The sequence below is a fragment of the Tursiops truncatus genome, chromosome 8, assembly GCF_011762595.2.
Source record: "Tursiops truncatus isolate mTurTru1 chromosome 8, mTurTru1.mat.Y, whole genome shotgun sequence".
Classification (NCBI taxonomy): domain Eukaryota; kingdom Metazoa; phylum Chordata; class Mammalia; order Artiodactyla; family Delphinidae; genus Tursiops; species Tursiops truncatus.
In genome coordinates this window covers 22,670,789-22,814,967 of record NC_047041.1, presented here as the reverse complement: position 1 = coordinate 22,814,967, position 144,179 = coordinate 22,670,789, and the positions used below count along the sequence as shown (strand labels likewise).

General features: G+C 37.2%; 1 long non-coding RNA gene and 1 other non-coding gene across 3 annotated transcripts; one reads left to right on the top strand and one right to left on the bottom strand.

Moving 5' to 3' along the window:
* Positions 1–54,065: 54,065 nt before the first annotated feature.
* Positions 54,066–54,138, bottom strand: TRNAF-GAA (transfer RNA phenylalanine (anticodon GAA)). The gene has a single exon. It is a non-coding gene; the product is annotated as a tRNA-Phe (tRNA).
* Positions 54,139–72,687: 18,549 nt separating this feature from the next.
* On the top strand, positions 72,688–101,588 carry LOC141279320 (uncharacterized). Of its 2 annotated transcripts, XR_012333338.1 has the most exons (4): positions 72,717–72,812; positions 76,603–76,666; positions 81,093–81,233; positions 101,261–101,588. It is a non-coding gene; the product is annotated as an uncharacterized lncRNA (long non-coding RNA). The 2 variants fall into 2 exon arrangements; XR_012333337.1 differs by lacking the exon at positions 76,603–76,666 and having other exon boundaries at positions 72,688–72,812.
* The last annotated feature ends 42,591 nt before the right edge of the window (positions 101,589–144,179 follow it).

The window sequence follows — 144,179 nt, the reverse complement described above, 5'->3', positions numbered from 1 at the left end:
GTTATGAGAGGAACTAATGAAATAATGAAAGTGAATGGGCTTTTAGTACTTTGTAAAGTACTAAAAACTAAGTATCCTTCAGTACATCTCAGAAGAACTAATAGTTATGGACAAAATGTATCCTGATGATGTAGAAGGCATAAGGAGCAGAATATAGAAATCAAAAAGGGTCTGAGTGTTTCTAGAGTTTATTTCTGGGACAACTTAAAAAAAAAAATCACATGAGCCAAAGAGCTTCCAAGGGATAATATAAACAGTCTTTGTAAACTATAAGACATCACGCAAATGTTTATTTTGAATTTTATATGTATATACATATATGTATAAATATATATGCCAATGTGTGTATCCATCTAGTTATTTGTATTTATATATTTATGTTGTTATATACTTTACCATTTTGACTTCTGTATAAGGTCACAAGTCTGGATCCATGGTGCAGCCTGAGGGGTAAGTATCAATATATATGAACTCTGAATATTAAAGATGGTTATATGTTATGCTGATCAAGTCGGAAGCTACTCTTTTGAAAAAGGGACTGTTTGATTTGTCTTTAGACCAAATTGAAGAATTCATGTATTAGAGCAGCTCCAACTCATTTTATGTTGCACTGAATTAAAGATAAATTTAAATTATGCCTTTGACTGGCCATGCTCTCTTTAAGGAACTCCTCTCTTCCCACACCTAATAATGTGATGATCCAGCCTTAGCTGATGAGGACACCATCTCCTTGACCAAAATGGTTAGTTCAGGTATGAGCACATAATCCAGGCAGGGCCAATGAGGAACATACATGAGCTTTTGATATTATTGATAATAAAATGATTTCTTGGGCTTCCCAGGTGGTGCAGTGGTTGAGAGTCCACCTGCCGATGCAGGGGACACAGGTTCGTGCCCCGGTCCGGGAGGATCCTGCATGCCGCGGAGCGGCTGGGCCCGTGCACCATGGCCGCTGGGCCTGCACGTCCAGAGCTTGTGCTCCGCAGCGGGAGAGGCCACAGCAGTGAGAGTCCCGCGTACTGAAAAAAAAAAAAAAAACAAAGATTACTTTTCACTGGGGCTGATAAGGTAATAAGCCTGAAGTGGCTGGTAGCTACCATAAAGGGAAGAATTTATTTCAGAATGAAGCCAATATACAGAAAGGAAAGCCAGTCTAGAGATGGACAGGTAGTATCTTCTTGTTAACATTTGAGCCTCTGGATCCAATCGTCCTGAAGTCAGATGCATCACTGCATTTTTGCAGGTGCATAAGTCAATAATAATTCTTATATTTATTAAATGAACATGACCAGAGTTCTGCCACTTGCAACCAACAAATGCTTATCAATTTTATGGAAAGGATTTAAAATGCAGGTCTCATAAGCTGTGGATTTTACCATTGATGCCATCTCATCAAGTTCTCTTCCTACCCAAACATCAAGGAAAAACTAGCTTTCAGAGAAGTAATATTTACCTTCAAGAGTTAAATGTCTTGGCCAAAAATTTAGGGCTAGATGAGCTTGAAACTGCTTTCAACCACTCTCAAGGAGATAAGCCTAGTAGAAATTCTGGGACAGCACATATTCTAAAGCCTTCTTTTGGACAGAATTCAAAATACAAGGTAGTGTATATTAGCTTAGGTGATTTTTAGTTCTGTTTATCCAGTCGAGCAAATGAAGTTACTCATCTATGTTGACCATGTCTGTCTTACCACATTTAAGAGACAAAGTTGCTCGTATTTTGGTGTAAATACTCTAAAGATTTATACACCAACCCAGGCATACTTGCAGTCACCTTAAAGAAGATTCCTGGGACCAGGCTAGGGATCAGAAATGCTGGTCTATGCATGTACTTGTAGTCTGTACAGTGAGGAGGAGGAGGAAAATTAAACACTTCCTACATTTCCTTACTGTGTTAAATAAGCCTCTAAAATAGTAACATAAAGAATCATAACCTGATATAGCAAAATTTTCATCCCTCTGGAATAAATACAAAAAATGCAGTCTAGTACATCATTCATCTCACAAATTCTCCAAATAAGAAGAAATTCCTTTAAATCTGTATGGTAAGTTGTCTATGCATTAGCCAACAGTGAGCCCACAGACCTGTCATATTTGATCAAGAAGAAACATTTGAGCTAATTTATGTTACAGACATAACACTGGTATAGATTTTACTGGAATCAATTCTTCAGAGAAGAAATTAAAATAATTTTTCTAAATCAATATACATTCTCAGACCTGAAACCTCCTTGAATTTAGAAAATGTAAACTAGTCTTTGAATACAAATTAAACTCCTTGACAGTAGGTTGTGAAATATTAACAGATAGTGCCATGCATACATATAAGATACACATACACACACACACACAAATTTGTAAGACTAATTGACATCTACGGTCTACTTACATTTTACTTATCTGTATTTACCTCTGGGTCTTCATCAATTTCTCCCATTGTTCTCTCTCAGGAAAGAATAAAAACATGAATACTTGCCTGCAGCCAATTCTTTATATTCCATCTATTCTGCTTATCTCAATCAAATATTTTTTGCTGTTACAATTCAATATTCAAACATAAAGTAATTTTCTGTATTGTAATATGAGTGATGCTGTTCCACTATTTAAATGTCCAAATTAATTTGACGGTTTTTTTCTAGTTATTCAGCTTTTAAAATAATGAAATACACAGTCTCCTGAGAGACTGACCAATAATTGGCATTAAGTCCACTTCCAAACATGATATATGCTGAATACAAATGCAGTCCTGAATTTCTCCCATTACAAATGCATTTTAAAAGCATGAGGGAAATAAAATGATTAGTTATAAGCTAAAATACTCAAGGAAACAGTGGGATTTACTTTGAGGTTGGTAGATGTCTACAACAAGGAGAGGTAGTAGGTGACATGAATCCCAAAGCTGGTGGATTTCTGGAAGGAAAGAGCAAGGAAGATACCCACCCCACCTCTAGACCCAGTGGTACAAGGGTACCAAACTTGGATATTAGAACCAAACTTCAGTTCTAACTGGAAGGAATATTCAGAACAAGTTTTGATGATGAGGGAATTTTGCTGAAAACTAACCTTGAGTTTCAGAAAGTACAACTCATTAGGTTTAGGAGCTGGAAGGGATGGAATAAGGTCAGAAAGGGGGATGTGAGGAGCTTGATGGGGTTGAGAATCAGAGCTGAGAAAGTCCTGGGTTTCTCCTGATGACTGATATAAACAGCACAGTGGGAATAAGTCTTTCTTAAGATGATTTCTAACTTCTATGCTATGTTAGTAAAAGTATCTTATGAATTAAAGATTTCTGTGCTTTAACAAGCTTCTAAATATCTTGTTGATTTTTGTTTGGAAAATGTATACTGAAGAACAGGAATAGGATAGAAAAGTTGTGGAAAAGATAAAAAGATTCACACAAGGGTCCATAAACTTTTTGTGTAAGAAATAAGGGAAAATAAGAAAAAATGGGTATGTGTCTTAAGTATTTTTTTATTTTTTCCAAAAATAAACCTGGAGAAGACCAACCAGAAACTAATAAAAATGGTTGCTTACAAGGGATGGGTAAACATGGACTGAAAGTGTTAAGGTTGGGAGTGAGACTTCTCTGAGTATACTCTCCCATATAATTTTAATTTTTCAACCATATATGTGCTATACATAGTCAAAAAACAGAAAATTAGATAAAAAATATTCCTAAACACAAACTGAAACATTAAATACAAACAAAACTAAGTGAATCTAGCTTTATATCAAATTTATAACATTAATCACAGAGAAAAAAATATTAATTCAACAACTTTTGAATATGGTTCTCTGACTGTGCCTCCTTAGGAGGATGTAATCTAAAGACAAAAAGAACAGTAAAGACATCTTGAACTACATTTAGTTGATTTGTTGTTGATCATGGTCTTGATGTAGTAATTCTGAAACCATTTTGTTTATATTAAAAGATGGCAAAGAAATGCTTTAAAATTTGATGATATGCAATTTATCTACTTTTTCTTCTGTTGAGAATGCTCTTGGTGTCATAACTAAGAAATGGTTGTCTAAACCAAGGTTACAAAAATTTATGAGTCTATGTTCTTCTAAGACTGTTATAGTTTTAGCTCCTGCATTAAGATCTTTGATATATTTTGAGTTAATTTTATATATGAGCTGTTGTAGGGGTCCCAATTATTTTGCAGGTGGATATCCAGTTGTTTTATTACCATTTGTTGAAAAAACCAAAAAAATGTTTTTAAATTTTATTTGTTTTCTGATTTCTAACTCAGTTTTGCTTTAATTTTTTCCCCATATTTAGTTTATTTTTGTTGTTCTTTTTTGTCACCATGCTTAATTTATGTATTATAGCTTTGCTGTTATTCGGATATTTAAGGTGATGAATTTCCTTTTTTTTTTTTTTTTTCGGTATGCGGGCGTCTCACTGTTGTGGCCTCTCCCATTGCGGAGCACAGGCTCTGGACGCGCAGGCTCAGCGGCCATGGCTCACGGGCCTAGCCGCTCCGCGGCATATGGGATTCCTAGACGGGGGCACGAACCCGTATCCCCTGCATCGGCAGGCAGACTCTCAACCACTGCGCCACTAGGGAAGCCCATGAATTTCCTTTTGGTTATTGTGTTAGCAATATTCCATAGTTTCTGACATGTAGCATTATTATTATGATTTTCTAAACATTCTGAAATTTGGATTTTATATCTCCTTTAGACCTAAGAGTTATTTAATAGAGATATTTAAAATATTTACAGGTTGAAAGGCCATTTGTTTTTATTTTGTTCTACTTTTATTGCATTTTTGTCAGAGATCATTAGCTGAATTGTGGCTACTTTTTGCTATTTATTGAAGTTTTCTTTGTGATCATACATAGTGTCTTTTTTTTCCTACATGCTCTATAGGAACTTGAAAGTAAAGTGTATTTATTACTATCATTGAAACACAGTGATATATATATGTGCATTTATATATGCATATGTACATATATATACACACACACACATATTCACAGGACACCATCAAGAAAGTGAGACGACAACCCACAGAATGGGATAAAATTCTTACAATCATATATCTGATAAGAGATTTTTATCTAGAATAAACAATTACAGAACAATTACAGCTCAGTAATAGAAAGACAACTAACCCAATTTTAAAATGAGCAAAAGATATGAATAGACATTTCTCCAAAGAAGATATACAAATGAGCAATAAGCATATAAAAAATGTTCAACATCATTAACCATCATGGAAATGTGCATCAAAATCACAAGATACCACTTCACATCCTCTAGGATGGCTAGAATCAATAAGACAGATAACAAGTGTTGTTGAGGATGTGGAGAGATTGGGACCCTAATAAACTGTTAATGTGAATGTAAAATGGTTCAGTCTCTTTAGGAAACATTCTAGAAGTTTCTCAAAAGTTTAAACAAAGAGTTTCCATATGACCCAGCAATTCTACTCTTAGGTGGAATACCCAAGAGAAATGAAAACATACATCCACACAAAAACTTGTACACGAATGTTCATAGCAGCATTATTCATAATAGACCAAAACTAAAAAAGAATGAAATGACCATCAGCTGGTGAATGAATAAGTAAAATGTGGCATATCCATACAATGGATTAGTATTTGTTGATAAAAAGTGAAGCAATGATACATGCTACAACATGGATGGACCGTGAAAAATCATGCTAAGTGCAAGAAGCCAGACACAAAAGACATATATTGTATCATTCAATTTATATGAAATATCCTAATAGGCAAATCTATAGAGACAGAAAGCAGATTAGTGGTTGCCTAAGGCTGGGAGGTATGGGCGAGTAGGGTAGGGGGGTGACTAAGGAATGTAGGGTTTCCTTCCACGGGTGATGAAAATGTTGTAAAATTGATTGTGGTGATTATTGCACACTTCAGTAGATATTGAATATAAAAAGCCATTGAACTGTACACTTTGAATGGGTGAACTGTATTAGATGTGAATTGTATATCAATAAAGCTGTTAAAATTTTTAAAAAATAAAATAAAAAGGACAGAACTAATGACTTAAATGCATTTATGTTTGGGGAACCAGAATTTTGACTGTAGCAGTAGGAAAACAGAAACATGCAATGGGGAAAGGTGAGGAAAAGACATGAAATTAAGGTATGAATTATTAATATTGATGTTTATTTATATTACATTTCTTCAGCTCTGTCCACGTACAAGACTTAGAGGCAATGAAGCTTTGTTGCAGTTAGTATGCCTAGCAGTCAGATCTTGATTTCTAAATACCATTCTTCACTCCAGAGCTCCTTGGAGAAATAAATAGTTGATTTCAGGTATAGAACAACAACAGCAACAAATATACAGCCTTGGGATATGCCGAAAAGTAAGGAAGTGCTCAATTATGGGGACATATCAAAAGGACAGGAACTGGCCTGAAGGGGCTCCCACAGACCAAATTTGTCATATGTCAATGTCATATGTCATTTAACACAATGTCATTTGATTTATGTCGATGTCATAAAAGACCTGGGTGAGAAGTGGGAGGGTAGAGGTAACTCTTCTAGAATAAAGGGAAGTAAAGAACTAATGCCATGGCACATGCTTGGTTAGAACCTGAATTTTTAAGATAATAAAAAGCAAAAGAAAGAAAAGAAAAACTCAGCTATACAGAAAATAAAGAGGAAAACTAAAGACTTTTTTTTTCATATGGACTGTATTTTGGATAATACTATTATATATGGTAAATTTCTTGGGTGTGCTGGAATATTATATTTTGTCATATTTGCCTTTTTATCTGTCTCTTTCCATTTTAATTTTTGCTGGATGATTTGAATATTCCAGCAAATATGACAAAATATTAACAATAGAGGAATCTAGCTGACATGTATATGGGTGTTCAGTGTACGACTCATTAAATTGTAGATTTGACACATTTCAAAATTAAAAAGTTAGGAAAAAAAACCTCAACTCTTCATGTTGGTAAGTCTTATATTTCAGCTTAACTAAAAAGGACCATGTGGCAGCATCCTTCACAGGTCTCTTAAGTAGATTTTGTGACTTCTCCTTAATTGGCCAATATTGTTTTCATAAACACAAGATTATTTCTGGTTAAATTGCAGAGAAGAGTCACATGAAAGAAAAATGGCATGTGTGATCCAAAAGGAAAAAAAATTCATCTGTTAAAATATTAGTTTATTTCATATCTTTGTTGTGCCCAGCAAGTTATGTCACTTAGTTATTTTTAATCCCAGTTAGAGAAGTTTAAATTTATTTTAGAAGGATAAGTGAAACCAACCCCAGCAGGGCTTGTCCATATCAATTTATATCTCTAGTCAATCTGCATTTTGTTCTGTTTAAATATGTTTTAGAATTTTAGCATGAGGATAAAAGTCCCTTTAAAATTAAATGGAAGTTCTTGATTTTTATTATGGGAATGGATGAGGAAAGGAAGAGTGAAGATGGAGTGACTTAAAAGTGGTTGCCAGGAAACTCTCACTCATTTAAAAAGTATGTTCCCTGAATGTTCATTGTGTGTCTACACTTTTACTTTTTTCACATTTCAGTTTTGCCACAAAGAGAAGAGCTGAAGCAAGGGCTAGATCATGTAATTCAGAAGGAAAAATTAATCCCTTCCTCAGCTAGATGTTTAACCTAATGGGAGTTTCTTGCAAAGACTTTTAACATCGAGATGCTCCTGACTCTAGAAGGGGAGCCAGAGGTGGAGCTACAAGGAAACCTACAAGGCCTTTATTCTGAGTGCTTGCTCCTTGTGGTACGGACCATACCACTGGCACCACTTAGGAGTTTGTGAGAAATGCAGGGTTTCAGGTCTCACTTCAGAACTTGTGTATCAGAATCTACATTTTAACAAGATCCTCAAGTGATTTGTATGCCTATTAAAGTTTGAGAAGCACTTTTCTGAAAGAAGTAGCTCTCTGCATTAGCTACTGAGCTGTAGAATCCCCAGGGGAAACAAAACTACTGATGCCTACTCTGATGGGCTGAATTGTGTCCCCCCCAAAATATGTGCTGAACTCCTAACCTCTATTACCTGTGAATGTGACCTAATTTGAAATACAGTCTTTGCAGATGTCATCCAGTTAAGATGAGATCATATTGGGTTAGAGTAGGCCCTTAATCCAACTGTGGTTTTATAAGAGAAAGGAGAGGGAGATTTGGATACAGAAACACAGAGGAGACACAGGGAAGAAGGCCACGTGACAACAGATGGAGTGATGCAACTACAAAACAAAGAATGCCAAGGATCACTGGCAGCCATCAGAATATAAGGAGAAACAAGGAAGGATCCTTCCCTAGAGCCTCGAGAGAGAGCATGGCCCTGCCAACACTTTGATTTCAGACTACTGTGAGAGAATACATTTCTTTTGCTTACGTTAACAAGCTTGAGGTAATTTATTATGACAGCCCTAAGAAATTAATATACCTGTGTCTCACATCCAGAAATTCTGATTTAATTATTCTGGGATATATCCTGGGCATTGGGACTTCAGAAAGCTCCATGATTCTAACATGCAATCAAGGTTGAGACTCACTACTCTAAATGTTCAGAGCAGATAAGAAAGCAGTTTTCTACCTAACTCTAAGAAATAGTCAAAGGATTTAAAAAGTCTTAACTTAGTGAAGAAGAAAGCTAAATGGTCCCAAGTGTTTGTATTTCTTAAAATTAGGCTCAAAATAGTATGCATATACATGATGTAAAATTTGTATATGATAATATCCACAGTTTGCTGTGCTTTGAAGACTAATAAAGTATTTTAATAGAAGATGTAGTCCAATGAAATCAGATTGAGGCATTTTATTACACCTGCAAGAGAGTTTTTTATTTTTAGAGATCAGGGTCCACCATCCATCTACTAGCAAGAGAGTGTTTTGGAGAAACAAAATAGTGTGTTATATCTTGACCTTGCAAAGTTAACCTCCAAAAGTGACAGCAAATATCCTATCTCACAGTTCTGATCTTTGCCACGTTTGTGAAATTTAACTTAATCTGAGAATTTAGCTATAAACATTCTCAAGTACAATATTTATTATTTAGAGGAACTTTGTAGGAACACTGAAGAGAAACCATTAAATGTGTTATAAACAACACATTATTGTTAGAAAAGAAAGAATTTTAAACAGCTAACCTGATTCACACCATACAGTAGTGAGTTATTAGTTTGCGTATGTACTAAAAATCATGTGAAAAATAAGGCTGCCACTCCCTTCTACCAAATCTTCTGAATATTTGGCAGCCAATTTGATTACACATATTTCATATTTAGGTGGTGTCCACACAGACATATGAAGCTTCCACTCACTGACCTGAATCAAGTATAAAACTATAGAAAAATATCTGAAAAGATTATTATGTATTAGATAGTAAAATTATGAGTAGATTTTTAAAAATTCACACTTCATTATACTTACTCATGTTTTCTAGCATTTTTTAATATAAAAAAGTTTGCTTTTAATTTTTAATAAAAGGACTAAAATGACTTTTGGTGGAATAGGAAAGGCTGAAACACATTTTAAACCTAGGAAATCACATTATCACTGATCCTGCTTGTAGCTACTAAGCTACTACTCTTATGAAAGTCTTGTCTTGATCAGAGCTCCCAAGAGAATAAGCATGGAAGCTGGAGACTCAATGATAATTTTGATCTTGTTTAACACAAAGATTAAACCTGAGGTGAACAGACCTTACAAAAGGAATGTGAGAAGATGAATATTCACAATGAGTTTCTAAGGCACGCCAAAAAACCCTGGCTACAATGAGCTTATAGTTAGCCATAAGGTGTTAAAGACTAAGAAAAAATGCACCAAATGGTGATTCATTCCCAACCCAAGATTATTGCCACTTACCTATGCGAGCTATAGCTGTAGAGTATCTTCTGAAGTTTCCTGGAGAAAAGCCAAAGAAAATTAACAGTAAGTCAGTAAATTAATGTATTTAAATTCTGTCACTATGACTCAGTAGAGAGAGAGAGATGCATAGAAGAACAAAACCCATCTTGCATATTAGTAGCTGAGAAAGGGAAGGAAGTTAAAATTTAATGGAGCACTGGTTCATGCAAGGCAATGTAATAGAAACTTTGTATATGAAAGCTCATTCAGTTATTACAACTGCCACATGAAATAGATAATAAAAGCCAAGCTCAGAGGATCTTGATTCACCTATGATCACAAATTTAAGTGCCAGAGCCATGTCTTAATACCACACTTTCTGATTTCTAGTCCAGAAAAGTCTTGACTTTCAAGCTTAGAATGCAATAACGTGCATGAAGGATGAAGATTTCCACAGAGCTCTGTTTAATGTTAGGTTTAACAGAAACCACTGAACTGAAAAAATGTTGAGAAAAAAAAAAAAAACAGGCTAAAGAAAATGGGAATATAAAAAAGAGGAAAAGTAAGACAAAGAATAAAAAGTTAAAAGAATGAAAAAATAGCAAATTAAAAAGGGAGTCATCACTAAGTTAGTTTTGGAAGGCAGTAAGTTATGTAAACTATGATGTATCAAGTCAATACACTGTAGAAAAGGGGAAGAACAAAAGAGAGTCTATTTTTAGTGTGTGTTATGTGTACTAATTGATAAATAATTGTGATTTTTTTGAAGTCCCACATTTCCACATAAACACTACATTATATTAATAGTGACTGCCATAGTCAGGGCAGAATCTAAAACATATAAGGGAGAGTCTACAATTGAGGGGAGCTCCATTTACCCCATAGAATTCTAGGCATTGATAGATTTTGGTATCACCAGGTATTAGGGCAAGAATGAGATACAGTGGTAAAACAAACATCAAAATAGGAATAGAAAGAAACTTCCTCAACCTGATGAATGACATCCATGAAAAACACACATCTAACACCATACTTAATGGTAGAAAAGACCGAAAGCATTCCTAAGATGAAGAATGAGATAAGGAGGTCCACTCTTGCCATTTCTACTCAACATTGTACTGGAGATCCTAGTCAGAACAATTTAGGCAATAAAAAGAAATAAGAGGCATCCAGATTGGAAAGAAAGAAGCAAGCATTTCTCTATTTGTAGGTGGCATGATCTTGTATATAGAAAACCCTAAAGAGCTTACCAAAAAACAATTAGAGATAATAAATTCAGCAAGGTTGCTGGATACAAGATCAATATGCACAAATCAGTTGTGTTTCTACACACTAGTAATAAAAAATCCAAAACTGAAAAAATCCAAAACAGTTTCATTTAAATTAGCATCAAGAAGAATAAAATACTTAGAAAAAATAACAAGAGAAGTATAAGACTTGTACACTGAAAATTACAGAACATCATTGAAAAAAATTAAAGAAGACCCAAATAAGTGGAAAGACACCCAGTGTTCATGTATTGGAAAGCTTAATATTGTTTAAATGGCAATAGTCCCCAAATTTATCTACAGATTCAATGAGAACCTTATCAAAATCCAAGCTGCCATTTTTGCAGAAAATGACAAGGTGAACCCAAAACTCATATGGAAATGCAAGGGATCTAGGACAGCCAAAAAACTTGAAAAAGAATAAGGTTGAAGAATTCCCACATCTCCATTTCAAAAGTTACTACAAAGCTAAAGCAATCAAGACTATGTGGTGCTGGTATAAGGATAGATATTTACATCAATAGAATAGAATTGAAAGTCCAGAAATAAATCTATATACCTATGGTCAATTAATTTTTGACAAGGATGCCAAGACAATTTAAGGAGGAAAGAATTAGTCTTTTCAATAAATGGTGCTGGGGCAACTGGATATCCACAAATAGAAGAATGAAGTTGGAATGCTACATCACAACATGTAAAAAAATTAACTCAAAATGGATCAAATGTAAGATCTAAAACTATAAAATTCCTAGAAGAAATGGTTTCCTAGATATGACACCAAAAGCACAGAAACAAAAGAAAAAAATAGGTAAACTTTTTTTAAATTAATTAATTTTTATTGGAGTATAGTTGCTTTACAATGTTGTGTTAGTTTCTACTGTACAGCAAAGTGAATCAGCTTTACATATACATATATTCCCTTCCTCCCCATTTAGGTCACCACAGAGGAGAGTTCCCTGAGCTATACAGTAGGTTCTCATTAATTAGCTACTTTATACATAGTATCAATATTGTTATACATGTTGGGCTTCCCTGGTGGTGCAGTGGTTGAGAGTCCGCCTGTCGATGCAGGGTACCCGGGTTCATGCCCCGGTACGGGAAAATCCCACATGCCGCAGAGCGGCTGGGCCCATGAGCCATGGCCACTGAGCCTGCACGTCCGGAGCCTGTGCTCCACAACGGGAGAGGCCACAACAGTGAGAGGCCCACGTACAGCTAAATATATATATATATAGTATACATGTCAATCCCAATCTCCCAATTCATCCCACATCCCTTCCCCCCCTTGGTGTATATATGTTAGTTCTCTATGTCTGTGTCTCTATTTCTGTTTTGCAAATAAGATCACCTATACCATTTTTTTTCTAGATTCCACATATATGCATTAATATATGATATTTATTTTTGTCTTTCTGACTTACCTCACTCTGCATGACATTCTCTAGGTCCATCCACATCTCCACAAATGACCCAATTTTGTTCCTTTTTATTGTTGAGTAATATTCCACTGTATATATGTACCACATTTTCTTTATCTATTCCTCTGTTGATGGATATTTAAGTTGCCTCCATGTCCTAGCTATTAGGTCCATTGTAGCACTATTTACAAAAATAGGTAAACTTGACATCATCAAAATTAAAAGATTTTGTGCTTCAAAGGACAGCATCAAGAAAATGAAAAGATAATGCACAGAATGGGAGAAAATTTTAATAAATTTTATATATGATAAGGACTCACAACCAAAATATGAAAAAGACTCTTACAACTCAATAATAGAAAGGCAATTAATTTTAAAACGAGCAAGTTTTGAACAAACATTTCTCCAAAGAAGATATAAAAATGATCAATAAGCACATGAGATGTTCTGAAAATCAGAACCATGATGAAATAGCTATAATCAAAAAGACTGAAAATAAGAAATGTCAATGAGGATGTGGAGAAATTGGAACCTTCAAACATTGCAGATGGGAATGTACAATGGTGTAGCCACTTTGGAAAAATGTTTGGCAGTTCCTCCAAACATGAAACATAGAGTTACCATGTGACCTAGCAATTCTTTCCTAGGTATATTACATACCCAAAGTAACTGAAAATATATGTTCACACAAAAACTTGTACACAAATATTCATAGCAATATTATTCATAAAAGTCCCAAAGTGGAAATAACCAAATATCAACTGACAAGTGGATAAACAAAATGTGGCATAGCTATGTAAAGGAATAAATAAATCAAGTACTGATACAGGCTATAGCATGGATGAATCTTGAAAATTGAGTGAAAAGAACTATGACACAAAATGTCATGAATTGTGTGATTCCATTTATATGAAATGCCCAGAATAGACCAATCCATACAGACAGAAAGTATACCAGTGGTTGTTAGAGGCTGTCCAGAGGGCAGAATAAGGCTGACTGCTAATGGGTGCAGGGTATTTTTGTTGGGGTTGGAGGAGAGGTGATGAAAATGTTCTGAAATTAGACAGTGGTGATGGTTGTACAGTTCTGTGAATATACTAAGAATACTTCACTGTCCACTTTAAAAGAGTGAATTTTTGGTTTGTGAATTATATTTCAGTAAAGCTATTATTTAAAAAAAACACAAGAACCTAATAGTGATCCAGAAAGAGAAAATGCAATAATAATAAAAGCTGAATGAGATGCACAGTTAAAATGCACAATGTAGAAATGTAGACCTACACATACTCCCCTCTTCTGATTACTCCCGCTTTGGAATGCTTGACTATAGATCCCATTCATTAGGCTGAAGACTGAGGATTCATCTCTGGAGATTAAACGCCTCAGAGAAAAATAAACTCCTGGCATTTGCAAGTATATGATAACAATGGTCACCTCTTCGTTCTATAAAGTAAAACCTTCCAGGGAACAAAACCCACAAATGTGTACATTGCTTCCAAAAACTGAGGGTCAAAAAACACTCAAGAAACATCTCCAATATGAGAGTTACAATGCCATAATGGAGACAACATATAAGAACTAAAACAATACAAAACAAATTTATAAAACAAGGGCAAAGTACTATTTAAAAAAAGAATAAATAGGAGTTCTTGAAAATAAAACATTGCAAAAAATTCAATAAAAGAATTTAAAAAACAAAATTGAGGAAATCCCCCATAAATAAAAACAAAAAGACAAACTGTAAAAACAGATATGAGAGTCAAAAAAAAAAAATCAATCCAAGTTATCCAATACCTAGGAAGAGAAAGCTAAGAAATTGGAAATTCAAAAGAAGAGTTTTGTATAGGTCAGCTTCCTGATGAGACTGAATGAAACTGAAATTTGTGAGCAGAAGGTTGACTGGGGAGAACTTTTGGGACAAACATGTTTGTGGAGTGAAGGAAGCAGGACTAAGCAGAGAGAGAAGTTGACTTGTCCAATGGGTGCAGTTGCCGTAGAGACCTCAGGGGGTTGTTCAGCTGGTATGACCCTTTAGAATTGTCTTAACTGAGGCAAGAGGCCAGGTACTTATAACCCACATTGGCCAGTCACTGGATGCAGACAGCCCCCAAGATGGGCTATATGGCTTTCAGGAAAGCCAGCGAGGGCAACTCTTGGAGTGGGACTCTGTTGAGCGTCTTCAGCACCAACCCTGGCATATGACTGTCTCAGTTCTGTTTAGGGGTCTGGGTTATAGGCTAGCATCTCCCATTGGTTTAGAGGCTAAAATCAGGATCTCCCAGAAAGTAGAACAAAAAGTCAAAGACAGAATATGAAGGGAAAAAAATGATGTTAACAGGAAATCAATCCAGGAGACCTAATCCAGGAATTTCAGGAAGAGAGAACTAAGAAAATGGAGATGAGGAAAGTATTTAAAAAATAATAGAGATAATTTCCCAGAACAGAAAGACAAAAAACTCTACAGAATCAATTAATTTTCTTGGGCACTTGGGCTTTTTCATTCTGGAGATTCATGTCCTTTAACTCTGGGAAATCATCTATACATAAATATGTATAAAGTTCATTTTATGTGCCAGGCAGTCAAAATAAACCCACACTTTCCAAGTGTACACTTTCCAAAGGTACACTTTCTTGGAATGTTTAGAACTACAAAAATAAACAAAAAAATAAAATAAAGTAAATTCAGTGGAAAAGCAAACATCAAAAGAAATAAATCTAAGACAGAAATAGAGGTAGAGTTGGAAGATCTGAGTTTTGTAGGTGGTGGGTTTTGTTTTTAATTTTGTTTTTAAATCCAGAGTTTGGATGAGGACATAAGAAATCATGTTTATTAAATGTAAGTTGTCAAACTTGAGGGAATGATAGATGATGATTTTAAAATTTGGGCTGATAGTACAAAGCTAGAAAGAATAAATTTAACAAAATAAAACAAAATGATCCCAGGAAATAAATCTTATAAAAAATGAATAGTATGATAAGTTTATGTACTCTACCTTACAACTAAACAAAGAATATATTAAATAAGTAGAGATGCAATCTTCAGCTTGAAAATTACCTTTAAATTATAAAACACAATAATAGGATTATGGTGAAAGTTGTAATATATAAACTTGTATATTGGCATTATCTTTTGTTCTTTTGGAAAGTGATTTGGCAAGTAATTTCAAGAACCGTAAGCAGAAAACTCATGATTTTGACCCAAACACTAGCTTCTGTGGATTTATCTTAAGTAAAGAATTAAAAAGAAGACAAGTTATGCTCAAGAATATGTTTACTGCAGTTTTAGTTATAATAGCTACAAGTCAAAACAGTCTAAAAATATCCAACAACCACTTAAACGGTAGCGATTAAAAATGAAAATGATTTTGAGAACTAGACTGCAAGGAACACATTTGATATGATGTTTATTGAACAGAGAACACAAATTGTTTCTACTATGATGATTATGTAAAAATCAATGTATAGAGGTGAAAACTGGGAGGGAATATTTATGAATGAAAATAATTGGATGGAATTGTGAAAGTATGAGTAACAGTTTTTATTTTATGAAAATAATTATCTTCAACTTTACTGTAAAAGTAATTACAAGGAATACATTTTTAACTTGTGTATTAAACTGATCACATGTTAATGGGCCCAGAAGTTGGGCGGCTTTCCTTCGGTTTATTGTTCACCTCTCAGTTTTCTCTTCTTTCCCAGTTGCATCAAATATCCCACATGTGAATTGGTCTTTGATTTCTCCTCTCTGTGTCACTCTGCTCTAATTACAACTCTTTAGTCTATCATTGTACCTGTTACACACACACACACACACACACACACACACTCCCCTGAAACATGGACTGACCCAACCAGAAGTCAAGTCTAGGTTTCCATCAAGGCCTCATACAATAGGTGCTAGAGTTTGAGTCCTTCTAACTTAATATTTAAGAGTAGTTTTCCCTCTGTTAAAAATATCCTCTCAGGGCTTCGCTGGTGGCGCGGTGGTTGAGGGCCCGCCTGCCGGTGCGGGGGATGCGAGTTCGTGCCCCGGTCCAGGGGGATCCCGCATGCCGCGGAGCGGCTAGGCCCGTGAGCCGTGGCCACTGGGACTGCGCGTCCGGGGCCTGTGCTCCACGGCGGGAGAGGCCGCAGCAGTGAGAGGCCGGCTTACCGCAAAAAAAAAAAAAAAAAAAAATCCTCTCAAAATTTTTTTTAAAATACACAGTGCAATTCAGATTTAATATATTTATCTGTCCAAACCCAAGGTTGTGGGGGAAAAGTAACAGAGAGGGCTTTTCCTCTCTGTCATCAGCTTTGGCCCATCCTACTTAATTAATACTGCCTATTCATCCTCAACTCACCAGGCCTTGTTGCTAGGAAGCAACAGAATTATATGGTATCATATGAAAGGTTTATAGGCAAGAAAGCATTTTGGAGGAATAGTAGATATTTTGAGACAATTTGAGGTTAATTCCTACAGTAAACAAACAGAGGCAATACCTGCGGCTCTAATTTGTGGCAAAGAAAGACGAGAATCTGAAAAGGCCACAGTGAAAAGTTCTGATAGCTGTAACTAGAGTGAGAGAAAATATGACAACTCAAGTATATTTGAAGACAACTTATGCTGTTTGAAGCTAAAGGAAAAGAGAAGAAGAGACAAGCCTAACCTTGCCTGGTACTAGCTGGTGGAAAGACAGCCTGTGAAAGCTTTTGCTGCCATGGTAAATCATTACTGTTCAGTATATCAACTTGGATTTAGCTCAGACACACTGCTGTAACACAGTCAACATAGGTGGAAACATGCTAAGAACTCTCAGACTCTGTTTATAACACCTAGGGTTAATCTTATATCGTCTCCCTGGAGTTGCTAGAACCATCTGGGTGAAATCCGTGGGTCAAGACAGAATGTCTCGTGGGCTCTATATTTACTCACCAGGGATGAAAGAATTGTCTTAGCAATTGAGACATGCCTTTTGACTCATATCCAGCTAAAGAAGCCAGCTTTTCCTTGGGGCCTGAAAGCTTTTCAATCATTTTATTTCAGCAATTTATACCCCATGCACTTTCCACTCTGCTATGGTTGGCCACAGGAGTAGGTCTGAACTGGGTAAGAAGCCATTTTCACAATGCCTCCAGCCAAGATTAGAGAGAAAAATAGCTTCAAAATCTAGAGGGAAAGATTTATCCTTATAAGATTTCCAGGCTGATGCATTTTATATAGATAGTAAGACAGGCTATACGTATTAAATACTTTATTTACACACACACACACACACACACACACACACACACACACACACACACACACACACACACACACACACACACACACACACACACACACACACACACACACCAGCCAGCAATCTAAAACAAAGTTAACTTTTAGTGGCAGCTGGCAGAAAGGATGAACAAAAAGATGTTGATGCATTTGATGTTGGTCTCCTCCACACATGTTTTTGGACTCAGAATGATTGAGTTTTACAGGTCTGTGTTCTACATGCTTGTCCCATAAGGAAATGTTCAAAGTGTGTCAAAAGCAAGAGCCAACTTGTGCAATAGGGGCTCAAACATACTTGCATCTAAACCCAGGAGCTCAACTATTCTAGGATTTATGACTGAGGAGGCTTTATTCACATAAAAGTAAAATTCAGAACTAGAAAATCTGAAGCAGTCAACAAAGGAGTGTTGTCATTTTGTCCTTAACACTCTTCTTCAGAAATTTATCAGAGTCATAAACCTTTAGAGGAGAAATCGGATATAACAGATGTAACACAATCCACTTCTGTTTTTGCCTTTGTTTATGCACCCATAAAATCATCAAATTAATTCCATTCTATATGAGGGAATAGGACGTAGTGTCTTCCAGCTGCTAATAAGCTCAGGTACTAATCCAGTCTTGGACCATGGATGATTATTTTCTTTAATCAGAAGCTGTACTCTTATAATTACTTAGAAATAGTATAGTGGGTAATCTCATGGGCTTTGGAGTTATGTAGATCTGAGATCAAGATTAAATCCCTTTCTTTTTTCAGATTAAATCTTAATTCTACCACTTACTATATCACCTTAGGCAAGCTAGCTAAACTCTCAGAAGTTTGTTATGAAGAATAGATAACATAGTAGGTTATACAATACTTAGCTCATAGTAGGTGTTTGACTAATTGTACCTATTAGTACTATTGATAATAGAAAAGTATAATGGGATTAAGGCAATTTGCTGCATATATAGTCATTTAATATAATAAAATATCTTTGGAAACTAGAGCATCCCTGTGCTTGTTTTAAACATGATATAGCTGTCATGTGTAATGGGTATACAGATTATTTTATTCTCCATATCCTCTTCAGGCCCCTTGGTCATATTCAGTAGATGGGTGTATTGTTGTGGCGGGTGGGAAAGGAGAAAACTAGAATATTTTTAGTCAAAAAGGCCATGGTTTACTCCAGAGTAAAAATAAGAATAAAAATGTTGGGGTGGGAGAACACAAGGGAAACCTGACTGGTATAAGGTGAGAGGCAGTTTTGACAAGAGAAGGTGAATATTGTGGGTGGGAGAGTCTTAGAGGAAGCCCTGGGATATGAGAGGGGAAGAGCAAGATAAATAGGGAAAAGAATTTTAAGAAAAATTAAGTCTTGAGAAATTCCTCTTGAGCAAAAAAAATGGATTTTTTAGTGCTATGTCAGTGTTGTGACTGATAATAGTGATGTTCTTTGAGAGAAGTAAGTAAAGATTGGAATCACTTTTATTACTTTTAGTTGCAGGACTGTATTTCTTCTCCTGTGACACTGTGACAAATGTGGGCCACATGGACCCTGGAATGTATTTGGGTTACATGTAGTCAAAGTCTTATATTTAAACATGTATTGAATGCTTACTGAGTTTCACAAAGTTAAGATAGAAATGGAACTTCTGAGGCCACATGGGTGAGCTGATAGCACAGATATACAGTTCCTACAGCTTCCCAGTATTACAGTCACCAACTGAAGGTTTGAAATATCCTGGCTGAGCAAGAGTTCTCCCTCATCTAAGCTTTCCCTGCTGTCTATGCACAGCCAGTAGCTGGTTTGTGATGTTGCAGGGTGGTACTGAGGGGAACCTTGAAGTTACGACCTGGGTATCTTTAGGGGAAAAAATCTTTAGGAAATATCACACTTTTAATTATTAATTATTTAAAATAAAGTTGTTAACTCATAAAAAGAAGAAAACTAAATAATTCTACTAATAACTAACAACACATTCTAGACACTAGAAATAATAATTGTAATTTTATTAATTATAAAGCAGTCACTTTTTCAATAAATAGTACTCAGTAGTAACTTAATAAGTAAAAATACTAATGCTCAGGGAGGGTGTATACTTGTCCAATGTTGCAAAGCTAATAAGTTGTAAAACTAGTTTTAAAACTCAATCAGGCTTAGCTTCCAGAGTACTTAAAAATCATCATGCTATGTTACCAAAAAATGATAGTAACAATGCACTTTTTTCTAAATTGTGTTTACAGTGCATATTTAATAGAAAGAATCCATAAGTAAAAAAAAAAACAAAAAAAAACAAAGAGAAAAATAATTTGTCCTTCTACTCCCAGACATAACTACTGATAATATTTTGAAGTACTGTATTTTCCTTCAGTCCTATTTCTTTGCTTCTTTGTATCTTCCTAACTCAATTTTAATTATTCTGTTTTGGTTCTCTTTAAGTTTATTCTCAATCAAGTAGAACAAGTCCCAATATTTAAAAACCAAGAGACACTACCTTGTTACTTCTCTGAATTACCAAATGACAACACAGAGCCATCGATCTCCTTGTTCTGCCTTTTCTCTAAATCAGCCTGTCTCTTCTCTGATCTCCCTGAAACCACAGACCTCTGAATTACTCTTCCCTTCTCAGTGCCTGAGCGGCCTGTTACACTACTAGAGGCTCTTCCCTCAGATACAACTAATTAATCCCTCTAGTCTGCCAGGAGAGGTAAATGATTCAACAACCTGAACTTTTCATAAAGCTAGACCCATAGACACCACATTCAGACATGACAAACCATGAAACAATATTTACAAGCCAATCCAAATGAATTTATTTACAATTACAATAAACCACAAATCCTGATTAATAGCATAGGTGATGAACATGAGTTTTCAGGCAATGGTTTAAGATCTAGGTGGATTTGAATTTTGATCCTAGCCCTACCGCCTTCTACCTTGCTTAACTTCTCTAAGCCTCAAATTTCATCCTCTGGAAAATGAGAGTAACCGAAAAGTAGAGATAAATGTTCAGGGCTTCTATGGGATTAAATTAAATAGCGTATGTGAAATAGCTAGAAAGAATCAGGGTTTAACAGAAGTTAGTTCACTCACCTGTTAAAGAATTATATTGTTAATTAAACGTATCACTTGTTTTTCAAGAAAGTAAAATGGTTTAATGTTATTGAGAATAAATATATATATGTCAAGATATATTGAAGTATCATGGAGATGTAAGGATGTATTATTACATTTTTTTAATAATTTTAATTTTTCTTAGTAAAAGTCATTAAGCATATGTAAAACTACAGAATGAACGTGGCACTTTCCAGATTCATGGTAGCTGAATATCATTAATAGCCAATTTAATATTTCATGCTTTAATTACAAAAATTTTCATAGGGGCAAAAATACTTACCATCAAATTTAACTTTGAACCACACGATCTTAGTTAATCACCATTAATTTGTCCTAACTATTCCCATAATGATGTGCCTCTAGTTATATATTAGCTCATTTCCCATTACAGTCAAGAAAAACAGTAAAGAAAGTGAAGTGACAGGCTCATAAAATTCTACCCAGTATGGCAAAATAAGATATAAGACCTGCAGCCATAGAAAATAGGAATGAAGTCATAAATAAACAAAAACAGCCATATTATTTTTAATAGATCTTTATTGGAGTATAATTGCTTCACAATACTGTGTTAGTTTCTGTTGTACAACAAAGAGAATCAGCCATATGCATACATACATCCCCATATCCCCTCCCTCTTGCATCTCCCTCCCACCCTCTCCCTCCCACCCTCTCTAGGTCATTGCAAAGCACAGAGGTGATCTCCCTGTGCTATGCTGCTGCTTCCCACTAGCTAACTATTTTACATTCGGTAGTGCATATATGTTGATGATACTCTCACTTCACCCCAGCTTCCCCCCTCCACCTTGTCCTCAAGTCCATTCTCTATGTCTACATCTTTATTCCTGCCCTGCCACTAGGTTCATCAGTACCTTTTTTTTTTTTTTTAGATTCCATATATATGTGTTAGCATATGGTATTTGTTTTTCTCTTTCTGACTTACTTCACTCTGTGAGGTTGGGGAGGATTTTTTTGAAAAGTGACACATCCTTCTTGTTATACACAATGAGTTATGAATGGAAATCTATAAAAAAATGAGGTGCCACAGCAGTTGCCAGGGGTTGCAGGGGTGGAGAAGGATGAATAGGCAGAACACAAGGATATTTAGGACAGTGAAAATACTCTGTGTGATATACAATGGTGAATATGTGTCATTATATATTTGTCCAAACCCATGGAATATATAACACCAAGAGTGCACTGTAATGTAAAGTATGGGCTTTGAGTGATTATGATGTCAATGTAAGTCATCAGCTATAACAAATGTACCACTCTAGTGGAAGACGTTGATAACTGGGTAGGCTATGCATGTGTGGGGGCAGGAGGCATAAGGGAAATCTCTGAACCTTCCTCTTAATTTTGCTGTGAACCTAAAACTGCTCTAAAAAATAGTCTTCTTCAAAACAAGATGTCAGATCAGTGAACATGGACATTCTGTTGCTATATGTGTTTAGGGATTTGTAACAATAGTTACTTGAGGTGAACAAAATAGGGAGGAACATGAGATCAGAACAGATAAAAAGAAAACAAAGCTCAGCAAAAATAAAAATATAAAATAATATTTACAATAGCCAAGACATGGAAGCAACATAAGTTCCACCCAACAGATGAATGGATAAAAAAGATGTGGTATATATGTGTATATATATATATATATATATATATATATATATATATAATGGAATATTACTCAGCCATAAAAAAGAATGAAATAATGCCATTTGCAGCAACATGGATAGACCTAGAGATTATCATACTAAGTGAAGTAAGTCAGACAGAGAAAGACAAATATCATATGATATCACTTACATGTGGAATCTAAAAAATAATACAAATGAATTTATTTACAAAACAGAAACAGACTCACAGACATAGAAAACAAATTTATGGTTACCAAAGGGGAAAGGGGTGGGTGAGGGATAAATTAGGAGTATGGGATTAACAGATACACACTACTATACATAAAATAGATAAGCAGCAAGGATTTACTGAATAACAGGAACTATATTCAATATCTTCAATAAACTATAATTGAAAAAATATATATATATATATAACTGAATCACTTTGCCATGCACCTGAAACTAACACAGTATTGTAAATCAACTATATTCCAATAAAATGTATACATGTATAATAATAAATAGAGATAAGTAGCCTGTGGACAACTAAAACTCAGACCTTGTGTTTTCCTTTGGCCAACTTTGGCTGTCATGCCATTTTGACCCACTTTAACAACTTTAAGAGCAGATTACTGCAAGATTAGACCAAGACTCCCAGGGAGTCACATGGGACACCTTCCTGCTGACACTGCACCCTGCAGAGTAAACGTAAAGGCTCATGGATCTAAGTTCCCCAGGAAGATTCAGTGACCCAAGGAAAGAGCTAGCAGAGCCTACCTCACTCACCTCAAGACGCTGTTTCCCTCGCTTGCCCTTAGCTGATGTTTCCCCTTCTTGTTCTTTGTACTTCCAATGTCTGCAAGAGGATATTTGCTCAGAAAATGGTTCTGCAGCATGATATGGGATGTGACGTTCATCCTACCAGGGTCTAGGTGACAAGTGTGATAATTAAGAATGGAAGAAATGCCAACAGCAAGAGCAGACTGGAATAAAAGACTGATTTCTTTTTTTTTTTTTTAACATCTTTACTGGAGTATAATTGCTTTACAACGGTGTGTTAGTTTCTGCTTTATAACAAAGTGAATCAGCTATACATATACATATATTCCCATATCTCTTCCCTCTTGCATCTGGTCTAAGCTGGTTGCTTGCCTGTCTGGTGAGAGCCTCTGCAGTGTTAGGAGCCTGGCTTGTAATCGAGTGTTGGCAGGAGAGACCTAAGACAAATAAATTTCTCTTTCAGGGCAGATATATGATCCACATTGCTCACTGTGAGGCACTGTCCAGCCATGCCTGGCATCCATGTGAATGGATGGCTTGTGACAGAAGCTTAGCATTTGAGTCAAGATAACAGTTTGCCGGCTCCAGAAAGGAACATTTACTATGTGACCAGAACCTGCAATAAGCCTTAAGGTGCTTTTCTCCAAAGATACTGTAGTTTAGCACCCATGTCGAAGCACAAACCAAAATGAGAAAAATTAGGAAATAGAAATCCAAAAAAATGACCTCGCAATGTTCCTGAAATCATTCAAAGGAAAGAAAATGTTTGAAAGGATGTGGAAACTGGTTTTTCACTTTGGAAAATGGGCATACACTCAACCTGAATATTAAAGTTCCAGGGAAGAAAGGACAAAATTTTATTTTGTTTTCTTCGAATTCTCATCCTCTCTGCACCTTAGTCTAAATTCAGTGGAGGAAAAATTTACTACCCTTTAAACAGAATCTCGTTCCTCTGTCAAGTTGTAAATTGCTTCAAATAGTTTTTCATGGTTTTTAATTTTACCAACATGACATTGGAAATTATTTATGGCTTATCACACCTGAGACAAGAGTTCTGGAGATACAAGCTAATTTAGATGTAAAGTAATTTCTCCTGAAATAAAAGTTTGCTTCCTAGTCACGGAAAGATTTATCTTGGCTCTTTCTAGGTCTTGCAAATAAAATGAAAGTCCCAATGAGGCTTTCTCCATTCAAATTTTAAGGAATCTAGAGCTAGAAAATAAATGCAAATCACAGTAAGAAAAGTCTCAACACATATGGATTAATTTATTTATAAATCACAGGCACACTGTATGAAATATTGATTCACTCAGAAAATGTATATGTCTTACGCCTCGAAGCTGGGGGATTGAAGACCTTGGGTCTCTGGTGTATGTCACATGCTGACATGCTATGATGTGCTTTTAAACAAAACACATTCTGTATGTCATGTGTTTTGTTTAAAACAGTGATTAGTGTAAATTAAATAAGAAATAAGCCACTAAACATGAAATTTTATTTCTGCCTAGCAAAGTAGCTAAATCTTATTATAAAATTAATTATTACCATGGACCAGAGCTGGGTAAATAAATGTCATGCATGGCACTGTGGTCCATCCTGCTATTCAAAGGCAGCTTCCCCACAACAAGACTTGTTAATACAAAGGTGAAACCTAAGAATGTCATTAAACAAACACAGAATGGTGACAGCTTATTTTTAAGTACTTAGGTATTAAAGCATTTATGGCTGAAGAGAAAATGTCCCCAAAGTCAGTTTCCCTAAATATAGCAAATGTTACATTTATCCTTGCCCACTGATTTCTTTTTGGGGTCAGAAAGGATGGAAGGAGATTTACTTCACTGCCCAAGATATTGTTCTTGGATTTGTGCCTGTCCATCTAAAAAGCTTTGGGCAAATCATTATTTGCTATCACAACTCCACAAGATCTGCAGCATTGTCAAATTATGCAAATGATTTTAAACAGGAAAAGGAGATAGACTTGCCATTTAATGGTAGCTAACACTTACTGAAAACATACAATGTGCCAGGTGCTATGGTAAGGGCTTCATAAGTATTATCTTATTTAGTCATTAACCACTTGAGGGATCCCATACTGTTAGAATTATTATCTTATTCTATAGATGGAAAAACAAAAACCAGAGAAGTTAGGCACTTCTTACTGTCAGATAACACAGTAAGAGACAGCACTGGGGGCTGGAATCTAGATTGGCTATCTGTCGATGCCCTCGAGGGCAATGCAAACCATTTCTACAAGTTGATCCAATTCAGCCTGTATAGATCAAAATGATTTGCTTATTTGACTTGATTAGCCCCCATCAAGGAAATGCCTTACTTTATGTAAAAATATACGTACACCAACAGAGATATATTAATAACTTAAATGATGGTGATTTGTAATACTTAAAGAAAAATCTCCACTTGACAAATTAATCCTAAAACCTAGGGCTCTTAACTTGAGGTCCAGGTCCATCCATGTTGCTGCAAAAGGCATTATTTCATTCTTTTTAATGACTAATATTCCATTGTATATATGTGCCACATCTTCTTTAGCACAGAAAACTCTGCTCAGTATTATGTAACAACCTAAATGGGAAAATAATTTGAAAACGAATAGATACATTTATATGTATAACTGAATCACTTTGCTGTACACCTGAAACTAACACAACATTGTTAATCAATATTGTGTTAAAAATATAAAATATAAAATAAAAATATATATAAAATAAAAAGTTAAAAAAAACCTTGAGGTCCAGAGATAGTATTTAGAAGTTTTGTGAACTCCAAAAGTGACATGCAAAATTATGGGCCCATAGCTTTTCGCATTCTAAGAGGTTTAGAATTCCACAACAGTAAATAGCCTCTGGTCAGGTCAACTGGGAAATTCAGAGAAGCGGGGAGAAGAAGGGTGAGAACTGTGAAGGATAGAGGGTCCTAGAAGCTGCACTGAGTGACCTCCATGAGGAGGTCAAACAACAGCTGGCCACAGCTTCCTTGCAGAGGATGTGGAGATGTTACAATAGCTCACATTTGATGAGTGCTTACCAAATTCCAGGCACTAAGAATTTTACATTTTTTTGTCATGATTCACCTGAGGAGTCAGATGCCAGAGCCTTCACCTCATATCCACTTTGCAATACTGTCTCATGCTGAGAAGTTGGTTGTGGGTGATGTGAAAGGGGTGGGGGGACTGATTTATTAGCTGATAATTAGCACACAGTTACGAACATCAGCATCCTTTGGCCTGATCATTGCTTTTCCCTTTCCAGGAAGAGAGAGACATGTGCTCCTGGCATAGGTTTGTGAGATTTATTGCCAAATGCCAGCTAAGGGGCTGGCTGGGCTTATGGGAGGGCTGGAACTTACAAGGGGAGCATGGCAGCACAGGGGGGTGATAAGTGGGATCTGTTAAGGAAAATGTGGGAATGGATAGGTGGAAATAGGTCAGTTAGAGGATTTAACTTCAATGAAAACAAAGGGTGAAACAAGTCTGTTCCAAAGAAACACTGTAGATTTAGATATGAAAGTGTATGGAGATCCTGATAAATGAGGCTGATTGAAGATTTAAAGGAGGACAGAATCAGATGGTGCTGAGAATGGAGTGAAGTTGGGGCAGGAGGTGGGGGAGTGTCGAAGTTCAGAGCAGAGTAGTGGAAATATTCTTGCTGGGACACTGGGGAGACTTTCTTGCTGCATATTAACCACATTGTTCCCACCAATGGGCAGTTCTTGCCACTTCTAAAGTGACAATGTGAGAGGCCAGGAAGCTTTCTACCTGGCTGCAGGGGATTCACCAACAATAGAAAACACCTTATATTTAAGCTGTTGCCCTGATTCCTGCAGCCATCTAGGGGCTGTTGTTACCCCTTGTGAGTCGCTGTGTTACATAAACATCATCGTAACCTGCCCAAGGTCACACAGCCAGTATGTGGTAGTGTTGCTGGGATTTGAGCTGAGATCTATCTGTCTCCAAAATTCACATTCTGCCCAGGACATAGCACTTCAAAAGAAGCCCAGGTGCTATCAAATGTCAGAAGAGTAAATAGAAATATGCAGTGCTGTTTTCATCAAAATAGAATCATTATTGACCAATATTGATTAGTCATTCAGAATCTGAGCAATACCTCTTCAAGCCCCTGGGAGCTTAATAGGAGGAAGCTTGGGCTAAGCTTCCCTACATACATATCTCATTTTGAATGTTTCTTGACTATTTTTTACAAATTTCATTACACTACTTCCTTCTTATTTTTGTCATCAGTTGTATTATTAAACACAAGATCTCTTTATATAGGGACATTTTAGTGCTATGGATTTTTGATTATACAAGTACCACACAGAAAATCCTAAAGTAGCTATTATGGAACAGGCATCTTTTTTATTTTCGGTACAAATATTAAGATAAATATAAAATAGGAAAAATCAAATTCCTTCCCTAGAGAAGTCTGCTCCATAGGGTTCCACAAAGAGTTCTTGCATGGACAGTGGTCCAGAAAGCCTTGGAATAGTTTTTCTGACCAATTTTAAAGATTTATTGGGCTTCCCTGGTGGCGCAGTGGTTGAGAGTCTGCCTGCCGATGCAGGGGACACGGGTTCGTGCCCCGGTCTGAGAAGATCCCACACGCCGCGGAGTGGCTAGGCCCGTGAGCCATGGCCGCTGAGCCTGCGCATCCGGAGCCTGTGCTCCGCAACGGAGAGGCCACAACAGTGAGAGGCTCGCGTACCGCAAAAAAAAATAAAAATAAATAAAAATAAAAAAAGATTTATTAACTTTACACTGTAGGTAGAGATTTACACAAAAGATGACACACAATGTTTATTCTGTCACTTACACTTCCTTTATTTCCTTCATTTCAAAAGTATATTAGCAAAACCCACATTTATTAGCATATCAAGCAATATTAAATAATGGAGAAACAAAAACAAATCATCTGTAACCCCACCACCCTACTCTGACCACATTTAGCAGGTTACTATAGTGGCTTCTCTCCTCTTCGTCTGGACCATTTTTTTTTTCTGATTTGGTTATAGTAACATTAGATATTTAATTCTTTTTAAAATTATTTATTTATTTATTTTTATTTTTGGCTGCATTGTGCCTTCATTGCTTCTTGTGTGCTTTCTCTAGTTGCGGCAGGCAGGGGCTACTCTTCCTTGTGGTGCGTGGGCTTCTCATTGTGGTGGCTTCTCTTGTTGCAGAGCACAGGCTATAGGCACACAGGCTTCAGTAGTTGTGGCACGTGGGCTCAGTAGTTGTGGTGCACAGGCTTAGTTACTATGCGGCACATGGGATCTTCCCGGACCAGGCCTCGAACCCGTATCCCCTGCATTGGCTGGCACATTCTTAACCACTGCACCACCAGGAGCGTCTTAGACATTTAATTTTATATTTCGCTTTTATTTGTTAATATTATAGTCTAAGTATCCTTTACATTACTATATAATCTGCAAAATCATTATTTAAATACTATAAAAATACTATATCAATTGAATGTATCATAATTACTTATTGAATCTTCCACTTGATATCAGGTTGTTTATATTTTTATACTATAAATAGTTCTATGAATATCTTTATCTATACAGATTACTTTTGCTTCTTTTAGTTTAATTTCTTTAGAGTATGATCCTAGAAATTGAAATACAGGGTTAAAAGGAAAACTACTTCTATACCTCTTGATATAATAGGGAGATATTGGGTGTTACAAAAAAAATTGCGGTGAATAAAAGCTCATGGGGACTAGAATAAATTGCCTGAAAGTGTGATATAACAGAGAGAAGAAATGCACTTGATAATAGGAATACAGGATGTTCAATGCTGTGTTGTACATAAGGGCTGAATTGTACTGTACTGTCTTCTGCAATATGTTAAAGTTATAAATACTGCAAAAGGATTAAAGTCTTACATAAGAATCCTAACAGATACATAATACTAAATTACTTTCCTAAAGTGTTCTACCAATATAAAATATTCCAGAAATGAGTATGATGATGACACTGTTTCAGCACCTTCACAAAAATTACATAGTATAAGTTTTTAAACCTTTGATAATTTAATGAGAAATACTTCATTCTCATTTGCATTGATTTTATAGGTCCACTGAGCATTAAATTATACATGGTCTGTGGAATACATGTTAATTGGCATTCTGCCATGGGTTTTCTGTAGGTGCATTCCTCTTAGAATCTGCTTCTGCCCAGATTCCCCCCAAATTAAAGACCCCATATTTCTACCTCTGAAGGGTTTTACTGTTGTCCATGATGATGTTTACATTTCATTTAAATTGTCACCTCCTCACAGCATGGCTTTTCTCTCTGGTGTTTTATGTTTTGCAAACCACTGTGTAACACTTGTGATGCTCTATAAATAATAAATAATAAAAGTCCTGTAGTCCTCTGCCAGCAGCCTTTGATCAAGGAAAGCTTTCAACTGACTTCACATGAGCAGACATAAAGTAGAAAAAGAAGGAACTTTCTTGATGGTTCGGCTGTTTATCAGCAGTGATCAACCATATTGCTGACAGGGAGGCACCAGAAACACACCCTACACCAACTCCCAAAGAAATTCTGTTTCCTGGAGGAAGGTCAGTGCAGAGCTCTGCACACCCAGGACCGCTGCTGTGAGATCTCACTCGAGTGGGTTACAGAGTGGGAAGGTTCGGTACCCCTTAGTCTTTTCTCTTTATCAGGAGACCTCATAAGTGTGGATGCCCCTCATCTCAGCTACCATGGACAGAAAGGGAGCTGGAATAGTTTCGGTTTTGATTTCAACTTTTCCACGATCAGGTTTGAGTAAGAACCTGCAACTTCCCCATCAGGAAATTAGTCAATTCACCTACTTTTCAAACAAGATCAAAAGCATAAAACTTTAATCCATTGTTTTCACCATTTTAAAAAGAAAACAATCTCAGTTCAGTGTCATGGCCAGTTGTTAGCAGAATCAGGAAAAAAGAGGATGTAGTAGAGAAAGGAGAAGAGAGCACAATGTGGAAGAAATAGAAAGGGAGATAGAAAAGTAGGGGAAGGACACAGTAGACATAACAGAGAACAAAAGAATATTGCTGAAAAGAGGAAAAAGAGAAAGAGACCCTGGGAAGAAAGTGGATACAGAACAGGATCTGGTAAGGGGAGAGAAACTCAGGAACTTTGTAGGTATATATGTTGCCATGCCCATCTATCTAAAGTAGTAGCAATTTAACTTCATCTACTACCATTCTGAATATTTGTGTTTTTTTAATGTACTTTGAAAAGTTTTTTATATAGAACATTTTAAATGTACATAGAAAGAATAATATAATTAAATTCGTGAAGCTGTGATCCAGCCCCAACAATTACCAATATATGGCCCAAACTGGGTCCATCTCTTTCCTCACTCACCATTCCACTCCTGCATTATTTTCTTGCAAACTCTAGACATCATCCGTTTCAAATATTTCAGTATGAATTTCTAAGACATAATGTATTTTAAAAAATATAACCACAATACTATTATCACATCTAAAATATAATACCAATTTCTAATAATACCAAAACATCAGCACTGAAATTTCTAATCATCTTATAAATGTCCATGCTTATATTTTTTTAAGTTTTTAAGTTGTTTCTTGAATATGTATCCAAATAAGACCCTTAGATATTGGTGATCTGTCTTTTAAGTCTCTTTTAACCTATGCATTCTCCTTTTAGTTCTTTATTTTTCTTGCAATTTATTGTTGAAGAAACCATTCATTTGTTGTGTAGAATTTCCTACATTTTGGATTTTGCTCATTCATTCCCATCATGCTGTTTAATATGCTTCTCTCTCCTTTGTATTACTTAAATTGATAGTTGGATACAGAGATTTGATCAAATTCAGATTTGATTTTTGGCATGGCTGTTTCATAGATTGTGCCTTGTTCTCCCACTTGGAAACATATTGTGTGTGATGGTCTCCATTTTGAGGTTGTTAACAGACATTAATGATCAATGTCTAGATCCATTAATTAAGTAGAGGTTGAAAATGGTAATAAAATTTCATGATCCCTCTTTTTTATGAGCTGAAAACTTCTACAAAGAGAAACTATTTCATCAACTTTTCATTCATGTGGTGAATTAGTTCTAGTGGAAATGATAGGATAAGTGTTTTATTCTTTACCTAATTTGCCAGATTTCAAAATAACGATTTGGTCCACTACCATCTCCCAACAGTGATCAATGGGAATTTTTTTAAAAAATAACTTTGTGAACTCGTGATTTAACCATAAATCCGTTGACAAGCTCCAATAATTTATAGTTCTTATCCTTACCGATGCTCAAATTGTCTCAAGTTTAACCAGTAGGAGTCTAAGTTTCCTCCTCAATCCTTTTGACATGACTCTGTAGTCTTTAATAGTTTTCTTGATCTACTAATGACAAAATGTTCCAAGCTCATGTGGTACATTTTCTGCCCCAAACCTGGAATCAGTTAGTTCTCCAAGAAACCCTGGTTTTCTTGTAGTGGAAAATGGTATTTTTAATACCACAATCTGGAAGTCAGGAATATTATTGCTACAGAGAAATCATTGTTTCCAGGCCTTTTGAGTAAACAGAGTTATGAAATAAAAATTATATATATGTGCAAGTTAAAATAAATCATGGATTTAAACTTATACTTATTAAATTGAGGATCATAGAGATTTTACATAATTTCTTATAGCTTACATTTATATCTCCTTCTTCTATGCAAAGAATTTCAATTCTTGAAAACACTGGGAATGAGAAAGGTAGAATAGTATGTAAGTACTCATTTGTTTTGTCCTACACTACACAGACACCAATCTCAGGATAGCAATACCAACACTAGCACCAAAAATACAATCATTGTAAATACTTTAGTTGTTTTTTTCAGCAAATGTTATCCTTAGGTTATATCCCACTAGGAAATACATGCAAATAATGGTGCTTCAAGGTCACTTGGAATAGTTCTTCTCTGTGTGGTTATACTATCAACTCAGTACATATTTAAGTCTTGAGATTGATTTTTTAATTTAATTTTGTTTCATAATTATGCAAAATATATTATATATGTATTCCAAAGTCAAATCTATAATACAAACAAATGGGTTTAGCTTTTATCCCTGTCCCTTCTACTCTATTCCCTTTCCCTCTATAGACAACCTCCTTTTTATAGTTTATCCTTTCCTTTCTTTTTTTTTTAAACAAAGTATATCCATATTCCTTCCTGCATCAGATTAAACATTCTATATAAGTATTTCCTGTGTTTTTCTTTTTCTCCACAAAACCATATATTCTGCAACATATTTCACAGTAGTTTATCAGTTTTTCTAAGTCCTTTACAGCTGCATATAAATTTATTAAGTGGATATACCATAGTTGTTTGTCCAGTTCCGCCTTGATAGATATTAATACTGTTTCTGTCTTTCCCTATTAATAATCATTCTGCAGTGACTAGTCATGGTCCTACATCTTTTCATATTTTTGCCAGTATATCTTTGGAATGAAATTCCTAGAAGTTTGGCTGCTGGGCTAAAGGGTAAGTGAATTATTTATTTTGCTTGGTATTGAAAAATGTCCTACCATAGGGTTTGTTTCATCTTCTATTTCTACTACAGTGTATGAAAGTATCTATTTCCTCACAGCCTTGCCAAAATATTATGTTGTCTAGCTTTTCTATATTAACCAACCTAATAGGTGATAAATGGTATTTAAGCACAGTTTTAATTTGTGTTTATATTATGATGGGTGAGTTTGATTACCTTACATCTAGTTAAGAGAAACTTGCATATCTTTGCTAATGAAGCTGGAGGAATAAGGCTCTCTAACTTCAGACTATACTACAAAGCTACAGTAATTAAGACAATATGGTACTGGCACAAAAACAGAAATATAGATCAATGGAACAGGATAGAAAGCCCAGAGATAAACCCATGCACATATGGTCACCTTATCTTTGACAAAGGAGGCAAGAATATACAATGGAGAAAAGACAGCCACTTCAATAAATGGTGCTGGGAAAACTGGACAGCTACATGTAAAAGAATGAAATTAGAACATTCCCTAACACCATACACAAAAATAAACTCAAAATGGATTAAAGACCTAAATGTAAGGTCAGACACTATAAATCTCTTAGAGGAAAACATAGGCAGAACATTCTATGACATAAATCACAGCAAGATCCTTTTTGACCCACCTCCTAGAGAAATGGAAATAAAAACAAAAATAAACAAATGGGACCTAATGAAACTTAAAAGCTTTTCCACAGGAAAGGAAACCATAAACAAGAAAAAAAGACAATCCTCAGAATAGGAGAAAACATTTGCAAACAAAGCAACTGACAAAGGATTAATCTCCAAACTATACAAACAGCTCATGCAGCTCAATATCAGAAAACAAACAACGCAATCCAAAAATGGGCAGAAGACCTAAATAGACATTTCTCTAAAGGACATACAGTTTGGCAACAAACACATGAAAAGATGCTCAACATCACTAATCATTAGAGAAATGAAAATCAAATGCACAATACGGTATCACCTCACACCAGTCAGAATGGCCATCATGAAAAAATCTAGAAACAATAAATGCTGGAGAGGGTGTGGAGAAAAGGGAACCCTCCTGCACTGTTGGTGGGAATGTAAATTGATACAACCACTGTGGAGAACAGTATGGAGGTTCCTTAAAAAATTAAAAACAGAACTACCATATAACCCAGACATCCCACTACTGGGCATATACCCTGAGAAAACCATAATTCCAAAAGCTATATGCACCACTGTGTTCATTGCAGCACCATTTACAATAGCCAGGACATGGAGGCAACCTAAATGTCCATTGACAGATGAATGGATAAAGAAGATGTGGCACATATATACAATGGAATATTACTCAGACATAGAAAGGAACAAAACTGAGTTAATTGTAATGAGGTGGATGGACCTAGAGTCTGTCACACAGAGTGAAGTAAGTCAGAAAGAGAAAAACAAATACCTTATGCTAATGCACATATATGGAATCTAAATAAACGGTACTGCTGAACCTAGTGGCAGGGCAGGAATAAAGACGCAGATGTAGAGAACGGACTTGAGGACACAGTGGGGGAAGGGGAAGCTGAGACGAAGTGAGAGAGTAGCTTTGACATATATACACTACCAAATGTAATAGATGGCTAGTGGGAAACTGCCGCATAGCACAGGGAGATCAGCTCAATGCTTTGTGACGACCTAGAGAGGTGAGATAGGGAGGGTGAGAGGGAGACTCAAGAGGGAAGTTATATGGGATGTATGTATACATATAGTTGATTCACTTTGTTGTACAGCAGAAACTAACACAACATTGTAAAGAAATTATACTCCAATAAAGATGTAAAAAATAAATAAAAATAATAAATGATGCTGGATTAAGAAAAAAACAAACTATTTCTCTACCTTATTTTTTTATCTTCTCTTTTTATTTTTAGAACTTTTTTATATTAAAAAAATGTAATCCTTTCTTTGTGATATAAAATTAAAAATATTTCCCCCAATTTGTTGTCTTGTTCCTTCATTTACAGTTTTTGTTTTCCATGCTAAATTTTTTATGCAATTAAATTTATTTCTCTCTTCTCTTACTGCTACTGGATTTTGAATTATGGTATATATGTTTTCCCTATTTCTGGGTTATAAAGGAATTCATTCATGTTTGTGTCTAATACTTTTATGGATTCTATTTTGTTAACTTAAATTTCAGGTCCTTTTGAACTTTTTCCTTTTTAATGATATGAAAGATGGATGCAAATTTACCTTTTTTCATATATTTATATATGTCCAATTATCTCAGCATTTTAATTACATGTCTATTTTGTCCTCTTTTTCTTAAGTATATTTTTGATATTTAGGAGTGTTTGCATTTTTGCTCAAATGGTTATTTTTACACTAATATTTTTACTCACCATCTTAAGCCCTCTTTTTTTGATTATTGTCTAGTGATTCCCCACCATAAATATATTGAAATAGAGTTAAAACCCTTCTTTTCCTTCCCGTTTTTCTTTCCTAACATCTGATTTGAAATAATATCTTTTTATTCTTAAATTAACAACTGTAAGCCAATCAGCAACTTCAAATTCTCTCCCCATTCACCTTCCCTGCTCTGTTTTTGATAGTTGTTCTTTACCTATGTTGTTTCTTCTAGCACCTCTGTCTACTTTTACAGGTGAATTTAGAGAGACTCAAAAGTGATGCTGATCCTACAGACATCTTCCCAGGATTCTCCTCTGCTTATTCTTTTTTGACTAATTTAATTTTTTACTTCTTTAAATTAGTAGTTCTCAAAGGAATAAGTTTTGAAAAGTTATGGAGATATTTTGGCTATCACAGTTATTAAGAAGTCCTAAAGGCATTTAGTGGACTGAGGCTAGTGGTACTAGACAGTCTGTAAGGCATAGTACAGTCCTATACAATAAGGAATTATCCCATTTTCCATTTTTGACCCATGTCCATGGCTTTTGAATGCCCTTTTCAATATTCATGTAAGGAAAACCATTGATGATTTTCCAAGCCTAGAATCTAACTCTGTATTATGTATAAATTCAAAATATGTTTTTGCAGATTCATTTCAATATATGCTGAATTTCCAGGAATACAACTACCATGTAACCTGAAAGAAGACTATACTTTGTTTTATTTGGACCTGTACCAAGAGTTTTTCATCATTTGAGAAAATTGTCACTGACAACAACATCACTCACACTATTTGAGTAACCAATGCAAAAAACTTGTGTCAAAGTACATTTGTAGCTGTGGCATTCACAGCAATTCTTCATGCAAATGCAACTGACTACCTCATTTTGTTTTCTAGTGTAGTCATTTCCCCACATTTACATATTTAAATGTGTATTATTTTATAATAAATTTGTTTAATTGTATACTTTTATTTCTCCTCAGTTCTTTTTAGACTAGAGAACATTATTGATTTTTTTAAAATTATGGGTGAAATTTCATTTCAGTAAATATTATAACATATGTGTTTCAACCTATTGCAGGCAATAAGTATCATAGTGTTGAGAACAAGGGATCTGGATGGTCCTGAAAACCAAAGAATAAGGAAGGAGGTTGTATCTTTGGACCACAGCAGCAACATCCGCAGAGGTGATGACCCAGATGTAAGACCTCACAAAACCCTGAGGGGATGTTTCCTGTTCATAGTCTTGGCAGAAGCAGAGCCCTTTAAAGAGCAATGCTCATGGGGAAGCTTGTTCTCAACGTATCATCTGTGGAAGAGTGAAGAAAATTTAAATAATGACACAGAAAATATTAAGGAACAATTGTGAACTAGGTAAACATCGATTACACACCAGCTGGATAATGAGATTGTATATTGGTCAACTTATGTGATCTAAGTCCTATCTTTATTTAAGGAATGCCATAAACCAGACTTCATTCACCCAATGAGGCTAATGGTCTTTATCAAGCACCTGGTTTTACATGGCACTGTGTTGGATACTGCACAAGAAAAATGAAATGGACAATATTACCTTTGCACTGGCTTTTAAGCAGCCACATTTCTACAAGGTTTAAATGTGACAGTATTTAGCTAATAAAATGACTGCTTCTTGCTCTGTAATTCTAGACTTCATGAGAGTAAGCCTTAGCAACACAAAGTTAACCTAATTTGAACTCCTCTGGTTGGGATTCCAGGCTGATGTTGCTCTGTGTCAGTCATTATCTCTGGGTCACAGACAAAAAAAGTATTCAGCCAATCCAGTGAGATAAAGGCAAGATTCAATTGAGTAAGAAAAATGCTGTAAGGTTCTAGTCACAAGTGGCTATATTAGTAGATTGTGATGTTATTTGTAAGTAGAGACACCAGTGATGGATTATCAGTTTGCATTTACTGTGTGATCCACTTGGTAGATCCCAAAGGGCAGCCCATTTTCAAAAGGATTTTGCCCTTGGTAGCAGCACAGTCCATTCACTTTATGATCTCCTCCTAGTTTTCTGACAGCTAAAATTTATATAACACAAACTCCTTGAAATACATGTCTAACTCACTTTCAGAAAACACCTTCCAATACTTTAGTGGTTTGCAATGGAATAGTCCTCCATTTGGGGTATGATGTGTTTTTAGTTATAATATGTGGAATATCATGATATTGGTTTGCATATATATGTATATATACATTGGGTTATATATATATATATATATATATATATACACACATATTCAGAAAAATTAGCTTCCTCCAGGAAGAAGCTGATACTTATTTCTGTATCTCTAACACTGAGTATTGTAGACATTCACTAAATGTTTGTAGAACTGAATAGAACAAAGAATTAATTTGCAAGCTGAAGAAGATACATAAAGTCTATAGAAAACATCTAGCAATGTGGGCAGAGATGGTATCTTGAGCCAATTATCCATTTAACAAATATCTATTCAAGACTGTCTTGTATCTTGGTTAATTCATTTTTCTGTAGCTGCCAAAATGTACTCTAACTAATACAGATTTATATGTCAAACATTATGGTCACATGCATTATTTATTTCAACCATCACAATTACTCTAAGATGAGCAATTTATATATTATCCTCAAATTGTTTGGAAAGAGTAAGAGATTTACCTAAGTTGCTAGTGACTGGGAGAGCTTGGATAAATCCAGTTTCCCTGATTCCTTCCCTGGGAAATACAAATGCTACCTTCTTCTTCTACCCTTTCTGGGGCCAAGATCCCTTATGTTTTCAACTCTGCATCCAGATTTCTGGCTTATCCAGACATCTCATTCTGCTGCCAGTGCCCACTCTCTGAAGAGAAGCACTTGGAGAAGCTCTAGAGAGTTGCATCTGCTTCTTTGCAACACAAACTAAAGGGTCTGGTTAAAAATAGGTCTTTTTAAAATCCAGAGGTCTGAGCACATACGAGGAGCCAAACTATTAAGGGGGAAGATCAGTGAAGCAGCCATAATCACCGGAGTCTGTAGGGGAAAGGAATCTACAAACACTACACCAGACACATTATAAAGGGCATCCCATTTTGTCCTCAGCTCAAACCCATGAAGAGGGTATTAAAGCTGCCATATTACAAATGAGAAAACCAATGGATTAAGATCCTTGCTAAAGATCACAGAATTTGACCCCGGGTTTTGCTCCATTTCAGTGTGCTGCCTGCTGTTCTGTATCATAAATAATGAGAAGGGCTACTTCTAGACATGGTCAAAGTCTTCTTTCCTTACTCTTTTATTGCTTTCTTTTTATTCAATTTTAATTTTTAATATATTTATCTTTTTTTAATTATCTATGAATTTGTCAAGGGGAAGTGACCCAATAAAATATTTAATAGAATTGGAAATAATGCTGATAAACAAGAGAATATTTTACTTCTCCCTGCCAACACTTCCTGGGTTATAATATCATCTCTAGGCATAGTAACTGTGAAAGGCCCTAAATCTGCACAGAGGTCTTATTTTTAGGGCCTACTCCCATCCCACCCTCCAACTTCTTGATTTAGAATACCTCTGCCGTTGTCTTGGCATCTTTCTTATCTATAACATTCTGATAAGGACTAAGCCTCTCCTCATATATACAATTTAGGTAACCCGACTGTTACAAAGAAGAATCCAGAAAGTCTACAACTTAATTTGGTGGAGCTGTGAAGCATAATTATCAAAAAATAAAGGTAACTTCCCCAAAAGAAAGGTTTTAAAAACCTTTTATATTTCATTTATGAGTAAAGGAAAACAGTGGAAAGATAGGAAGTGTAGTGGTGGTAACTGAGAGACCAGCCCAGTCCAAGATCTGCAAGATCTGCGATTAGATGGCAAACAGTGTGTGGGAAACTAAATCAGGGCTAAATCTGAGGTCCCGGGGGACCTCAGAAGGGACTTTATTGGTTATTCAGTGTATAACATTTGAGTGTGCACAGCAGTTTCGGTCAACTTTAGTGTCCATCTAAAGAGCTCATTAAGATTTCAGACCCCCTGAGTCTCCCTGCTTCGGGTCTACTTACTCCCTGAGAGGTTTCTCTTCACAGTTGATTTGCCCTAACATGTCTGCTTTCAAAGGTCATGGCTTTATGGTCTCAGTATGACTACTAGATATGAATATAATATCCAACTAACCTGATACCACATGAAATTCAACTCAAAGTTGCCAAGTGTTTCTAGCCTTTTATAATTGCCTTACCTTCAATAACAAATGTAGTAAATGGCTAAATCTCCCATCTCACATAGAAGGGGAGAACTAATGTCTGCCTATCACTCCACCCGATATTGACAGGGTTGTTTTTCTTGAGGTGCCTGGATTTCAATTAGTCACCTCTCAGGCTGATTTCTTGTTTCCCTTTAATTCATCATCTCACTCACATCTCACTTCTATGAGAATTTTCTCTTACTTGCTTACTGTGACCCAAATGTGGACCAAAGTCCTTTTCATTGATTTCCCTAAATACCACTATTACAAGGCAGATGTGCACTGGAGAAACTTGGGGAACTACAAGACAACATCTTTATCAGGCAATAGTGTTCTTAACTATCTAGAGGGTAGCCTTTCTCAGTGGACCATGCCTGTAACCAGTGCAGTGCCAAGCTATATTGGAGACTGAGGCAAAAGGGAAATAATCAATAATACTGATCCTATCTTTATTAAATTTTTGATATTTTGTTCACCATAGACTGTTCTGCATTAATTTTGATTTTTTTAAATTGCATTAAAATATTATTTACCTTGATTACTGACTTTTTTGGTAATCCTTCTAATTTTGTATCAGAGGAAAATGTCTTACTTGCTTCATCCTCATCCTGGTCCATCATCCCAGCTTTTCATTGTTTTCTTAGACTAGCATTCGTAAACTTTACAGTATATTGAAGTCACATGGAAAGCTGCATCGGAAATGTCAGGGGACCATTCGGTAGGTCTAAAGTGGGCCTTAGGGATCTGAATTTTTAATAATTATTGCTGTGAGTAGAAATATATTCTCCAAAAACTTATGTTGAAGTCCTATCTCCTGCTACCTGCGAATGTGATCAAACTTGGAAATAGGGTCTTTGCAGAAGTAATTAAGGACAAGGTAATACTGGAGTAAGGTGGGCCTTTAATCCAATATTACTGGTATCCTTACAAGTGGAGATGAGACACAGAGATAAACACACATACTGAGAAGAACACCACTGACACATAGAGATGAAGGCCATGTGGCTGTGGAAGCAGAGATTGGAATTATGCAGCTGCCAGCCAAAGAACACCAACAATTACTGGCAACCACAAGAAGTTAGAAGAGAGTATGGCCCCTGTGACACCTTGATATCAGACTTCTAGCCTCCAGACTGTGAGAAAATAAATTTCTATTGTTTTAAGACACTCAGTTTGTGGTACTGTGTTATGGCAGCCTTAGGAAGCTAATAAAATCACCTACCTCCCTCAGTAATTCCAATGTGAATGGTCCATAGGATAGCATCTGATCTTACTCAAAAATTTTGTCAGTCCATCTGTGGAAATTTAAGATTCTCCTTGTTTTATTAATTAAACAGAGAGATTTTATGTTCCTTGTCTTATTTCTATAGCTATCAGAGCATAACCCAGAACCTATTTTTCTCAACAAAATTGATTCAGGAAGGTCTGTATATTGGCTGGGTTGAGATTTGAACATGGGTCCTCCAGTATCTTTAGCTTGTTTTCTTTCTGCTATGCCAGGCTGTATCACTTTCCCTAGTCTATTCAAAAGACCTCCTTAAAAGCATACAAAATGGATTTGTCCTTTTTAAAAATAATTTTCATAATCTATTCATAGCTTTCTGTAGTTTCCTTTGTTAAACTGCCATGAGGTAAGGAAATTATTCTTTTCATAACTTTTAAAACATTTTATGTTGCATTATGAATCTGTTTTTCTGTTTCTATTGATGACTTCATTGGAATAAAAACAGTCAACGATTATGATCTCTCAAAGCACACAAACGTAATTTTATAGTCCCAGAGATTGTGACTGCTACAAAATTGTTCATATTAACCACACAATTAAACCTTTTTCTTTTACAAAATTCCTAGGACATGAGGCATTTGCAGAGGTTAATTGGTATCATGTACGTATATGTCTTTCACCTGAAAATCTATATAAATTGGGATGCAGAACATTGGATAAGGCAGAAGTTAAGGCATATCGATACAGGGAAGTGGGTTGAAGCAACACCAGTTCCACCTCCACATTCACCTGTCAGAAATCAGGGAAGACTTACAGGTTGCAATAAATTCAAGTTCCCTGAGCCCAGCACACCTTATGAATTCATAGAGGGGTCAGAAAGCTGGGTTCCTGCTTTCTCAACCTTCCATGAAACACCATGAAAAGGTTATGCAACATTCTCTTTCCTACTCTACAGGAATGAAGAAGAAAAATAAAATTAATTTCAGGGAGCTTTGTCTTTAACCTCAAACCATTCATTCATCCAAAAAATCATCACTATAGTTCAGGAACTGTGATGAGAATATAAAGATGAGAACATAAAGTCCCTTCTCTCATGTTTCTAAATAACCACATCCATAAGAGAATTGATATGCACTGTAGCAGAGGTATAAGAAAAATGCAATGGGAAATAGCTTATAGGGAGGCATCAAAGAAGGCTTCACAAACAGGGTCACTTTTTAGTGGAAACCTGAAAATGAGTAAGACTCTAAAGGATTCAGAAGTTGAGGGTTGAGAAGAAATCAAGGTACTTTAAAGCAAGGGTGTCCTTTAAAAATTTCTATGATGACGAAAATGTTCTGTATCTGCACTATCCAATACATGTGGCTATTGGGCACTTAAAAATGTGCATAGTGTGACCAAGGAACTGCATGTTTCATTTTATCAATATTAACTAGTTTATAATTAAATTTAAATCATTAGCGGCTACCTTACTGGACAGCATAGCTTTAGATAAAAGAAACAGTTTGTTCAAAAGAACAGAAATCTAAAAGCATGGCTTCCTGTCACAAAGTAGCAAGTGTTTAAGGGGATAAGGTATGGGATTTTGATAGGAATGGTGGAAAGCGGGAGGTGATAGGGCTAGAGATGTTGGTTGGGCTTGAATTACACATGGTCTTTTATACCAGTAATATATCAGAGACATTGAACTTGATCTTTCAGGTCGTTAGTGCCATAGAAACATTTTGAATGAGTGCTATGGTATGATTTCATTTTAGATAATTACACTGGCTTTGGTTGGCTTTTATAAGTATTTAGCACAGTGTTTAGTATTTGGAGTCGTATTAATTACATAGTTTAAGGTAAGGGGGTCAGGGCCCACTTGGGCTATGGGCATTTCTCACTCCCCAGCTACAGCCCTGGGATTTCAAAAAGGAGAATACTGAAGTTTATAAGTAATATTTTGGCTGCTTGATATTTCTCCCAACTTTCTTTCAGGTTCTTAAACAATCATAGTATATGGCAAAAACTTCATTCAACTGTTTTCCTAGGATATAAGCTCATTAAGCACATGATAGGCACAGATTTCTTAATACAGGGAATTGATCTCCTATTGGTTTCATCTCTAACCCTTAGGTAGCCCCCGGCACCAAGGTACTCATGATGTCTTAATAGTGAATACGATTGGTTTTGTGGGTTATGAAAAGAATGCTTTAGATTAATGACCATTCTTTTCCCTTCCAAAATCAGTCTCTTACTTTTCTTGGACATATTTTCTAGCTCTGTTTTTAAAAGAAAAAGTCATGGATATGAAATGAAGTAACAACATTGTTTGGAATAAATTTGTCATTTATAAAAGCTTTATAGCAGTGCCCAAGGCAGAGACTCCAGAACCAGACTGCTCTAAACTGATTCAGACCTCAGGGTGCCATTTCCCAGTGGTATGCACATTGCTAGGTTACATAAACGTTCTGTGTTCTAGCTTTCAGAGATGGAAATAATTGTACTTAAATCATTGTTCCAAGAATTACAGGAGTTATATGAAGAATAACTCAGTTCCTGGTTAATGGTAAGTACTTAATACATGTTAACCATTGCTATTATAAACCCAAGCTTTCTTTGGTCCCCTCTCTGATCATGGCCTCCAAGGATTCTAAGAGAAATTCTGGTTTTGTATTACAGTAAAAAAAGTTAATTTGGACCATCCTCTCCTCCATTACAGACAAAGAACATGAGTGTAAAGTACATTAACACCTCAGATTAGATTTAAAGGAAAATCCTCTTGACACTGATGATTTTTTACATTTAAAAATTACTTTCTGAGAAACAGCATGGTCACTACTTCCTACAATGAATTTTAAACATGAAACGAAATTTCACAGGTCAGAATCTGCTGGAATCAGGCACCATATGATCTTCTGGATTTTTCTTTAGGAACCAACTGGAGCTAGAGACAGGCTGCAAATGGCAAGAAAGGCCTACATCAGAACTGGGCTCCTGCTCTACTGCAGGTTGAATTTGACAAATCACGTAACAAACAAGTAGAGCAAGCTTAACATTTTTTACAAATTCATTGGAAAGTAAAATCAGTGAACTGATAACTGATTTGATGTGTTTTGAAAGTAATGGAGATGAAGGAGTTGAAATTGAAACTGAACTTCCTGCCTCGGTAACTATAAGATGTCATTCACAGAGATAAAGTTGTTGTTTATTCATTCAACAAAGAGTTAACAAGTGCCCACTCAATTCCTGACACTCTTCTAATGAAAATAAAACAGCAGTGAGTGTTTCAAAGGCCTCACTGTCATTAAGCTTGCATTCAAGATGGGAAAACAGATCATAAATGAGTTCAGTTTGTGACATATTGAGTTAAAGGTACCCATTAAATCTCAAAGTGGAAATGTCCAGATGGCAACTTGTTACATGGTTAAAGTTAGAAGAGAGCTCTAGGTTATAGACAGAGATCAGGAGCCATTAGGACATAAATGGCTGTTGAGATGGTGGGAGAAAATGAGATCCCCAGAGACAGATTATAAGGATAGAACCTTGAGAAACACACAATGTAAAGGAAGAGAAATCTTGTAAGGAAACAAAAGAGGAAGCCAAAGAAATGGATGCAAAGTCAGGAATGCAGGATACCATGGAGACGCAGTGAATAGAGGGTTTTAGAAGAAGGGACCAGGCAATGGAATTGAATGTGCCAAGAAGTCAAGGACTGGGAGGCCTTCACTGAATGCAACATCAGGAGAGAGTGGGCTCACCTAGCTCATAAGGGAGGAAGCCAGGTTTAATTGAGAGGAGGGATGGTTGGGAAGTGAGTTGGAGGAAACCATACATGTAGACATCTCTCTCAGAAAATAGGATTTTGAAGAGGAGAAAGCATAGTGAAGTTTAGATACATGAGAACATTTAAATGTTCTGAGGAGAACAAGTGAGAAGAGAGAGAAATTACAGACAGGACAGAAGGGAAATAGTTGATGGGCAGAGATTCAGAGGAATAAGAGTAAGGGATGAGCCCTGAACGTGGAAAAGAAACACCTTCACTGTAAGGGATCAGAAGGAGGAAGGATGTGGGTTTTGTGTATGGTAGGGAATGAGCGAAGACAAACCTGTAGAGGTAGGAAGAGGACCTTATACTCTGCATTCTGTTGTACTTTATCTTATAGGAGATGTAGATCCTTTAAGGCTTTAAGCAAGGAAATGCATGGTCAGGTTTGTCTTTCACTTATATTAATCTGGCAGCAGAGTCAAGAATGCATCTGAGGGGAACAAGGCTTAAAATAAGCAGACCAGTTTGGAAGACTCTGGAATAATCTGACAGTTGCAAAGATCCTGAGTCCATGTGGTCGTAAAAAAGGATGGAAAAGAGGGTTCAGATCATATTCAAAGTTAAGCTGGTCAATGTTAATGATTGGTTAGGTGTGGTGAATGAAAGAGAAGGAAATCAAAAATGATCCTCAGATGACTGGCAAGTTCATGAGAGAGTCATTAACTGATGACAGAGAAGACATGAGGAGAAAGTTTAGGGAGAGGATGTTAACTGTGGGAATGATCAGTGATGTGTGTATAAATTATCCGGTGGAGATGTCCAGCAGACAGTTGAATATGTAAATCTGAGGCTGAGGAACTGGGCTAGAGGCATATTCACCTATAGTAATACTCATATTTATTTACACTTGACTGCATGCAGGTATTTTACTTACACTACTTTATTCTCACATCAACTCTGTAAGACAGATATCATAATTCCCACTTTATACAGAAAGTAGCTTTTCTTTAATCACTGAGGTAATGAGTGGTAGGATCATGACTCAAGACCTGTGAGAAGTCATCAGTGCCTATGTGCTAAATGAAGCCACAGACAAAGCCGCACTAGCCCAAGGATAGTGTGTAGGAACAAGAAGAGGGTAAGCATTCCTAAGTGAATAATATATTTTAAAGAATGAGCAAAAGAAGAGACTAAGCCAGCAACAAAGGAAGATTGTCTATTCACTGGAATATGGCAGAAAATTTCATACCCTCTCTACGCTTGCTACACAACCATCCTATCTCAATGTTCTAATGTACAGGCATTCTGTACATATCCAAACTGTACATATCCTTGGTTGCAGCAAAAGTAAATTTTACACATTAATTAAAATTTGGCCACACAACTTTGAAGGCCTTGGAGGACCATTTGATAACTATGGCTAGTCTCTGCCTGGTTTTCCACCTTAGAATTGGCATCTGGCCTCATTTAGTTGTGGCACATTGCCAGGCTTCAAATTCTAGGTGCAAACTTCCATCCCAAGACTGCTCCACTGGACATAGAATTTCATTTGGCTGGACACTCTTTCCCTGCAATTCAAGCCCCCTAAGAGTTCTCTGACTCTGCACAGAGTCTTATGTTCTGCACAAGGTCTACTCTCTTACTGAGCAGCTACAGCCTCAAGGAAGAGCTCAGTCCTTCTTTCTAATGATTTTCTCAGTCAATGCATTAGTCTTTCTTGTAATTAGAAAGGTTATTGCTGTTATTTCTTATGCTGCGTAAGAATCTTCACTGCCATCCCTAAATTATAATCAGTTTTCTAAAAGAGTGCTATAAGGAGTTCCCTGCTGCTGCTGCCTCGCAAGAAAACTGCAGGGAATATGAATGAGTTTAAGCTTTGATAAATTTCTTTGGCAAAGTAGGGCCTCATGCTAAGTGACAGCTCAAAAATTGCTGGGAATGTTTCAGAATTCCAGTTTGGTCCTACCTGAGTGTGGTCATAGTGGGGGTGATTGATAGTCTGGCCTGAGAAGCAGCTTAGCACTGTCTCATAAAATGTGCTGGAAAGACCATTTAACTATGTTAAACCTCGTGACTTTGTGTTCTGTGGAATTGGAATGGCCTCATAAATCAGACATGCCTGGTTTCAATAGCTCCAATCAAAGGGAAAAAGAAAGAAAAAGACACTATATTTGTGTAAGGCTGTCCTACAAGTGTCTTAGAATAGTAAGAGTGTCTTTTTGAAATGTTTACACTCATGTGCATACACTCCCAACACATAAAATCAAAGACAGGGTCATTTTCTTTTCTTTTCTTTTTTTTTTTGTCTGATCAAGATGAACTTTCTATTTCAATGCAATCTCTCTCCTCCATTCTGTTGTGATTGAGCACAGAAAAAAGGTAACTTTTTCTTCTTCTCATTACCCCACAAGCTGAGCACAGTGGCCTTCATGGGGTGGGTAATCAAGCCAGTAAGGCAGCACCCTTGACAAAGATCCTGAAAGGTATATGGTGTAATCACCCGGCTGGGGCTGGGCCGCAGCTGGATGATTCTGCCTGGTCGACCTGTGTGAAACTGCAGGCAGCCATCATTTAAATTGGGTTTGTCTGATTGGCAAGTTGAAAATCCTTTAGGACAAGACGGAATTTATGACAAGATAGGTATTTGATTATAGTTTCACTTTATTGGTCCATCAAATGCAGCGCCACTAATGTAGACATACTTAACTCAGGAAAACTTTGAAGATCCTCTCGCCTCTTTTTATTGATGTCAATTTAAACTAATAAAGTGAGAAAGATTGAAAAATTGGACATGACTGAGCCTTCCACTCTAGACACTCCCTACCTGTTCTCCTCTGAACATTCAAATGACCACCCATGAGTCCCTCAGAAATCCATTTTTGAACTTTTAAATCTCAGCCTATCTGTCACTCTTACCTGAATATAAAACATCTAAGAAGTTTACATTTTCTTTCGCTGTTGTTTGTTTTTATTTGTATTATATCAATGTACATATTATTTTCAAGAGAAATTGTGTAGCAGATTGTATTAAGGGGCAAATAGATATATATAAAGTGTATATGCATATGTGTGTATATGTGTATATATATATATATAGTCAACACATATGCACTTACAGAAAAATACATTTAACTTAAAAAGACAGTACAGCTTACTGATACTGTTCCTTCTGCAGCGGTAATTTGAGAATGACGATGTCATCTAGAATTAGCTGATTGGAGAGTGTTTAGGTTATATCTAAATTATATGAAAATAGTCAATTCTGAAAGAAAAAAAATATATATATATATATTCAGCTAGCTATCTTTGTTGTGTAGAACAAAAAAGTTTGATTACATTTTCACATTTCAATTGACTGTGCAATATCTTATAGTAATTTAAAATAAAAATTAACTCTATTGTGGTTCAAGACTCTATAAACCTGTCTAAGGAGAATACCAGTCCCCCGTGGACCCACACAAAGGGGCTGGCGACACACTATGTAATAGTTACCCAGCTTGTTGACACATCCCTCTGAGAAGTTTATCTCCCAAAAAGACTGAAAGAAACAAATGATGGATTTTTTTTTAGAATGCTTAAAGCAGACATATTTCCCCACATGGAGGGGAAAAATCAGGTTGAACAACATTTTTAAAATGCTAAATTATATCTGTTTCTTTATTTAATAATTATTTATTGAGCTCCTACTATATGCTAGGCACTATAGAGAGTACAGACAAGACAATGCCTCTGCCTTCATGGAGCCACACTAGCAAACTCTGTGTATAACTAGTTGTAAACTAAATGGAAATATACAGTAGGCTGTGAGACCCCCAGAAACTCAAACTATGATTGAGCAATATAACAAGTCCTTGAAAGACTCAATGTCAAAGAACACTGGTGTGAACCATAAGTGTTAAGAGAAGGTCAGAGAAAACTCAGGTTGGTGGGAAATGGAACAGTGAGGAAGACCTCATTGGGAGATGTGGCTTGATCTGGACTTTGAAGAGTGGGCATCACTTGGACAGAGAAGAGAGGGAAGGTCATTTAAGACAAGAAGGAAACAGCAAGGACAGTGAGTGGGGAATGAACATTGTTTGGAGGACAGGAAGGAAATGAGGTAGCTGAAATGTAGGGTGGAGTGTTAGATGAGGGTGGATGAGCAAGACGGTACCTAAAAAAGAGAGGCCTTAGTGCTGTGTTCACACATGTGGACTTACTTGGTCATTGGCAATGGGGAACCACTGAGTTTTAATCACAAATGGAGTCTTTATATATATACTCTATATTTTTCCCTGCTTTGTGAAAACTACACATTTTTTTTTATTTCTAAGTAATGACTTGAGACTAAAGTAGAGAAAGCATTAACAAGTTAAATCAACCATACTTACTTTGGTATGAAAAATGTAAGAAGGAAAAAGTCTGAAAACAATGGCTAAATTGACATGGATTTTAACGAAATTCTCTCTCCCATGTGTTCATTAATATATGTTTTTATAAATAGGTGGGTACAATTCAACCAGAGAATAGCTATGAGCTTCTATAGAAATACCACAGAGTGCAATCTGATTAAATTTCCACCCACCAGAACTCCCCACTCTTCTAATAATGAATTCTGGGCTCCTCTATACTGGTGTTTCTTAGTACAAAAAGAAAACAGAAATGAAATACTAGAGCTTGAACAGAAAAGAATTGAACTTCCTGAAATTAGTCTAGGTAAGTCCAAGAAGGTGAGTTAAAGCACTTTATTTTATTATCAAGACTGACAATGTGATTTGTTTTAGAGTGAGTATCTTGGAGGGGAGGCAGGTTCCTGATGGCTAGAAAAATATTTACGTTTTTACTAATTCATTGTTATGTTTTCTCGTTTAATTCTGATATTTTGCATGAGCTATTTGGCTTAAACAATAAAAGTTTCATTAAACTCAACTTGGTAGAATTATGCCATATTGCTTTACCTGTTGGTTGATAGTAATGATATTAACATTAATAATAGCTACCTTTGGCTTTCCTTGGTGGCGCAGTGGTTGAGAGTCCGCCTGCCAATGCAGGGGACACGGGTTCGTGCCCCAGTCCGAGGAGATCCCACATGCCGCAGAGCGGCTGCGCCCATGAGCCATGGCCGCTGAGCCTGCGCGTCCGGAGCCTGTGCTCTGCAACGGGAGAGGTCACAACAGTGAGAGGCCCGCATACCGCAAAAAAAAAAATAATAATAGCTACCTTTTATTGAAACTTTACCAAATTCCAGCTGCTCCAAGCACTTTATATGCATTATCTCATTTAACTCTCACAATATTCCTATGAGTTATCCTCTTTCATTTCACAGACAGAGAAACTAAAGTTTAGAGAAGTTAAGAATAGGCAGTTGCCACTTTGCACACTAGTTTGGGGTCATAAAAATGACCATACAAGAAATCTTGCAAAACAATCTTAATAATCAATGGAACATATTACTCTTATTTTGTGACCTTTAAAAACGTTTTTCAAAACATTAAGAACTCTATAACTGTCTGTTATAAATGTATAGCAAAATGAAAAATAGTAAAACAATATTTATTTAGGACACTGTAATTTAAGAGAATTAAAGTGTTTAGTTTCTTCAAAAAATGTATCCAGAGTAGTTTGAACAGTGCTTACCCTCTTGTTATATAACATGATACAAAGTGAGCATATTTTCTATTCCTTGTAAATTGTCATACTGTTTCTGTTTGGATGACCTTCTAACATTTCACCTTTTCCTCATTTCGTGTTGTGAAATATCTCCAAGAACTCCTTTAATGTAAAGTTTATTGCTGACATCATGTCCTCTGGGATATCTTTATTCTTTTCATCACCACCAATTTCTTCATTTTTGTCCATAAGCTCATCTTCACTAAGTTCCTTGGACTGTATGTCTGGAGTCTCTTGAATGGTGTCAGTGTCAGTATTCTCAAGGTTAGCTGTTTTTTTAATAAATCCATTTATGTTCAGTTCGTTTCCAGAAATATCATTTTATTTCTTTGCTGCACTTTCATCTTTCTTGGTCAGTTTCCTCTTTTGTTTATTCATTTTTGTAAAAACTCATCTTGGTTTATCACTAGAACACAAGAAGTCAACACAGCTACTTGATGTGTAGTCTGAGAAGCTAGTAGTGAATTTTATAAGTTATGCAATTACTCACAGTCAATATACTGAAGTAACTTAAATTTGAACCATGTTGTTGAAGGACTAGTATTATTAAACTAAACAGTGGGAATTTAAATTTATGCATATCAGAACTGAGCAAAGTAAGGACTTCCTGCAATTGCTTAGATTGATACAACTGGTAGAGACAAGGCCAAGATTTGAATTCTAGTTGGCTTAGCTCCTAAGACCATGCTTTGTCTAATGCCTTACCATTGATTTAGAAATGCATGTCTCTCCAGAGAGAGACAAAATTTATTTTTTCTGGAGGAGGTATGGGTAAAGGAAAGGTAGAGGGAGGGAGTTTGGAGGAAGAAAGCAGTGCTGATGGAGGTGGAAGGAAGAAGAATAAAGAAGGAGGGAAAGAATAAAAGCAGGAAGGAGGGGAAAAGGGAAAGAGTGAGAAAGAAAAAGCAAGCCAAAGAGCATGCAAGAGCAGGAGAACAAAAAGAACAGACAAGAGCAAATGAGAGTGACAAAAAGAAAAGGAAATAGAAACCAGAGGAAAACAGAGTTCAGTTTCCCATCATAGTGACTCAGTGGTCAGTGTGAAATACCAGAAAATTGTTATGTAGAAACTGTTCCCTGACCTCCTTCCTCACCTAAACTCTGAGCTCCTTAATGACCAAAATGAGACCATTTTCATTTCCTTGTGCCTAGAACACTACCTGACTCAACAGTGCATATTATCAAATAAGCTTCAAAAATATAATACTGCCAACAGGGCATTTTAAATGATCTTTTGTTATTTAATAATTGATGTAAGAATAAAAGTACATAATATGAAGTAATCATCTCACCCCTTTACCACAATAAATTCTACATTATGAGACAACTATAAAATTTTAATCAAAGAAAATCAACAGACTATAGGATTAAAAATATTATGTCCATCTTTAGAGAAATGACAATTGTAAACAATAAATAATCTACAGATTCAATTGCATAAATATTTAAATCCCTGGTACAATAAAGAATAACATAACTAAAATATGAGAGAAAACAAAAGACTAAGAAAATATTTGCAGCAAACATGAATACTTATAAAATTTGACACAAAAATACTTACACCCAATGAGTAAACAAAGGATATGAAAAGACAGTTCACACAAGAGGAAAGACAATTGCTAAACCAACATTTAATAGTCTCTGAAACCACCAAAAATACCAAGAGAAACAGAGTATTGTTTTTCACATGGTACATTAACAAATATTTTAAGTAAAAATCCATAATCCTGACCAACATATTTTTAACTATATACACCAATAGGGGAAATTTAATTTGTTCAACCCTCTTGAAAAGTAATTTGGAAATGTACTTTATGAGGTTAAAAAAATGTCATACAATTTGACCCAGTAAAGCTATTCATAGGAATATCTTAATAAAAGAATAAATTATGTGGAAAACACATAGGCATAAATATTTCCATTGCAATATTATTTACAAGATGAAAAATGGAAGGGACAACTACAGAGTTGTATGAAATATTATACTGTCATAAAATTAATATAAAAACAAGAAAATTGTGATAAATTATAAAAGAATAAAACAAAATACATTTTATGAATGTCATTCTAAATATGTATTCTAAACACATATGACATTCTAAATATGAAGACATAGAATATGTACACATAGAAATAAAATCCAGAAAACAATATGGCAAAATTGATTGGAGGTTAGTGGTATTTAGATATTTTTAATTCATAATTTTTATAATTATTTTGCTTAATGCATTAGAAAATGGTATATTTTGACATCATACATCTTGGTGAGCTCATTCTTACCAGAAGCTGACAGTAGCCACTTATTGAGTAATATGAACTGAGAAAATGATCAAAAAAATATTTCTCAAGGTAAAAGTGTAGCCACAAAGAAAAATCTGTAATAAAAAGTTCTCTTTTCCTATGCCTTATCATAATAATCTGAATACCAAAAGACAAAGACTTAAGTTAGATTCCCCCCACCCAAAAAAAAGGGATACTCTGTTTTTTGAAACTTCCTAAGAGGACACAAAATTAAAAATACCCCCAAAGAACATTATTTTCAATGACCATATTTAAGCCATTTAAAACCCAAGCTCCATATTTTTAATCAGTGAGTTAGTCATTTCAAACAGATTTTCTTCATTTTGCCTCAAATTAAACTCTGTTGTTAACAACCGATCAAACTATTTATTCTGGATAATCATGTAAATACTAAATAAAGATGGTTATATGGCTTGATGAGGTGATGCCCAAATCACCTACTTGCTGGCTTAGTTATGAATGGAAATGAAATGCATGGAACTACCACATAAAAATATTCTCAAACACGTTATGTTTCCAATCAATTGTTTTATTATCCCCAGTGCCTTAGAGTTTCATGTTATTAATACCAATATATTTTCATCAGTTGAATCAATAAGGCTGTGGTGTAATGAATGTTTCATGCTCAGTCTTGAGGATAATAGAAATACTGACAGACTGAAAAATGACTGGAATTTCCTTCTGCTCTAATCTAAGTCATTATAGTAGCTACAGGGTTGTTATCCAGGCAGCTCTTGCATCCCTTCACAGCTCAGTGGCATTTATTGCTTCCTACAACTTCACAGGCTCTCACATGACAGTCACTGCAAGATGGTAGACAAAGCTCAGCTTTTCTGGGGATTGGATGGCTGAGCCCTGACAGAGTCCCTGTAAAGGAGCTCCTTGGCCACAGAAGAAGAAGGCATCTCTCCCTGTCCCATGGGAAGGAGAAGGCATCGTCTCCTCCTATCTGCAGAGAAATGGAGCTCTTCTCACGGCCTCTTCCTGGGGAAATGGTTCAGAGACAAGTATAGCCAAACACCAGAAAGCCTGTCTGTGTGTTGCTCAGCTGGAGAAACAGAAAACTGCTGTACAATGTAGTGAGTGCCATGATAAGGATTGGAAATGGTGCTTCATGAACCCATAGAAAACATACCTAGAGAAGATTTCCCAAAAGATGTGAATAATAAATTAACTGACTTATTAAGAATGAGAAGGAGTTAGGCAGAAGAAAAAGAGAAAGGAAAGAAATAGGGAGAGATGAAACTCTGTGTGAATCATTAATATAGTGGTAGATAAAGCATACAAATTCTCTACACATTTGGATACTAGTTAAGAGTGTGTGGGGGAGAGAAGATATATAGACATATATACATATATATCTACAATGTATATTTAAGAAATATGTGCTTGAAAGGTCATTTTGTACCAACCACATGCCAGGCCTCTGGCATCAAACTGTTCATTTATTTAACAAGTAGTTATCAAGAATTTTAGTGGTCATTTTAAATAAGTTAACACACAGAAAAAGCTTAAAGTATAGCTTGACATATAGCAAGTACTCAAGATAAGTTAGCTATTATTATTACAGTCAGGAAGTACTAAGGTATTGGGGGTTTAGTAAAAAGGCCCACCAGGGCACCTGACACCACCCCTCCCTGAAAAGTCATAGACCCACTCAAAACATAATAACCAAATATTCCCCTTAAAGCTTATATTTTGGTTAAGACTGCCAGGAAACTCTATTTAGTGCAAAAACCCAAAACTACTGCTGAAACCCAGGATGGAACCAGGGACCTTTAGATCTTCAGTCTAACGCTCTCCCAACTGAGCTATTTCAGCTTGTTCAGGTGATTTCTCCTGAATAACTATAATGGAATAATACTTGTTTTATAATATAAAAACAAAACAATATTCAGAGTCAGCTGGAGGTAGGCATTTAACAAATCTTCAGAGATGATGAGGTAAGATCCCTGTTTACAAGCTAGACGTAATAACTAATTTCACTTTTCTCAGTTCTGTGTTTAACTGCCCTGCAATCTGTTTTTTCCATTTAAAAATAAATCATGGACTTTTTTCATGTCCAAAAAAAAAAAAAAGAAATATGTGCTTGATAAACAATAAAGCAGAGTAGAGGAATGAGAAGATTGAGGAAGGATATTTCTGACAAAATCATCATGGAAGGCAGCTCTGAGGAGGTGGCATTTGAAAAAAAAATTTGAATTAATTGACGGGATAAAACGTGAATTGGCTTGGGAATATGGAAATGAAATGAAATGCATAGAACTACTACATTAAAATATTTGGTGTGAACAAGGGAAGAAACAAAAAGACGAAGAAAAGAAGAGAGAAGAATAACAAAAACAACTGGAAAATAAGTAATGAAATGGCTGTAAGTAAGTATTCATCAATAATTACATTAAATGTCAGTGGACTAAAATCTCCAATCAAAAGACATAGGGTGGCTGATTGAATAAAATAAAAAGACCCTTTAATATGCTGGTTACAAGAGACACCCTTCAGGGCCAAGACATACAAACTGAAAGTGAGGGGATGGAGAAACATACTTCATGCAAATGGAAGTGACAAGAAAGTGAGGGTAGCAATACTCATATCAGACAAAATAGACTTTAAAAGTCTATAACAAAAGACAAAGAAGGGTGTAATGGAATGATAAAGGGATCAATACAAGATGTGGATGTTACAATTATTAACATATATGCACCCAATACAGGAGCACCTAAACCTATAAAGTAAATATTAACAGACATAAAGGGAGAAATTGACAATATAATAACAGTAGGAGACTTCAACACTGCACTTACATCAATGGGTAAATCATCCAGACAGAAAATCAGTAAAGCAACAGTGTTCTTAAATGACACAATAAAGCAGTTGGATTTTTTTTTTTTTTTTTTTTTTGTGGTACGCAGACCTCTCACTGTTGTGGCCTCTCCCGTTGCAGAGCACAGGCTCCAGACGCACAAGCTCAGTGGCCATGACTCACAGGCCCAGCTGCTCCACGGCATGTGGGATCTTCCCGGACCGGGGCAAAAACCCGTGTCCCCTGTATTGGCAGGCGGACTCTCAACCACTGCGCCACCAGAGAAACCCAAGCAGTTGGATTTAATAGATATCTACAGAACTTTCCACCCCCAAAACAGCAAAATACACATTCTTTTAAAGTGCATATGGAACATTTTCCAGGATAGAGTGTGTGTGAGGTCACAAAACAAGCCTCAATAAATTTAAGAGGATAGAAATTATATCAAGCATTTTTCCAAACACAATGGTATGAAACTAGAAATCTATTACAGAAAGAGAAATGGGAAAAGTGCAAACATGAGAAGACTAAATAACTTGCTGCTAAACAGCCAATGGGTCAATGAAGAATTCAAAGAGGAAACCAGAAAATACCTCAAGAGAAATGAAAATGGAAACACAACTTTCCAAAATTGATGGGGTACAGCAAAAGAAGTTATCAGAGGTTTGTTTATAGTGATATAGGCCTTCCTTAAGAAGAAAAAAAAAACTCAAATAAACAACCTAACATATCATCTACAGAAATTAGAAAAATAAGAACAAACAAAGCCTAGTCAGGAGAAGGAAGGAAATAATAATTTTTTTTTTAAAAAGAGAAGAAATGAATAAAATAGAGATTTAAAAAAATAGAAAATATCAAAGAAACAGCTGGTTTGCTTGAAAAGATAAACAGGATGGACAAACCTCTAGCCAGGCTTACCAAGACGTAAAAAGAGAGGACCAAATTAACAAAATAAAAATGAAAGGGGAAAAATAAAACACAGATACAAAAAAAAAAAAATCATAAGAGAATACTTCAAACAGTTATATGCCAACAAATTGGACAACCTAGAAGAAATGGACAAATTTCTAGAAATATTCAGCCTCCCAAGACTGATTCATGAAGAAACAGACAATCTGAACAGCCTGATCACTAGTAGTGAAACTGAAATTTTAATTTAAAAAGCTCCCAGCAAACAAAAGTCCAAGACTTGACTACTTCACAGGGAAATTCTACCACACATATAAAGGAGAGATAATACCTATCCTTCTCAAACTATTCCAAAAAACTGAAGAGAACAGAACACTCCCAAATTCATTCTACAAGGCCACCATTACCTTGATACCAAATCCAGACAAAAACACTACACAAAAAGAGAAAATTACAAGTCAATATCTTTGATGAATATAGATGCAAAAATTCTAAACAAAATATTAGCAAACCAAAACCAAAAATAAATAAAAATGGTCATACACCATAATCGTTTAATTTATTCCAGGGAGGAAAAAGTGGTTAAATATTTACAAATCAAGCAATGTGATACACCACTTTAACAAAAGGAAGGGTAAAAATTACATGATCATCTCAACAGTTACAGAAAAAAAGCATTTAACAAAATTAAACATCCATTCATGATAAAAAATCTCAACAGGAGACCTTTAAGATAGCAGAGGAGTAAGACATGGAGATCACCTTCCTCCCCACAAATACATGAGAAATACATCTACATATGGAACAACTCTTACAGAACACCTACTGAATGCTGGCAGAAGACCTCAGATCTCCCAAAAGGCAAGAAACTCTCCACATACCTGGGTAGGGCAAAAGAAAAATACAGAGACAAAAGAATAGGGACAGGACCTGCACCTCGGGGAGGGATTTGTGAAGGAGGAAATGTTTCCACACACTAGGAAGCCCTTCACTGGTGGAGACAGGAGGCTGGGTGGGGGGAAGCTTTGGAGCCATGGAGGAGAACACAGCAACAGGGGTGCAGAGGGCAAGGTGGAAAGATTCCCGCACAGAGGATTGGTGCCAACCAGCACTAACCAGCCTGAGAGGCTTCTCTGCTCACCCTCCGGGGCGGGTGGGGCTTAGGAACTGAGGCTCCAGCTTCAGAGGTCAGATCCCAGGGAGAGGACTGGGGTTGGCTGCGTGAAAATAACCTGAAGCCTGAAGGGGGCTAGTGCACTACAACTAGCTGGGAGGGAGTCCGGGAAAAAGTCTGGACCTGCCTAAGAGGTAAGAACCATTGTTTCAGTGTGCATGAGAGAGGGGATTCAGAGCACCGCCTAAACGAGCTCCAGAGATGGGAGCGAGTGGTAGCTATCAGCGCAGACACCAGAGATAGGCATGAAATGCTAAGGCTGCTGCTGCAGCCACCAAGAATCCTGTGTGCAAGCACAGGTCACTATCCACACCCTCCCTCCTGGGAGCCTGTGCAGCCCGCCACTGCCAGGGTCCCGTGATCCAGGGACAATTTCCCCAGGGGGAACACACAGTGCAACTCAGGCTGTTGCAACATCATGCTGGCCTCTGCCTCTGCAGGCTCACCCTGAATTCCGTACCACTCCCTCCCACCGGTCTGAGAGAGCCACAGCCACCTAATCAGCAGCTACTTTAACCCCATCCTGTCTGAGCAAAGAACAGATGCCCTCAGGTGACCTACATGCAGAGGTGGGGACAAATCAAAAGCTGAACTCCAGGAGCTGTGCGAACAAAGAAGAGAAAGGGAAACTTATCCCAGCAGCCTCAGGAGCAGTGGATTAAATCTCCACAGTCAACCTGATGTACCCTGAATCTGTGGAATACCTGAATAGATAACAAATCATCCCAAAATTGAGATGGTGGACTCTGGGAGCAACTGTAGACTTGGGGTTTGCTATCTGCATCTAATTTGTTTCTGGTTTTATGTTTATCTTAGTTTAGTATTTAGAGTTCATTATCATTGTAGGTTAGTATATTGATTTGGTTGCTCTCTTTTATATATATATATATATATATATATATATATATATATATATATATATATATATATATAGATATATATATATTTTCCTTTTTCTCTTTTTGTGAGTGGGTATGTGTATGCTCCTTTGGGTGATTTTGTCTGTATAACATTGCTTTTACCATTTGTTCTAGGGTTCTCTCTGTCTGTTTTTCTTTTTTCCTTTTTTTATTTTATTAACAAATTTTATTTTAATAACAATTTTTTATTTTAATAACTTTATTTTATTTTCTTCTTTCTTTCTTTCTTTTTTTGCTCCCTTTTCTTTTGAGTCATGTGGCTGAAAGGGTCTTGGTGCTCCAGCTGGGTGTCAGCCCTGAACCTCTAGGTTGGAGAGCTGAGCTCAGAACATTGGTCCAACAGAGACCTTCCTGTTCTACATAATATCAAATGGTGAAAGCTCTCCGAGATCTCCATCTCAGTGCTAAGACCCAGCTCCACTCAATAACCAACAAGCTACAGTGCTGGACACCCTATGCCAAACAACTAGCAATACAGGAACACAACCCCACCCATTAGAGGAGAGGCTGCCCAAAATCATAATAAGGTCACAGACACCCCAAAACACACCACAGGGCACGCTCCTGCCCACAAAAAATAAAAAATCCAGCCTCATCCACAGGAAAACAAGCACCAGTCCCCTACATGGGGAAGCCTACACAATGCACTAAACTAACCTTACTCACTGGGGGCAGACACCAGAAACGATGGAAACTACGAACCTGCAGCCTGTGAAAAGGAGACCCCAAACACAGTAAGTTAAGCAAAATGAGAAGACAGAGAAACACACAGCAGAGGAAGGAGCAAGGGAAAAAGCCATCAGACCAAACAACTGAAGAGGAAATAGGCAGTTTACCTGCAAAAGAATTCAGAGCAATGATAGTAAAGATGATCCAAAATCTTGGAAATAGAATGGAGAAAATACAAGAAATGTTTAACAAGGACATAGAAGAACTAAAGACCAAACAAACAATGATGAACAACACAATAAATGAAATTAAAAATTCTTTAGAAGGAATCAATAGCAGAATAACTAAGGCAGAAGAACAGAGAGGTGACCTGGAAGACAAAATAGTGGAAATGACTGCTGCAGAGCAGAATAAAGAAAAAAAATTGAAATAATTGAGGACAGTATCAGAGACCTCTGGGAACACATTAAACACACCAACATTCGAATTATAGGAGTCCCAGAAGAAGAAGAGAAAAAGAAAGGGACTCAGAAAATATTTGAAGAGATTATAGTTGAAAAACTCCCTAACATGGGAAAGGAAATAATCACTCAAGTCCAGGAAATGCAGAGAATCCCATACAGCATAAATCCAAGGAGAAACAAGCCAAGACACATATTAAACAAACTATCAAAAATTAAATACAAAGAAAAATATTAAAAGCAGCAAGGGAAAAACAACAAATAGTATGCAAGGGAATCCCCATAAGGTTAACAGCTGATCTTTCAGCAGAAACTCTGCAAGCCAGAAGGGCCTGGCAGGACATACTTAAAGTGATGAAAGGAAAAAACCTACAAGCAAGATTACTCTACCCAGCAAGGATCTCATTCAGATTGAACAGAGAAATTAAAATCTTTACAGACAAGCAAAAGTTAAGAGAATTCAGCACCACCAACCCAGATTTACAATAATTGCTAAAGGAACTTCTCTAGGCAGGAAACACAAGAGAAGGAAGAGACCTACAAAAACAAACCCAAAATAAGTAAGAAAATGGTAATAGCAACATGCATATTGATAATTACTTTACATATGGATGGATTAAATGATCCAACCAAAAGACATAAACAGGCTAAATAGATATATAAAAAAAGACCAATATATATGTCTACAAGAGACCTGTCTACAAGAGACCCAATTCAGACCTAGGGACACATACAGACTGAAAGTGAGGGGATGGAAAGAGATATCCCATGAAAACGGAAACCAAAAGAGAGCTGGAGTAGCAATACTCATATCAGACAAAATAGACTTTCAAACAAGACTATTACAAGAGACAAAGAAGGACATTGCATAATGATCAAGGGATCAATCCAAGAAGAAGATATACAATTGTAAATATTTATGCACCCAACATTGGAGCACCTCAAAACATAAGACAAATGCTAACAGTCATAAAAGGGGAAATTGACAGTAACACAATCATAGTAGGGGACTTTAACACCCCACTTTCATCAATGGACAGATCATCCAAATTTAAAAATAAATAAGGAAACACAAGCTCTAAATGTTATTTTAAACCAATGGACTTAATTGATATTACTAGGACATTCCACCCAAAAACAACAGAATACACTTTCTTCTAAAGTGCTCATGGAATATTCTCCAGGATAGATCATATCTTGAGTCACAAATAAAGCCTTGGTAAATTTAGGAAACTGGAAATCATAACAAGTATCTTTTCCAACCACAATGCTATGAGACTAGATATCAATTACAGGAAAAAATCTGTAAAAAACACAAAATATGGAGGCTAAACAATACATTACTAAATAACCAAGAGATCATTGAAGAAATCAAAGAGGACATCAAAAAATACCTAGAAATAAATGACAATGAAAACACGATGACCCAAAACCTATGGGATGCAGCAAAAACAGTTCTAAGAGGGAAGTTTATAGCAATACAATCCTACCTTAAGAAACAAGAAACATCTCAAATAAACAACATAACCTTACACCTAAAGCAATTAGAGAAAGAACAACAAAAAACCCCCAAAGTTAGCAGAAGGAAAGACATCACAAAGATCAAATCAGAAATAAATGAAAACGAAATGAAGGATATGATAGCAAAGATCAATACAACTAAAAGCTGGTTCCTTAAGAAAAAAAAACAAAATTGATAAACCATTAGCCAGACTCATCAAGAAAAAAAAGGAAAAGACTCAAATCAATAGAATTAGAAATGAAGAGGGAGAAGTAACAACTGACACTGTGGAAATACAAAGGATCATGCGAGATTACTTCAAGCAAGTATATGCCAATAAAATGGACAACCTGGAAGAAATGGACAAATTCTTAGAAAAGCACAACCTTCTGAGACTGAACCAGGAAGAAATAGAAAATATAAACAGGCCAATCACAAGCACTGGAATTGAAATCATGATTAAAAAGTTTCCAACAAACAAAAGACCAGGACCAGATGGTATCGCAGGCGAATTCTATCAAACATTTAGAGAAGAACTAACACCTATCCTTCTCAAACTCTTCCAAAATATAGCAGAGGGAAGAACACTCCCAAACTCATTACAAGACCACCATCACCCTGAAACAAAAACCAGACAAAGATGTCACAAAGAAAGAAAACTACAGGCCAATATCACTCATGAACATATATGTAAAATCCTCAACAAAATAGTAGCAAACAGAATCCAACAGCACATTAATAGGATCATACACCATGGTCAACTGGGGTTTATCCCAGGAATGCAAGGATTCTTCTATATATATATATATCAATCAATGTGATAAACCATATTAACAAACTGAAGAAGAAAAAAAACAAGATCCTCTCAATAGATGTAGAAAAAGCTTTTGACAAAATTCAACATCCATTTATGATAAAAACCCTCCAGAAAATAGGCATAGAGGGAATGTACCTCAATATAATAAAGGCCACAAATGACAAACCGACAGCCAACATCATTCTCAATGGTAAAAAACTGAAACCATTTCTCTAAGATCAGGAACAAGACAAAGTTGTCTACTCTCAACACTGTTATTCAACATAGTTTTGGAAATTTTACCCACAGCAGTCAGAGAAGAGAAAAAATAAACAGATTCCATATCAGACAAGAAGAAGTAAAGTGGTCACTGTTTGCAGATGACATGATACTATACATGGAGAATCCTAAAGATGCTACCAGAAAAGTACTAGAGCTAATCAATTAATTTGGTAAAGCTGCAGGATACAAAATTGAGGCACAGAAATCTCCTGCAGTCCTGTACACGAGTGATGAAAAATCTGAAAGAGAAATTAAGGAAACACTCAGTTACCATTGCAACAAAAAGAATAAAATACCTAGGAATAAAGCTACCTAAGAAGACAAAGGACCTGTATGCAGAAAACTATAAGACACTGATGAAAGAAACTAAAGATGATACAAACAGATGGAGAGATATACCATGTTCTTGGATTGGAAGAATCAACATTGTGGAAATGACTCTACTACCCAAAGCAATCTACAGACTCAATGCAATCCCTATCAAACTACCACTAGCATTTTTCACAGAAGTAAAACAAAAAATTTCACAGCATGTATGGAAACACAAAAGACCCCGAATAGTCAAAGCAATCTTGAGAAAGAAAAACAGAGCTGGAGGAATCAGGCCCCCAGATTTCAGACTATACTATAAAGCTACAGTAATAAAGACAGTATGGTCCTGGCACAAAAACAGAAACATAGATCAATGGAACAGGATAGAAAGCACAGAGATAAACCCATGCACATATGGTCACCTTATTTTTGATAAAGGAGTCAAGAGTATACAATGGAGAAAAGACAGCCTCTTCAATAAGTGCTGCTGTGCAAACTGGACAGCTACATATAAAAGAATGAAATTAGAACACTCCCTAACACCATACAGAAAAATAAACTCAAAATGGATTAAAGATCTAAATGTAAGTCCATATACTATAAAACTCTTAGAGGAAAACATAGGCAGAACACTCTATGTCATAAATCACAGCAAGATCCTTTTGGACCCACCTCCTAGAGTAATGGAAATAAAAAGAAAAATAAACAAATGGGACCTAATAAAACTTAAAAGCTTTTGCACAGCAAAGGACAGCATAAACAAGATGAAAAGACAACCTTCAGAATGGGAGAAAATATTTGCAAATGAAGCAACTGACAAAGGATTAATCTCCAAAATTTAAAAGCAGGTCATGCAGTTCAATAACAAAAAAACAAACAACCCAATCCAAAAATGGGCAGAAGCCCTAAATAAACATTTCTCCAAGGAAGATATACAGATTGCCAACAAACACATGAAAGCATGCTCAACATCATTAATCATTAGAGAAATGCAAATCAAATCTACAATGAGGGGGCTTCCCTGGTGGCACAGAGGTTGAGAGTCCACCTGCCGATGCAGGGGACACAGGTTCATGCCCCAGTCCGGGAAGATCCCAAATGCCATGGAGTGGCTGGGCCCGTGAACCATGGCCGCTGAGCCTGCACGTCCGGAGCCTGTGCTCTGCAACGGGAGAGGCCACAACAGTGAGAGGCCCACGTACCGCAAAAAAAAAAAAAAAAAAGAAAACCAAAAAAAACCCCTACAATGATGTATCACCTCACAGCAGTCAGAATGGCCATCATCAAAATATCTACAAACAGTAAAAGTTTTAGAGGGTGTGGAGAAAAGGGAACCCTCCTGCACTGTTGGTGGGAATGTAAATTGATACAGCCCTATGGAGAACAGTATGGAGGTTCCTTAAGGAAATAAAAATGGAACTATCATACAACCCAGCAATCCCACTACTGGGCATACACCCTGAGAAAACCATAATTTGAAAAGAGTCATGTACCACAATATTCATTGCAGCTCTATTTACAATAACCAGGACATGGAACCAACCTAAGTGTCCATCGACAGATTAATGGATAAAGAAGATGTAACACATGTATACAAATATTGTATACATGTATACAATAACACATGTATACAATATTACTCAACCATAAAAAGAAATAAAATTGAGTTATTTGTAGTGCAGTGGATGGACCTAGACTCTGTCATACCAAGTGAAGTAAGTGAAAAACAAATGCAGTATGCTAACACATATATATGGAATCTAAAAAAAAAAAAAGTTCTGAAGAACCTAGGGGGCAGCACAGGAGTAAAGATGCACATGTAGAGAAAAGCCTTGAGGACATGGGGATTGGGAAGGGTAAGCTGCGATCAAGTAAGAGAGTGGCATGGACATATATACACTACCAAATGTAAAATAGATAGCTAGTGGGAAGCAGGTGCATTGCACAGGGAGATTAGCTCAGTGCTTTGTGACCACCTAGAGGGGTGGGATAGGGAGTATAGGAGGGAGACGCAAGAGGGAGGAGATATGGGGATATATGTATATGTATACCTGATTCACTTTGCTATAAAGCAGAAACTAACACATCATGGTAAAGCAATTATAGTCCAATAAAGATGTTAAAAAAAAAGAACTCTCATCAAAGTTGGTATAGAGGGAACATATTTCAATATAATAAAGGACATTTATGACAAACTCTTGGTTAACATCATACTCAGTGGTGAAAGCTGAAAGCTTTTCTGCTAAAATCAGGAATAAGACTTGTATGCCCACTCTCACCACTTCTAGTTAACATAGAATTGGAAGTCCTAGCCACAGCAATCAGACAAGAAAAAAATAAAAGGCATCCAAGTGGGAAATGAAGAGGTAAAACTGTCACTATTTGCAGATGACATGATACTATATATAGAAAACCCTTAAATCTCCACAAAAAGCTATTAAAACCAAGAAATGAATTCAGTAAATTTGCAGGATACAAGATTAATATACAGAAATCTCTTCCTTTTGTATACATTAATAATGAACCATCAGAAAGAGAAAAAAAGAAATTTAAAATTGTGTCAAAAAGAATAAAATACCTTGGAATAAAATTAAGCCAGGTGATGAAATACTATTTCATTAAAAACTATAAAACATTGATGAAGGAATTTGAAAATGATACAAAGAAATGGAAAGGTATGCTGTGTTCTTTGATTGGAAGAATTAATATTGTTAAAATGTCCATGCTACACAAAGTGTACTACAGATGTAATGTAATCCCTATCAAAAGACCCATGACATTTTTCACAAAACTAAAACAAATAACCCTAAAATTCTTATGGAACTACAAAAGACCCTTAGTATCCAGAAGAATCTTGAGCAAGAAGAACAAAACTTGAGGTATCATGCTCCCTGATTTCAAACTATACTACAAAACTACAGTAATCAAAACAGAATGGTATTGGCACAAAATCAGACACATAGATCAATGGAACAGAATAGAGAGCTGAGAAATAAACCTGCACACCTATGGTCAATTGATTTATGACAAAGGAGGCAAGAATATATCAACACAATGGAGAAAAGACAGTCTCTTCAGTAAGTGGTGCTGGGAAAACTGGATGGCTATATGTAAAACAATGAGATTAGAATATTTTCTCACACTAAATACAAAAATAAACTCAAAATGGATTAAAGACCTAAATGTTAAGACCTGAAAAGCTAAGACTCTAGAAGAAAACATAAGCAGAACACTCTTTGACATAAATCATAGCAATATTTGTTGGATCTATCTCCTGGACAAAATAAATAAAAGCAAAAATAAACAAATGGGACCTAATTAAATTTAAAAGCTTTTGCACAGCAAATGAAACCACTGAAAAAATGAAAAGACAACCTACTGAGTGGAGAAAATATTTGCAAATGATGTGACCAATAAGGGGGTAATATCCAAAATATATAAATAGCTCATAAAACTGAATATCAAAAAATCAACCCAATTTAAAATATAGGCAGAAGCGCTGAAGAGACATGTTTTCCAAAGACAAAATGCAGATGGCCAAAAGGCACATAAAAAGATGTTCAATATCTCTAATTATTAGAGAAATGCAAATGAAAACCACAATGAGATATCACCTCACACTTGTCAGAATGGGTACAGGAAGCCTACAAATAACAAATGTTGGCAAGTATGTGGAGAAAAGAGAACCTTTGTATAATGTTGGTGGGAATGTAAATTCTATATATTCACACATGCAATGGAATATTACTCAACCATAAAAGAGAATTAAATTCTGCCATTTGCAATAACATGGATGGACCTAGAGAGTATTATGCTTGGTGCGTTAAGTCCAACAGAGAAAGAAAAATACTCTATGTTAACACTTACAGGTGGAACTTAAAATAAAACAAATGAATGTATATAACAAAACAGAAACAGACTCACAGATATAAAGAACAAACTGATGGTTACCAACAGGGAGAGGGGCAAGCTAGGGATATGGGATTAAGAAATACAAACTACTATGTATAAAATTGATAAGCAACAAGGATATATTTTACAGCACAGGGAAATATAGCCATTGTTTTTTAGTAACTTTAAATGGAATATAATTTATAAAAATATTGAATCACTATGTTGTACACTTGAAACTAATATCATATGGTAAATCAACTATACTTCTATTAAAAATACATAAAAATAAAATAAAATATTGTGAGTGAAGTGTGTTCCAGGCTGAGGGAACAGAAAGTACTGTTCTGAATCAGGAGAATACTTGATGTGTTGGAGGAATAGCATGAAGACCAATGTGGTTGAAATGGGGGTAGGAAAGGTAGCCTGGATCTGGATCACATGGGGTTTTATAGACATTGGTAAAAATTTGAAAAAGATAGCTTTTGTTGCTGTGTAAAGCAAAGAATGTGGTGCTCAGGACATATAAGAGGATGAGAAGGCAAGATTGGAAGAGATCAAAGCATCATGAAACAGAGAGGATGGTGGCTTGGATTAAGGTTGTAACAGAGGGATCAAATTCTGGATATATCTTGAAGGTGCAAATGCCTGGATTTACTGATGAACTGAAAATGAGATGTGAAAGGATGATGATGACAATGTCAATGTTAGTAAACTAATCAACTGAGTGAATGGTGATATTATTACTGAGATAAACAGGAAAGAAGAAACAGGGTTGCGAGCACTGGGGAGGAGGACTGGGAATCATGAGTTCAGTATTAGAGAAGTGAAGTTGGAGACGCTGATTGAACACCCAATGTTCGACTACTTTTTAGTATATACAACTTTGGAATTCAGGAGAACAGTCAAGGTTAAGAGTACACACTGGGAAGTCATCAAAGTAAGAGAGTATTTAGAGAACTAGGTCTGGATGTTATTACTTAGGAAGTAAGAGCAGATAAAAGGAGATCTAAGAACTGAGTCCTAGCCCACCCCAGCCACAAGTAGAGACTGGGAAGAGGAGAGAGTTTTAACAAAGGCACTTGAAAATAAGTGGAAACCAAAAAAGTATGACCTAGAAACCAATTGAAGAAAGTGTTTCTGAAAGGAGGGAATTTATCAATTGTGTCACATATCTCTAAGATGGAGATTGAGGATTGACCATTGGTTTTAGCAACATGGAGGTCTTTGGTGGTCTTTGCAGTGGTGGTAAGGTGGTAGGGGCAAAAGCTTGACTAGATTGGAAAAATGGGAGGAAAGAAAGTGGACACTGTGGATATAAATAATTTGGTAAGAATTTTTATAACAAAGAAAAGCAGAGAAATGAAGTATTCGCTAGAGGGGAATGTTTGGTCCAACAAAGATGTTTTTTAAGATAGGAAATATCACAAAATACTTTATTGCTAATAAAAAAGAATAAGTAGTCAAGGGAAATTGATGGTTGAAGAAGCAAAGTCTTTGAGAAAATGAGACGTGCTGGGATCTGGGGCACAAGAAGATAGGCTGATCCTAGATGTGAGCAACGTTCTTTCTTCCACAGTATTGGAGAAAAAGCAGCATATACAGGCACAGATGCATGGAGGTGTGTAGAGCAAAAGTCAGTGCATTGAAGGAATGGGAAGTAGTTTAGTTAGGCTGGAGTCTAGCATGTAAGGAAGACAGTTGTCAAGTGGATGAATGACACCTTCAGTTAATCAATTCAAAAGGTATTGTGAGATGCTGATCTTATATGATTATGACTTGGTTTTGAAAGACTACTTGGAGGAATTTCCCAATGTGCTTCACGCCAAAGTAGCAGAAGTGGAATAATTATACAGCCTCCCAACATGCCTGCTTTAAATAATAACAATAACGCAAAACCCATGCCATGTGTCAGGCTTTACTCTAAGCATTTTGCATATATTAGCACACTTAATCCTTACAACAAATCTGGGCTTAAGCACTGTTATTATTCTCATTTTAAAAATGAGAAAGTGAGACACACAGAGGTTAAATAACTTGCCTGAGTTCACATAGCTGACAAATAGCAGAGCTGAGACTTTAACCCAAGGATAACAATACAAGAGCCCATGTTCTCAATTGTTTGCTATATTTCCCTCCGATCCACAACCATTTCAAAGTATAAATTCTGTTAAACTTCTTTTTAAAAGCCATGTTCCTTAATAGTCATTCCTTTACTGCATGACCCTTACAAGGTTTGTGTGGAAAGTATGACTGGGATATGGGCAAGTGAGGGGTGATCTGGGAGGGCAGACATCTGGAGGTGCAGCTTCCCAGGCCTGGGGAAGAAGGGTCTGATCAAGCCAGTCTGTGGCCTGGCTTCTTGAGAGTTCATGCTTTTACCTTCTAGGCCTTGCATTCTCCCCTGTTGTCTTTTTGAACAGCTGTACTGTCTGCAGCACACTGCAGTAACCCAGAACAGGGCTCACCCTCCAAGATTCCCCACAGCCAGTTATCAGGGCACCCAACTAAGCCATTGGATGTAGTAGGCAAACACGAGTACAGCATAAACAGCTGGGACTCACCCAGAGTTCTGTGTGCCCCCTTATGCTTCCCACATGGCCGTAGAGTTAAGGTGATTCTGGGCAATGGCCTGTGATTAGAGACACCAGTGGCATATGTCAATGCCTACACAAGGCAATTCAGAGTTATTCTGCCTCCTCCATCTCTCTCCTTTCCCACCTTGGCAACCACAGAGGCCCTGTTTTCCAGATGATGTAGTTATTGGATGGAGGAGGGCCTCCCAACCCACACCAGATTTTAGGTGAATGAGAAATATACTTTTTGTACCTTTGGGGGCTTGTCTGTTGAGGCAGTTATCATTAATTTCTTTGATTAACAAAGTGGGCAAGTGATTCTCAGTCACAAGCATTGTCCCTAGGGCAACGCTGCTGCCTCAAATAGAGCGGGTGGTGAGGAGAAAGGCTGAGCCCTAGAAGACACTCAGGCAGCAAGGCAGGATGGCAGAAAGAAGAAAGTGACTTGATTAAAGGATATTTTGTTAAAAGAAACAGAAATTATCTCAAGGTAACTTAAGTAAAAGGGGAAATTAATTAAAGATAATATTTCTCAGGACTATCAAAAGACAAAATGAAGTATGTCTGGGCAAGACAAAGACAGACTGAATTCCAAAAATGGCAGTAGTCACCATGTTCTCGGAAAGCATGTGGTTTCTCCCATCTTCTCTCCAATTCTCTTCCTTCTTTCCTAGTCTGGTTTCATCTCCTTTGCATGACCCCACTTGGGGTTACAGCTGTGACTTTACCTGGTCTTGCATGAGTGTCTGCCACCATCCAACTGGCTCAATTTTTGGGTCACAATTCTAAATACCTGTGAGAGAGAATCACATTGGTTCATCCAACCTACCTGTGGTTCCCCAAAATCAGGCGGCTATGACCTTCACTCTGCTCAGTTAGTCCTGGACAGAAACAGGGGTCTTGTGGTCTCAGAAGTGGCTTATGAGTGGGGCAACTTCAAATCAGGAATTGGACAGAGACCTTAACATAGGTTTATCACAGAAGAGAATTTCTATGGGCCTTAAAACAGAATTGTCAAAATATCCAAGAGGATAAGGGAGGCACTGTGAATTATGGAGGGGAAAAGACAAAGTACAAGTAGAAAGAAAAAATGTCAGGCCAGAAGGAGGAATGAATACAGAAATGAGCGCCAGGATGAAGTTAGAGCTGGATTCAAGAGGCAAGCCAGCTGCAAAGTGTGCCGATCCACCATGGACACTAAAGCGTCACTGAAATAGGTTGGAAACATGGGGCCAGTTAATTCACACATGACATCCACACAGGACAACCCACAAAACCAGGGAAATGTAAATTGGTTCCACTGCAGCTGATTTGAGCAGTGTCCATGAATGAAGATAAAAAAATAAAATTCCTCACCAGGGATACATGTCTCTGTTGAGCATTTTTGCAAGTTGCAAAGAGCAGCTATGACCCCCAAACCAGCCCACTGACAGTTGCCTGAGATCAATCCTCAGAATCAGCAACATCTGAAAACTGTATCATGGATGACATAGAACTATTTAACAAAAACAAATGGCATCTTTTAATACACATTTCAGATCCTTAATATGTCTCCCAAGGAAGGCACATCTGCTTCAGGAAATCACAAATGAGAGCTGAAAAGAGAACAGATGACCCCTGAAGTGTGTGCACAGCACAACTGTGCTGTTATTCAGTCTCAGGTCATAGTGCCTGTAGACACAGGTCAAGGGCAGACTGTCTGGATAAATAATGGAGGACAGAGAGTGCAGCCAAGTCCCAGGACACACCCACGTGATGGAGAGTCAACACGCCCCCTCCTTGGGCCTTTTGGTGTGGGAGTTCTAAGATATCTTTCAAAAGGCTCAGCTCTTGCCAATCTTGCAGCATACCATACCTGTACTTCTTTAAAATTACAGTTTAAAACTTTGCCCCATTTCTTGTAGCTGTGTGATTCTAGGCAAATCTATTAGTCTGTTTTGGTGAGGCTGTTGCCTCATCTATAAACAGGAATAAGAAAATCCCATCTTGCAAGTAAAATATACTGCACAATCAGATGCTTGAGAAATGGAAGTAGTATCATTATCATTAAAAAGCAGCTCTTCATCCCTTCAGCCTTAGCAAACAAACATTCCAATATAGGAGAGTGCACAGACTGTACAAAGGGAGATTTAACACTTGGATGTTTGATACATCTCCTACAAAACAGCAGTAAAATGAGTGGAAAGAGGCTGGCTGTTGAGCCCCCTGCATCACTTACAGAAAATGCCGAGGGAGTATGATTGCCCAGGGACCCACCAGAGTTTCAGTTTCCAAAGTATCAAATCAAGAAGTCAGTCTTTGTTTTGGTATAGTGTTCCTAGTGGATTTAAAATTTTTTAAAGAAAGAAAGAACAAAAGGCTTAAACTACTAAATCATTAGGGGGAAGCAGGGAGGGAAGATGAATCCCACATAAACTGAAGAAACTTGAAATTAAAGAAGCAGTTGAAGTATGAAATCCAACCAAGCAGAATGAAATCTCAGACACCTTTTAGGGTCAAATGCATCCAGTTACCGTATGAAAGTCAGGGACAAAAATTGCTGAAAAAGTAAAAGAAAATTATGGTTTCTGAAAGCTGATTGTGCACCCAATCTATTGACATTTGCTCCAGGATTTTATATACCACCATCTGAGAACCATGAGTATTTCTCACTATACAGACCTGAGTGGATGTCTTGTGTCTCCTGCCTTTGGAGGCCAGCAAGTCAGCTTAAATTACCCAGGGCTTAGCCTGGAGCCAGGGTGGAGAATAGGAACCAGCTGAATTTAAAATGTCTAGCTTGGAGTTTACAATCCCTTTAGCCTTAAGGGATGTTGGCTAAAACAGTCCTGAGCAAAACTGGTGGATGCCTTTGCCAGCAGAGAACAAATCTGAGAAGAAAAATGCATTGGAGAAGAGGAAAGTGAGAAAGAGAATACAGACAACATTAGTCAAGTGATTTGGTTGCAAGTAAAAAAAGACCTCTCTGAGCTGAACTAAATCAAGAAAAGTGTGAGAAGTCTCCAGTACTGAATCCAGCTGAATACACGAACTGCCACTTGAGGGTCACCATACCTCAAGACAGGAAGCCTTGCAACGGGTGTTTGTGGACTTTCCCACTGGACAGGACCCAGATATCAATGCCCAGTGTCTGTGTATTTCAGAGTTGACCAGCCAAAATCAGGTCAAGTGTTGATTTTGCTGGAGAGTGGGGGTGGGGCAGGAGGTACCCTGAGAAGATGTCTGGGTTACCGGGGACCTTCCCTGAGGGTAAGCAGTTCCCAGAAAACAGGAGTCAAACTGCTTCCCAGTGCTTGTCTACCACTTAGAAAAATGGAGAAAGAGATGGGCCAGAGAAGGAATCCTCTGTTGACAAAGTGTCTCCAACAACTGATGATTACTTATGGCATAAACTTTTTTTATCTAAAAATGGCATTTAAGAGATAAGGAAGGTGGAAAGGACCCAAATGTTCATCAATACATGAATGCGTCAACAAAATGTGTATACAAAAACATGGAATATTATTCAGTCTTTAAAAGGAAGGAAATTCTGATACGTGTTACAACATAATGGACCTTGCAAACATTATGCTAAGCAAAATAAGTCAAATATTAAAGGACACATATTGTATGTTTCCACTTATATGAGGTATTTAGAGCAGTGAAATTCATAGAGACAGTAGAATGGTGCTGATTAGGGGCTGAGGGAGAGGGAAGAATGAGGAGTTGTTGGTTAATGGGTACAGATTCTTAGTTTGGGAAGATACAAAAAGTCCTGGAAATGGACGGTGGTGATGGTTGCACAACAATGTGAATGTACTTAATGCTGCTGAACTGTACACCTAAAGCTGCTTAACATGTCAAATTTTATGTTGTGTATATCTTGTCACAACACAAAAGAAAGAGACAAGGAAACTACTGTGTATGTTATGGTGAAGGGAACTGTCAAATAAAGAGAAAGCAAATATACATGCATAACTCTGAAATAGTCCGTAAGAATGTTTTCTGTAAAGAGCAGGCAAATGTTCTGCCTAGGTCTGCACAAACCTGTCATCACATGCTTTGTTTAAATCCAGGCACCAGTCATTTAGGGTTTACATAAGCCATCATTTCCTGTTTTCTTGTGCTTTCTTTGGTACCCTGGAGAGTCTGCAAAAGCTCTCCGCAAAAGACAACACCAGCACTTGAGTGTCTATCACACAGAGAGCCCAGAGCCAGATAAGTAAGTAAAACTTTTCCTTTTTCCTTCTCCCATTACCGTCCTGAAGAATTCAGGAGCCCCAGAGCTTTGCAGGAGGAGTCAGGCAGATTTCTAAAGACTGGTCAGGCCTGATCCAGAGGAGAACAATGCTTCAAATTGTAGGAGAAAAGAAAGCTTGATGTAAGATTGGGGTGGATTTCTTAAGTTGATATTTTAATGCTAGGAAGTGACAAGGATGGAGTGGGAAAGGGAGCCTCAGCAGACCAGATTGAAAGGCAATGTTGACAAAAAGCAAAGTTGCTTCCTACTTGCACCCTACTAAATGCAGCTTGCTCAACAGCTGTGGTCAGCTCACATCTAATATTTACAGTAATCCTAAAGAGATAGAGATTATTAAACCTTTTTACAAAGAAACCAAGGTTCAAAAAAGTAAATTAATTTACCCAAGATCTCATTAACAAGTTAAAGGGCCAATGTCTAAAGCTTATATTTTTCCCATTATGCTGTGCTACCTGTATTAATACACTCGAGTGTGTTAAATACTTGTAATAAGCCAGTAGATGAGTATGCAAGGGACAAGAATCCTACAACAACTCCTTTGGGGCTGTTTGCCGGGAAGGAAACTTGGCAGTGACTGTGGGCAACACAGTGCTGCAAAGGAGATCAGTTTGGCCTCCAAAATGAATTTTTCTGGAATGTAGGGTCTGAGGGGTTATTAGTATTAAGCAGAGGCTCCAACTGCGCTACAAGTGTTTATAAGGTTTATCTTTCTATTCCGTCCTCATTTAGTGGGTGAGTTGAATAATGGTTGGTGCTTTGAGAGCTTGAATGGCTAGAGGGATGGATGGCCTGAACAACTGGAGGTCTGCTCCATCCATTCGTTAACTCTGAACTACATATTTTCCAGGCTCAGCTCTGAACTTAGGTATTTTCAATAGATGGCAGATCCCCCTTGTCCTACATACTGCCATATTTATAGCCCTCGTCTCCCAAATCCTCACTTTTCCTTCTGATATCAATGATAGCTCCATTATCCCCAGAAAACTACCGTGGAGGAGGAGGGGGAATAATGAGAATATTAAGACTTTCTTTTTGCCTTCAACTGCCTGCTCTGTGTCACTCTGCCTGTGCAGTGGAGTAACATCCCATCTACCAATTCACTTGTTAAATTCAGATTTCTTAAAGCCTCAGGTTCCAAAGAGCCTGTAGGTGTTCCTTCCCCCGACACATCACCTATCTCTTAGTAACTCTGTTCAGTTCTATTTCCTTTCCCTGAATGGCTAATAAAAGATCCAAGAAGCAAGAAGTTTTTCCAAAGACAAGCTCCTCCACTTATGTCAGCTATACTTATCTCTCAATACTTTGCCAAAGGTCAGCATTAATAATTCACATCTTCCAGTCCTGCTACAACTGAGGCTAGTAGTTCTTGATCCTGACTGCACACTAGAATCACCAGGGGTAATGCTAAAGCATACTGGATACCACCCCGAACTCACTAAAACAGAATCTCTGGATAAGTTCCTTATGCATTGGTAAATATATTGTAAAGCCTCCCAGGTGCTTCTAATATATGGCCAGCATTGCACACCACTTTTCAAGGCCTTGACTGCTCAAAGGGCAGTTAGAGACTAGTGCTAGACAGTGAACTTGTTAGCCATTTGAGACAAGAAGTTTATGCCAGCATCAACTATGTCATTACACACTTTGGTTCAGCTGCCATTTTCTTTGTATAGCAAGACTGCCTCAGTGAGAGAAGCAGTTCATCAGTCTACTCTCTGGTGAAAGCTCCTCATCTTGTCACACATGTGTAACAGAGAATGTGGAGGTTTGTTTCTTTGAGTAGCACTGCCATAAGCCTTTACAGCATATCCAAAAATCTTTGGAATTCTTCCTTTTCTGTAGCCTCTTTTGAGCCTGGGCATTTAATCTAAACATTGTTACAGTTCTGAGCAGTACATACCAAGTGTATTATCAATGTCCACTGAGCTGTCTAGCATCACTTTACTAGGTTGAAATTCTTCTGCCATTTAATGGATATTGTCGTCAGACCATTACAATGTGCAGACGACCAAAATGCTGGGTGGCTGGGGCACTGTGAGTGGGAAGGGGGTTTGAAGGATTGAGGACTTCAGGGATTCCAGATCGATAACATAGATGGGTTCTGTTTTCTCCTCCCCTCTCCCAATCTCTCTTATTCTTTCACCTCTTCTCTTTTACGCATGGATGGTTTTAGGAGTAGACATGAAAGTCACTGACCAATATAGAAAAGTACAGGCAATCTCAAGACAGACCCTTCCCATACATTCCCAAACCAGGGCCATTGCTCTAAAATATGTTCTTTCTTGCTTTATTGGGGTGAAGGGTGTGTGTTTCAAGTATTCCAGGTAAGGATGAAAATATTCCTGAAACATGTTAAACCTAATGAACCACCAGTTTAATGAAAGGTAAAAGAGAGTATAATGCTGTAGGAATTGGAGTCAAGATAAGCATTTTGTAGGGAAAGGAGAGAGTGCAAATAGACATTTAAGAGGCCCTTAGAAGGTGGCATGAGAAAAGGAACTCTGCATTTGGAGCAAGACCTCATTTTATGTCCTGGATCTCTCTCTCTCTCTTTATATTCATTTGACAATGTTTCTTTACATATTCATTCCTTAGTTTCCACATTTGTAAATGGATCACAGAGCGTCTGCCACCAGATTGTTGTGAAGTTTAAATATGATAATATATGTAAAAGCACATAGCACAGTGCCTGACACCAAGTTATTCTCTGTTCATTCATTAATTCATTCATTCATTCAATATTCATTGTCAGGCACTGGGCAAGGGACCCAAGCATGCATTGGAGGATACCACAATGTCCCCTCATGGGGCTTAGAGGCACGTGGAGAAGACAGAGAAGAATCATGTAATCACAGACATTAAAGCATAAGTAAATATATAATTACAAATGGAAATAAGTAGTATAAGCAAACATAAAATAGATACCTTATCTTGTTTTGAGGATTAAGAAGCACTTTCCTAAAGAAGTAATGTTTAAGCTAAGCTCTGAAGAAATTAACTTAGTGTGAGGTGAGGTGTTATGGATGTAGAACAAAGAATAAAATTCCCTCTTATGAAGGAAACTTTTAGTTATGATATTAACTCAATTTGCACCCTACCAGATTAGGGTGCAAAGCAAGAGCTTTAAGCCTCACAGAGGGGGATTAGCAGAACCTTGAAGGTCACAGAGCTTCAGACATTCTGTTCTATGGGCAATTTCTTGTGAGGTTGTCCAGTCCAGTGTTTGACCTTAATTCTAAAATCTCTCAGCAATTTCTGTTCATGCCAGTGCAGCTTGCTTGGAGTTCCTGCCTGAGCCTGTTAGGACTTTTGCCAGGGCTCTCTGCTCCCTGTAGATCCCAGTGTGTTTGGTGTATACAGGTTTATTATCAAAGGGGACTGGCTTTTGACAGCCCAATTTGTGGCTTCTGTATGTATGATGCTGACGAGTCTCAGATTTGCCTGGTATTTCTGTCTGAAGCTGTTAGACACCCAACGAATTGTCTCTTTCATGCACATAGCTAGATGACCTGAGTTTTCATGTAATTGGATCCCTGGGACAGTGAAATTTTATAGATCAATTTTAAACATTCGTTGCATATGTCTCCTCTAGAGATTAGTTTATAAAAATACTTTTTAGTTTTAAAAAATACAGTTCAGCCACGTTCAAATTAGGAAACCTTGGAATTACTGTGTCAAAATACTCCCATCTGTTAAAGCAGTTTCCATCAATATCAAGTTCCATTTCTTGTCATTCTGTAATATTGTCCAGTTAAGAACAATGTGAAACAAGAAGTGCCCAGAGATGCTGATTCTCATTTTCATCAGTCACAAAGGTCAGTGCTCATTTCATCTAATTCCTCTTCTCTGGTCTGAAACCTAATGCTTCTCTGCAATTGAGCAATCGAGTTATACAAATGCAGTGCCTTGTATAAAATCTAAAATGATCGATGGTGAATTTCACATTAATTTTTAAAGTGCTTTGGTGGCTCTAAGTTATTACAACATTGTGTCAAGTCATCTTTTTTGAGATAGACATTATCCTTCTAATTTCCCATTGATTCTTTAATCTCTTGATCAGCTGATCTGTTGGTTCATCTTAGAAAATCACTAAGTAGAGCAGAGGCATTTCACAATTGTCTGTCAATTTTACTTTATATTGCTATTCAAATGGTCAAACCTGTTTAAACCTGTTTCTCCTTCTGAATCTGACAGAGATTAGCCTGGGTCTAATCTCGTCATTTCCGCAAAGTCAATGCTGAGGTCTGTAAGGCCAGGGTCACGCAGCTAGCCAATTCCAGATCCAGGTCAAAATATGGTGAAGAATAAACGACCAGTTCCAACATCACAAACAGCTTAATTCAAATCCCAACTTTCCACTTATTAGTTGTATAACATTTGATAAATTGATTGACCACCTTGAACATGCTCTCTAGTTTTTAATTATTATGAGGAGCTTATATGAAACATCTGGCACATAGGAGGAGCTTAATGTGTTATTTCTCTTCATTTTCTTCTCCGTCCTAAGTACCACAGGAAAGATATCAAAGAACATCCTTATTTTCTTTGAGCTCAAAATCTTATACTTCTGTTTCAACTTTCTATCTCTATCCTATTTCGTATTCTTGTTTAAAGAAGTGGATCAAAAAAAAGAAAAATAATAAGAAAATCTAAATGAGATTAATTAATTATAGCCCAAACCATTATTTTCTTAGGAACTGTTCTATTAAATTTTAAACCTACTAGAAGAGGAAGGTGGTGTTACTACCTGAAGGACAATGTGAATGGATATCTCTTTGTTCTCCTTGTCCCTCCTAATGCCCCTGAGATAAAACGAGACAGAATTAAGTAGGCAGCAGAGATAGGGGCTATAAGTTCCAAGAGTTTGGGAAAATCTCTGAGTGGGATGCTTTAAACTCCAAGTGGCTATATGTTGCTGGGTGGGGATGGGCAGGGCAAGTGTGATATTGTCAACTTTAATAGGAAAAGACAGGACTAGAGAGCAGCAAATCTTGGAAGAATAGACTTTAAATAGGGTCTAGGAGCCTGGCTCTGGGACAAGAGAAAGAGAAAATGATGCATTCCTGGGGCAGAGCCCAAAAAGCTAACAAATGACCTGCAAGTACAGCAGTGTGCTGTCAGAGTCCTAAGGGGTGGCATGAAGTCCAGCAGGAAAGAACTTGTTCCTTGAATAATTAAAAGGGGTTTGAAGGAAGTAGCTCAGCCTGGAATTAGAAGGCATAAGTTCCTTAAAGTCAGGGACCAGTTGCTATTTATTTTTGTATCTTCAGACCTGCCACAAAATAGCTATTCAATAATTGTTAAATGGATGAATGAAGGAATGAATGAATGAGAAAACAGCTCTGAGGTCCAGAGCACAAGGTCTGGAAAGATCCTTATGCTCTGGGCCAAACCAAGCAAATAATATGTTTGCTAAAAAACGTTTGCATCCTACAGTAAAATTGGTCAAACAATTAACCCATGTTATGTGGGTAACAAAGGTAACAAAGTGGCCATTTCCACTCTGAGCAGCCAACTTTATCCCAAGCCCTTGATAAGCCTAGAAACTGTACTTCCTCTTTGATACTCTCCCATTATTCCCACACCTCAGCTTTTTATAGAATGCTCCAAACTAGAGATGATCCTTCTGGGATTCAGCTGGTTCTTTTATCTCATCCTGCCTGACTCTGTGAACACCCATCCAACATTTCCAGTGTACCTGGCACACCTGTGAGACAGACATACAAGCCTTAAGTAATCACAGATATCAGCCTTTGGCTTAGGAACTGTCCCCAGTTCACCATCCCCTTACTCCATGCCCTGTGAGTCTATATCAACACTCCTCTCACGGGCTTCCGCTCACGCTGGCTCGTCTTGCAATTGGATCTGTTAAATCTCACAGCCAGCTTTAGGACTGCCTAAAGAGCTCAGACTTTGGCCCCATCAGGACAATGTTTCTGGAATCTCTTGTTTGTTTCAGCACTAAAATCTTGCCTTACCTCCCACTCTTATTCTCTTACCCTCAACCTAGACAATAATTTAGCCAGCTCCTCTGAGCTGATGCCAGTGACACAGCACCCCAAGGCAAGCACGTGTCCACTTCAAGCCTCTGCACTTGTGTTCTCTATGCCCTCAAATATTCATGTAGCTTACATCTTTTCTAATTCGTCTTGATTTACATACTTAATGTAATCATATAGATTATGTCATTTAAAGTTTCTGCTCAAAGGGCACCTCCTCAGAGAGGCCTTCCTTGGCAGCCTTTTAAAAACAGCACCCCCTTCCCTCACACTCTATCTCCTTACTCTGTTTCATTTGCTTCATAGCACTCATCCTGAGCTGGAAACATGGGACATATACACATTTCCTTCTTTCTTGTTTATCATAGAGACTAGAGAGTAAGTTCTGTGAGAGCAGCAGCTTTGTCCATTTGGCTCATCCTCATGTCCCCAGCACCTAGAACAGCTTGTCATATAATGAACATCAAATCACTAATAATAATAATAATTAATGAACAACCCTAAAGCCCATAAAGAAGTGATCCATGACTATTCAAGTGGAGAAGAAAATTGGTGGGTTCACTGACCTGATTTGATGATGGTCAAAGTAAACAAGGCAGTTATACAACTTGAAGACAGATAGTTAACCTCAAGCATACATAAGATACAGTAGGCTATTTTAAATTATCCTTATAAAAAATATTAGAAAATACACTGCTAGCCTTTTTCCCAATTTACCCTTCCTCGGTTGAGAAACCCTGGTAACAAAATTAATTAAATCATTTCTTTTCTACTACTTACCTGGCATAAATCATCATTTGCTACAGGCAGGTAGAAATCTGGCTACTTTCCAGGAGGCATTAAAAGTGATTCTGGCTCATGTGTTTGAATGAGTAATGATAAGCATGTATACTTGTTGTATGGAATATCAAGATTTATAGTTTCTTTGAGCCAGTATTGATTTCCACTTCCCTCGAATCTAATTTCTTTTCTTTGTTCAGTGTATTTTGAGAGTTGTCTTACCAGTCACCGACCCCTGCTTTAATTAGGAACTATGGATCTGTCTTCCCACAGCTCCTGGACATTATAAGGGGATGCATTCCATTACGGTGGAGGCTCCTACCTTGAAGGAAAACACTGGCCTGGCATGGGCACATAGGAAGGCTCACGGAGGCCCATACACAGATGCATAAATCCTTCTTCTTTGGAGGCATTTGCTTCCTTACATAAATTGTCTTCATCTGCTCAAAAAACATGTAATTCAGTTAATCATTGCAATTGGAGAACAGCAGCAAATGACACAGAGTATAAATTGTAAATTTAAGACATAACGTCAGGTAAGTTTTCCAACATATAAACGACCAGCAAATCTATAAATTGGGACTCTGGATGCACATCTTTTCTGAAAGGAATCTGTGATTGATTGAAGTCAGGTATATAAAAATTAGAAGCGTCAGCATGCAAACAAAGGCTAAGTGGATTCTCTGTTTTGGTTATATAGTCTCCTTTACTCACCATAGTTATTTCTATCTGGGTAAAAACTTCTGACTTGAAACAACCAATTGGTTGCAGCCATCAAAAATACAATGTGAAATTAATTGGACATCGCTCCATGAAAAATGGGAGGAGAGGAGATTATTCAGTGAAGCATGGCGTTCTAAACAGCTATTCCGCACATTAACTGCAGAATCTAGGATTCTGGAAGATACACACACCAAGGGAAAAAAATCACACTGACCCTTCAGAAGGGAACCCAGCATTTAGCATTCTTTTTCTGGCAAAGACACAAAATAGGCTTCAAGGACTTAGAAAGCAGATATCTTACTTTTTTTTTTTTTCCCCCACACCTCTCAAGACTTGGGAAAGAAATCTCCTTTAAAGGGATCATTTACTCTTGGGAAGACACTACAAAATTTGACCAGGTGATTGGTTTAAGGAAGCCATTCTGGGAGGACTGATATTCATAAACAAATTATTGAAGCAATTATTTAAATTGTATATTGACTGGAATTAAATACTTGCATATAGAAAAGTTAATGAATTATAAGAGTTTTCTGTATTGTCATATTTGCAGTTTGAAATGTACAGAGGTGGGAAGAATCTTTATTACTTGGGAGAGTAAGTTTAAAATGTGTTAAACTGGTTCCTCTTTCTGTGGTCCATGTGGAGACTGTCCCTAAGCAATAGAATGTCACTTATTGACTCCAAACCAGAGGATGTCTGTCCTGAAGGGCAGATGCTTTAAAACAACTTTGCATTCCAGGAGTGATCATCATCTGGAGGCACTCCCACTGGCAGGACCACTGTCTCCCCACTTCGAAGCAGGAAACACAGGATCTAGAGAGCCTTCTGATGTCAGTACCTGAGCTCCCCAGTCTCTACCTGCCGGACTGTTATCAGAAAGGTAAAAATATGTTATTGTGTTGTGTTTGTGCTATAAACCTCCACAACCCCCACTGAAGAACTGGGACTCAGGGGTGGTTGGAGTGCTCCCTGCTATGAGTCTGGAACAGAGGCCCCCTTCAGATCTTGCTGCTGTTGTACCCACCCTACCTCCTTGGCTTCTTGAGACCCCTCCAGGAGGTTATCTCTCCTCAGGGGGAGGGGACTGATATGGAATATAAGAGCCTGGCCTGCTGGCCTCCAGGTGGGGCACCTCTGCACGTGATTTAGACTCAGAACCTCAGGGATCAGGCCTGAGACCACACCCTTCCTGGGCTCTCACCCCGTCCCTTTCCAGACCCTGTTTGCTCCCTTCCTTAGGTGTTTTCAAAGAGCACTTTGTCCCAGGGCCTGTTTCTAGAGAACCTGACCTGAGACAAAACTATTCCCTTTCAGTGCCAGGGCAGACAAGAGCAGATGGCAGGGTTCAGCTGAGAGGAATGTTCTGTTGGGAGGAATCCCTAAAATACCCGAGGAGAGAAGGAACTCACCGATGACTGCACAGTTTCCAGAGTCATATCTGGTCAATGAGATTCAACCCCACTGGAACCCAAGTGAGCAGTGGCACCCAGATCTGTACTCCCACATTCTGCCTCTGGCTCTTCCCAAAGGAATAGCACAATCAGGCAGGTAAAAAAGACTGGGAATCAGAATTCTAGATGTGCCTCTGTTCTCTTGCACACCTAAGAAGCTCAAAATGGCATAAAAATCAAGTAGACAAACCAGCTAAAAAGATATACTTTTTTATCCAGTAGACATTTAAGGCACAGAAGATGATAATATGCACACTGACAATGTATTTTCTTCTTCTTGAACTGATAATCAGTGTACACTCTGAAATATGAGTTGGGAGGGGAGGGATAACCTGAATTTCCTAACTCATTCTATTTGTACAGGTGTACATAAGCTGGTCCCTAAAGCTGTGGACAGAAGCAGAATGATGTAGGGCGTAGAGCATGGGTTTGGTCAAGGGCCCCTGTGAAATGCCCTGACAGCATCCTGCACTTCTCTTTCTCAGCCCCATATACCTCTATAAACATCTAATTAACTATTTGAAATACTTTGTCTATCTTCCCTGATTGAGCATAAACTCCATGTTGGCAAGAAATATGTCTTCTGCTTTTTTTAAATCTGTTTACCTCCACACCCCAAATGATATGATTCATTATCAGCACAGCTTTTAATTAAGACCTCCCATCATTAGAGTCTGAAAACCAAGCTGTACTGTCAACAGGCTGTGTGATCTTGAGTGAGTTACTCAACCCCTCTGAGCCTCAGTTTTCTAATAAGTAAAATGTGGATTATAATAGTGCCTATTTTAGTGAAAATTAAATGAAATGGAGCCTGTGGGGCCCTTAGCACAGTGCCTGGTACATCATAAGCACTCAATAAATGGTTATTATTATTTTAATTATTATAATATTACTGCATCTAGGTTCTGTTATTCACAGTACAAAGAGCTCCTGTATATAACCATAAAGTCAAAGGTATATGTGAATTCTTCTTCACGCCCCTCCATAACCTCTTCCTTCCCTTTCAATAATGCTTTTACTACATCACACCAGAATCTTCCCCACTTAATTTGGATGATTAATTTTTCCTTCCAAATACAACACTTATTTCTCCAGTGCACTCAGCTCCAAGTAACAAGATTTGTGGAGGTCATCTGAGTGGGCAGCTCTCAGTGTAATATATAAGAGCACATTAGGGACCCAGTGGCCCCGAGGCCACCGTGGTTGTGATTTACAAGGTGCAGTGTGGAAGGCAGGGACTGCGGATCCGAGCCCAGACACTCCCCCAAGGGAATGGTAAACAACAGCAAAGCTTGGAGCAGAGCGTGGATCTCTGCTCCTGACCCCTCAGCCCAGATCGCGCCTCTAGGCAGTGTCCCCTCCCCGCTCCTGACCATGCTCCTCCTTCATCTCCCAACCACCCTCCGCAGCTCTGCCCAGTGCTAAGAGGAGACTGTGTAATGGGATTGGCAGATTCAGAAGCTCCCTGCTCACCTGTGAACACATTAATGCCAGCAGCCTCAGAGTGAGCACATTCCTCTTTCGATCCTGCTCACCAAGCCCAGTTGCAGTATTTGGGGTTGTGAGCTTGCTACACTGCAGGCTCCACTGTCCTTTTCATTATCGGTGAAGATTTCCTGAGAAGATTTATTAAATATTGAGCTAGAGGTCTGCTATCAACTTGGTGTCACAAGAATACAAACAAAGCAGAGAAATGTCTAGGCTGATCTGATTATTAGTGGTCTGAAAATATACCATAAATGAGTATATTTACCTAGCATACACGGGGCGAATTATATAGCCATTAATTTTACATTATTCAAGATAAACTTTCTGAGGCAGAACTTGTTCTTTATCAAGTCTCTGATTGGGAATGTGCCATACAGTGGCTGCAAAAGATTACGGGGGATGAATATTTAAACTATTTAACAGAGCATGGACCTTATTTCTTAGGTTATGGTGTTTTTCAGTGAAGTTTTTGAGAATATCAAGGCTCTTGGAATTTAAGTCTTCTGAAATACAAAGTAGTATATGATATGTCAATCACTAGATAACTTTTCATTCAGTGCCTCGTATTTAGAAAACTCTTCCATAAATCAGCTACTTTTTCCTTCACATGACTTGAAGGACTAAATAGAAACATGAAGGAAGCCAGAACAATACCCACCACATATATGGAGGTTTTGATGAAAAAATTCAAAACTGAGGTACTATTCTCATTTATACATGGAGCAAGCACAAGTAAAGAACTCTTCATGGTCTTAAATAGAGCATAGAGATTTAACTAATCTCAACCATTTGTACAGTGCTAAATTGTATGATTTTGTCCTAATTATTCCTAAAGTACTGCACAGTGGCCTTTTCCAAAAGGGGTATCTGCAAAACACTAGTCCAAAATATACCCTTGCTCCCTCTTCCCCTAAATGCTTCAGACTAAAAGCACTCTTTAGTCAAATAAGCTTTGGGTATGCTGTATTTTATATGCTGTACTCACATATCCATAATTCATATCATAAATTAAAGACTATAAAGTCCTTTAGTGAAGAGACCTGTTTAATTTTGGATTCCTTGTCAAATTTAGTTGACAAGGAAACTTTTACTGAGTTACACTTATAATGCACTTACGAAACCAACTTTAGAGAAAGCACTTTTAGGGCATATGCTCGTCATTTACTTAAATGTGAAATAATTCTCAGCATTCTTGGGAAACACTTGAAGAATCACTAAACTAAGTAAGATCAACAAGTGAGTACTTTTTCTTTGACAAATGAATTAAAAAATGAAGGTCTTTTTTTTACTATTCAGTCTCGTGATGAAGGTAAAGTGTTCATATCCATATTGTCTGCACAGACTACAGAAAACATCTGCTGGGCTTGGTGATAGTCACTTCTAGCCTCATGCTTCCTTTCCCAAGTGATGTGTGGTCCAGGATATGATTCTCAGAGTTGGCTATGGTTACCATTGCTACTCCTGAACAGGCCCTACAAGACTGGTGGACCAGGCAATGTACCTGGTACTGATCCATGGCTCCACAGCCAGTCCCATAGACCACAAATGTCTTAGATGGTTCGTCCCCTCCAGTGATATAATTGGATCCATTGCTCATCTGTCATGCCCAAAGTAGAAACAGACGACAGACCATCTGTTCCACCTCTCCAAGTTCTTCCTCAGCATGAGGCACAATCTCTGCTGTTCATTGTTACCATGGTAAGGTGCACCCATGGTAACAATGAACTGTGTGGCCTAAGAGCTGCCCACTTAGCTGCCTGAGTGACACTCTGACTCAGCTTCAACTCCTTCATTAGTTAGAGGGGCTGTTCCTACCCGGATCTGGGAGTAAAGACCTAATGCAAACACTTTCCATTGTCTGGAGGCTCTTTCCTTGGGCTCATTTAATGCATTTTATGGTCCATGTGTCCTTGCAAATGGCTGGATTTGTTTTGCTCAAGTGTGAAGAATAATTAAGATCATTCTAAGTCAAATGAAGTGTTGAAACACATTGTCAGAGGACCTCAGCACTGTAAATGTCTTGTTACCTCTGACACGTTGTAATGGGGTGTGTAGCTGCTCTGTTCATTTCCACTGAAATGCCCTTTTCCTTCCACACCACCTCTCCCTCCCTGTGTGTCAGGAACTCCCCGCCCCCCGCCACAAAACACATACACATCTGGGATCCAGGTGTCATAAAAATGCATCAGGTTGTTGAGAAAGAGACTGGTGCTTTGATGGTGCTCAGCAAAGCCATGAAGCATTTTCTGTGACTCATCCATGAGCAAAGGTGAGGGGCAGCAGCTGTTGAGAGAAGACTCACCTCCAAAGCAGCAAGACAAATAGCAAATGTGTCTCCTCCACCCTGGTAGTGTGCATCCTCCTTCACATGATGACAGGTGGCCTGTTGATCTGGCTGAGCTCTCTTCCCCTTCCTCCTCTCTAAGAGTATCTGTGTGGTCCTAAACAAGGAACGTGACCCTCTCCACACAGCTGAAACCAATTGATTCTGATTTGAAAATAGCTCTCCTAAAATATATATGAGCTAAGAGTTAATGAGCACTCCCTACTTGTCAGGAACTGTGCTAATACCTTACATACACTGTCTAAGTTTGTCTTAACAATGACGCCTTCAGAAGGTTACTATTGTCTCATTTTATATTTGAGAAACTTGAAGCTTAAAAAGAGACTTTAATGTATCCCAAATCATACAGCTTTTGACTGGTAAAACTGAAACTCAAATCTATATCTCTGTGACCCCATGGGCCAAGTTCATAACCTCTATCCTGCCTGATCCTATACTGTCTGTCCCCATAGTCTATGTATTTCCCGATACCCCATTGGTCAGTTTATATATACATGGATTGTGTGTTCTATATGTCAAAATATTTCCCTGACTTATTTCCCTCACTTCTGTGGCTTCCCCACCCTCAGGGACAGATCTTTTTCCAGGCCTCAGCACTTCCTGTCTGCCCCAACCTACTCTTGTCAACCAGACCCCATCTAGTCAAACCCCAAGGTTTGACACCTCCATTTACCAAAAAGACATGCTTGAGATTTAAAAAAGTACAGTGCATAAGAAATTACACACAGAATACTGTGGGCCACTGCCCATAAGAATGACTAGTAATGCTTACTTCTGTGTAGCACTTTAGAGAGGCAAAGCAATTTAACATAATACCTCATTTAATTTGAATGAATAGTTCAAGGTTCAAATAGCAAAATGATTCTCTGCAAGAGAACAGTCCGTTTACAAACTGGCACTTGAGACATTCTCCAATCAAGGAGGTAAATATTTGCACCAACAATAAAGTACATTAAAATATATTTAAAAGTAATAAGTAGGCTTTTTCTTTTTTTAATTCAGTTTATTTTTGTTCATTGACTGATTACATAGAGACATACAAATTCAAATATGCAGTAAGAACAATTGGCAAATTCATTAAACCTGATGATGTTTCTACTTCTCTTTCCCAAAAGTAACCAATTTTGAGAAAATAGCAACCTTGATTACTGCCAGTTGTTAGCTGCAAATACTTTTGCACTTTCTCAAACATGGCATGTTTGCATTTCACAAGTCTTCTGTTTTATAACCTGTAGCAAATCGCCATTAACTTTTTCTGAACAGAATAATTAGAAAAGGCAGTGATTTAGCAAATAAACAAATAGTTACCTTTGGTTAAAAGTACTCTTTTAGACCCAGTTTGGAGATGTGCTGTTATTCTTTCCCATAGTGGACATTAACATCCAAATAACCTTCAGCTACATCATCGGTAAACTATTTATTCTGATGTTTATCTGTGTCAACATTAATGTGCATCCAAATGTCCTCTGTTAAATCCCAGAGCAGCCTGTCTTGGCCTCTTATAAGTAGTGTCAGGTTGGCAGTCAATCGGTTGCCTCCACTCCCAGCATCTCTTAGCATCCTTTCTGTTTTACTTGGCTGGTTTCAAAGGATTCATCTGTGGAATTATTTCTAATGCCTCTTCTTACCACCTGGAAGCTTTGTTGGGAGTCCCTAAGACCACCCTCAAATTCAACGATTGCACTCCCTGAAATTTTTCTTTGATCAATGCAATGTGAGGGGAAGTGACATGTGCCACTTCCGATAGATGTTTCAAGAGCTACTATGTTATTTGCTGTGCATTATACCCTCTGCTGTGGTGGTCATAGAAGCATCTTTTAAAATGTAGAACCCGTCATCCCAGTACACTGATGAGCAGAGTTTCCTCCCAAGCCATGTTGGATATATGGCCCAAACACAAAATAAACCTTTGTTGTTATAAATGACTAAGATTTGGGGCTGTTTGTTGCTACAACATAACATAAAATTTAACCTATCCTCATTGATATATCTCTTCACCCATAATGGTCAAACAACCATCTTAATTCAACCTTGTTATCCATTCTCACCCCAACCCTCTAAAACCCAGCAGGATCCTGCCAAAAATTTTAAAAGTTTATAGTTGGTTTTTATCCCCACTAAATAGTTTTGAGTCCTCTGTACTAACGGGCTAAAGTCCTCAAGAGCTGCCTCATGTATCAATCTACCAAACTCCCATTCTCACATTCTTTTCAGATTTATTGGTGTCCCATTCTTCACCCCAAAACAGTGATTCTTAGGATGCAAGAGCCTTGACTTGTACCCTATCCAGTTGGCCCTCATTGCTGCCAGTCCTATTGTTTGAATTTCCTAGGTTGCCACAAAAAAGCACCATAGACTAGGCAGCTTAAATAACAGCAATCTATTGTCTCAGTTCTGGAAGTCTGAAGTCCAATATCAAGGTGTTGGCAGGATTCCTTCTAAAAGTTCCTTCTAAAGACTGTGAGGGAGAATCTGCTCTCCTAGCTTCTGGTGAGTTGCTGGTAATCTTTACATTCCTTGGCTTGAGGAAGTATCACTTCATCTCTACCTGCACGTTCACATCACGTTCTCCCAGTATGCTTGCCTTTGGGTCCAAATTTCCCCCTTTTATAAGGACACCAGTCATATTGGATACTCTGCTCCAGTATGACTCATCCTCACTGATTCCATATTCAGTAACCTTATTTTCATAGTCATATTCTGAGGTAAGGGGGGTTAGGACTTCAACATATGAATTTGGGGGGATACTATTCAACCCATACTACTGATTCTTTCTTAGATCCATTGGGAACACATTTTCCTGAAAGACCCATCTCTGTATCTGATAATCCTGTCATTGCAACCCTCCACTTCCAAAGTCATACCTTTAGCCTGTTCCCAGGTTTATATTCCTCCTTGGATCTTATACCTTTTTGAAACTAGATTATTTTAGAATTTAAAACGAAGTATAATGCTTTTTATCATAGAATTGATTTGTTTACTCAACAAACATTTATTTTAGTACCTACTTTTATCCATTGGGAGTTGAATGCATTCCCTGTTCCCTAGGATTTCACAATTTAAATAGGGAGCAAACCCATTTATATACAATTAAGAGAAAGAGTCTTTCCACAGTTAATATTATGTAACCCTCAACAACCCCTGGAGAAGGTCATTATTTTCACTATTTTATTTTATTTATTTATTTTTAAATATTTATTTGGCTGTGCTGGGTCTTAGTTGTGACACGTGGGATCTTTTTTGACATGGGAGGGATCTTTGTTGCAGTATGTGGAATCTTTAGTTGTGGCATGTGGGATCTAGTTTCCTGACCAGGAGTCAAACACAGGCCCCATGCACTGGGAGTGTGTGGTTTTAACCACTGGTCTACCAAGGATGTTCCTATTTTCACTATTTTTTAAATGTGGAAAGGGAGGTCCCAGTAAAAAGTTCTCAGATGTCATTATGATCCAAAGAATCAGAAGGCACAAAAGAAAGAGTTGGAAAGCTGGACCTTACACCAGATGGGGAAAATGGAGGAAAAAAACTTAGTACCAAAACTATTTTCAGAAATGCAATCCCCAGTTATAGCACTGTTTTTATTGAAAAAAAGAATCCACCTTAAGATACTGGTGATATTGTGATAATTTCCAGAAACACAACATGGTCCGTACTTGCAATCATTTTTTCTACATACTCTGCTAATGCCACTGAAAGAAAAATCTCCCCATAAAATCTCTAATTTTTTATGATAGAAGTAAATCTACTGGACAATTTTTACTTCGTATGGTGTTATGAACTGAAATATGCCCCTGCTCCCAAATTTACATTTTGAAGTTCTAACCTCCAATATCTCAGAATGTCACTATATTTGGAGGCAGGGTCTTGACAGAGGTAATTAAGTGAAAATTAATTTATTAGGGTGGGACTTAATCCAATATGCCTGGTCTCCTTATAAAAAAAGGGAATCTGGACACAGAGACACAGAGAGATAAGGTGATATGAAGACACAGAGAGAAGATGGCCACCTACAAACCAAGGAGAGGGACCTGTAACAGATCCTTTCCTCATGGTTCTCAGAAGAAACCAATCCTGGTGACACCTTGAGAGCAGACTTCCAGCCTCCAGAACTGTAAGGAAATAAATTTGTTTAAGCCAGCCATTCTATACTACTATGTTATAGCAGCCCTAGCAAGCAAGTTCATGTGGTTAATTACTTTTAATTAAAAAAAATAGTAATAGATCAGGATTTAAAGGCAATGCAACCCCCTTCTTCTTTTTTCATTTTAAGAAAATTTCCACTAGTAAGGTCACTAGTTTGTATATCTACACTATAGCAAAAATATTATAGATGTGTCATATTATGATTTATAATAAATGTATATTTTGTCTTCTTCCAGTTCTTGGAACCCTTGGAATTTCCTAAGTGATAAGAGCCAAAAAGTGTCTTTTTTTATGTTAATGAAGTGATTTTTGGAAAACCCCTAGGTTACCTAAGGATGGGGGTTGGTTGCCATGGGAACCAACCCCCTGACTAGAGGGTTGGCACTTTCAACCCCACTCCCAACTTCTGGGGAGCAGAGAGGAGCTGGAGATTCAGTTCAAGCACCAATGGCCAATGATTTAATCAATCATGCCTATGGAATTCAGCCTCTATAAAAACCCAAAAAGATTGGGCTGTGAGACCTTCCAGGTTGGTGAACCACAACGCATCAATGTGCTGCCATGCTGGCCCCCAAATTCTGCAACTCCACGCCACAGGGTCAGAAATTCCTGCGTTCAGGACCTCACCATATGTATCTCTTCACCTGGTTTATATCCTTTAATATCCTTTGTAATAAACTGATAATCTGGCAAGTAAACTGGTGTCCTGAGTTTAGTGAGTCACTCTAGAAAATTAATCAAACCCAAAGAAGGGTTCTTGGGAGTTTCTGATTTATAGCCAGTCATTCAGAAGCACAGGTAACAACCTGGACTTTCAATTGACATCTGAAGTAGGGGGTAGGAGGTAGCAGTCCCATGAGACTGAGCCCTTAACCTGTGGGATCTGATGTGAACTCTAGGTAGATAGCTTCAGAACTGAGTTGAATTGTAGGACACCCAGGTGGTGTTGAAGAATTGTTTGGTGTGGAGAAAGAGCCCACACATAGAAGCTGGTGTCAGATAGGTTTAAATGTTGTTGATACATTTGACACACACCCCAAGGATAGTAGAATGATTCCTAAAGAGTTAATTTGTTGCTTATTAGTAGGAAGAAGGTTAATTTGTGCTACAGCACAATAGCAATAGGAAGACAAGTTGATAGGGAGAACAAAAAAAAAAATAGGTGAGAGAATACAAAAAAAGAAAGAAATCTGAGGAGCTATGAGGAAAGGAAGAAATTACCTAGAAGGCAAAGAAACTTAAAAGGCCAGGAACACAAGATGGAGTCCATTATTCCAATAAAGGGCCTTAGCCTCTCCATGACATGAGCTAAAATAATCTTAGAGACTGGAAATACTCTGACATCCAGTTTGTCTTCCAATCTTGTGGAATTTTAATTAAAACCATTATGGAGGTGATTGTTAATCTTAGTTTAGGTGATGTTTACATGCTAGCAACACAAAACCACAAGAACACAAAGTCGGTTATCATAGAATTGTGGTTAAAGATATACAGTTGACAGATAATCTGGGTTTGAATCCTAACTCCATAGTTTCCTAACTATGTGGCCTTGACCACATTGTTTAATCTCCTTCCCTATGGCTCAGTTTCCTCATCTGAAAAATAGAGTAATAATATTACCTCATTCCTAGGGTTAAGATCAAATGAGATAGCAAAATGTAAAGTCCTGAGAACATTGCCTGGAATATAGTGAGAACTGTATAAATGTTCTTTGTGTTGTTGCTGTTTTTTGTTTTGTTTTTTTTTTTTTTGTTTTTAACTTAATTTTTTTAACGTCTTTATTGGAGTATAATTGCTTTACAATGTTGTGTTAGTTTCTGCTGTATAACAAAGTGAATCAGCTATATGTATACATATATCTCCATATCCCCTCCCTCTTGCATCTCCCTCCCACCCTCCCTATCCCACCCCTCTAGGTGGTCACAAAGCACCAAGCTGATCTCCCTATATGATGCAGCTGCTTCCCACTAGCTATTTTACATTTGGTAGTGTATATATGTCAATGCTACTCTGTCACTTCATCCCTGCTTACCCTTCTCCCTCCCCATGTCCTCAGGTCCATTCTCTACGTCTGCGTCTTTTTTCCTGTTCTTCCCCTAGGTTCATCAGAACCTTTTTTTTTTTTTTTTAGATTCCATATATGTGTGTTAGCATAGGTTAATTGTTTTTTTCTTTCTGGCTTACTTCACTCTGTATGACAGACTCTAGGTCCATCTACAAATAACTCAATTTCGTTTCTTTTTATGGCTGAATAATATTCCATTGTATAAATGTACCACATCTTCTTTATCCATTCATCTTTTGATGGACATCTACATTGCTTCTATGTCTTGGCTATTGTAAATAGTGCTGCTATGAACACTGGGGTGCATGTATATTTTTGAGTTACGGTTTTCTCTGGATATATGCCCAGGAGTGCAATTGATGGATCATATGGTAGCTCTATTTTTAGTTTTTTTAAGGAACCTCCATACTGTTCTCCATAGTGGCCATACCAATTTACATTCCCACCAACAGTGCAGGAAGGCTCCCTTTTCTCCACACCAGAAATGCAGATCAAAACTACAGTGAGGTATCACCTCACACCAGTCACAATGGCCTTCATCAAAAAATTATACAAACAATAAATGCTGCCTTTCTTTCTAACAGGTAGGGAAATATATCTTCTTCTCCTGTCCTGTGGGGATGGTTTTTGTGTGTGATGCCCCAGTGTGGTTATTTGGTCACCCAAGGTCAGGGTTCTTTCAGTTCTCTCTACCCCAGGATGCCTGGATATTCCCTAGAAGGGTGAATACAAAGTAAGTTCAAGAACAGCTCACATTGCTCCTAGAAACATGGCCACCCTTCCTCTCACTGTGATTGCTGACTAGGGTCCTCCTGCCTGACTCCCTCACAAATGGGGATTTCCCATTCTGAGGTGCTTTTTTTCTTCCTGAAGTTGGATTCTTTTACATAATTCCCCAAATCCATTAAACTTGTGTATATGTGCCTAAGCCTTTATTAATGTCAGGGCTTGAGTTGTTTTTACCAGTGAGGTTCCTGTGTTCCAGCCAAATTGGATTTCAAGGATGTGCATCAGTGGAGTGTCTCCAACAGCACATGTGGACATAACTGACCTCAGCTGTGACCTACCTGGATACCTGCAACCTTATTGAGTACTTTCACATCTAGAGCATTGCTAAAAAGGAGTGTACAATTCTGTGTCTGATATGGGATCAAAACCCAGTTTTGCACTGGGTCTCTGCTTATTCCTATTCCACTGTATCAATGAAAAAAGGAATCTCTGATGCTATGGGCTCCTTTATCTCTGAACTACCTCTCCCTGCATTATGTTCTGGGGTAAGGAATCCTGGAAGAATCATCATAACTTCCATCTTTCGAAGCTCCGGCTGGTTTACTGTCTTGAATTAGACTGTTTTTTTGTTTGTTTGTTTTTTGCTTTGTTAACTTTCTCTATAAGGACCACTGGAGACAGGCACTGGGAAAGACAGCACTGGAAACTTCTTGGGGGCATCACAGCACCCAGTCATGCTTTGTTTTCTTTTTTTTAATTCAAGCATTCTTTTCTCTGATTCTGATTCACATGGGTGCTCTATTTGTTATTTTAAGCTACAAATATAAGCTCTTCCAGAATAAAGAGACTTACTATATGTGACTCACAAATAAATGAATAACTCTGACACCCATTAGCAGAAGCTTTGGGGTCAATAAACATAGAGGCCTTGCTTCCTAGTTCCAGAGTTGACTATAATATTCTGTGAGAAGAATTGCAGCATATACTTTCACTTATAATTATGTGAAATTTAGTGTTCACCAATTCTTTTGTGTTCCAAAATTCCCTGTGGTCTAACTTGAGGCAGTTTATCTGAGTCAGCAACATCTTATAAATAAGCTAAAACTCTGTATAACTAAGTGAGAATCACAGTCATAAGAGTAGAGTTGGAAAGGACATTTAGGGGTTGTTTTTATGGTAGCTTTAATGATTATACAATTCATTTTTAGGGACTGACCTCTTTGGTGGCGTTACCATCACCTTCTTTCTTGTAATTCAGAAGCTAATTCTTAGCATTTCCCGAAGTCACATTAATTTTTATTTTGGTCCCATCTTTATTGCAAAAGTCCTCTTATATCACAAATGGATCAGACCACCCCTTGGTTCAAAATCCAACCTCCATGTCCATCCTGTGTCTATTGATTTCCAGTGATCTCAAGCTAATTTTGTCCTCTCATAGCAGTGTTTCTTGACCTTTCTTTATTAGTGGTGCTCAATCTTAGGGTTTACCTTTCATTTTCCTAGGTTAGAAAGGAAAGGGACTGAATTCTTTGATGTATTGTTTAGGAAAATGCTAGTCACTGTAACAATAAACTCCAAAATTACAGTAACTTACAATAAAATTGTATTTCTCACTCTCCTAAGTCTTATGCAATTCTCTACCACATGGTGATTCAGGACCCACCTTGTGGCTCCTTTTTCCTTTAGGGTCTCAGCTCTCTCTTACTCTCTTGCTATATCTGGCAAATGGTGAAAGAGAGGCTGGAGAAGGCACATTTGCTTCTTAGCTGCCTTGATGCAAAAGCAATATATGTTATTCCTACACACATTCCACTGGTGAGAGCTATTCATAAGGCCCACCAGGATGCAAGGGGATCTGGGAATGTCATTACTGGCTGGATACCTGTTCCCCAATGATAACTCTACAGTATGGAAGAAGAAACACAATTTTTTTTATTGTGGTAGAATATACATAACATAAAAGTTATCATTTTAAACAGTTTTAAGTGTACAGTTCAGTGGAATTAATTCCATCCACATTGTGGTATAACCATCACCACCACCCATCTTCAGAACTTGTTTCATCTTCCTAAATTGCTCTGTACCCATCAAACAATAATTTCCCATTTCCTCCCAACCTCAGACCCTGGAAATCATGATTTTACTTTCTGTCTTTATGAATTTGGCTACTCTAGGTACTGCATACAAGTGGAATCATACAAATATTTGTCCTTTTGTGCCTGGCTTATTTCACTTAGCATAATGTTTTCAAGGTTCATACATGTTGTAGCATGTGTCAGAATTTCATTCCTTTTTAAGGCTGAATAACATTCCATTTTGTGTATACACATTTTGTTCATTCATTCATCTGTCAAAGGATGCTTGGGTTGCTTTCACCTTTTGGCTATTGTGATTAATGATACTATAAACATGGGTAGACAAATATCTCCTGGAGTCCTTACTTTCAATTTTTTTTGATTACATAGCCAGAAGTTCTGGATCATATGGTAAATCTATTTATAATTTTTGAGGAACTATCACACTGTTTTCCATAGTGGCTACACTTTTTTACACTGGGGGAGCACATTATTGATGTGATTAATGTGTAACTTTTTTTCTTTCTCCTAATCTCCTCATATATACAACATCACCATATCTTATTTCTCCTCCATTCATTTCCCTCAGATATTTAATTTGTGAAAGTTAACTACTCATGAATTAGTGGATATCCAGTCTAACCACATCAAATGTGGGACATGGAGGTTTAGGAGGAGGATCTCAAGTGCTCAGAGGTTGAGAGTTCCTTGGTTGGGGAAAAGATTCTCAACAGAACAGCCTTCAGCTCCACCACTATTATACTAGGGAATGCTGCCCCTAGTTAATTAGCACTGGGTCTCTAGGGAAAAAAATAGTTATTTGTCAACAACTCAGAGTCTAAACCATACTTCTTAAACCTCCCCACTTTAAAGTTTTAATTAGTATTGTTTCTCCTGTTTGAATAGTTTTCAAATTCACATCTCATTTTGTTTCTTATTATTTCAGACCAGTCATGCCGATTTAAACAATTAATGAAGAGTAAGAGTTGACACCTATAAGCAATGCCATTTCACAATCCCCAGGAATGTTGGAGTCAGGAAACTATTGGTGCCCTCAGTCACAATCAATCCTGGTTTCTCTTTATTCTGCCCTGTCCCTTAAGTTCACACTGGCCTGTGGGGGAGTTGAAAGCTCTTTTGTCCACAGGATCAGCCAGAGGCAAGACCACCCTGGTCTTCCAGTTATCAGTTGGAGCAGACTTTTGATTCTGATGCTGATGCTACTACTTACCATTACCTAAGGAGGTGATCACTTCCCCTCTGGGAATCAGCTTTTTCACTTGCAATTTGAAAGAGGTAAATTAGACTGGGAATTGAATTAGATTATCTTGCAGGCTTCTTCAAACTCCAAAAAGTCTATGATCCACTGCTTTCCTTGGCAATTTGTGGTTCTGTGTAATGTCTTCTGTACCTTTTATCAAAGCTAAGGAGACATTAACCAGCAGGAACACATTTTTCCTCACCCACCAATTTATTTGTGATCAAAATGTTTGAGGATTATTGTGTTCTTACATGGCAATACACAATCAAACACCAGATGCTCAGCATTCAAAATGAAAAAGGCAGCTGAACAATTTGATCTCTTCCATCTGATAAACTCTGATAACTAAGAGGCTGATACAGATCCCTCGACCGTGGCTCAGCCTGGGCTGCCCTCTCACAGGCTGCCTTGGCACCATGCAGGGAGCCATCTCTGAAGTTGTGCAAGCAGTTGGTGAGCTGCTTGCACACTGTTGCAGCAGCATTTGAGGTGTGGAAGTCTGAGTAGTGAGGACAGGAGTGACAGCAGTTTTGTTTACTTAGCTACAAACTGCAGGCACTGAAGCAGGAGCAACAAAAGCCCAAAGAACAAGAACAAAGAGAAACAGATGGTTCCAGAGAGGCCTGTGAGACAGTATCAGATGTTTCCTCTAATGCTTTTAAGTGGAATTATACAAATCAGATTGAAACTGTTTTATAGAAGCCCCCAAATGACAATATGTTTACAAAGAAGAGGAATGTCATAAAATCATCGCCATCTATATGGAAAAAAGGTATATATTTCTTATGCCACAAAAGTGCAGCTATGTTTCTTGACACTTTTAGCAAGTGTAATTTGTATATGAGTAAACATTATATATTGTTAACCTCATCTTTAGGACTCTGTCCAGGAGTTAGAAAATGGGTGTCCTCTGATGTGATAAACAGCCACGTGAAAAATTACCCCATTTTTGTCTTCCTCTCCCTCACTTCTTTCAGGTCCTCTACTCTCCAGGGTGTCCAGTGCTTCATAGGGTGCTTAAGGTCCTCTAACAACAAACAAAAACATTTCCTATAATGATTCACACTAGTATTTTACTGACTTCCTGCTTTCCACCTGCAGGAGCTCTTGCATTTTAAAAGAGAATGTTGTTTATAGGAACAATGCCTAAACAATAGAAATAGGTCTCAAATCATAGCATTTCAGGTATAAAGTCACCTGTCTTATTTATGTTTGAGGGCAGAGGAAGCCGGCCGTCACATCACTTATACTGACTATTTTAGTAGAATAGGTGACTATTCTACTTAAAATTCAGGCATCTTATACTGTACACATAGCATTATCTTTTCTATTAACTGCATTATTACTATGAGCTGGGTTCAAGACTAAATTAGGCTGATATAAATCTCAGCTGGTGGTTGACTATAGTGCACACTTTGTAGATTCATCCCCTAATGAGTGAGATCTGGTGTGATTTGTCTGGAAATATGACTTTGTACACTTCTTCCATTAGCCTTCATTTTCCTACTCATCAGATTTGGCAGATAATTTTGCAGTCTGCTTTAATCATTTTAGGGTGAGCTCTCAGCACTGAGCAATGCCTTTATGCCTTAACAGCTGCAGGATTCCATGGCCCACAGAGATACATGTGAGGGAAATCTGACTCGGTTTATTTGAAAAATAACCTTTCTGATATACAAAATTGATGTAACTCTACTCACACCAGGAACCAGAGGCAAAATTAATGACAAATTGCCTCTCAGCTTTTATTTCTATTTGCCCATGCCTGAATATTCAGAGCCATTTAACAATTGTTTTGAGCTGAATAGATCAGGGGGAGGTTGAGGATGCCCTGTACTTTTCAAGGGGATAAGAAAATCTGGTTTGGAAGAGTAGTGACAGGACTTTTGCCAGATGAATTACCTCTGGGGCTGGGGCTGGGGCTGGGGTGTGAGGTACCAGAAGGGGTAAGATGAAGATGGGGGAGTTAGAATTGCCTTGGGGATTAACTTTCCCTGTGAGCTGTGCCTTCAGCCAACTGGCACCAGCCCTGAGCCGTGTGAATAAGAGTCAGATCCTTAGTCACTCTGTGCATCAATTTTCTTTCTTTTTTTTTCTTTTCTACTATAGTTTATTAGGAGGTATTGAATATAGTTGCCTGTGCTATATAATAAGACCTTGTTTATTTTATATACAGACTTGTCTTTCTCTGTCTCTTTGTCTTTTTCTATCTGACTTCCTTCACTTAGTATGATAATCTCTAGGTCCATCCATGTTGCTGCAAATGGCATTGTTTCATTCTTTTTTGTGGCTGAATAGTATTCCATTGTATATATATATGCCACATCTTCTGTATCTATTCATTTTGGGTGGACATTTAGGTTGCTTCTGTGTCTTGCTATTGTAAATAGTGCTGCTGTGAATATTGGGTTTCATGTATCTTTTTGAACTAGACTTTTCTCTGGATGTATACCCAGGGATGGGATTGATGGATCATATGGTAACTGTACTTTTAGTTTTTTAAGGAACCTCCATACTGTTCTCCATAGTGGCTGCACCAATTTACATTCCCACCAACAGTGTGGAGGGTTCCCTTTTCTCCACACCCTCTCCAGCATTTATTATTGGTAGAATTTTTGATGATGGCCATTCTGACTGGTGTGAGGTGATACCTCTCTGTAGTTTTGATTTGCATTTCTCTAATAATTAGCAATGTTGAGCATCTTTTCATGTGCTTATTGGCCACTTGTATGTCTTCTTTGGAGAAATGCCTATTTAGGTCTTCTGCCTATTTTTTGATTGGGTTGTTTGTTTTTTTTATTATTGAGTTATATGATGTTTGTATATTTTGGAAATTAAGTCCCTGCTGGTTGCATCATTTGCAAATATTTCCTCTCAGTTTTTTAAGTTATCTTTTTGTTTTATTTAGGGTTTCCTTTGCTGTGCAAAAGCTTGTAAGTTTGATTAGGTCCTATGTGTTTATTTTTGCTTTTCTGTCTTTTGCCTTGGGAGACTGACCTAAGAAAACATTGATATATGATTTATGTCATAGAATGTTTTGCCTATATTCTCTTCTAGGAGTTTTATGGGGTCATGTCTTATATTTAAGTCTTTAAGCCATTTTGAATTTATTTTTGTGTACAGTGTGAGGGAGTGTTCTAACTTCATTGATTTACATGTGGCTGTCCAGCTTGCCTAATACCACTTGCTGAAGAGACTGTCTTCTCTCCATTGTATATTCTTGCCTCCTTTGTCAAAGATTAATTGACCATAGGTGTGTGGGTTTATTTCTGGGCTCTCTATTCTGTTTCATTTATCCTCTCCATATGTCGGTTTTTGTGCCAATACCACACTCTTGATTACTGTAGTTTTGTAGTATTGTCTGAAGTATGGGAGTGTTATGCCTCCAGCTTAGTTCTTTTTCCTCAGGATTGCTTTGGCAATTCTGGTTGTTTTATGGTTCCATATACATTTTAGGCTTATTTGTTCTAGTTCTGTGATAAATGTTACGGGTAGTTTGATAGGAATCATATTAAATCTCTAGATTGCTTTGGGTAGTATGGCAAATTTAACAATATTAATTCTTCCAATCTAAGAGCATGGGGCTATCTTTCCATCTCTTCTTAAATCTTCTTCAATTTCCTTTATCAATGTTTTATAGTTCTCAGCATATAAGTCTTTCACCTCCTTGGTCAGGTATATTCCTAAGTATTTTATTCTTTTTGATGTAATAGTAAATGGAATTGTTTCCTTAATTTGTCTTTCTGATAGTTCATTGTTAGTGTATAGAAATGCAACAAATTATTGTATATTAATTTTATATCCTCAAATTTAGTGAATTAATTGATGAGCTCTAGTAGTTTTCTGGTGGTGTCTTTAGGATTTTCTACATACAATATCATGTCATTTGCAAACAGTGACAGTTTTACTTCTTCCTTTCCAATTTGTATTCCTTTTGTTTCCTTTTCATGTCTGATTGCTGTAGCTAGGACTTCCAATACGATGTTGAATGAAAGTGGTGAGAGTGGGAATCCTTGTCTTGTTCCTGATCTAGAGGAAATGCTTTCAGCTTTTCATTATTGAGTATGATGTTAGTTGTGGGTTTGTCATATATGACCTTTATTATGTTGAGTTATGTTCCCCCTATTCTCACTTTTTGGAGAGTTTTTATCATGAATGGATGATGAATTTTGTCAAAAGCTTTTTTTGCCTTTATTGAGAAGAACTTATGGTTTTTATTCTTCAGTTTGTTAATGTGGTTTATCATATTGATTGATTTATGGATATTGAAAAATCCTTGCATCCCTGGGATAAATCACACTTGATCATGGTGTATGGTCTTTTTTATGCATTACTGGATTCTCTTTGCTGATATTTTATGGGGATTTTTACATCTATGCTCATCAGTGATATTGGCCTGTAATTTTCCTTTTTTCATGGTATCACTGCCTGGTTTTGTTGTCAGGGTGATGCTGGCCTTGCAGAATGAGTTCAGGAACATTTTTCCTCTGCAATATTTTGGAATATTTTGGAAGAATAGGTGTTAACTCTTCTATAAATATTTGGTAGAATTCACCTGTGAAGCCATCTGGTAATGGACTTTTGTTTATTGGGAGTTTTAAAAAAATTATTGATTCAATTTCTTTCCTGGTAATTGGTCTCTTCATATTTGCTATTTCTTCCTGGTTCAATCTTGGGAGGTTGTACATTTCTAGGAATTTGTTCATTTCTTCTAGGTTGTGCATTTTATTGACATATAGTTGTTTGTAGCAGTCTCATGGAATACCTTTTTCCATTCCCTCACTTTCAATCTGTGTGTGTTTTTAGATCTGAATTGAGTCTCTTGTAGGCAGCATATTTGCAGGTCTTGTTTTTGTATCCATTCATATGCCTCAGTTTTCTTATCCTAAAAGGGGACTTTCTATTAAGGTTAATGTTAAAGAGAAAAATAAGAATTCAGAACTCCCCAGAATGTGTCACTTTTGTATGAGGATTATTTTGTGCTAAAGGCAATTGAGACCCTGTGGGTTCAAGAGAAACTGTTGCCCTACCCTTAACTACTTAGGATAATTTAAATTGGTGATTTTCCCCTGAACAGACTTATTACTGGAGATAAGTTTTATCTAAGTGGCCCCATCTATATGGCAGGGCAGACATCTAAGTACCAAATATCTGCTCTTCTTATCATCCTATGAATGACCCTCCTGTCCTTGGAAGCCCCAGGCCCCTATCTCATTCCTTAGCTCGGATAGCTTATATTCCTAATTTTATCTTTCTGTTTCTGAACCTCTCATGTATGTGGTGTTTTGGTATATATGAAATTAAATTTGATTTTCTTCTGTTAATATGTCTTATGTTGATTTAATTCTTAGACCAACCAGGAGAACCTACAAGGGTAGAGGAAATTCTTCCTGACAGAAGCACTCATTCCATGAGTGTGAAGTTTCAGCACACTGGACACCAGAGACAAGGAGTTGTTGACATTATTTCTATCTCTGTCTATAAATCCTCTTCCTTCTTTTCCGGTTTGTGTCCTTTTCAGTCAAATTTATATCCTGAGTTATCTTTAAGCTGGGATTAGCATAACTCACTGTTCTTTGAAATACTCACTAAATAATAGACACTCTGGAGCATCTCTTGATGTTTAATAGATGTCAAATACTGGTAATATGCTGTTATTAAAAATGTTAGTTTCCTGAAGTGACTCAGAGTTGACTTATTTTTCCTTCTGTACAGAGAAATCTATTCTGTACAATGGCACCCTAGAATGATGTGGAGTGGTGAATAATTTAATAACTGTAAAAAAGCATTTTGCTCTTCAGCAAAGCATATAAAAATGGAATAACCTTTTAGTTCAAAATAAACTTTATCTTATTATTAATTTTTCCCATTTGTTCTTACACTTTCAAAAGTCAGAAAGAAAAGTGAAATTCTCTTGACCATTGTGTAAAAACCAGAGTTTATTAAAAAAAAAAATCTATCCTATCTACCTACCTATATCCAGTTTGCTCCACAGAACAATAGCTGGCTTTACCTAGAGTTGAGCTCTGAATTTTACTCATGGCTATGTTAAGGACACGTGATAATCTGTTCTTATCAGGTATTAACATTGGAGTGACACCTGGTGAAAAATTGCTATAATTGGTTATCTGAACTGCTGAAAAGAAAATCACAGTCCCCTAGTGGCATCACTCATGCTAGAAGCCCATGATACCAAACCTAGATTTAATACCTGATCTAACTGCAGTTTCAACCTCTCACAGAAATTTAATCTTAATCTACCAGTCTGGAATTTTCTGGTCAAGCATCAGTAAGGTAGTCTGTCACAGGGACCCTCTCCATCCCCAAGAGGAAGAAGAAGCATCAGTATGAGAAAACCCTTGCTCTTCCCTCCCTTCACAAAAGATGTCCTGGTCGAAAAAGAATAATTTCTTTTGTTTTTCTAGTAGCTCCCTTGCCCCACCATTTTTCCTATAAAAGCCTTCCATTTTGTACAACTCCTCTGATCACTGTTCTAGTTGCTAGATAGGATGCTGCCCTATTCATGAATAGTTGAATAAAGCAATTAGATTTTCAAATTTACTTGGCTGAATTTTGGCTTTTAATAGAACCAATTGAAGGTATTTCTACAAGGAAGGGTATTATAAGGTTAAACCTGAAGAATACATATGACTTTATGATTATTGTAGTAGTATGGAATTCTACATTTAGAACATATATAATAGTTAATTGAAAGATTTAAGCTTTGGTTTTTCTCACTCTCTCCAGAAGCAATTTGGAGAACTGAGGAAAGCTCAGAATTCATGTCAGTGAATCTAGATATGAGTCTTGGTATTATGATTTACTCACTGTATAAATGAGAACAGAATAGGTTTTGTCCTCTGTAACTTGAGATAAAATGAGTTTATTCTATCCTTCTTATCTTTCAAGGCTATTGTGATGTTCAAAAAAGATAACATGATATTCTTTGTAAATTGCAAAGGATTTTGCAAATGACAGGTTCTATTTATCAATGGTATAAGTGTAAGAAAATAATAGGCTTATGATGGAAATAAAAAAATAAGGAATGAGGGTAAACAAAATGTATTTTTGAGTGGCCACTGTGTAACAGACATTTTAGAATTTTTTAGCACATTTAATTCTCCCTACACTGTAAATGAAATGATAAGCAGTCCCTCCGTTTCCAAATGAGAAAACCAAAGTCAGAGAGTTTATGTAACTTGCTTAAGATGACACAGCTAGTAAGCACTTGAGTTAGTACTTCTTTCATTAAACAATCTGTTTTTCTGGACAGAACATTTTTCCTCTTTCAAACATAGCTCCATGATGGAAAGGCTGATATGCATATTTGTTTACTCATTTGTTTGTTCAATAAATATTTATTCTCCGTTAAAACTAATAAGTCATTGACCTGGTTCCTTCGAGGAAACAAATGAATAAAACACAGTCCTTGTGCATATGGAGTCAAAGTCCACGGTCTCCAGTCAATTCTTGGCTTTCCTTGCTAATGGTAGGATGAAGAATAATTAAAAACACCGGGAAGGGGCTTCCCTGGTGGCGCAGTGATTGAGAGTCCTCCTGCCGATGCAGGGGACGCGGGTTCGTGCCCCGGTCCAGGAAGATCCCACATGCCGCGGAGCGGCTGGGCCCGTGAGCCATGGCCACTGAGCCTGCGCGTCCGGAGCCTGTGCTCCGCAACGGGAGAGGCCACAACAGTGAGAGGCCCGCGTACCGCAAAAACAAACAAACAAAAAACCACTGGGAAATAGAAGCTCTGTAAGCGGATTCTTAGAGGAGGATGAAGTTCTTGAATTTGCTTCAGTTTCTAGTCAGTTAAGAGCCAAGCAGAAACCTTTGTTGTTGTCTGGCTGAAAATGGAAAATAAATCGCCATATTCTCTTTGTTTGGTAACTGGAGTATTAAGACTGTAAACAGAGCTGTTGAGAGTGCTGGCTGTGGATTCAGAAAGCTCTGTGTTCAACTCCAAGCTCCACTTACCAATTGTACACTTGGAAATTCACTTCTCTTCTCCAAGCTTCAACTTCATTAAGCATAAAATGTACTTTTAACTGTAAAATAAGAATAAATCCATGCCCCTAAAGTTGTTAAGATGATTAAATGAATGAGTGTGTGTGTGTGGGGGGGGGTTTGTGCGTGTGTGTGCATGCACGCCTGTGTCTGCATGGTGTATAAGGTATGTTAAGTACTCAGCATGATGCCTGTTGTTTGGTAAGCAGTCCTCAAATGATAGCAATTATAATTATTTTGTCTTTGAGGACACAAATCATTACTCTGAATGTCAGTTTTGATCGCAAAGGACAGATGATCCAGATAACCTCCTTAGCACATTGGGCTAAATATAGGAATATTTTAGGTTTATTTATATTGGATTGTTCGCTTTATTATTTTTAATGAAATTCCTGGTAAGAGTTTTCTTTGCTTTGTTTTCATAAGAAGGTGCGACAGAAAGGAAATTGAGGCTAATTAAGGGTTTGAATTACTTGACCTACAGGAAATTCTGTTTTATGGCCTTTGCCTTTAAAATACTCCCTTTTTCCTGACAACTTCATTTTAATTACAGATGTTACACTCATGGAATGCTTACAGTTCATCAGACCATATTCTAAGTGATTTTCATGAATTAATCTATTCTTCTAAAACCTAATGTGGTAGATACAACTCTTGGGCATCTATTTGGCCTGCTTGTACCCAGAGGAACATGAACCAAAAGAACAACAAATGCTAAATGGGGCTGTTGCTTTAGAAGAGCTGGAGGAGGATCCATTTTACAGATGAGGACGCTGAGGCACAAAACTATTAACTCACCTGTCCAAGCATGTAGGTGGTAAGGCTTAGAATGAACATAACCAGCCTGGCTCCCAAGCCCATATTCACAACACCTCCAGCACAAGCCTCCCATATAGCCAACTAATTCTATATGTTTTCTGGAATACTGAAGTCATGACTTGTTCCAGTAAGGAAACACACAGGCACAGTGATTAGTGAGCCTCACTGGGCCTATGACAAACCAAACATTTTCTTCACTGCATTACAATGAAGGAAGAAGACAACTAGACTGGGAATTAGCGTCCATACACTCTGGCTTAGGGCCTAATACCAGTTTGCTGTGTGACCTAAATAAGTGACTCTCTAATCCTCAGTTTCCTCATCTGTAAAATGAGGTATTGGGCAAGATGATCTCAAGGGACTCTCCCAGCTCTAAAAGTCAGTGTTGTTTAAATCTGTGATGCGTAAAATTAAGCAAAAGTCCATGTTAGAACTACTGTAGGTTAAGGTGATTATTATAAATGGCCACTGATAAAATAGCTTATTGAAGCAGGAGGGGGAGCCAGGTAATTGTTTTGTTTTGTTTTTCTCCTTCATAGTCTAGCCCAGATCTATTCACTGTTAGCTGTTCTCTTAGAAAGCAAAGAGCTGGGTCCTTGCTCTTTGTGGCAAGTTTTGATGATGCTGGAATGAAGGTGGGAGGGCACAGAAGAATGGGGGCTTAGAGAGCTTCCAGGGAGAGATGGCAGGGGCAGGTGCCCAGGAGTTGATGGTGAAAAAAGTGGTGGTGATGCTCTGCTCTTCACCTCTTCTCAGAATATCATTCCTTTGGTGGAGCTTTTCTTTCTCCAATTGACTCCCATGTCTGGGAGCTGACATGTCACTTAAATTGGCCAATCAGAATATTTCCTTGGGTTTTTTTTTTTTAAGTATTACTAAGAGGGAGAAGGGGTAACTCCTCTCTGGTGGGGTGTGAGGCACAGGACCTATCAGCAAGCTTATTCTCCAATTTGTGGAGGAAGTGAGTTTGAGAGATTAGTACTGATCTTCAGATAGAAGCATATCCTGAAAATGTTAGAATCTCTTGTTCCATTTGTTCCACAAGCCAAGCTCACACATCTATGTATTTTTTTTAATGTAACCATTTCTTGGACTCCCTAGGCTAAAAAAAACCTCTCTCTGTCTAAGCTGGCTTAAGTTGGATTTCTATAACTTGAAAAAAGGAAAGAACAATTCAATTCACCGATAATTGAATTCAAATCAATTAGACTCTGAATCCAGAATCCATGAGCCAACAAGAAGGATGTAAAATTTTACTGGTTGTTGCATTTTTCTGTTGTAAAGATGCATGACTTTCATCAGCTTGTCCAAGGGGGGTATGAATCAAGAAAGGATAAGAACAATTGCCTAAGGGAGTTTACAGGCAGGAGTGAGATAACTTCTGCAGGAGTTCAATAAACAGCCATTGAATGAATTCATTACACATCAAGTAAGTGCCTGCTGAGCTTCAGATATGGCACTACGTTCATGAAGGACACAAAATGAATGGCATGGCCTCAAACAGAGCACATTTTGTAGGCGAGACACATGGCTAAAGTGAAACAGAGTGGAGTAATTTTTGTAACAGAGGCACACATTGTGGTCCCCTGCGGGAAGCAGGAGCTGATGGCTGATTCTCACTAGGGGATCAGGAAAGCTGAGCAAAGTGCTTTGCACACACGTGAGTCTCCAAAGCTTTGGCACGACATCATTCACCTGCATAGCGTAGTGGCTGGGAACTCAGACCCTGGCATCAGCCAACTGGCTTCAAATCCTCCCCAATCTACTCACTAGCTGTGAGGCCTTGAACCTGGCATTGATGAGCTTGAATAATAATAGTAGCTACCTCACAGTGTAAAAGGCTGGTTACAACAGTTGGTACAGAGTAAGGAGAACATTGTGGTGGTAGTGGTTTAACTAGGGGAGATGATGGAGCAGAGTCCAGGCTGAGAGGGCTGTGGGACAAGGGCAGAGAGGCAGGGAATTATGCGTTATGATCAGGAGCAGCAGTGTGGTTTGCTTAGAACCCAGTGTCCATCAGATGACTTTGGAGAGGCAAATCGGAATGCCCTGGAGGCCAGGATCAGGATCTTGCGAGGAAGTGGGGCCATCAGAATGTCCTATGCAAAGGAATAATATGATTGGAGTGGAGAATTAGGATAAAAGCTGACTGCAGTGTAGAGAAAGGACAGCCTAGGGGAGATATGGTGGGTGACAGGAGAATAAGGGTAGGGTTGCCCAGTGGATAAGAGCTTAGGCTTTGGAGTCAGACAGACAAGGTTTCAATTCTTGCCTCTGTCCCTATTTATATCACTTTGGAAAACTTACTCCCATTTTCCAAGAGTTATTCTTTAAAATGATGATGGAAATAGTACTTACTTCATGGGATTGTTGTGAGGCATAAATGAGGTAGTGCTTGTTAAAGAGTTAAATTTTTAACTGGCACATAGCAAAACACTTCATTTTTAGTTATTATTATTATAATAATCTTGAATAACAATGAAGAGGTATTTCTTCCAAGCCTGGATCTTTCCTGGTCCCCAGCGCACTTTCATTTCAGATCCAACAGATGGGGCTTGTCCAGTAAAGATTCCCCAGACAAAGGCGTCCAGCACTCATACGGTCTAGAATTAGGCCCTGGCAGCTCTGAGACAGGCTGAGACCTGGGACCTGGGACCCTTTGCTGTACTGCTTGAACCTGGACAAACATCTCTGAGCAACAGAATACAAAGAAACTATATGGGACTAAAAATAACTGCGTGCATGCACAGTTGGGGCAAATTAATGACAAGATACAAAAGACCAAAACCCAACTGCCGCTTCTGAGGTGTCGGGAGCAAAAGCAGGGTACTGCACATGATCCCTGCACACGGCACCACCAAGGGGGTGGACTGACCACCTCAGCCTCCCCTCTGGCTGGACACATGGGTCTGCTCCTACCCTCATCCATGTAAGACACCTGCTCACCCCCCTCAGGAAGCGAGTAAGGGAACCTGTTACATGTTTTCACTCTGTGCGGCACAAGTGCCAATAAAGCCTTGCCTGAATTCCTCGTCTGGCCTCTTATCAATTTCTACTGATTAAAGAGTCCAAGGACCTGGGTCAGCAACAGCTCTACCTTCTTTCCTGCCAGCATCTTTCCCCACTAAGAAGCACCCTCACTTTACATTTGTTGTTCTTTTTGGTTTATGTTACTCTGGGTGTCGGCAGGCCCACAGCAAATGGATGCCTGAACTTGGCTGTGAATATGGCTCAGAAGTGGTCATAATTACCTCAATGCCTGTTTCCATTTGAGCACATGAACTGAGCAGCAATCAGTTCTCTTTATGAACAAAGGCTAAATACCTGGGCTTGTTGCTTAAAATGAGCAAAATCTCTGTGATATTTGTAATGTAATTCCAGACAGAGAAAAAAGCATTTCACATGGAAAGTGAATTGTAAGCTAAAAAATGAGAACTCGCTTCTTCCTTTTTGAAATCCAGGTTCACATGGTTGACTTTCATTTGAAAATACTAAAGAAACAGGAAGAAAAAAATTTTAATGAGGTATTTCAGAGCATGGAGCAGGTATATATTGCCAGGTCATTCATTCTACCATTTGTTAACTTTATTCTATTGATCTGAGGAAAATTTTCCTTCAATTATATTGTTCTTTCAATTTAATCTTTGAAATTAATAAAAAGCTCCTGCTCTGCCTACAATCTGATCCCCTCAAACCATTTGGACATTAACAAGACACAGGGTAACGTCTCCCTAAAATTGACACACATGACGGTTGTCTAATGGCTACTAATTTCTTTAAAATTCATGTTGGTAATAATGATTATAATAAACATTTGGTGGGAATGTAAATTGATACAGCCACTATGGAGAACAGTATGGAGGTTCCTTAAAAAAACTAAAAATAGAGCTACCATATGATCCATCAATCGCACTCCTGAGCATATATCCAGAGAAAACCGTAACTCAAAAAGATACATGCACCCCAGTGTTCATAGCAGCACTATTTACAATAACCAAGACATAGAAGCAACGTAAATGTCCACTGACAGTGGAATGGATAAAGAAGATGTGGTACATATATACAATGGAATATTACTCAGCCATTAAGAATAATAATACCATTTGCAGCAACTTGGATGGACCTAGGGTTTGTTATACTGAGTGAAGTAAGTCAGACAGAGAAAGACAAATATCATATGATATTGCTTATATGTGGAATCTAAAAAATGGTACAAATGAACTTATTTACAAAACAGAAATAGAGTCACAGATGTGGAAATCAAACTTATGGTTACCAGGGGGGACAGGGGGAGATGGATAAATTGGGAGATTGGGATTGAAATATACATGCCACTATATATAAAATAGATAACTAATAAGGACCTACTGTATACCACAGGGAATTCTACTCAATTTTCTGTAATGACCTATATGGGAAAAGAATCTAAAAAAGAGTAGATATATGTATATGTATAACTGATTCACTTTGTTGTATACTGAAACTAACACAACATTTTAAATTAATTATACTCCAATAAAAATTAAAATTTAAAAAAAGAAAAAGAAAAAAAAGAAAGGGGCACCAACAGTATCATAAAAAGACAAATATCTTTATCCCCTCTCTTTTTCAGATTTTTGGTTTTCCTTAGTTGACAACAGAAAAATTGTGAATTGAATTAAGTAGCCTATATTGCCACTGTCACCCATGAAACAATTGTATCTTCTTTAGATCCCATTTTTCTTAGAACATAGGGGAAGGGTGAATTACAAATATTTTGTAATTTAATGCTGATACTTTTTTACATAACACTATGGTTTTCAACAGAAGATTCAAGTAAAATTATTTTCTCTATTCAGAATAGAATACATAATACCTGTATTATGTAAAGTACTTCTTCATTGCCAGTTATGAATGTTGGAAGCATTATTCTTTTTCTTGCTGTGTAAGCCTATGGGTTTCACACTTACAACTTATGTTGGTCCCCATTCAACCTACATGTCAGACAATTAAGTTTTATCCAAATTAAAAACTGAAACTCAAAAGAAGAAAGAAAGAAAGAAAGAGAAGAAAGAAAGAAAGAAAGAAAGAAAGAAAGAAAGAAAGAAAGAAAGAAAGAAAGAAAGAAAGAAAGAAAGAAAGAAAGAAAGGCAAACACCTATTAGCGAGTGGAAGTCAGGAAGGTGAGGGGGTAAGAGGTGGTACCTCAAGGAATGTTTGAGAATGTCACTGGATCAAGACCACCAAATGGATGCCTGCAGTTCATCCAGTAAACAGCACAGAATCAATCCTGGATAGGAGCCATAGGTCACAGGGAAAATTAAGAGTCAAGAAGCACAGAATGACCTAGGCAAGCAATTCACAAACTTTGAGGTTTCAGGTACCATTTCAGTCTTAATTATGGAGCACCCCAAAGAAAGTTTGTTTACATGGATTACATCTATTGATATTTACTATGTTAGAAGCTAAAACTGGTCTTTTAAAAATATTTATTTATTCACTTAAAATAATAATAATTAAATCATTACATGTTAACATTTTTATAAAAAATAGCTATATTATCCCTAACAAAAAAATTATTGAGAAAAGTGATCTTATGTTTCATTTTGCAAATCTCTTTACTCTCTGACTTAAAAGAAGAAGATATCCGGATTCTCAAGTCTGCTTCTATATTCAATTTTTAGGATATACTGTTCTAGTTGAAAGATATGAAGAAAAACTGTCTTACACAAATGTGTAGTTGGAAAATGTAGTAATATTTAATTTTTTTTTTTCAGAGAACTGTGGATAGGTCTTCTTTGATACTATACCAAAACTCAACAAGTAATGGTGTCTTACAGGTTAATTGCAGTGTGGAATCTGAAACATGTCATTGAACTTATCTTACTCTGTTCCATTAAAAGCTATTGGTTTGTCTTGCACAATGAATGGATCTTTTGCACACACATGATTTTGTAACATGTATTGGTCATTCGGAAAATGTTTGTACGCTGAGTTATGCCACTTTTCTAAATGTTGACTACATTTTATTATTCACTATCAAAAAAATTACTTTTTTAATATCTCCCCTCATCCTTTCAGAAAAGTCTTTAAGTATAAAGAAGCAGCCAAACTCACAGTAGCAGATGAAAGTTTTCTACAATTTTAATTTTCATGTAAAAGCTGAAATTTTATCACTGGCAACAAACAAAACTATTTGTCAGTTGTCTTCCTTGAAGGGAAAGACTTAAAGACTTACTTTGTTCATTTTTGGAAAAGTATCTGTCAAATAACCAAGTCTAAATAACTATAATTTGCCTGGCAGTCACACTTTAAAGAAAAAAATGTTGTTCCACACACACACACACAAAATCTAGTTAGGTCACAACTCAAACAATTGCCCAAGTGCTTTTTCTCAAAATGAGCACTGTACTTCAATACATAGCAGAGTGCTTTATGTGTACATCCCATTTCATCACCCAGAATATTAAAAATAATGGCACTCAAAGTTCAAGATTTAATAAAATTAATACTTTATACTGCTTCATTGAGAACATTCTTCAGTAAAACAGATTTTTTAATGTGAATTTGTGGCAGTGAAAAAATATCTCTAAAATTTTGAGTCACTGCCTTGATTCATGCTAAGTCACCAGTGCTTTCATCCACTTTTAATTTTGTACCATCAGTACAAATGTCAACACAGTGGGGAAAAAAAACAAAACAGCTCATACAACTCAATAACAAAAAAATAAACAACCCAATTTAAAAATGAACAGAACACCTGAATAGACATTTTTTCCAAAGAGGACATGCATATGACCAACAGGCGCATGAGAAGATGCTCAATGTCACTAATCATCAGAGAAGTGCAAATCAAAATCACGATGAGATATCACCTCACACCTATCATCAAAAAGAACACAAATAACAAATGTTGGTGAGGGTGTTGGTGGGAATGTAAATTGGTGCAGACATTATGGAAAACAGGATGGGGGGTCCTCGAAAAACTAAAAATAGAACTACAATACGACCCAGAAATTCCACTCCTGGGTATATATTCGAAGAAAATAAAAACACTAATTTGAAAAGATACATGAACCCCAATGTTCATAGCAGCATTATTTGCAATAGCTAAGATATGGAAGAAACATGTGTCCATCAACAGATGAATGGATAAAGATGTGGTATATATCTATACACACACACACACAAAAACACACACAATGGAATATTACTCAGCCCTATTGGATGGACCTAGAGAGTATCATGGATGGACGTAGAGAGTATTATGCTTAGTGAAATACGTCAGACAGAGGAAAACAAATATCCTATGTTGTGACTTATATGTGGAATCTAAAAAATAAAACAATTAAATGCATGTAACAAAACAGAAACAGACTCAGATGTAGAGAACAAGCTATTGGTTAACAGTGGGGAGAGGGAATTGGGGAGGGGGAACATAGAAATATAGATTAAGAGATACCAACTACTATGTGTAAAATAGGCAACAAAGATATATTGTACAGCAGAGGGAAATATAGCTATTGTTTTGTAATAACTTTAAATGGAGTATAATCTATAAAAATATTGAATCACTATGTTGTACACCTGGAACTAATATAATATTGTAAATCAACTATACTTCAATTTTAAAAAAATAACCAGAAATAGATAAGATGATCAAGTGTACTTGCTGTGGTTTTTTTAAATTTTAGAAACTACTTTGAATCTAAATTTCCTATACAATTGTGTTTCTACCACTACCTATTGCCAGCTTACCAAACCAGACCTTCCTTTCTTACTCATACTGTGCACTCTGCCTGAAAGGCTCTCCCTTCTCTTTCTTCCTACCCAATCTCTGTGTTTTCTCCCAAAGCCCAGGTCCCATCCTAGCTCCTCTGTAAAACTCACATATATTTCCTCTTTTCTCAGCTCCTACTGCTCTCTGTCTGATAAGATATATTTATTTGTACATTGTCATATTCTTTGCTGATTGTTTTTGACTCTCTACACTGAATTCTCACAGGGCATGGATTCTTTTAATTTATTTTCGAAATGAAATATCTTATTGTACAATTTGTAGTAAAACTTATAAATAAAATAAAATATGAAGAAGGAATTAAATTCAAACAATGTCCCATCAACCAGAGAAATAACCATACTAACATTTTAATATGTTTATAAACAACTCACCCTTTACACACACGCATACATATGTACACCTATATAAAATTTTAAATAAATTGGTTCACATAATAAAAGCTGTTTTTAACCTTCTTTTTATTTTGTTTGAATCTTCGTTTAGTAATTATTTATGGATATCTTTTCATATTGATAAATATAGCATTATATCATCATTTATAATGACTGCGAAGTTTACAGTTGTATGGATAGGCAATGATTTATTTAGCCAGTCTCCCATTGATGGGCATTCAATTGCTTCTAACTTTGTTATTAGAAACACTGCTGAGATAAACAACTTTATACAGATGACTTTTCATATTTTTCTAATACTCTCATTAGAATAAATTCCTAGAGTTATAACTGTTTGATGAGATTATTTTGTTTTCTTCATTTCATTCCCTATAACACTTGATATAGAACTAAGCACAAAGAAAATGCAAGCCAGAGAGTCTAGGGATAAATTCATCCTGACAGATAAAGGATGTCTCCAACATATAAACACTGAATACCAAATAGAAATATAGATAAATTTCTCTGAGAAAGACCTACTTAGTCTAAATCCAAACACCCTGTGTCTGCTCAAGAAAATGTCTTTTTTTTCACTTAAGGTAGAGTTTTTTAATGTTGATTAAGAAATAGAGCGAGTTTACAATTTGCTGTTAAAAACAAAATGCTTGAATGGCACTTCTATCAACTAAAACCACTGACAGAACCTACAGAAACCAGGAATGGCAGATGATGGCTTTGTATTCTGATTTAGAACCCCAATACATTTTTCTCTAGTAGCATCAGTGACTGATTCAACTATCAGTTTACAAAAACCTATTTAACCTAAAGTGTACCTGTCTGTGTTCATAATACAATGTTAACAATATAGACTCAAATTCACTGCATTGTTTCTACGGAAAATATATCCTGCCTCACAACCACTTAAATTAAAAATTAAATATAACCCAATCATAAGCTGGGCCTGCTAGTACAATATATCTATCATTTACTTTGGCCAGATGCCTGTTACTGATGTTTTTTGTCAAAGCATCTCTGCAGTATTGGCCTCAGTATCATCATCATAAAATAAGACTGGCCAAAAGCAAATTCAAATGAACCTTCTAGTAATAAAATGTTATGATCCTATGAATCCTTAAGAAGCAGATTTCCTGGAGAAAACTGTTCATTGAAGAATGTTTACTCTTTTTTGGGAACCAATTAGACTAAATGAAATTAGATTTTAAGTGACTTGGGAGGAGCCCTGTGTAACATTAATTGCTAAGTATATTTTTATGCTAGTTATAATTATTAGAATGTAGAAAGGAAGAATCACTTGTCTGTAGTGGAATTGAATTTAAAAAGACAATGTTTGTAAATATTTTCTTAAATAAAATTGTTTGACAAGACTCCCACCATCAACCAAGATAGAGAAACAGGGACCAGGTTTACCCTACCAAAAGAAATAATTTTAAAACTGGGAAAAAAATATGAAAAGACAGTTTTCAAGATATTGGACATAAAGAAACAAAGTATAATGATCTCTGAGGGTTAGGGAATCAAATAAGTGAGCCCTGTGATTACACCAACTTACTGCCTGGAGAGAATTCACATGCCGTAGCACAGGGAAGGGAAAACTAAGATTCCAGCAAGCTCTCTGAGTTGAAAAGACAGAGCTGGGAAGTTGGGAAACAAAGGAGGCTAGACTTCGCAAAACATCATATTGAAGAGAAGAGAACTTCACAGAGAGAGAACTCCAGAGATCTATAGAGAATCTTCTTTGAATCTTCAGCTGAGTACTTATCAGCACATGTGTGCAAAGAGACTACCCAAGACTTGAGAATAAAACACCCAAAATAATTTATCATAGGAATTGGCTTACACAATTATGGAATCTGAGAAGTCCCAAGATCTGCAATCTGCAAGCTGAGGAATCAAGAAAGCCAGTGGTGTAATTCAATCTAAGTCCAAAGACTGGAGAATTAGAGGGCAAATAGTGTAAGTCATGGTCCAAGTCTGAAGGCCCAAGAACCAGGAGCACTGATGTCCTAGCATGGGAGAAGATGGATGTACCAGCTCAAGCAAAAAGAGCAAATTTGCCCTTCTTCTACCTTTTTTGTTTTATTCATGTCCTCAATGGAATAGGTGGTGGTACCCACCCACATTTGTGAGAGTGATCTTCTTTATTCAGTCTACCAATCCAAATGCTAATCTCTTTCAGAAACATCCTCACAGACACACCCAGAAATCATGTTTTACCAGCTATCTGGATATCCCTAATCAAGCTGACACATATAATTAACCATCACATATAGAGTAAGCGAAAAAGATTTTGCATCAGTGGGAGAGGAAAATTAACCCTAGCTTAAATGAGCTCTGCTCCACATTTAAAATCATTAGCAGAAAGGATTGAACTGTTTCAGGGAAAATTAACTGCATCATGGAGCTACAACAAGGACATTTATAAGAACAAAGAGTATCCAATATCTAAAATTCATAATGTCTAGTATCAAATAAAAAAATTACTTAGCCATGAAAAGAAGCAGAAAAATGTAAATCAAAGTGAGAAGATCAGTAAATTGATACCAACCAGAAATGACAAAGATGACATAATTAGTATGCAAGGACATCAAAACACTTATTAGAACTGTGCTACATATGTTCAAGAAGCTGGAAGAAAGATTGAGCATGTTAATTTGAGATATGGAAGACATAAAAAATACCCAAATTGAACCTCTAGAATTCAAAAATATAATGTCTGCACTGAAAAATACACTCAGGTAGATTAACACTAGATTTTGCCCCACAGAGGAAAAGATTGGGAAACTTAAGGACATAGCAATATAAACTAGGCAAACTGAAACACAGACAGGAAAGACACTGGGAAAAAAAGTAGCAAACACTCAGTGAGCTGTGAGACAAATTCAAGTGGCCTAATAGAGTGCAACTGGAATCTCTGAAGGAGAGAAAGGAGAGGGAAGAAATAAATATTTGAGAAAGTAATGGCTAAAAAAACTCTTTGATAAAAATCATAAATACTTAGATTAAAAATCTGAACAAAACCCAATCACAATAAATATGAAGAAAACTTTATTAAGATACATTATCATCAAATTACCGACAACCAGTGATTAAAGAGAAACTCACACATGAAGCAAGTGAACAAACAAAAAGCCCCCTCCCCAAAAAAATACACGTTATATAAAAAGGAACAGAGAGAAGGATGGCAGCAGATTTCTTATGCATTGAAACTGCAACTTTCCTCCGTCCCACAAGCACTTCTGTTTACACTTACCACGTTCTAGTTCTTTTCTCCATAGCACTTAACATCTTCTAATATACTGTTTAATTTATTGCAGGTTATGTTTATGTACTTACTTTCTCTGTCACCAGAACGTAAACTCCATCAAGGCAGGAATTATTTTCTGTTTTGATCATGTGTATATCAACTGTCCAGAAGAATATCTGACACATAGTAGGCACTTATTATATGTTTGATGAATTAATACATATACATCAAAAACTATTTTTTCCCACCTGAAACCCCACGATTTATGTCTTAGAAGCTTTATCACTAGGAAGTAACCAAAAATGGGTACAAACTTACATGTTAGGCTATATAGTGAAGCATTATTTTTAGTAGTAAAAATATTAAACAACATAAATGTCATTAGGAAAATATTGATAAGATAAATCTTGCAAATATGATAGGGATACTATACTATATTCTTTAAAGTACCTGATGTTGAACAGCATGTTCAGTATTAGTTGAAGAAAAATGTTTTAAAAAAAAGTATATAGGATTTTCACATGTGAATAAAATGTGGATTATGTCATATCACCATTTCTATGCAAGAAATAAAAGATGATCGAGACTATTTGAAAAAGAAAAGATATTTTTAAAGACATTCAAGAGCAATAGCAACAAAAAATATTCAATAAACTAAAATTCCTAAGAGAGAAGAGTCCTTCTAATGTGAACAGTCCTTCATCAGCCATTTCCTTCCATTACTAGATTTGCTGATTCTGTGTATGAGCTGAGGATCAGCTTTAGTCCATGAAGAGGGAATCTACTAGAAGGAAAATAAATCAGTAAACCCTTTTAGTAGTCATGGATTTGGAAGCTTCAGGAACTAGAAGTACCCAACTTGTTTCTCCAGAGTATGTTAACTAAGTTTTGAGTCTATTTGGAATGTTTTCAAGATCTGTAAGGCAGATTCAAATCTCCTGCAGTCTCACAGTCTTTAGGAAACAAAGTTTCACTTAAGGAACGATTCCTTCTTCAAACATACTGCTGTCTTCTCCTCAAGAATTTTGCTGAAGTTGGAAGTGGCATTGGACAGGGAGTCAAAGGGCATAGATCAAACCTTCTGAAGGACAGAGTCGTCTCTCCCACAGTTTTCACATCTAGAGAATTGCCAGGTTCTCAATCCCCCACCCTCCCAAAAAAGAGGGACACATTTGGTAGAACAGGGAAGAACCAGAGATAGAGGCAGTCTTTTTCAACCTGTGTTTCAACCTGTGTTTCAACACAACTCAATCACTGATTAGACTGAAGAAATCAACCTCTAGCCTCTACTCCATAACGGGGGAAAGGAGCAACTTTCCCAGTGGAAAAATGCCATCTGGTACCTCTACAGTTTCTTTATATATGAAATACAACATAAAGTTTAGTAGACATAGGGCAAAACAGGAAAATGTAATTAATATTCATGAGGAAAAAAATTAGAAGCAGACTCATGGCTATCTCTGATAACAAAGTAGATAAGGATTTCAGCCTAATTATATCCAATTTATTAAAGAAATTAGAAGAAAATATGGGCAAATTTGATGAATAGGTGAAGAGTTTCAACAAAGAATGAAAATCTATAAAATGGGACAAATGGATGTTTTAGAATGGCAAAATATAATATCTGAAATTAAGACTCATTTGATAGATTTATAAGCAGAATATATAATAAGTGAACTTAAAGACAGGTCAATCCAAACTGAAGCGCAGAGAAGGAAAAGAATGGGAATAAAGAATATAAGAGATACGTGAAACGACATGGGAAAAAAAATCCAACATATAAGCAAATGAAGTCCCAGAAAGAGAGGAAAGAAAATTAAGAGTTGGTGGGGGAGCAATATTTGCATGGATAATGATTTTTTTTCCCAACAATTAATGAAAAACTTCAACCCACAAATTTAAGAATCTCAGGGAATTTCAAGCTAAACGCAGTTGATCCTTGAACAATGAGGGTTTGAACTGCATGGATCCACTTATATGCAGATATTTTTCGATAGCAAACACTACAGTACTACACAATTCATGGTTGGTTGAATCTGTGGATGTGGAGGAACCATGGACACAGAGGGCTGACTATAAGTTATTTGCAGATTAACCCTCATGTTGTTCAAGATTCTATTGTAAATGCAAAAAGAACCATACCTAAACATATAGTAGTCATGCTGCTAAATTCAAAGCAAAGAGACAAAGTTTTAAGAGAAAAAAAGACATTAGTCCTCAAAGCAGCAGCAATAAGATTTATTTTGACTGTGAAACAGAAACCATGGAATGCAAAAGACAATTCTATATCCAGTAAAGAAAAATCTTTAAAAATGAAAATAATCAAGATATTTTCAGATGAACAAGAGCTGAAAGAAATCTTTGAATATGCACATTACAAGAAATACCAAGGGAAATTCTCCAGGTTGAAGAAAAATGAAACATATGGAAGCTCAGAGCTGCAGGAAAGAATTAAAAGCACTAGAAAGGTTAATTATGTGGTAATTATAAAGTAATATTGATTGTTTACAGCAAAATATCATATTTATAACATTGTAATAATAAAACAGGGCAAATGGAGTTAAATTGTTGTAGGATTATTGGATTGCTCAGGAAATGATTAAAGTATTAATTTAAGGTAGATAGTAAAAAGTAAAACAGAATAACTATTAAAAGAAGTAGTTACTAAGGAGTTAGTAAAAGAAAAGTATACAATAATACAAATATTTGATTAGTCCATAAAATGCCAAAGAAAGAATTATAAGAAGGAAAATAAATGAGGCAAACATAAAAACAAAAAGCAAGGTGGTAGACTTAAACCCGATTATACAAGAAATTATATTAAATGTAGACAACTACACACTCTAATTAAAAGACAACTGTTGGACTGACATAAAAAAAATACAACCATATGCTACTTTACAGGCTATACACCTTAAACCTAAGGACACAAAATAGTTGAAAGTAAAAGTAAAAAGATAAACCATGCAAATACTCATCAAAGGAAAGCTGATGTAAGTTATTAATATCAACAAAATTAGACTTTAAGTAAGAAGTATTATGAGAAATAAAGTAGTATATTTCATAATGATTAACAGATCAAGTCATTAGCAATATATAGTATCAGTATATTTGTACTTTTCTGATAACATCGTTTCAAAATTTACAAAGCAAAGTTGACAGAGTAAAATAGGAAATAGAAAAATGCACAATCATTTTTGTAGATTTTACCACACTTCTCTAAGTTATTGATAGAAAAAGCAGACAAAAAAATCAATAAGGATATAAAAGATCTGAAGAGCTCAGCTGAGTAGAATAACAGTCCTCTCAAGTGGTTATGAAACATTTATCAAAATAATTTTTTGTGTTAAGTCATGAAACAAGTATTGCCTATAGTTATAAAACTATAAACTACAAAATTTTTAGAAAAAAACATAGAAAATCTTCAAGATATAGGACTTGGTTAAGAGTTCTTAGATTTGACATCAAATACACAATTCTTAAAGGAAAAATCAACAAATTGTACCTCACCAAAATTAAAAATTTTTGCTCTGCAATATATCCAGTTATGAGAAAGAAAAGATGAGCTATAGACTGGGAGAAAATATTTGCAAATCACATATCTGACAAAGAACTTGTGTCTAGAATATATCAAGAGCTGTCAAAACTTAACAGCAAAAAAAAAAAAAAAAAAAAATCCCAAAACAATTAGAAAATGAACAAAGACAGGAATAGACATCTTAATGAAGAGAATATGTCAAAGGCAAATAATCACACTAAGATATTCAACATCATTAGCCATTAGAAAATACAAATTAAAACCATGAGATATCATTACAAAAGTGTCATAATGGATAAGATAAAAAATAGTTATAACACCAAGTGCTGGCAAACATGCACAAAAAGTAGATCCCTCATACATTGCTGCTGGGAGTACAAAATGGTACAGCCACTCTGGAAAATAGTTTGTGAACAAGTGCCTCTTAGGCATTTACCCCAGTGAAATGAAAACTTATGTTCATAAAAAAAACCTGTAAATGAATGTCTTTAACAGCTCTATTCATAATAACCAAAAATTGGAAGCAACCCACATGGCCTTTAATGGATAAGTGGTTAAAATAATAGTGGTAAATCCATATCTTGGAATATCATTCAGCAACAAAAAAGAATGAACTATTGACACATAAAACTTGGATGAACTTCTAGGAAATAATGCTAAATGAAAAAAGCAATGCTCTACAGGTTAATTACTACATGATTCAATTTATTTAATATCCTTGAAATAACGTAATTATAGAGGTAAAAGACAGATTAGTGGTTGCCAGAGGTCAGGGATTAGGAGGGAGAGGGTAGCGTGGCTATAAGCAACCATAGAGCCCTGTGGTGATCATATAGTTCTCTATCTCAATCGTAAAGGTAGTTACACAAAGCTGCACGTGACAACATTACATAGAATTTACAAAGAACATGGTCCCATTCTAAATAAGTGGTGGTAGGAGATGTAAAGTGTTTAAAAAATGTCTGAAAATTATTTGATACCCCTCCCATCCAAAAGATGAAATCTAATTTTCTTCCCCTTGAATCTATAGGCCAAAATAATGACTCACTTCTAACAGACATTACAGTGGAAGTGGTGCTGCATAACTACAGCAGAGTGTGTGTGTGTGTTTGTGTGTGTGTGTGTGTGTACAAGTATATAACTTACAAGTTAGAAAATGTGATACAGCTCCCTCCCCCTGCCCCAGATATTACCTATTAGCATCCCATGGGAAATAGAATTGAAGCTGCCTCAACAATGAATTGATAATACCATGTGTTTATACTTTCAAAATTGTTTAGAACTTTAATTTTAATTTATTAGAAACATGAATTAGTTTTCTTTGGCTGCATAACAAATTACTACAGACTTAGTGACTTAAAACAATACCTATTTATTATCTTACAATATCTGTATGTCAGAAGTCCAGGCACAGCATAACTAGATTCTTTGTTCAGGGTCTCACGTGGCTGAAATCAGGGTGTCAGATTGGCTAAATACCCACCTGGAGCTCAAAGTCTTTTTCCAAAGGCAGTCAGGTTTTTGGCAGAATCCATTTCCTTGTAGTTTTAGGACTGAAGTCCCCCTTTTTTTGACGGCTGTCAGCCAGGGGTCACTTTCAGCAACTAGAGATCCCTCTTGGACTTCCCTGGTGGTCCGGTGGTTAAGACTCCATGCTTCCACTGCAGGCTGTGTGGGTTTGATCCCTGGTCAGGGAAATTCCCCATGCCACGTGGTGCAGAAAAAAAGAAGGAAAAGAAAAAAGAAAAAGAGATCACTCTCAGGTCCCAGCCACACGGCCCCTGTGATAAGAAGTTTGCAATATGCTGTTTGCTTTCTTCCCTGAGATTAGCAGGGCACTGACACTTCCCTTTATTTTAAAAGTTTCACCTATTCAAGTCAGGCCTGCCCAGGTTAACTCCCCTTTTGATTAAGTAAGAGTCAACTGATTACAAACCTGATCATGGAGAGAGAAATCCCAGTATTTTCACACATTCCACTTACTCAAGGGGAAGAAATTATACAGAGCAAGTATATCTATGGAGTGGGGGTTGGATTTTAGGGACCATCTTAGAATTCTCCCTACCACAGTTCACCTTTCTCTAAATGCAGGGTCCATCACCATTAATGTAAACATTGATGTGTGGTTAAAGACTGATAAGATGTTTTTTCTGTGCCTAATACATTCATTTATTTGTTTATTTAGAAATTGATTCTATAGGATTTCAAAAAGCTATTTGAGACAGATTATAATTAGATTAATATCATTAAAAATGAAAAGATAAAAGGTAAATAACAGAAAGAGGAAAGATGATAGTAAGAAAGTTCTGACTAAACATAAAACCCAGCTCTATACCTCTTAGTTTCTAAAGCAGAGATGGAAAAACGATGAGCTCTGTTCAAGTATACCTTACTTTCTAGAAGGAAACATCAGATTTCATAGGAAAGACAAACTCTTTTCTGTTTTGAGATGTGAAATATTTTTCCCTACCATTCTTCACAAAAGGAAATTTGAATAACAGTGTTCTCATTGGCAGTTTCCATTTTACAAAATTCAGATTTTTTCAAATACAGCTTTCAATTCTTTATGAAAGCCTAGAGCAAAGAGAACTGCAGTCTCACAAATGTAAATCTATTTGAGACATTGCAAGCATTTATGTGGGTTAACTCATTGAACCTTCACAATAACCGTATAAGGTAGGTATTATGATTATCCTTATGAATAGAGGAAGAACCTGAGAGGTTCTTCTTGCCTGATTTCCCCTTGCTTGATTGGATAAAGGGATGAATTTTGGAAAATTAGAAAGAGCTAATATTTCATCAATCTCTTGGACATTGTCAAATATCAGCCACTTCCATCAAGCTTTTGACAAGAGTTGAATGTCAGTCAGTTTGTAATTGAGATCAATGGCGCTTCTTAAAGAGCTGATGGTCTCTGCTGTTGATTGAATGGAAATCCATGTGGTCTATCGTGGAGAGGTAAGATGTAAGGTACTTAAATGGGCAAAGATGATGTTTAGTTGGAAGAATTGAAAAGCTAGACTTACATTATTGCCTTATTGGAAAAGAACCCCATTTCTATATAGAGATGAAGAGGTGAGCAAACTGCCAAATGAGAGTAGAGATGGAGGAAAACATAAATTTATTCATGTTTATGTGCACCAAGGTGTGGAAGAGGTATAAGAGTAACCCTAGGCCTCTTTTCAGAGAGTGACTTGGTAGAAAAGGAGGCAAAAAAAAAGAGAAGAGGACCACTGAAGAGAAATGAAGCAAAGGTGTAAAAGCAACAAAAAACATAAAAGTTGTGGCGTCAGTTTGTCCCCTACTCCTACTAGACCAGGAGACAATATTCAGGTCCTGATTTTGTCACTGAGTGGTGGGGGTCCTTGAGCAGACCCATCCAACCTGCCCAAGGTTCATTTTTCTCTTCACTGAAATGAAGCTTTTACTAATCCTGACCGTTACTTCACAGAGTTTTATTGATATTGTTCATTCATTCATAAAACTTTACCTGACACGTTTTATGTATCAGAAGCTGTTCTAGTAGTAGAAATATGGAATCTTAAAAAAAAAAAAAAAAAAAAGGTTGTGAAGAACCTAGGGGCAAGACGGGAATAAAGATGCATACCTACTACAGAATGGACTTGAGGATATGGGGAGGGGGAAGGGTAAGCTGTGACAAAGTGAGAGAGTGGCATGGACATATATACACTACCAAACATAAAATAGATAACTAGTGGGAAGCAGCTGCATAGCACAGGGAGATCAGCTTGGGGCTGTGTGACCACCTAGAGAGGTGGGATAGGGAGGGTGGGAGGGAGGGAGATGCAAGATGGAGGAGATATGGGGACATATGTATATGTATAACTGACTCACTTTGTTATAAAGCAGAAACTAACATACCATTCGAAAGCAATTATACTCCAATAAAGATGTTAAAAAAATAAAATTAAAAATATTTTTTTTAAAAAAAGATAAATGACTCAATATTTAACCTGATAGTCTTAAATCCCTTTCAGAAGAAGGCAGATATGGATAGAGAGGATTAAAAAAAATGACATATATGGACAGTCTCTAACTTCATGGTATTCACAGTCTTGGAGGGTAACAGGGAATGGAATGAAAGTCTAAAAGAGGCACATAGGGCTTCCCTGGTGGCACAGTGGTTGAGAGTCCTCCTGCCAATGCAGGGGACACGGGTTGGTGCCCCGGTCTGGGAGGATCCCACGTGCCGCAGAGCGGCTGAGCCTGTGAGCCATGGCCCCTGAGCCTGCGCGTCCGGAGCCTGTGCTCCGCAATGGGAGAGGCCACAACAGTGAGAGGTCCACGTACTGCAAAAAAAATTAATAATAAAAAAATAAAAATAAAAGAGGCACATAAAATAGATTGTGACATGTTGAATGTGTATTCAAAAAGGGTGGCTTGGAGAAGCTGACTCCCAACTAAAATACTGAAAATGAGAAGGAATTGATGAAAAATAAGAGGCAGAGTGAATGGTTGAGGGTGTGGAGAAAATGCTGGAAGAATAACAGTGAAAGAGCTAAGCTTTGGAATTAGCAATCCCTGGATGCAAATATAAGATGTATTGTTTACTGCCTGAATAACAACAGGTACTTTGCAGGATTATTATGAGGATTGAAGACAATTTATGGAAAATAGTAAAATCTCAATAAATGATAGTTGGTAAAATGATGCTTATTTCAGTGGGGGAGAGCCTATGCAAAGCATGAGGTCATAAGAAAGCATTATCATGGATTGGAGAGGTGGAAACAGAGGTGAGATTACCAGGATTCCAGGTAAGAAATGGGGAGGGCTCACCTTAGGTAGTGGCAATAAGATTGGTGACATGCGGGAAGACATGAAAAGGTAATGTCTCTAGGACTCGATGAGGGTGACATCCGCTTAGGTGTGGCCTCCTGGTTATATGTTGGTGCTCTTCATAGTGGTGGAAAATAAGACAGAAGAAACAGGTTTGCTTGGGAGGTACAAGTAGAGGACAGGAGCAAGGGAGAGAAATAGAATTTGCATTTGTACCTGTTGGATTTGAAGTGGCTCTGGGACATCTATGAGAAGCTGTTCAGGAATGAGCATCTGAACTGGGGATTGAGTTTTAAGAGTCATCAACACGCAAGTAATAATGGAAGCCATAGATAAGATAAGATCACCTTGGGAAAGCATTTAGAGAGAGATAAGAATAGGATCAAGAACAGAGCACTGAATAAGAACAGTCAATGGTGGGTTGAGAAAGAGAAGATTCCCCAAGGAGAAAAGACAGTCCATATGTGAGGACTTGGTATAGTCCCAGGAGCTGATGCTTAGCATCTTTCTCTTTTCCCTTTCTGGATCCTTGTCTCCTATCTTATACTCTTAGTTTTCTTTGATTGTTCTACCATACCTCTCCCAAGGGCAACATCTCATTTACCAACCATCCCTCCTTACTTCCTTCTCTCCCTCGACACTCCCATTTCCTCCACGTGCAGGTTTTGGGTTATGTAGTAATTTAAGTCACAAGCAAACCCCAAAGGAACACTAACCAATGGTGTAATACAGGCCCCCATGATTAACAGGGCTGATAGTAATCTGTGCTTGGCAGACTGTCCTTCCCAGGACACTTAAAATCACACCATTTAGTTCTCCCATGTGCATCTCCAGTCCTTGATAAAAGCATATGGAGAAACAGAGATGACAAGAACAAAAAGCAGCAAATAGACCAAAAAATATTGCTACAACCCCCACTCCACCCTCTCTTCCAGCACGAATAAAGAACCCGAGGGGAAATTGAGGAGGTGGGAAAATACTTCTAGTCAGAAGATGATTCTTCAGACATGCAGAGTCTGGTATTCCATTGTTCCCACCTGGTATGCAATGCCATGCTGCTTTTCATGCAAAGCAGTAAGATTATTTAATGTTATCACAGAAGGACCTAGCAAACCATCTGGGCATGTAGGATATTCAAGATTCCCAGGTAGAACCACACTGACATGAAAAAAATCTAAATATTCATAAGTACCAGCATTTGAAAAGTAGACTCCAGATTACACCAGGGGTTCTACTGAATTAGAAAATTTGTTCCATGTCTTATTTGGAAAACATGGGAACAGAACCTCACCACTAGAAGTCCCAGAAGATGGCTTGCTCTCCCACTCAAATGAGGGTCCATAATGTTTCTTGCAGCTAACTCATGTTCTTCAAGACAGTCCATATGAGAGAGAGAGGACTGAAGTTACAAACCTCACTGTGCACATGTGACCTTTGTACTATTTCATTTGGGGCCTCTTTTATCTGTAGCAGCTGCTGGTCCTCCTTGTGAATGTGATTTCGAATCACTGCCTGGGTGAGATAAGAACTGTGTGGACTCTTCTTTCTCCAAGTCCTTCTCCAGTCCTCTAAGCCTCAGAGTGTATGTTAGGAAGCTGGCTCAGAGTTGGCACATAGTAGGCACTTGATAGATGGTAACTGTCGTGATGTATTCCTGCAGCATATATTCTATACACAGGATTCTTTTTTTTTTTCCTATTTTCAGAAACCTTGCATAGATGTAGGACATATAAAGTCTCAATAAACTACATGGACTATTGAGATGTTTCAGTACTACCAGGTCTGATGTTTAAACTTGACCAAGATTTGCTGACAGTTCCTGCTTCTCCCAATGATCGTAGAGATCCTGGCTTCCACCCATGAAGGCTTCTGCTGGAAATGTCACTAAAACAGTTAGGTGCCAGCTCTAAAAAAAGAGCAAACTAAGACTATGGAGATATTGGCATCCAGATTCCATTGGTTCCCAGTTCCCGGGAGGAGCAACGTTAACTGCACCAGCAGACAGATGAGCACATATCTGGAAAACTGGGGATGGGAAGAGATTACCAACTACTTGTTACCTTCCTATACATTCTCCTTCCTTCTTCCTTTCCTTCTGTCTTCCTTCATTCCAACAGTAATTACTGCGTGCCTGATACGTACCAGGTACTCACTATTGTAGGCCTTAGGGATATGAGATTGGACAGCACAAACCAGACCCTTCTCTCATGGAACTTACATTCTTGGGTTTGGGGAGATAGACAACAAACAGATGTACCAGTAAACAAATGAATTTCAGATAGCAGTAGGTGCTACGAAAACAATAAAACTGATACCGTGGTGGAGGGTGACTAGAGCAGACAGGGTGAGAAGGAGAGCTTCTCTGAAGATCTGACATCTGCACTAAGGCCTGAATAACAAGAAGGAACTCGCTTAGAGGTTTGAGGAAATGAGCCTTCCACACAAGGGAACAGCAAGTTCGAAGGCCTGAGGTGGGAATATATTTGGTGAGTTCAAGGAGCAGAAAGGAGGCCTGTGTGGCTGACGTGTGTTGGGGGTGACGGGAAGGAGCTGCATTGCTGTGAAAGGCTTGGCAAGAACTTTGGATTTAGTTCTAAAGGAAAGCCACTGAAGGGTCCTAAGGAAAGGAATTATGCAATCCAATTTATGTACTTTTAAGATAATTCTAGCAGGTCAATGGAGAATGTAGTGAAACAAACCAGTCTCACCATGTCATAATCATTCCTATTATTGGATTTAAAAAGAATTCAGTGGCACCTCCATCCAGGCACATGGCTATTGCCAAGGCTCATCACCAACTTCCACACACAAGGTGTGGTCCCCATAGCAGAGGTTTAAGAGAATGTGAAATAGGTCCTAAAGACAATTCCAAGAGAGAAATGCTGATTTGAATGTGCACATTCTGGCACATGATTTATTTTATAGTTCTCCTATTTTAGCCTCACCTACATTTTAATTCCCACAATACAAGCAGTCTCAACCCTACACCTCCCATGCCGCTTAACCTTGGTTGTATGTTAGAATTATCCAGGGGCCCCAGGCTACACTGTGCTGTGACCCATTAAATCAGAATCTCTGGGGTGGGTCTTAGGCCTTGGTGTTTTTTAAAGCTTCTCCAGGTAACTCCCTTGGGCAGCAAAGGCAGCCACTGCCTCACAAGAGCAGGCATTTCAGAGCATCTGGTGGTGATGACAAGTGGCATGAGACCAAAAAAATGTGCTCTCCCGCTGCTGTGTCTCTGGAGAGCCCAAGAAAAGGCAATGATGAGCTTGCAGCTGCCGGGTGGCACATTGCAAAGCCTGAACAAAGGAACACAAGCTCACATGGGAGGCCATGCTGCAGTCAGCAGCACGTTGCTCGGCAGTGAAGCACCCAGATCTACACGTGAAACTAACAGACATACTGCCTCTTTAGAAGGAACTTTGGGAACCTTGGGGACCTTAAAAATAATAAATGAAACAAAGGATGATTACATCCAAATAGAATGTCTGTGCAAGTAGCACCATAAAGATAGATGCCACCCAGGCTGTAAAGTGCCTGACATCCTACAGAGCTCAAAATGTAAAAGTTAACACATCTTTGTCAAGCTCTAAAATAGGGAGGCAGCTTTCCCACTTTCCTGTTTAGTTTTTTTTTTTTTTTTTTAACATTTATTATGCTTAGATGCTAGGTTAAAACAAAAAAACAAAAAAAAAAAAAAAAGAGAGAGAAGATAGTTTAAATAAAAAATGCTCTAGCAGGAATGATGTGTGGCATAATCCAATCAGCAAGTTTTCATTGTTTCCGTGGTGGTACTTGTTTTGATTTACTTTTTGATGGACAGAGGGAAGACAATGCTATGGAATCCCAAAACTCTTTATTGTATAGTCTTTTCCACGTATTTTAACACTTAATTATATTCTGCCTTATACAGTTTGCTATTATTTCAGACGTGCTAATCTTGGCAAATCTGGTAAATTTCTTGAGAACATGTTTCTTCTGTGATTTAAACAGCATCTGTTCACATGTTGCCTAGTGATCACAGATTCCATATTGAACAGACCAGGTAATACTTGTACCTATTTTTATTTTACTTGTTTCCTCCCAGCACCCAATCCCCAACCCTTCACATTTTCTGTGTGTGTGTGTGTGTGTGTGTGCGTGCATGCACACGCTCACATATGTGCCTATGATTCTCTAAAGGAAACACAAGGATCTATACAGGCACCCTTGTAATTATGGAACTTCAGTGTAGGATATCAGGGGTCTTAGTAAGGACACTGTGTGTTTACAAGTGACACACTAATCTAGCTTAGAGCTAGGTTCCTTGTGTTAAAGGGGAATGGATCCTACACTGAGGGAAGCTTAGTGAGGCAGTATCCCAACACACAATGGACCATAAAGTTTCTGGGAAAAGAAGTTGTAGAGTCAAGGATGAATTCCCCCACACAGATCTAGTTCACTACTCAAAGTGATCTAGAGTAGTGATCTACTTTGAGTAGTGATCTAGATCCCTCAACAAGAGTAACCTGTTATATTATATATTATATTATAACCTGAAAAAGAGCAAGGCAAGCTTCAGATGGCAAAGCCTATTGTAATTCTTAGCAGCCTAGGGGTGGAGAGTGGGAACAGCAAGCATCATTAGGTAAAATGAAGAGATTATTTTAGTTTTCAAAGGACAACACATTTAGTGACTTATGAGTGGTGCCCTTGGAATTGTCCAACCTGGAAGGACTTCCTGAGAAGGGATGGGATCATGAAATTACCTCCTTTCTGATTACACAAATGTGTGTGGAAGACAAAAATCAATATCTATCACTAACTGCAGGACTCATCAGGCCCAAGAACCTGGAATCCTGCTGAGTCCTGGAGCTTGGAAGTCTATATGCCTTGATTTTCCACTACCCCTGTGGTCTAAGAAAATAAAATTCAAGGTCACTGTCCTGACTAGAAGTTAGAGAAGGAGATAATTTAAAGAGTGTGAAGATTAAATGACTCAAGAATTATATCATCCCCCAAAACTTCAGTAATTCACCTCGTCAAGATGATTATCAAAATCAACTGGGGGACTTATAACAATGATACAGAGTTTCTGGATCCACTCTGTGCCCATCAGAATCTCCAAATGAGGGGCCCTTGAACCCCTGTGGCAGGTTTGGAAAGCAACCATTTTATATTCACCCAAAAATGAGTTTTACCCAGCCAACTGGCCCTTGACTACTTAATAACTAATAAGAAAGTCATTAATCAGTTTCCTCAGTCATTAATCAGAAGGTCTTGGTATAATTGTCAGGAAAAACAGAGCCTAATAATTAATCATCTCCAATTTTGCTGCAGAACAGGAGCTCCTTGGTGAGGAAGGAGTAGAGCTCATGCATTGCTTTCTTTCCCACTGAATGTGGCAGCCTGGATCCCACACTGATAGCGTGTCTGAGATTAACATAATAAAAATAATCTACTCTTGTCTCAGGCAGGTAATAAAATAAGAGGCTCTTTGGCTAACTTCTAAATTATTTCTTCTTTAAACCACCTCTGTATGGGACAAAACTCCAGTGCAATCTTCCAAACATTCTGTAAACTTTAGCGGTGATCTCAACTTCTATAAACCTACGTGGAAAGAGGAGTTAGGTTTGGGGCTAAAAGCAAGGGAAGGAGCCTGGTAAGAAGTTTTCTACCAGCAGGGCCACAGAAGTTAGAAATAATTTATTTAAAAGTAAGGAGGTTATGAGGGAGTGGGAACATGGGGATGACAATATATGGCCTGGGCAAAAGAGGCCAGGAGTAATGATACCGACAAGACATGTGGAATGTGGCGTGCTTTGGTTGAGTGGGAGAAGGACACCAGGTTGAGGCTTGGCTGTTCCTCTTTAGATAGCACCTTGTCCACTGTTCTGTTATGGCACTTCTGAAGCTGAGCTGTGTTTCATGTCTCTCTTCCTCTCCTGGGCTGTGAACTTGTTGAGCTCAGGGAACATGCATATTCATCTTTGGATCCTTAGTCTTTAACAGGATTCCTGGCACATAGTCAGCTCTCAATAAATGTTGAATGAATAAAGCAGCTGCAGCCTTGAGGGCATTATCCATGGAATGGTCTTGCATATATTCTATGAGTTAACAAAGTGAAGAAAATACCAAAATTGTGTCTCTAAAATAAGGTCAGAGTTTTGAGCAGCCTCTCTAAAATAAAATGTTTGGATTTTATCCATAAGAATTTATTAAGCTATGTGTTGTCCTTGTTTTGTTTTTTAGTAAAGTTGTATTTTTAATCATTTAAGACACTATAGCTTTTCCATTGCAGTCATATTTCTTGGGTTTAGGCTTTACTGATCATCTCATTGCACTACACTTGTAAGATGTAGGGTAAAAGGATGGGTGTCTGTGACTGGTTCTGTTAATAATTGCTTTCCTTTTCTCATTATAGGTTGACTTTTAAAAGCCAAACACTGTTGTACACTCTATTAGCCTCTTGTACTGGACTGGCACTGAGGTTTAGAACTAAGAGAAAGTAAAAATGGAAAAACATATAAGACTGAAATGGCACAACTAGGATGACAACTTTAGCTCATTCACCTGCTGACACCTGAAAATTAAGGGACAGTCACTTACCCAGAGAGATAAAAAGAATGGTGCAAAGAGCCAAGGATAGAGCAGGCCTGACACAGATACACTGTATTTTTCACAACGGGTAGGTTTTCCTTTGTCACTAGTATTGTCAGTTTTCACTGTATCAATCAGCTACTGCTGCATAATAAACAACCACTAAATTTCATTGGCATACAGCATTAGGGTGTTAATTTCAATCGCATATGGCTGATATAAGCTGGACTTTGCTGGGTGGCTCTGAGCGGCCACTGGGCCCTGGTCTGCCTACATACATGTCTCACACTCCTTGCACTAAAGGCTACCCAGGAGATGCTTTACTGTGGCAATGGCAGAGGGACAAGAGGGCCCACACAATCAGGCAAGAACATTTCAAGCTCCTGCTCATGAAATTGCTGACATCTCATTGGCCAAAGCAGATCACATGGCCAGCCCAAACTCAAAGGGTGGTGAAGTATATTTTTTCCATGGACGTGACAGAGGAAGAAGTAAATAATTTTTTAATGACAATTAAATGTTCACAGGCAGAGCTGCAAGCTAATGCATTTCAAGAGTAATGGAGATAATTATTTTAAGGAGGTCAAGGGTAAGTGATTCCTGTATCATTAAGTCCCAGACGTCTTTACTCTCATACATTGCTGATAGAACAATGAATTAATACAATCCTTCTACAATATAAATTAGCAAATTCTTACCTATTGACTTCTAAGGATTGTCCCGAGATGCATAGAAAGATTTTTATATAATTGATGGATTTTTACATCCATCTTACTTTTATATTAGTGAGATACTGAACACAACTTCAAGGGGTTGGATGATAAAATTTGGCACATCCAGGTGATGGAATATCTGTTCCATATAACAGTGATGTTATAGCAGAATATTTAATGGCATAATTGCCAACGTACTTACTTAATGAAAAAAGCATATTAGAAAACAGTAGGTATAATATAATCCTAATTTTGTTTTTAAATCATGTGGGTATAAGTATCTTATTAAGATTCTATAAACATATAAATTAAAATATAATAATAGTTATTTTGGGTGGAGACAGTTTTCATCTGAAATCCATTCTGCCCTCTCTCCTTAACACTAGAAGAGTGTCTAGGAGGGACCATGTGACTTAGATCTTGAAAACAATGTGAATAGAAGTAGTTTGTCCATAAATTCTTGCACAACAGTTCTTTCCTCTGTTCTTAATGGCTGGAGTGGTGATGGCTAGAATAAACTTTGATGCCACATTGTGGATGACAGAACTACCACCATATCTGAAATGTTCTCCTCAGAATTCTTATATGAGAGAGGAATTAATTTTTATAATTTACTCAATTTTAGGATGACTTTATTACAGCAACTAGCATAAACTCTAACACAGTGAGGTTACTAATGATTTTTATTCTCTTGTATATGGTTTACTACATTTTCCAAATTTCTATTTTGGATAAATAGTAATGTGTAATTAATGCAAGAAATAACAAATATTATTTTTCAAACCTAGACATGTTACTCCAATACTTCCTCAAAATAATGAATTACAAGTGTTTTGAGCAGGCACTATTTTTCTCTCTTTCATTAAGATTAAATTGATGGGGCAGGAAAGCAACAGAAATTTCTAGACCCTGTCATTTCTGATGTCTTCCCATATTTTGAGGTCCTTTTTTAACTAAGAAAATTTGGATGTAGAGTTTGGGGCTAAAGCCAAACTGGGTTTGAAATTCCTTCTGAGATTCAGATAAGTTACCTAACCTCTCTGAGTCTCAATTTTCCTCACCTGCAAACTTTGCAAGATTATTGTGAGGATTAAATAAGTGTGTGAGGGAATAAGAACCACCCCAGGGAGTAGCACACCATTTTGAATGCTCTTATGAGATGTAAGTTTCCTTTATTTCCTTCACTTACAAAAATTTGATCACTTAGACCAAACACTTGTTATTGAGAACTATGTGAAACATACAATTTTGTCTTCTTAAGCTTGTAATTTGACAAAAATTTCACACTTCTCTGGAAAGGAGAATTATAGCATTACATGACTAAATATGTCACTGAATTCCTCTTCCTTGTTCATTTTCCCATTAGGCATCTGGCCAGTCGAGTTAAGGAGGGAGTGTGCTGACAGGTTTTCAAGGTTAGCATAATATCCCTCCAGCCCTACTGTAGCTTATATTTTGCAAAATACAGCTGAGGCAAAGAATTGTGTTGCTCTCTCGGCAGAAATTAGAGCCTACTTTGTGTAAACACAATTAAAACTAAGGTGGAGGGGCAGATGCAAACAGAAAAAGCCACAGTCTGCAAAAGTACTGTATGGGAATTTCATTGCATATGTTTTCTGAAAAGATTAGAAATAACAACATGAATAATCATGAAGCTCAAATTAAACTCACTAACACCTACAGCCACCCATAACCTTTCCTTTATGCTGTACCTCTCCTTTCTCATTAAATTAGAATTTTAAATCTTATATTTGACATCCATGGCAAAAAAAAAATACACATACACAAAATACTTTAATGAAATATTTAAAGACTTCAGTTCCTCTCCCTCTTTTTCTCCTTCCCTTTCAGTAGGATATATGATCTCTCTCTCTCTCTCTTCCTCCATCCCAAATCTAGCCCTTCCATAATCTCTCTTGACCTCATCCCTTCCCAACTACTAAGATTCTTCTATCTTGTCTTCTTCTCCTTAATATTTTCCTGTCTTGTATAGCCTACATTTTGTATCACGCACATTCCTGACCTTATCAAGTCAAGGTGAATGTGATGAGGTTGTCAGAACAGATGTGTTCACTTACTGTTCTCTTAAGCTGCCTCATTGCATTTTAAATCACTTGTATGAATGTGAGCCTTAAGTAAACTCTTCAAGAATAGCTCTCGATGAAGGAACCAAATAAGGATCTAAAGAGTAGATAGTTTGCATGTATATATAGTTACTGAGACCTGGCTTCTGACAATAATTATAAGTTTGCGTGAGATCTTTTTCTCTCTGGGAGCATTTGAGTCCTTGTGCCAGCTAGAAGACAGGGAAACCAGTGTAATGAATACTGGTTCATACCCTCTCTTCCATGGCTTTGGACTTGATTTGATTCACTGTGGTACTTACAAAGCTGAAATTCCTTGGAGCAAATGGAGTAGTTGGAGAAGAAATCTGGGAACCAGATATCAGGTCAGGATTTCACCAGGGTTCCAAGTGAGGAAATACAAAATTCATCCACACAAAGACACCCAATTGTTGTTCTGAGGAGGAACAACTAAGGGAAATGGATCACTGGCCAGTTATGAGAGACGAGCGGGTGGGAAGAGAGGCAACTCACATGAATGTTGAAGACCTTGGTACATTTGTAGGTGCCTGGGGTTCTGAGGAGCAATCCACATGAAGCTGTGAGTAGCTGTACAAGATCTGTCACTTGCAGAGACGTGGTCGGAAAGAATCAGGTAAATAAGGCTGCTCCAAAAAGGAAGCAAAGCCCTGCAAAATGGATGGTAATAATAATTAACGGCATCTCTACCAATATAGGGAGGTTACCTCGAGCTATGTATTTCATACATTATCTCATTTAAATAGGGCAAGGATGGCCTACCCAAGAGAGGAAAGCAATGAGGGTTAAAAATTAGAATTCTAGAAAATCCTGGGAGAAACAAGACCAAGGAGCCTCAGCCATGAATTACAGAAAAGCACTTTTAGTAGCTAAAAGTAAACCATTAGATAAATAGATGCTCTTCTTGGGGCCAATTCTTTCTTGAATAAATACATACACAAGTTGCAAATTTCAGCATACTTTTACTGTATCAGCATTGGACTCAACAGTATACATACATCGTCTCTTTCAATCTTCACAGGAAGTCTGAAATGTAGATATCTTACAAAGAAACTGGGGTTCTGAGAATTTAAGAACTTCCCAAGTTTATAGAGCTAGGAAATCTCCAAGCCAGAATTTGAACCCAGAATGACTTTTCCCCCAGACTCTGACCTTTAATTACTGCAGTACAGGATCTCTGGTCTTGTCGTTTCTAGTCCCATCTGGAGCTTCACTGTTGGAGATAATTCTCCTCCACCTTCATCAACAAATCTAACCTTGTTTCCAAATATTACTGTAATAGAAACCATGAAATAAATATTCAATTATTTTCATCAGGACAGAACTCCCTCAATTTTTCTCTTCCTAAAGCACAATTTGACCCCACTTTAACTGCAGAAAAAGTACATAACACTCTTCTGCCAAACTTATCCACACACTTCAGAAAAGATCAAACTCTTGATGGCAACTGCTTAACACTAAATCATAAAACTCAGCTTTGTGTCATAATATCAGCTTGCATTTCTTTAGCACCTGTCATCCCCATGGATACCAAAGTAAATTACAACCATGGACCCATATGCAGATATATAGAGGTGTCTCTTCGCCCCCCTAGGGACACAACTTCTCAGAATCTTGAAAAATTGTCTGACTTTTCTAAAGAAGAATGAAGAAAACAGAATATATCCATTTAAATCAGAATATCCGTTATACTGTATATCCATTTAAAGCAGAATAAGTTAAGCTAGAAAATATTATAACTGTATATAAATCTTTCATGCTATGGGGGTTAAATGTTGAGTCTGAAAAATAATTCTTTGAAAAGTAGCACTGTGCTAACAGCCTCTCTCTCTAATTTTATTTTCTGTATTAAAAAATCAAATGCTCATTTGCTTAATGAGAGTCGTGTCTCTTTACTGTCCTGAATGACACATGTTCCATTTGAATAATTACAATGTTCTTCATCACAGACTCAGAGAAAAAGTCCTTCCACCCATGACACTCAATTTTTTAAATTACAAATATTGAATAATTCTACATATATTGAGCGCCAATTATTTTAAACACTTTTCTAGGTGATGGGATGTACGGAGCAGGGGTAAGAGCATAAAAGATGGATAAGCTACAATACTTGCTCTCAAGAATCTCACAATATAGCAGGAGAAACAGATATAAACCACCTTTACACATATTACACATGATATATTTACAATAGATACAAAGGTTTGTGGGTCACAGAGGAGGAAACAATGAATTCCCCCTGGAGGAATAGGGAATAGCTAACAAAAGAGATGACACAATATTTTCTGACAATAATAGTGTTGGGAGAAAGTTTCCCCTAGGAGTCTCTCATTTTTCTACACATCTTGTGAGTAAGGAACTGTCCTTTTGTTCTGGATTATCTTTTCAAAGAGGTTTATATAGTAAGTACCCTTGGAAGATAGAGCTAGTGTCTCTGTCCTGAGCAAAGGGCAGATTTTCTTACTTCTCAATAAAATAATGTCTCTCTTGAAGACAAAGAGCAGGTCTGCTTACAACCCATTATAAAGGGACATCTTACCAAAGCTTGGGATTCTTCAGTTTTGATATAAAAGCTGAGTAACATCCACCTGGGCCCCTCCACATCAGCCCCATAGAACTTGGAGAGGAAGTGATACAAACAGGACACTCATGGCCTTTGTTCTGCCATGAGTATTAAAGTTCTTTGTCTCTCACCAGGAGTCTTGTGTCTCTGACATCATCCATGAAAGAGTAGCAGGCTAACTTCTTAGCTGGTAAGTAAGGTCAGTCTCAGACCCTTCACAGTTCCTTACAAATATCTTTCACTACAGTGTCTAAGCTATTTGTAAGTGTCTAAGCACTTTATGCTTATTAACTCACGGTCAAAATAGTGCTCTGATAAAGTTACCATTCTTATCATAATCCCTATAGTAGAAGTGAAGAAACTGAGATACTAGGAGATTACATAAGCAGCAGAGATGTGATGTGAATCTGAGCAATCTGGATCCAGAGCCCACAAACCTCAATACCCACTGCATTACCTCCATGGTTGAGAGCGCAGTGCACTCCATCCATCACTGATGGCCGTAAGTTGTGTCATGACTTGCAGTGTGGCTCATTCATGGAAAGATTCTGTTCACATTGCAAGGAATTTTGAAGAGCCTCTTGGGAGAGTAGGAACTACTGCCCAGAGTGTTCACAGGGCTATGGAAATGGGATAGGATTATCTAGGGAGATTTTGGGAGGAGAGGAGAAGCCAATAAAGGAAACTGAAAAGGCATAGCCTTTGGGTAGGAGGAAACCAGAAAACTGTGATGCTAGAATAGCAAGATAGGCAAATGTTTCAAGATGCAGTGTTTTATGATTCTAGAAAATCATCCTTTGCATTTGACAACATAAAGATTGTTATACTGTTTATTAAATTCATTTTGGTGGAATGATAATGACAGTAGCTAGACTAGAAAAGAGAAAGGAAAATTAGTTGTATAGAGAATTTTTCTAGACATTTGAGTTGAAGGGATTTTAACTAGAGGGATATGAGGACATAGTAAGGTTTCACTTTATTTTTTAATTAAGATGGGAAAAACCAGAACAGATAGGAATGACCCCATGGTGGTAGAAAGATTTATTATGTTTGACAGAAAAGATAACCAAAGTAGGAAAATTCTTGAAAAAATTCTTGAAAAAAACATATACTTGAGGATATGATGAAAAAATTGGCTAAAGAAGAGACTCACCCAAGATCTCCATCTAGTTAATGGCAGTAAAGGGATTAGAACTCAGGCCTGTACTTTTTTCCCTTCAACCATGACATTTTTCAAATACCTTTTGATATTACTTTTTCATCTCAACAATCACAAAAGAGGCAAAGAGAAAGAAGCAGTAATGTTTCTGTAACAAGTCAACTGCTTAAATTTGATTTTACTAGTAAGACACAGTTTTTCAGAGAACACTTTTGAAAATATAAATCTAATTAAAGGAAGAGATTCAGTGCATGCAGGGGTCACTACAGTTTAACATTGGTATTTTCATTCCTGTATTTGTATGTTTCAATGATTGAAGTGAGCTGAGCTGAGTAACTTTACAATGAGACCCAGGCCTCCTTTGCCTGACACAATTTCCCAACAAATCAACCCCCCAGGAAGCTGGAACCCTCAGTTATTTTGCATTATTTTCTCTGATCACCCCTCCCCATTTGTGGGACCTTTAGTAGCCTGGTATCTACTTTCTCCAGCTTCTGCCTCCAACATCTACGTAAAATTAAGAGACTACCACCAGGAAACAGAGAATGAGGTACAGTGCCCATCTCACCCAGGGACGTTGATAAAGCATCAGGCATACTGGCTTTTGTTTTATTTTGTCCATCAAATATGTTTTCCTTCAATAAACATTTATTGAATGTGAATTCTGTGTCACAAACTAAGCTGGTTTGCCTTCATTCTAGATTGTGAAATTATGTTTTAATGGAAGTCCAGAAACAATATACAAAGTTAAAAACAAAAGCTCTTACAGAAGGGAGAATGAACTCTATTCATTTATTCTGACAAATGTGATGGAGTTTTAATTGCAAAAATACTTAACTGTACAAGATAAACTCACTGTTGTACATCATGTAAAATTAATGAAATAATTACAGTGAGAGCTCTCACTGAGACAGTTGGCAGCTTAATTCTTATAATTTTTGTACAGAGACAGACACCATAAGGTAGGAGTGTGTGTGTGTGTGTGTGTGTGTGTGTGTGTGTGTGTACATGTAATGCCATAAAAATTTTTCTGGCTTCTAAAAATGGAGATTGCTCTTCATCTTCACACTTATCTGTATACATTCATCTAAGCTTTCAGTTTTTGATGTAACACATATATATGTGGTTTTGCAGGTAGTAAGGTAGTAAGTATATTTTGTTACTACCTTAAGAAGGTAGTAACTGCTTGATGGCAGGAAATCTGGTCTTCTTGATGAATTATTCCCCTCATAACTGCTGGAGGTGGAGTCGGGGTCTGGGATGGGAGTAGAGGTAAAGACAGAGGAGGGAGCCAGAGTTGACATGAGGACAAATCAGGAGTATACCACAAAGGGTTAATGGGTGGAGCAGCCCTCATGGACCAATGGGGAAGGACTAAGTGTATTTAGATTTGGGGATGTAGGAAGGATTAAGACTTCTGGAGTTAGTGTTTAGAGGTTGTCCAAAAACACTGAAAAAATTAAATATGGATTCTTGGGGTTTTTTCCGTACCATCTCCAGAAAGTTTTTTGGAAGGTAAACTCTGAAATATATTTTTAGACTAGTTATTGAATAATGGTTCTGTTTAAAGTTTTTGGCATTAGCTTAGTGTGACTTTCCCCAGAGACATAAGAAATTGGGATGATTAATCCACAAGAACAGACATAACCTTGGCAAGTAAAAATTCTCCTAAAAAGAAAGTGAAATTACATATTGCTTCATACAAACACAAAGTTTTGTCCAGAGCAAAATAAAAATTCAATAAGATTGCAGTGATCCTAGAATTTGGAGACCAAATCTAAATTATATTATAAATATTGAATGTATTAATCTGTGACTCAGAGGTTAGTTGTTTTCATTCTTTACTCTCTCTATTTCTCCAGCAGCATCTGTTCAACCATTGGAACCAGGATAATTGCATTCAGATACTCATCATTCAGAATAAAACCCTACATTTTAAAATTATCAAATATTAAAAGTGAGGGGAAAATTGTACATGATCAGCACCTTATCTTGCTATTTTAATAGAATCAGCTCCAATTATGACATTTAGCAATATCATCTCTATTTTGTGTAAGACGACTATGCCTGCTCTCCATTACTGATTCCTGCATGCTACTTTGTCTAGTAAAGATTTTCTTAATTCACTTATTCCAACAAGGCACAATAAACAGAAATGTCACCTGGGTTTAAGGAGAACCTCACCACATTACCCCAGGGGAAATTTCTCTAGTCTAGAAACTGAGCAGGAATTAAACCCCAGGTTCTACTTAGGTTTGACATTTAACCCAACCCAGTAGTTTTAAAGTTTGGAAGAAAAATAAAGCAAATATAATTAAATATGTATACCTGGCCACACATTATTTTTCAGAAGGCCTCTGGAAAAGCTCTCCAAAACTCTGGACCTCCTGAAGTTTATTTCTGATGCAATACACAGATTTTATTCTCTCAATGGGAAAAAAAATAAATAAGACATTTGTGTTCTAGTGACTTTGCTATTAAATGTAAGATAAATTTTCAAAAGTCACTAAAATACCAACAAATTAGTGTCTATTCACAAATCTTTTTGGCTTGCTCTAATTGATTTGACATCTCATAACACATACAGCACTACACTGGCATTCTGCAAGGAGGTCATTCATAAAATTGAAAAATGAAAAATGTCTAGGCATTGATCATAATACATCCCATGAGGAGTGATTTGCAAGCAAGATATTACTTCCTCTCTCACAGAATAAGTGGATAACTTGTAGGCTGCCATCTGCTCACAATTATATTTAAATATTTGTGATAATTAAATATTCATAATATTTTATTATGAACATGTTAATTAAATAATTAAATATACATAATTAAATATTCAAGGAATATTAGTTTAAATAAAAATACAAGAATATTTTGTGCTTTGCCAGAGACTGCAAATAAGTTTCATCTCTTATACAAGTATCAATCAATTGACAGTGACAGATTCAAGTGTCCTGTTGAGGAAGATTCTGAGGTGAGGTCTAGGTTCAATAGGAAAGAATGCTTCGAAGGAATAGTGACATCTGCAATGAACACAGACCAGTCATGTGTCAGGAATTTACTATCCCTGGCATAGACCCTTGAGGGAGATTACAATAGCTTGTGTTAAGTGATAATGGGCAGTTTCCATGCTACCAAAGCAAAACCAAAAGAGGCACTATTGGCAGTTTTCCAAATAAGCAATCAAGTGAAGGTCAATTATCAATATCAATACTAACTATTAGACTAGATCTAAATTTACCTGGGAATTTACAAACTTCCAATATACTGCTTAAGCAAGTAATAGAAAAAGTAATAAATCACAATGTTTGTAATCTTTTGTCCTTGGGATTTACGTGATATTTTGCTTAGTTCATCAGTTGAGTTTGATCTAAAAGTTAAATAAATCTTGTCTTCAAAAATTTGCTATAAGGTCTATAAGACAGGCCTCTATATGCCATGGATAGATAAGCTCCAAATGGAGAAATTACTGCAAGTTTGTGAGTGTGTGTGTGTCCCAAGTAGCACATGGAAGAAACCATCCTGAAATTTATGAAATTAACATTATTTCTTAAGTTTTCTATTTCTTGGGAAAAAGCCAGAGCATGACAGATCTTAATGGACAGACTCAAACTTGGGAATAAAATTTTTAATAAATGTAAATACATTTCTTTTTAAAATGTGGAATGTAGGTTTCCATTGATGTATGAGTTATTTCTCATGAAAATTTATCTGAATCTTTCAGCTTTTACCATTCTTCCAGAGAGTATTATTCTTTCTACCATATGAGATTTGATGAAAGATTCCAAGATAAAGTATTTTGCTACTTTTTTTCCAGAATATGTGCTGCCTTCCTTGCTAAACTGTGTATTCTGATTAATTCTCAAGTATAGCTACTCCTATATGGGTAAAGGTATCTATAAACTCATTAGACTCACAGATACTCCATTAAAAATAGACACTGCTGGGCTTCCCTGGTGGCGCAGTGGTAGAGAGTCTGCCTGCCGATGCAGGGGACACAGGTTTGTGCCCCGGTCCGGGAAGATCTCACATGCCGCAGAGCTGCCGGGCCCTTGAGCCATGGCCGCTGAGCCTGCGCGTCCGGAGCCTGTGCTCCGTAACGGGAGAGGCCACAGCGGTGAGAGGCCCGCGTACCAAAAAAAAAAAAAAAAATAGACACTGCTATTTTCTTAATAAATTGCCATCCTTGTTCTCGCCATACAGTATCCTACATCAGGAACATGAAAGTATTGCTTTACTCTTCCTTACCTTGAGAGTAAAGATCTGAAGATTAATAGGATTTGGGGACATTAACAATCTATCACTAACATCTGATTCTATGAACTCTGCAAAAATCAAAGTATACTTTCAGGATTTCCTAATTTATCATATTCCAGTCTCAATTCCTATGAATTAGGACCATGGTTTAGTCTTTTTTTAGTTTTTTTGACATTTCAAATATTATGGCATATGACACAAATGATTAGGAAGACAAAGCCAGTTGTCTGTTGCCAAAGGTTTCATAGGATGCCATTTTGACAGTTTGTTGAAGCCAAATTTTGTTGGCTCACTGAGAATGGATCCATTAGTTAACCAACTATGTGCATGTATGTATATGAGTATCTTTTCAAAGTCTTTCTCTAAATAAGATAAAATGTTATTTATTTGCATTCTACTTATTAAATTATAACTCCAGACTCTACATCTTTAGAGTATTTCTCCTTCAGGTGGATTAAGTTATCAATTGTGTATGAATATTGTTAACTTGATTTTCAAAGGATATTATTTTCCTCACCTCCATATATCTAAATAGCTTCTTACATTTCTTGGGTTAACACGATGCACACTGATTCACCTTGGCAAACAAGAAAAGAAAATATCCTTCTCTGTACAGGCAATATGTTTTATCTTCCCCAAGCTACTTCTAATAAGATGAAAATAGCCAACACATGAAAATTTTCTTTCAGGCAGCCAGACAGAATCCCAGCATGCTATCTTTGCCAGAAATTTTAACCTTGAATTGACCGCTCTCCAGCTCCTGTCAAAGCCCAGACTGACAGGCACAATCTCCTACAAGCAAATGGATCATGTACTCCATTGCATGGAGCAAAACATTCTTGTCCCATAGGCAACATTGCATTGGTTATAACTGGGAACTCAAGGCCCACTGGATCAGCTATGAAATTAAGTTGAAGTAAAAATGACACACATTTTCCTCCTAGGATTCTGACACCAAAGTTCGAGGGAAAATGCAGAGGAGAGGAGAAATTTGAGCTCACCTCTAATCCACACAATGTTTTTCATCTCTGGGGCATGTTAACTTCAGAGGTGTAGAGGAAATCACAAAAAAATATGTGGCCCAGTTCCCTGCTTTCAATAACCACAAGCCAAAGAGAATGTGATTTTCCCGCTGTAAACTGTCAAAGAGATGGCAGAGGAAGGACTAGAACGAGATGACCAGAGTCCTAGTCTATGCACTGAGTGTCCCTCAAGAGCATGGCAGGTAAACCAGAGATTCTGAGCTAACTCAGTAATTATTCAACAAAGTACTAGAGCAAAGCTCAATGTGAGGCACCCTAGGTGATCAGATAGTACATAAGACATTGCCAATTCCTCCATGGCACTCACTGAGTATTTAACAAGAGATTGATGCATGAAACAATCAAAATAGAACTTCTATCCTGTTGTAATGTTCTTATCAGCTCATCCTACCCATCTCCCACAGGTTCGCTGAGGTTACATGGTGCCCTGTATATACTTGGAGGTAGGGCCGGAAAGCACTAATGCCTCAAATGCTATCCCTCTTCCTCCTTCCCTAGAATGTCCTCCAGATACTGTTTCATTTCTGGTCTTCTGTGAATTGAATGCCAAATAAGTTTTTTATGTTTATTAACCTTTGACCCTTACAAGAAACCTGTGAAATGCCATATTGTCCCTATTTGGAAATGGAAATAATCTTTGGCTGAGAAATATTAATTACCATAATCATGTAGCTAGTAAATAGCAAAACAAGCCCACATCTTTCTGACTCCAGTCTTCCAAACTATAATCTCATTTGATCCTCACAACCACTCTGCCACAGAGGATGAGAAGGACCAAACATCTCTACTCTGCTGTGAGGAAGTATATATACTCCATTCTTTGTTCTGGTTCAACCAAATCTGGTTTTCTTCCTATATCCTAATGACACAGTAATACTATCTGTGTGGTCTCTGATGTTGTACAAAGGGCTTTTGTGTATTTAGCTTGTTCATGTACAATACCAAAGTTGAAATGCTTTGTCATTTCTACCAGCACTGGAAGAGATACCTGCTATAGTCATCTCATGCTGTGAGTCTGAAAGTAGCTGGCTAGAGCTGCACCTCCCTAGGTAATTTCTGAGAATTAATTAGGATTTGATATTCTTTGTACAGTTAAGACAAGGATCCCCATGAGACAGGTAATAGCCATATGCCTACTTGTGAATATGACATTGTGTGTATGTGTGTGCACGCTATCCAAGAGGTACTCAGATGCTTTGGCCACAATGCTGTGGTCTAATGAAAAATTAAGCCTTACTATTTTTGTAATCTTGGACAAAGTCACTTAATCTTGC